This window comes from Loxodonta africana, chromosome 3, assembly GCF_030014295.1.
Source record: "Loxodonta africana isolate mLoxAfr1 chromosome 3, mLoxAfr1.hap2, whole genome shotgun sequence".
Taxonomy (NCBI): domain Eukaryota; kingdom Metazoa; phylum Chordata; class Mammalia; order Proboscidea; family Elephantidae; genus Loxodonta; species Loxodonta africana.
Window position 1 is genome coordinate 20,286,832 of NC_087344.1, and position 144,179 is coordinate 20,431,010.

Below are 144,179 nucleotides of genomic sequence, written 5' to 3' on the forward strand. Positions count from 1 at the left end.
AGGAAGACCCTCAACAAGGTGGATTGACACAGTGGCTGCAACGAGCTCCAGCATAACAACGATTGTAAGGATGGCGCAGGACCGGGCAGTGTTTCGTTCTGTTGTGCACAGGGTCGCTATGAGTCGGAACCAACTCAACGGCACCTGACAACAACAACAGAAGCCCTGAACATCAAAGGTAAACTTGAGGAACTGGACTGAGTGGCAGGCGGTGGGAGAGACATCTCAGAAGCAATGAGGAGTTGCCAGACCTGACCTGGTCAGAACTGGCACCCTGCAGGCTGGATCACCTGGCATGTGCAGTGAGGCAAGCAGTGGTCCACGGGACACATTTTCCACATCGGGAGAGACTGAGCAGTGGAGAGTTCACTCAAGCCTTCAGAGCCAGTGAAAAGCGATACCCAATAGGCAAAAGATAAGTATATGAGTCCAACGTACCACATGGCTCAAAAAACACCCCCTTTGGGAACAACCTCTCTCCCATTTACCTGTACCCTCCATGCTCTGCTGGTGATTGCCAACTCCCCTGAGCCAGAAGTAGGACCCATCGTTTGCCCTGAGCCATTCTCCCATCTATGGGAAGGAAACAAATTAACATGAAAAAAATAATCTGCCAGCTCCCCTAAGCCCGGAACTCAAGGAAAGCATGGTCCCTTTGCCTAGGCACAGGCATAAGGGGTACACAGACTTTGAATTCCTTTCACTCCTGCAGTCTTGTATGAGCTATTTTAACAGCATAGGCCCTCATTACCACAGTACAACAGGATATATACCTGAAGCCTATTTTCAGCTGTATCAGCTATAAAGTGGGATGGCAGATCTGTGACATTAAGAATGGTCCTCCACTTGAGACTATGTTGGCATCTCCTGCCTGGAGGGGAGAAGAGAGGGTGGAGGGGGTTAGAAGCTGGTGAAAAGGACACGAAAAGAGAGAGTGGAGGGAGAGAGCAGGCTGTCTTAGTAGGGGGAGAGTAACTGGGAGTGTGTAGCAAGGTGTATATGGGTTTTTGTGTGAGAGACTGACTTGATTTGTAAATTTTCACTTAAAGCACCATAAAAATTATTTTTAAAAAAAAAGAATGGTCCTCACCTACCCACATCAGGGGCCTGAGGACTAGTGGCTCTACACACACCACCTAGCCTCCTGTGACAACGGTCCAGGAATAAGTTGTGCCTTCCAGTTCTAATGCCAACAGCATTGGGTACCCACAGTCCAGCTACAAAACCTGCCCACCTACGTGCTCTAGGGAAGAGGGACACGCTTTCCTCCCACACACTCAGAGGCAGCTGTCAGCCCCCTATCTTGCTTAGTGCATGACCCCACACTGCAGCCAGGTGCCTGTGCCTACTCCAATAAAATCTGCCCATCTAGGTCTGTACGTGAGAGCATGAACCACACACTTCGTGACTGACTACCTGGACACCTGAGCTGAATCCATACAGGAAAGGTAAATTAACTCCTGGGCTCTTATACCTAATAATAGTTCTAACCACCTGGTGCCACGATGTGACCTTCAAAGGTGCCAATAATCAAATTAGCTCACATGACCAGCCTATTTTGGTATATCAAAAACAAAGCAAAAAGCTAGGACACAGTAAGCAACCATAAAATAATAGAATAACTTATTAATAGCTTGGAGACAACAGTCAATATCAAATCAATATCAAATATTAAGTTTTAATACCATAGATATACCATATATCCAGTATATATAAATATATACAGTATAACTAGTAAGCACAGCATGCACAGACTTACGGTAACCAAGGTACTCATGGGCTTAACTGTGTTTGTTTACCAATCTGTAGTGAACAATTTCACATGCAATTCACCATACAGGTAACAACAACAAAGAAGATATTTAAGATCCATAACTACCATTATGAAAAATTAAATTGACACCTTATTATCAAGACCTAAATAATTATCTTCAGCATTTATAAAAATTTTATTTCAAAAGCCTTGTTTTGTTCTTATTAGGTGGCATCAAATCAATAATGATTCAAGCAACCAACTGAGGTCTGCAGAACTTTGGAACTGAATCAAGGTGGGATTTACCTCAATGGTATAACTTTCATCTAGACAGATTCTGTCTCTGAGATCCTATAAATGGGATATTATTGCTGATGTCAGATGGGTCCTCCCTGAAAGCAGAGAATACCAGAAAGACTTCTACCTGTGTTTTATAGACTGCACAAAGGCATTCAACTGTGTGGACCATAACAAATTATGGCTAATATTTGGAAGAATGGGAATTCCAGAACACTTAACTGCTTATGAAGAGCCTGTATTAGATCAAGAGGCAGTCATTCAAACAGGACAAGGGGATACTTCATGGTTTAAAGTCAGAAAAGGTGTGTGACAGGGTTGTATCCTTTCACCATACCTATTCAATCTCTATGCTGAGCAAATAATACCAGAAGCTGGACTACAGGAAGAAGAATAGAGCATTAGGATTGGAGGAAGTCTCATTAACAACCTGCATAATCCAGATGACACAACCTTGCTTGCTGAAAGTGAACAGGACTTGAAACCCCTACTGATGAAGATCAAAGACCACAGCCTTCAATATGGATTACACCTCAACGGAAAGAAAACAAAATCCTCACAGCTGGACCGATAAACAACATTATGATAAATGGAGAAAAGGTTGAGGTTGTCAAGGATTTCATTTTACTTGGATCCACAATCAACACCCACGGAAGCAGCAGTCAAGAAATCAAGACTCATTGCATTGGGAAAATGGGCTGCAAAAGACCTCTTTCAAGTGTTAAAAGCAAAGATACCACTTTAGGGACTTAGGCGTGCCTGAACCAAGCCATGGTGTTTTCAGTTTCCTCATATGCATGCAAAAGGTGGACGATGAATAAGGACGACTGAGGAAGAACTGATACCTTTGAATTGTGGCCTTGGCAAAGAATACTAAATATATATACCATGGACTGCCAAAAGAAGGAACAAATCTGTCTCAGAAGAACTACAGCCAGAATGCTCCTTAAAAGCAAGGATGGCGAGAGTACATCTCACCTACTTTGGCCATATTATCATGAGGTACCAGTCCCTAGAGAAGGACAGCATGCTTGGTAAAGTAGAGGGGAAGCAAAAAAAAAAAAAAGAGGAAGCCCAAGAAAGAAGTGGATTGACAGAGTGGCTGCAACAATGGGCCCAAGCATAGCAAGGACTGGGCAGTGTTTCATTCTGTTTTGCATATGGTCGTTTTGGGTGGGAACATACTCGATGGCACCTAAGAACAACGACATAAGTGGGAGGTGCATCAATGCATCGAAAAATGTAAGATGTTCTCTCCTAGGGACCCAAGTAAGCAGTGCACACTCATCTTTAGAAACCATTTTGGAAAGGTGTGTGTGTATCACAAAACATGATCTAGTTTTTAAGGGAGCTGGAAGTCAAATAGTAAGCACGTCTTTTTTTTTTTCTAAACCCTTGTTGTTGTTGTTTTTGTTAGGTGCCCTCAAGTTGGTTCCAATTCATAGTGACCTTATACACAACAGAACAAAAAACTGCCCAATCCTGCAGCACCCTTACAAATGTTGTTATGCTTGAGCTCATTGTTGTAGCCGCTGTGTCAATCCACCTTATTGAGGGTCTTCCTCTTTTCCGCTGACCCTGTACTTTACCAAGCATGATGTCCTTCTCCAGGGACTGATACCTCCTGACAACATGTTCAAAGTATGTAAGATGTAGTCTTGAAATCCTTGCTTCTAGGGAGCATTCTGGTTGTACTTCTTCCAAGACAGATTTGTTCATTCTTTTGGCAGTCCATGGTATATTCACTATTCTTCGCCAACACCACAATTCAAAGGTGTTAATTCTTATTCAGTCTTCCTTATTCATTGTACAGCTTTTACAAGCATATGATGTGATTGAAAATACCATGGCTTGGGTCAGGCACACCTTAGTTTTCAAGGTGACATCTTTGTTCTTCAAAACTTTCAAGAGGTCCTTTACATCAGATTTACCCAATGCGATGCGTCTTTTGATTTCTTGACTGCTGCTTTCATGGTTGTTGATTGTGAAGCCAAGTAAAATGAAATCCTTGACAGCTTCAAGCTTTTCTCCGCTTATCATGGTGTTGCTCATTGGTCCAGTTGTGAGGATTTTTGTTTTCTTTATGTTGAGGTGTAATCCATACTGAAGGCTGTGGTCTCTGATTTTCATTAGTAAGTGCTTCAAGTCCTTTTCACTTTTGGCAAGCAAGGTTGTGTCATCTGCATAACACAGGTTGTTAATGAGTCTTCCTCCAATCCTGATGTCCTGTTCTTCTTCATATAGTCTAGCTTCTCAGACTATGTGCTCAGCATACAGACTGAATAGGTATGGTGAAAGAATACAACCCTGACACGCACCTTTCCTGCCTTTAAACCAATCAGTAACCCCTTGTTCTGTCTGAACAACTACCTCTTGATCTATGTAAAGTTTCTTCATGAGCACAATCAAGTGTTCTGGGATTCCCATTCTTCTCAATGTTGTCCACAATTTGTTATGATCCACACAGTCTAATGCCTTTGCATAGTCAATAAAACAGGTAAACATCCTTCTGGTATTCTCTGCTTTCAGCCAAGATCCATCTGACATCAGCAGTGATATCCCTAGTTCCACGTCCTCTTCTGAAACCAGCCTGAATTTCTGGCAGTTCCCTGCCGATATACTGCTGCAGCCATTTTTGAATGAGCTTCAGCAAAATTTTGCTCGCGTGTGATATTAATGATACTGTTGTATAATTTCCACATTCAGTTGGATCACCTTTCTTGGGAATAGGCGTAAATATGGATCTCTTCCAGTCAGTTGGCCAGGAAGCTGTCTTCCATATTTCTTGGCATGGACGAGTGAGCGCTGCCAGCACTCCATCCATTTGTTGAAATATCTCAATTGATGTTGCACCAATTCCTGGAGCCTCGTTTTTCACCAATGCCTTCAGAGCAGCTTGGACTCCTTCCTTCAGTACCATCGGTTCCTGATCATAGGCTACCTCTCGAAATGGTTGAACATCGACTAATTCTTTTTGGTATAATGACTCTCTGTATTTCTTCCATCATCTTTTGATGCTTCCTGAATCATTTAGTATTTTCCCCATGGAATCCTTCACTATTGCAACTCGAGTCTTCAATTTTTTCTTGAGTTCTTTTGGCTTGAGAAATGCCGAGCGTGTTTTTCCCTTTTGGTTTTCCATCTCCAGCTCTTTGCACATGTCATTATAATACTTTACTTTGTCTTCTTGAGACAACCTTTGAAATCTTCTGTTCAGTTCTTTTACTTCATCAATTCTTCCTTTTGATTTAGCTCCTTGACATCTGAGAGCAAGTTTCAGAGCCGCCTCTGAGTTCCATCTTGGTCTTTTCTTTCTTTCCTATGACCTCTTGCTTTTTTCATGGATGATGTCCTTGATATCATTCCACAACTTGTCTGGTCTTCAGTCACCAGTGTTCAAGGCATCAAATCTATCCTTCAGATGGTCTCTAAATTCAGGTGAGATATACTCAAGGGCATATTTTGGCTCTCTGGGACTTGCTCAGATTTTCTTCAGTTTCAGCTTGAACTTGCAGATGAGCAGTTGATGGTCTGTTCCACAGTCGGCCCCTGGCCTTGTTCTGACTGATGATATTGAGCTCTTCCGACATTTCTTTCCATAGATGTAGCCAATTTGATTTCTGTGTGTTCCATCTGGTGAGGTCCATGTGTATAGTTGCTGTTTATATTGGTGAAAGAAGGTATGTGCAATGAAGAAGTCATTGGTCTTGAAAATTCTATCATTCGATCTCTGGCACTGTTTCTATCACCAAGGCCATATTATCCAACTACTGATCCTTTTTCTTTGTTTCCAACTTTTGCATTCCAATCACCAGTAATTATCAATGCATCTTGATTACATGTTCGATCAATTTCAGACTGCAGCAGCTGATAAAAATCTTCTATAAAGTGCTAAAAAGCAAAGATGCCAGTTTAAGGACTAAGGTGCACCTTACCGAGTCATGCTGTTTTTAGTCACCTCATAGGCATGTGAGAGCTGGAAAACACATAAGACTGAAGAACTGATGCCTTTGAATTATGGGATTGGCAAATAATATTGAATGTACCATGATTTTCAGTGGAATGAACAATTCTGTCTTGGAAGAAGTGCAGCCAGAATGCTCATTAGAAGAGATAATACCAAGACTTTGCATTGGTACTTTTCACATGTTATCAGGAGGGATCAGTCCCTGGTGAAGGCAGTCATGCTTGGAAAACTAGAGGGTTTTCAAAAAAGAGGAAGTTGCTCAATAAAATGGATTAACACAGTGGATGCAACAATGGGATCCAGCATAGCAATGACTGTGAGGATTATACAGCACTGGGCAGTGTTTTCTTCTGTTGTACATCAGATTGCCATGAGTCACAGCCGACTCAATGACACCTAACAACAACAACAACAGAGATTAGGATTTTTGACATGTCAAACTTGATATATCTATTAAACTTTCATGTGGAGAATCTATGAATTTGGAGTGATCTTGTTTGGAGACATGCATTATGGAAACTCCAGGCTAGACTAAAAAAAAAAGAAAAATTTTTTTTTTTTTAGGCTAGACATATAATTTTAAATCCTTGAGACAATATAACATCACCTAAGATTTAAGCTAATTTAAATTTATTCATTCAACAAAAATTTCTTTCACTTTTCTTCTGTTTCAGAGATTTTTTTAGGCAGAGGAGATATTAAGATTTAAGAAGACAAGGCAGCAGCCTCCATGGTATTTTCTATTTAGGTCTTTTGGAAAAGTACAATTTCTTGTTTGATTTACCATCAAGAATTGATATCTTTGAACTGAGGTGTTGGTGAAGTACATTGAATATACCATGGATTGCTAAAAGAATGAACAAAGCTGTCTTGGAAGAAGTACAACCAGAATGCTCCTTAGAAACAAGGATGGTGAGACAACGTGTCACATACTTTGGACATGTTATCAGGTGGGATCAGTCCCAGGAGAAGGACATCATGCTCAGTAAAGTAGAAGGTCAGCAAAAAAGAGGAAGACCTCAGTGACATAGATTGACACAGTGGCTACAACAACGGGCTCAAGCATAACAATGATTGTGAGGATAGTGCAGGATCTGGCATTGATTTCTTCAGTTGTACATAGGGTCGCTGTGAGTCAGAACCAACCTGATGGCACCTAACAACAACAAAAACATACAGAAAAAAAAGTACAAACTCTAATCTCATATAGTAATTGTGAGAATGCAGTATTGTATGGAATTTCATGTTATTGTTGATGTTGTTAGGTGGCATCGAGACTATTCTGACTCACAGTGAATTTATGTACAACAGAACAAAACACTGCCCGGTTACTACTATAGAATTTCATCTTGCTCGTTTTGGAAACCCTGGTTGCACAGTGGTTCAGACCTATGGCTGGTAAGCAAAAGGTCGGCAGCTTGAACCCACCAAGTGTTCCTTGGAAATTCTATGGGGCAGTTCTACTCTGAATTGGAATCAACTAGACAGCAATGGTTAGTATAGAATTTCATGTTACTAGTATAGAATTTTGATGGTGTCCCGAGATGCCTGACAAAGTAAGTTTAGAATACAAGAGATGAGAATTCTTTAATTCAAAGATTTGGAAACATTTTCTAGTCAAGGGCCAGGTGGTAAATATGTCATGCTCTGCAGGACAGGTGTTCTCTGTGACAATGACACAGCTCTGCTTTTCCAGCAGGAAAGCAGCCATGGATAACACATACACCAATGTGCATGGCTGAGTTCCAATAAAATTTTATTTACCAAAACAGGTAAAGGGCCAGGTTAGGTGCTCCAACTATAATGTGCATTTTGAAGGTAGTACTGATGAAAGAGTGTCTTTAAAAAATGGTCAAAATCAACAAATGGTAATATGGGAGTTAGAGCTGATGGCCAGGATGATGAGCAGGTTCCCAGTGAAGGTAACCGAGCATGAGGACAGAAACGGCCCAAAGAGAATGAGCTGAATCTCTAACTTGGCTAAAAATCTGAAAAGAATAAATTCTAAACACATGTTTGATTTACTGATTCCATGTGGATGAAACACCTACCAGGATAGAAGCAAGGAACCATTCAATTTTCAGCAAACCAACAACACAGAAATGTTGTCTTTCATTGGAAGTGGAGGAATTAATAAAGTACTACCTTTGTCTACTTCAATTCAGTTGGGGAGTGAGTTTTACACAGTAACATTGTATCATTTCCTGCCTCTTCTATCTCCAAACCTAAACACAGACTCAAAATGTACCCTCTCAAGGACAAGCAGGATCAGTATCACCTGGGAACTTCTTAAGAATGCTGTAGCCCAGACCCACCCAGACTTGCAGAATCAGAAACTGCATTTTTAACAAGCTTTTGGGATCTTCATTTGCTGATGCGGCAGGACTCAAAATGAGAAGAAACAGCTGAAAATACCCATTAATAATCTGAAAGTGGAATGCGTGAAGTATGAATCTAGGAAAATTGCAAGTTGTCAAAAAGGAAATGGAACTCATAAATATCAATATCCTAGAATATAATGAGCTGAAATGGATTGGTATTGGCCATTTTGAATCAGATAATCATATGGTCCACGATGCTGAAAATGACAAATTGAAGAGGAATGGTGTAGCGTTCATCATCAAAAAGAATATCTCAGGAACTATCTTGAAGTACAATGCTGCCAGTGATAGGATATTTTCCATACGCCTACAAGAAAGGCTAGCTAATACACAACTATTATGCAGATTTACACACCAACCACAAAGGCCAAAGATAAAGAAATTGAAGATTTTTTCCAACTTCTGAGTTTGAAACTGATTGAACATGCAATCAAAATGCATTGATAGTTACTGGCAATTGGAATGCAGAAGTTGGAAACAAAGAAGGATTGGTAGTTGGAAAATACGGCTTGGTGATAAAAATGATTCCAGAGTTCAAACAATAGGATTTTGAAAGACCAAGGAATTATTCATTGCAAATACCTTTCCTCAACCACATAAATGGTGGCTAAACACGTGGACCTCACTGGATGGAACACACAGGAATCAAATTGACTACATCTGTGGGAAGAACTCAAAACCCAGTGCAACAGAAAAACTCAGTATCCTCAGTCAGAACAAGGTCAGGGACCTACTCTGCAACAATCAATTGCTCAGATACAAGCTCAAGTTGAAGTTGAAGAAAATTTCAACAAGTCCATAAGAGCTAAAGTACAACCTTGATATCTCGCCTAAATTTAGAGATCAACTCAAGAATAGATTTGATGCATTGAACACTAATGACCAGAGACTAGATGAATTCTGGAATGACTTCAAAGACATCATACATGAAGAAAGCAAGAGATCATTAAATAGACAGGAAAGAAAAGACCAAAGTGGATGTCAGAAGAAACTCTAAAAGTTGCTCTTGAATGTAGTGTAGCTAAAGCGAAAGACAGAAATGATTAAGTAAAAGAGTTGAAGAGAATATTTCAGACAGCAGCTTGAGAAGACACAGTAAAATATTATAATGAAATGTGCAAAGACCTGCATTTAGAAAATCAAAACAGAAGAACATGCTTGCCATTTCTCAAGCTCAAAGAACTGAAGAAAAAAGTCAAGCCTCAAGTTGCAATATTGAAGGATTTGAAGGAGAAAATATTGAGCAATGCAGGAAGCATCAAAAGAAGACGGAGGGAATACACAGTCACTGTACCAAAAAGAATTGGTCGACCTTCGACCATTCAGGAGGTAGCATGTTATCAAGAACCCATGGCACTGAAAGAAGAGGTTCGAACCACACTGAAGGCATTGACCAAAAAGAAGGCTTCAGAGATTTATGCAATACCAATTGAGATATTTCAACAAATGGATGTAGCACTGGAAGTGCTCGCTCATCTATGCGAAGAAATTTGGAAGGCAGCAACCTGACCAACCTATGGGAAGAGGTCCACATTTGCACCCATTCCAAAGAAAGGAGGCCGGATAAAATGCAGAAATTATCCAACAATATCATAAATATGACACACAGGTAAAATTTTCCTGTAGATTATTCAAAAGCGGTTACAACAGTACATTAACAATAGGCTCAAATATAGCAATGATTGTGAGGATGGCGAAGGATCAGTGTTTCCTTTGGTTGTACACAGGGTCGGTATGAGCTGAAATCGACTAAAGGCATCTAACAACAACAACAATCTTTCGGTAGGTATCACACTGCACTTCGCTGCTACACAAAATTTTGGCTGTTTGCTGTGCAGCAGAAAAATATAGCAGTCTAGTCCTCTAAAGGTTACGGCTTTGGAAACCCTATGGGGAAGTTCTACTCTGACCTATACTGTCAAGTATGAGTCAGAATCCACTCGATGACAATGGGTTTGGTTGTTTGTTTTATATCAATTTTTAGACAAACTTTAAGTAATTCTACTGAAGTTAATTATGAGAAAATATTTCAAGAAATTTAACTGAAAAATATACCTATTGCTGTCAAATTGAATTGGACTCATACTGACCCTGCTGTAGAGTGTAGAACCCTCCTATAGGGTTTTCAAGGTTGTAAATCTTTATAGAAGCAGATTTCTGCATCTTTCTCCCATGGAGTGGCTGGTTGGTTCAAATTGCCAACCTTTTGATTAACAGTCAAGCACTATAACCACTGCACCACCAGGACTTCCTATCTTGTTTTAGGGTATTTTGTTTAACATCTGAATTTTTGTACAGGCACATAAACACAAACTTTAAAAAGTAACTAAAAACTAGTTAGAAAAAGTACAATGAAATATATCAAAATAAACTTCCAAAATCAGGGAATAGTAAATAATAAAGATAAAAGGATAACTAATGAAATTAAAACAAGAAAGCTATAGATTTGATAACTCCAAGAGGCATTCTTTGGCAAAAGCAAACTTCGGACAAGTGTAATCTAAAAACTAATATGAGAAATCAGAATGCAGGGAATTAGTTTTGAGATAGTGGCTGTGATTATGCACGTGGAGAACATGTAATCATGTCTGTCTCGATGGGAAAAATTCTGAAAACCTCAAGATAGTTCTTTTCTTTTAGGGAAATATAACTAACCACAGTTGACTTAAAGAAAAGTAGAGCACATCCATAGTCTAGGAAATAACTGACTAATCAACAAAGACTTACCTCCAAACAAGGTCCTTGCTGGGAGTCTCTGTGGCACATGACATAGAAATTCCCACTAAAATTGTAAAGAATATAAGGATGCATGATATGGCCACTATCCAGTACAGTAGTCTGGAGTTTCATACTATGCAATAACACAAGAAAAATAAATTAGAGTCTTAATGTTGGAAAGGCAAAATGATCTCTTGCAGATGATGATTTATAATTGAAAGATGGTGGATATCAACTGAAAAGTTATTTAAAGTAATGACTTATTTTTTAGTTGTGTGTTTGGATAGCAATTAAATGAACTAAAATCATTAGATTTCATATGTGCTGCACTGATCAGGTAGGAAAGGACATTCGAATCAGAATACTAAAAAAATAGAAACGGGGTCTGGCATATTAGGGATACTCAGTATCTGACAACTCTATTCTACTCATTGAGAGCTATGTTCCTGGTATGAAAGACATTGCATCTTTTCATGCATTATGTCATTTCATCTTCCCCACAAACCTATGAAATAAGAAGTTTTATTATACTTCATGTACAGATAGTATTTGCTTACAGTGAATATTTGTTGAATGAAGAAATGGACTCATAAATGAAGTCATGAACACACGAGATCGCACTTATGAAAAATGAGGGAATAAAATAAAGAGGAGAAGCTAGCTCTTGCTAACAAAATTAAAAAAAAAAAAACACTGTGGTTCCAGCTGATCAGGACACAAAGCCCTTCACTGAAATTGTGGATGAGAAAAACACAGAATAGGAGTTAAGAAAACATGAAATGCATGAATGGAACAACCCCACCCTAAAAGAATGGGCTTTCCTCTCTCTTGCATTCTTCTTGTCTTCTAAGAGTTAAACCAAAGCCCTCTGCCATGAGCTGATTCTCACTCATGGTGACCCTATGTGTTTCTTATAGAGTAGAATTCCTCCATAGAGTTTTCTATTATGAAAGCAGATCACCAGGCCTTTCTTCCATGGTGTGCTAGGAGGGTTCAAACCATCAAACTTTAGGTTAGTTGTTATCGTTGTTACGTGCCATCAAGTTGGATTCAACTCATAGTGACCCTATGCGTAAAAGAACGAAACAGTGCCCGACCCTGTGCTATCCTCAAAATAGTTACTATGCTTGAGCTCATTGTTGCAGCCACCGTGTCACTCCATCTCGTTGAGGGTCTTCCTCTTTTTTGATGACCTTCTGCTCTACCAAGCATGATGTCCTTCTCCAGACACTGATCCCGCCTGATGACAAGTCCAAAGTATATGAGATGTAGTCTCGGCATCCTTGCTTCTAAAGAGCATTCTGGTTGTAATTCTTCCAAGACAGATTTGTTCATTCTTTCAGCAGTCCATGGTATATTCAATATTCTTCACCAAAACCACAATTCGAAGGCCTCAATTCTTCTGTCTTCCTTATTCCTTGTCCAGCTTTCCCATGCACATGAGGCAGTTGAAAACAACATGGCTTGGGTCAGGCGCACGTTAGCCCTCAAGGTGACATCTTCATTTTTCAACACTTTAAAGACGTGTTTTGCAGCAGATTTTCCAATGCAATGTGTCTCTTGATTTCTTCACTGCTGCTTCCATGGGTGTTGATTATGCACCCAAGTAAAGTGAAATCCTTGACAAACTCAGTCTTTTCTCCATTTGGTATGATGTTGCTCATTGCTTCAGTTTTGAGGATTTTTGTTTTTTTTATGTTGACGTGTAATCCTACTGAAGGCTGTGGTCTTTGATCTTCATTAATAAGTGCTTCAAGTCCTCTTCACTTTTAGCAAGCAAGGTTGTGTCATCCGTATAATGCAGGTTGTTCATGAGTCCTCCTCCAATCCTGATGCCCCATTCCTCTTCATCGAGTCCAGTTTTTCAGATTATATGCTCAGCACACACATTGTATAGATATAGTGAAGGGATACAACCCTGACGCATACCTTTCCTGACTTTAAACCATTCAGTATCCCCTTATTCTGTTCAAACAACTGCCTCCCTTTCCATGTATAGATTCCTCATGAGCAAAATTAAGTGTTCAGGAATTCCTACTCTCTGCAAAGTCATCCATAATTTATTATGATCCACACAGTCGAATGCCTTAGCATAGTCAATAAAACACAAGTAAACATCTATCTGGTATTCTACGGTTTCAGCCAGGATCCATTGGATGTAGTCGAGTGCAAACCTTTTGTACCACCCAAGGACCTTTTTGGGAGCTACTGCTCAACAAATACCTCCCTCCATACTTTTGGTCCAGCATTTCACAAATTTTCTTTCATTCTTGCCCCCTAATGAGCCTTTAGAGGCATTTTCCCTCTTAATCACCAACCTACAAACTCTTGCAATTTTAATTCCACAAATATAGTGTATGCCTGTTTAGGTACTGTGGCCCTTTAGAAGGCCACAAACCATTGTAATGGCTCATATGTTTTCACACTCCCAAGAACCTATTTCTATCACCTAGGTGGTGGTATCACCCCCCTTGAGAATACATGGTCTAGGTACAGCAGTTATTTGTCTCTTTAAGCTTTTCTGGATTGCATCCTACAAGGTTACTTTCCTCCCTGGCTGCTTTTGGTGAGAACAGAAGGGTATGAGGTGGACCAGGCATGGTTATCTGGACCAGAGTGATGTCTATGGGAGGCACAAGTGAGTTCATTTCCAACCTGGGAGTGGCGAGCTGCAGACAAAGGGAACGGGCTAGTATCCGCTGTTTCTAGGGCTTCAGCACTCGAAATACTATTCCTGCTCATCAAATAGTATTTTTCTAGTGTTCCTAACGTCTCAGACGGATTTAGCTTACAGGGAGGAAAAGAACCTAAACAGATAGGAATTTTGCTTGTCATTTAGTTCCCATGGTATAAATCTGGGCCAACATTTGAATCCACAACCACAGGGAGTGTTTACCTTAGAAAGAACATTTCTTTAAGTTTGGACCTCTACTCTGCAGAATGCCCCTGAGAAACGCCGCCTGAACATCTTAGCTGGAGTTTCTCCACACTCAAAGGGAAGGAGGCATGCATTGGTTCAAGACTCATTGAAATCCTGTTGCCTTCACTCAGAGACATGGAGGTTCCACCCGAGCATATCCAGGCTCCCCTGGGACATCCCATGAGCATCCCTACGACATCTCTTCTAGCCACTGAGGGTAGATCCAAGAAACAGGGGAATCACTGCAGGTGGAGAGACAAACAGAAAGCTAACTGATGGGTTTCACTGCAGATCTCTTGGGGCATCTCCCACTTCCACATGTGGCCACCCATCAATGATCTGTTGTCATTATAAAAGTGGGGGATAGAGATTATTTTTTTCTTATCCAATTCATATAAGACTAGTACATAAAATATTCAAAACTCCCCAGGAAATACAAAGTACTGGCCATTGCAATCATTTGGTTTGGAGATCAAAGGATTCATAACAACTGGTTAATTAAAGCCATGAAACTCAGAGTAATAATAGAGTGACTGCAGGGCATCTCTCAGTCTGCACTCCTAGGGAGTCAGGATATTCTTGCCAGTCATTTGGATATTGCTGTTTAGCCCCATCAAGGTTCCTGCTTCAGAACACGTGACTACCTGGGCCAGGATATAATGTCCCTGTCTCCTCCCTTTTTCCCTAGAGTGACACTTACTGTGTGTGATGCCTTTAGCCTCCACTAGGAATCATTTCAAGAATATTCAAATTCATGATTGGATTACTTGTAGGGAATTGGCTGAAGACATTGCTCATTATATTATATTATACAGTGTAATGTTTCTATGAGAATCAGGGACACTTTTTTTTTTAAGGAGGCAGGGTCATGCTTCCATTACAGAATTAGTATGTTTTAATGTTATGGATACTGTGAATCTTATAACTGATGGTTGTAGCACAGATTCCCTACCCGACATACATATTCTCTTTTTTACTAACAGAAACCCAATTTTATAGGGAGTTGGTTAGATATGCCTTGGGTGGTACAAACAGTTGAGACCTAGGCTACTAAACAAAAAGTTGGCGGTTTCAATCCACTCGGATTCTCTTCAGAAGAAAGGCTGTCCATCTACATCTGAAAGGTCACAACCATTGAAAACCCTACAGAGCAAAGATAATTGAACAGGTGACAACTGGTTACATATGCCTTGCTGAAGTACCACACTTCCACTTGTAATTATGGGTAGTCAGTGGTATAGAAGGGAAGGTTTGGGATGGGAATATTGGAATGCTCTTTAGAAACATTTCCCCTTTTCCGTCTTCTTCTTACCCCCAGTTTGTACATGACAACTGGAATCTAGAAGCCATCATATATACAAAAAACACATTCTGAATGGCAGAGTAGAAATATAGACTAGTGCTTGCACTCATGTTAACCTGGAGCTATTATGTTGGACACTTCTTTTATGGAAGAGAAAATAAACTCCTTTTGTGTTTAAAGTACTTTTAATTGAGTTTTTCCATTTATATAGCCAAATCTTATGCTAACACTACAAACACAGTCTTTTGTCTTCACTGGAATATACACAGCCAAATCAGGCACCTAATGTTGGCACCTGTGTGAGATATTATGATATGAATTTTGTTTACTTTGTCATTTCTCCCTTCATTTTATGTTTCCTTTCTTTTCTTTTGACCCAATGTTTCTCTTCTTCTATACGTTTAAAACATTTTCCTTTGTCTTATGTAATTGTGTAGACTTTCTAAAAATTCTTGTTGGAACGTATCATGTGAATGATAAATAAATGGTGTTTTTCAAATGACACTAGACAATAGATTCTAGACATTGACACATTGTATCTGTCATACCACGAGCTTCCTCTGAGGTCCTTGTACTCACTGTTGTGCTGATGAAGAAGCAGGTTCCTAGTATGTAAAGAATATTTATACAGTCCATCAGCTACTATGTGGAAAGGGCTGAATTAGAACTCACCCTTGTCTGATTCCAAGTCAGGGCCTTCCTCACTCAGCAGCGCTGCCTCCTGTAGTCAGTGCTTGACAAATAAGAGGAGGTGCTAAGGTTGAACCAGAGCAGAATCCTGAGAGCTGAACAGCCTGAGGGGAGAGTAAATATTTCTGCTCAAAGAGCAGATTGGTCTCTGAGATGGAAGCAAGAAGGAAAGGGAACCAGAGAGAATGGGCTCTGAGAAGCCCCTTCAGAGTAGGGACCTGGACGGTATAGAATTTGAATCAATACCATTTCACTATGTCATCACCCTGACTGTTCCCCAGAAGACATGGTTCATACAAGCTTTCCTTCCCCTGAAATCCATTCCCACAGAACCCATGCCCACAGAACTCCCTGGAGTTCTCTGGCTTCTCCATGGCATCACCCCACAGACCGGGCTACACTGGCCCTTTCTCCTTTGAACAACGGGTACAGGCTAGGCAGGGAGGTGGTTTCCAGTGCTGGGTCTCAGGAGTGGATGGACCTTTCAGCGGAGGACTACAAATGAGGGGGATCTTAGCCTGTGGCCGGTGTGTTGCAGTTGAGCAGCAGAGGGAGAATTTAAAGCTTTGGGGGCTCAGAGGCAGATTTCTCAGAAGTTCTCAAAAAATACATTGTTTAATTGTTACTCCATTCTCCAGGACTCCACTCCTTGGAGGCCATGGGACCATAAAGAAAGAAAACTTTACTGCCAGTTCGGTCCCATGGGTTCAGCTTTGGCACCAGATGCAGATTCCCTCACTGCCAATGGACCCAGCTGTCCTGAAAGAGAATTTCCCTACCCAAGAATATGACATCTCATGTACGGCACATCATAAGGACCACTGATGAAAACCTAAAAACAGATTTTTCCTTAGAACCTCCAGAAAGGAAGGCAGACGTCTTGATTTTTAGCTCAGTGGGACTCATTTTGGACATCTGTCTTCCAGAACTTAAAGATAATAAATTTATGTTGGTTTAGGTCACTAGTTTATGGTAATTTTTTATAGCAGCAATAGGAAACTAATAGGCATGGCAACCCCTAGACTGAGGTTTTTAGCTGGGTATATTGCAATCCCAAACTAAACCAGTGTTCTAGTATTAAAAAAAAAAAAAAGTTGAGAATAGATATTGGAAAGGCAACTTAGCCATGTTTGCCACAAGAATAACTGGGCAAGATAATCCTATAGGGTCGCTATGAGTTGGAATCGACTCGAGGGCACTGGTTTTTTTTTTTTTTTCTTTTACAAACAAGAATGAAGACAAAAGGTTTGGTCTCCTCTTTATTACATGCACCATGAAGCTTTGCTTAGCCAGTGTGAAACTGGCTCAATCTAAATAGATATATCCATGCAGCAGAATGATCACAAGCAAATCCAGTACAGTCAGATGCTATTATATTCATTCTGTCCTACAGAGGGTCAGTATGAGTCTGAATGGACTCGTGGGCACCTAACAACAACAATAATAATTATATTGTAAAAGCAGCATCAAAATCAGTGAGAAAAGAAAAGATTTGGATATAAATGAGACTTACTAAGTTAATTGCTGGAAGCAAAAAAAAAAAATTTCTGTCCTAAAGTGATAAAGTTGGAAGAAATATTTCAAATAGCATAAGATTTCTAGAAGAAACTATAGATTAATGCCCAAAGTGGAAGAACACTCCATATGAAGAGCAGAACTTCTTAAAATATTTTTTCTTACCTTTAGCCTTCTCGAAATCCTCATGTACCAAAGCTGCTACCAGAAGCTTCCATCTTATCTTGACTTCCAACTCCAAATAGTCTCTTCCAAACCCAGATTCATTCCCTCTCTCTTCTCTGACTCTTTTAGACTCTCTCTTAATTATTCTTCCCATTTTCCATATAATATAGGCTTCCCTGCTGATTGCTCAGCATCTCCACCATCTGTACAAAAAAGCACAGAAGTATAGGATTTGGCTGGGAAGAAATGCAGCCACTGTGAGAATGATTGCACGAGGGAAAGGGAGTGTGGATATAGATTCCTTTTTTACTTTTTCTGTTACATAACTTATTGAAACCCCAGCTTCATGGCAAAGTTTGATATCACTTCTATGGATTATTCGTTTCGGAATTCTCATTTCGTTCAGCACGTTCCCTCCATTTCTACACACAATGCTACTACAATAAAAAATAAGTCTGCACTCTAGAGTTACTGTAGCAATAAAATACATGTGACAATGGAATTATACAAAACTTCAAACATCATTTTTTTACCAGTACTTAGAACCCTTAATACTAAAAAGCAATACCATCAAAAAAATTTTAACATGCAAAAAAAATGATAAATAGACTTGCAGGGGGCTTACAAATGTAAATATTCTACTCAGAGGTTGACTTCTACTTTGTCTCACAGTCAACGTCAGATTAATTGACCTGAGAATTAATGAGACATAAGAAACAAAGAGAGGAAGATCCTCAATGAGATGGACTGATACAGTGCCTGCAAACGTGGGCTCAAGCATGCAAGGATTCTGAGGGTGATGCAGGACAGGGCAGTGTTTCATTATTGTGCGAATCTGCGTTGTAGCCTTTCATCATACTCAATCAATCTATATAACCCGAGAAGCTGAACTATATGAAGAAAAATATGGTATCAGCATCGGAGGAAGACTCCTGAACAACCTGCATTACACAGATGACACAGCCTTGCTTGCCGAAAGTGAAGAGGACTTGAAGCACTTACTGATGAAGATCAAAGACCACAGCCTTCGGTATGGATTGCACTTCAACATGAAAAACATGGAACTCCTCACAACTGGACCAATATGCAATATCATCACAAATGGAGAAAATATTGAAGTTGTCAAGGATTTCATTTTATTTGGATCCTCAATAAACAACCATGGAAGCAGCAGTTAGGAAATCAAAGAACATATTGCATTGGGTAAATCTGCTGCAAAAGTATTCTTGAAACTGTTAAAAAGCAAAGATGTCACTTTGAAAACTGAAGTGCGTCTGACCTAAGCCATGGTATTTTCAATAGACGCACCTGCCTGTGAAAGCTGGACAAGGAATAAAGAAGATCAAAGAAGAATTGATGCCTTTGAATTACGGTGTTGGTGAAGAGCGCTGACTATACACCATGGCCTTCCAGAAGAATGAACAAGTCTGTCTTGGAAGAAATACAATCAGAAAGCTCCTAGGATGCCGGGATGGCAAAATTTCATCTCACATACTTTGGAGGGATCAGATTCTGGAAAAGGATATCATGCTTGGTAGAGTTGTTGTTGTTGTTGTTGTTGTTGTTAGGTGCCACTGAGTCATAAGGACTCTATGTACAACAGCATGAGATACTGCCCTGTCCCTTGCCATTCTCATAATCATTGCTATGCTCAAGCCCGTTGTTGCAGCCCATGTGTCCATCCATGTTGTTGAGAGTCTTCCTCTTTTTCACTGACCCTCTACCTTAGTCTTCAAGGTGACATCTTTGCTTTTTAACACTTTAAAGAGGTCTCCTGCAGCAAGCTTGCCCAGGGCAATGCATCATTTGTTTTCCAGACTACTGTTTCCATTGGTGTTAATTGTGGATCAAAGTAAAATGAAACTTTTGATTACTTGAACCTGGTAAAATAGAGGGTCAGTGAAAAAGAGGAAGACACTCGATGAAGCGGATTGACACTGTGGCAGCAACAACGGTCTCAAACACAACATTTGTGAGGACAAGGCAGGACCAGGCAGTGTTTCATACAGTTGTACATAGCGTTGCTATAAGTAGGACCTGACTGGATGGCGCCTAACAACATTTTCCTGAGGTTGCGAGATCTGTACGGGGAACTTTTTCTCAAATCTCTATTAAAGCACTTGCCACACTGAATTGGCTACCTGTCTCTACCACTAGCCACAAGCCTTCCGAGGGCATGACTGAATCTTGGGAATCTTTGTATCTCCATGCCTGGTACGTAATACATACTTCATCAAATTTGGTTGAAGGAAAGAATTAAGGAGTTTATTAGTAAATGAACAATGCTATCACCTAATAAGTACCATCCTACCCCTATTTTGTACCCTGCGGTTCACTTTCCTCACTAATTTATCTTTGTAAAACACTATTTTTCAAACTTTTGGCCATTCCTTTGTAGATAGAAAAAAATAATGAGGATACACAAGCATGAAGTACAATCAAGTGAAGTAAAGCAGAAGCAGGTGGAGTGGAGTGGAGTAGAAAATAATGTTGCACACATGATAAGGCAAAGTCTTGTTTATCTTAAGTTTCAGTTGTGTGTGTATGTGTGCATCAGTACTGTATACTGGGTTTCGGCATAGGATGTATTCTTACTGTGGCTTCTGACCAAAATGATATGAAAGGCACCGTACTAAACCTTAGCTTTGTGCACTTCATGCCCTGTTAGGCAAGTCAGAATTAGATGCGATTCTGTTACTAGTTCTTGCAATTTTTTCTAACTCCCTTCAGTAATGTTCGATGTCTCTTCCTACAAGATTAATGCCTTAGCTTCACATTCAAGACCTTACATAATCTGCCCCCAACCTATTGCATATTGCTTTCTTCCCACAACCAGCGCCATTACAAAACATCAAGCCTATACAAATGCTCTGCTCCTTGCCTTTCCCACCCTGCTAAATGTACAAGACATAGTCTTTGCTTTGTAACTTTTGCTTACCCTCTCTCACTTTCACTCCACCACCCCTGCCACTCCTAATGGGCTCTGTCTTCGATGATTTAGCTACAGGTGTGTTCCTGACGGTCTTCAGCTAGAAGATATTGACACTTGGCTCATGGTAAGTACATATAATGCTTGCTGTAAAAATAGCACTGAGATTCTTGTACTACCACATAATTCCTTTTTACCTTTTATCTGAATTTTGTGATGAGTGTTGTTTACAATGCACAAAGTGAGAAGTTGGTTCAAACACAGTCTTAAATCACATGTGATTGATTCACAGGAAGGCTATGAGACCAATGGCAACATAAAAATTATTTTAATTGTCTGTGGTTTTGTCTCACATTCATATTAATGACATCTTTCTCAAAATCCTAGCCCCAGTGCTCAACGACCAATGCCAATAAGCCACAGAAAAGACAAACAATTGCTTTTTTTTCAAAAACCAGTTCACAGACTTTTGGAGAAAGAAGCAGTATATAAATACGTGTCAAAATAAATAATGCTATATATTTACGGCACATCATCTTTGTCAAAGCCTCTGAAATCAATTATTTTCTGGTATTGACCACCCTAGCATTTATGACAAAGTGGGTTACTTAGTGTGATTATTAAGACTGTGTGTCAACTTGGCTGGGCCATGATTCTCAGTGGATTATCAGTTATGATGTAATCTGGCAGTTGTATAATGATGAAATCATCTTCATGATGAGACCTGCTATAATGTGATCACCTCCATGATGGGATCTGCTATGAGTAGCCAATCAGCTGAAAGGAAATTTCCTTGGGGTTGTGCCTGCATCCAATATAGGTGGGCTTTCTAGTAAGGCTCACTAGTTTGCTTGCTCTGGATATTGCAGCTGGCTTCTGTTCATCTGACCTCCAGTTCTTTCTTGGGACTTGAGCTAGCAGCTTGCCTGCTGTCTTAGTTATTCAGTACTGCTCTAACAAAAATATCACAAGTGCATGGCTTTAAGGAAATTTATTCTCTCACAGTTTAGTAGGCTACAAGTCCAAATTTAGGGCATCCGCTCCAGGGAAAGGCTTTCTCTGTCAGTCAGCTCTGGAGGGAGGTCCTTGTCATTAATCTTCCCTTGGTCTAGGAGTTTCTCTGCACAGGAACCTCAGGTCCAAAGGATAGGCTCTGCTCTCGGCACTGCTTTCTTGGTAGTGTGAGGTCCCCCTGTCTCTCTGCTGGCTTTTCTTTTTTATGTCTCAAAATAGATTGGCTTAAGACACAATCTCATCTTCTAGATTGAGTTTACATAAAGGCTGTTAATTCCATCTCATCAGCATCAGAGAGATAGGATTGCCAACACATAGGGATATCACATTAGATGACCAAATGGTGGAAAATTGTACAATACTGGGAATCATGACCTAGCCAAGTTGACAGATATTTTGGAGGGATACAATTCAATCCATGACACTTGCTGACCTTGAGTTCATCAGTCTCTGTGGTCTAGATCTTGGATTTGCCAACTCTGTGAGTCAGAAGAAGCCTTCAGCCTTACTTGGGAGTTTCCAGCCTCTACAACGCGTGAGCCATTTCCTTCATATAAACCTCTCTCTCTCTCTAGCTATATATATTTAGACACTCCACTGGTTTTGCTTCTCTAGAGAACCCAGCCTAAGACACTTAGCATTTATGTTCATTGCTAAAAGAATACTTATAAAACCAGAAGACAAATGTTTTATACAGATTAAGTAAGTGTAGTGAAAGGATACAACCCTGACGCACACCTTAACTAATTTTAAACCATGCAATACCCCCTCTCATGTGAGTTTCTTGTAAAGAGCATCCAGCTGGATCAAGATGTTTTTAAAGATTCAGTAATATGTGTTTTTGTTATAGAGTTTATTCAAATTATATTTAAAATAATTAACTGATAAGAAAGGACTTATCAGTCATCTTACTATCTATTTTCTACATCTTAAATCTTTTTTGTTCCTCAGTTCCTCCAGTACTGCTTTCAGTTCTGTTTCATCATTTTTTCCCCAGTGTACCAATTTGATTCCCATCTCATTTCTTATTCTGTATATATCTTAGTTTTCCCTTAGTCATTAACCTAGGAATTTCAATTAACATATTAACTTTATAGAAATCAAGTTTGAATTAATACTGACTTAATTTCAATAGCGTAAAAAAAACTCTACTCCTTTTCAGTGCCATACTGCCCCCCATTATGTTGTTATAGTCACAAACTAGGTCTTTTTACATTGTGTGCCTATGAACTTACCTTTACAATTATTGACTTATGCATTTGTTCTTTATATTATATATGGAAAAAAAACTAAGAAAAAAGAGTACTTAAAAATCAAATATGCAATAATACCTTTAATATTTACCTATGTAGCTACTTTAACATTTTTCTTTATTTCTTCAAATGGCTTCTAGTTACTGTCTAATGTCTTTTCAGTTTATCTTGGGAGACCCCCTTTAGCATTTCTTGTAGGTTAGTTGTACTGGTGATTAACTCCCTCAGTTTCCATTAATCTGAAAATTTCTTAACTTCTTCATTTTTAAAGAAATAGTTTTTCTTATCTCACTTCTTTTTTTTTACTTTCAATACTTTATGGACTCTATCCCACTGACTTTTGGCCTCCACAGTTTCTAATGAGAAAGTGACTGTTATCTGATTGAGAAGCCCATCTATGTGATGACACCCTCTTCTCTTGTTGTTTTCAAAATTCCGTTTGTCTTTTTCTTTCAACAGATTTGTCTGTAACATGTCTCTACGTGGATCTCTTTGAGTTTATCCTGCTTACAGTTCATTGAGCTTCTTGGATGTAGATTTATGTCTTTCATTAAATCATTTTTCAGCTTTCACATGCAATTCTTCTTCAAAGAAGAACTGATGCCTTTGAATTGTGGTGTTGGCGAAGAATATTGAATATACCATGGACTGCCACAAGAACGAAAAAATCTGTCTTGGACAAAGTACAGCCAGAATAGTCCTTGGAAGCAAGGATGGTGAGACTGCGTCTTACATACTTTGGACATGTTGTCAAGAGGGATCAGTCTCTGGGGAAGGACGTCATGCTTGGCAAAGTACAGGGTCAGCGGAAAAGAGGAAGACCCTCAACGAGGTGGATTGACACACTGGCTGCAACAATGGGCTCAAGCACAACAACGATTGTAAGGATGGCGCAGGACCAGGCAGCGCATAGGGTCGCTATGAGTCGGAACAGACTTGACGGCACCTAACAACAACAACATCCAATCTGGAAACTTTTCAACCATTATTCCTTCAAATATTCTTCTGGCCCCTTTCTCTCCTTTCCCTCTGGTATTCCCATTATGTGTATATTGGTACACTTGATGTTATCCCACAGGTCTTTTAGGCTGTTTTTTTTTTTTTTTTTGGTTTTGTTCTTTGATTTTTTTCCCCCCATTCTTTTCATCTTCTGCTTCTCTGACTGGATAATCTCAATTGACCTTTAAGTTTGCTGATTCTTTCTTCTGCCCTCTCAAATATACTACCGAACCCCTGGAATGACTTTTGACTGCCTTCAAACTTGGGGGGCTCATCTTCCGGCACTGTATCAGACAAGGTTTCACTGCTATTCATAAGGTTTTCACTGGGGAGGTCTTTTCAGAAGTAGACCGCCTGGTCCTTCTTCCTAGTCTGTCTTAGCCTGGAAGATCAGCTGAAACCTATCCACTATGGGTGACACTGCTCACATCCAAATACCAGTGGCATAGTTTCCAGAATCACAGCAACACACAAGCCCCCACAATACAACAAACTGACAGACACATGGGGCTGCAAATATCCATTAATAACCAGAATGTGAAATGTACCACGTATGAATCCAGGAAAACTGGAAATGGTCAAAAATGAAAAGGAAAGGGCGAAGATGGCTAACTAGTCAGAAGTTTCCACTGAACCCTCTTGCAACAAAGACCTGAAAAACCAGGTGAATCCATTACATATGTGACAATCTACAAACCCTGAGCATCAAACACGGAACTAAGGAATCGACCTGAGTCACAGTGGAGCTAGAGGCCATGCAGAAGCAGCGACAAGTTGCTGAGCCCGCTCAGCACCTCAGCTCCGATTCCTTGGTGCTATTCTTTGGTGCGAAGGCAGTGGGGCTGATGGTAGCTTCCTGAGACGTGGAAAAATCACCAAACGAAGGCAAACAAAAGAGGCGCATTCCTGACCCTGTGGTGTGCCTTCAGCGGACCTACCTGTGGAGTTTAGGAAGTGGCTACTTCAGTGGAAAAAAAGGCAAAGTGCCAGCACCCCAAGCCCCTTGTGTGACGGCCACAGATCTGCTGGTGGGGTTTGGGACAAAGCTGCTTCACAGAAAGAAGGCAAACACAGGACGCAGCCCTAACCCCCAGGGTAATCTCGGCAGAGACCCAGCCAATGCACACAGGCTCCACCCGCCTCTGGAATCTGAGATAAAACAGAGCTCTAACACTAGATATGTGATTTTGTTTAATTTACCACATGGATCTAATAGCTCCTTCTTCTGAAAGTTCTCTATCCTATCTATCTGTTCCCTCATCCCCCTGCCCCAGCCAGCTTCAATAACATTTGAATTCCCTGGGCCTGAGACAGAACTTGCAGCACACTCTCTCTGACCCATTCTTCTGGCCTGGGAGAAGGAGCAAATTCACAAACAGGGGAAAAATACTTACCTGACTCCCCTAAACTGGAAGCCCAGAGCAGAAGTGGCTCCAGTCCAGGCATAAGCGATCCATAGACTTTGGCTTTCACCTCTGCATGGAACCAGGTGGCTATTATAATGCAAAGGCCAATCTGTTGGAGGTCTCACTGTAATTGTTTCAGCAACACAGTGGAGAGGCAGGTTTTGGAGGTCTGACACCACTCTACCTATTAAACAGAGCCCTAACCTACCCATGGCAGGAACCTGAGGGCTAAGGTTCTACCCACGCCACCTAGCCACCCGTGAAAGGGCTCTGAGGATAGTGGTGCCTACGAGTCTTTACAGGTATAAGCACTGGGTGCCTAAGGTACACCTGCAGAGCCCATGCACCACAGCACTCTAGAGAACAGAGAGGCTCCTTGTTAAATGACACTTGGGGGAAGGCTGTCACCACCCTGCCCACCTCAGAGTGTGACCCCCTGCCGCTACCAGAAGCCAGTGCATACAACCATCACCACTACTCCTCTAAGATAGTAGGTGAGAGCCTATACCACACAGTAGGTGACCGACTATCAGGACACCTGAACTGATTCTATCCAAGAATAGCGAATGGATTCATAGGCTCTTATACCTGGTAACAGCTCTAACCATCTGGTAACAGGACATTAGTGCTTTAAAGGCTCCAATAATCAAGTTGGCACACTCTAGTAGCCTACCTGGGTATATTAAAACAAAACAAAAAAAAGATAGGACACAGTGAGCAAACATAATATCAATTATTACAGTAACTTATACATGGCTTGTGACAGCAGTTGATATCAGATCACATAAAGAAGCAGACCATGATTACTTCTACAGCTCCCAAAACACACAATAAAGGTCTCTCCTAGAAGAAGACGTATTTCTGGAATTGCAAGATATAGAATACAAAAGATTAATAAACTGAACACTTCAAGACATCAGGAATGACATCTGGAATGAAATCAGGCAATGTACAGAAAAAGCAAAGAAACACACAGATAAGGCAGTTGAAGAAATTAAAAAGATTCTTCAAGAACATAATGAAAAATCTAATAAGCTGCAAGAATCCACAGCGAGACAGCATTCAGAAATCCAAAAGATTAACAATAAAATTACAGAATTAGACAACTCAATAGGAAGTCAGACCAGCAGAATTGAGGAACTGGAAGGCAGAATTGTGGAGATGGATGATAAGTCACTGGGCACCAAGATATTTGAAGAAAAATCAGATAAAAGAATTTAAAAAAATGAAGAAACCCTAAGAATCATGTGGGACTCTATCAAGAAGAATAACTTGCTAGTGATTGGAATACCAGAACAGGGATCGATAACTGAATATACAGATAGAATAGCTGAAGATTTGTTGGTAGAAAATGTCGCTGACATCATGAAAGGAGAAAGGATATCTATTCAAGATATTCATCAAACCCCATACAATGTAGACCTCAAAAGAAAGTCACCAAGACATATTATCCTCAAACTTGCCAAACCAAAGATAAAGAGAAAATTTTAAGAGCAGCCAGGGATATGCAAAAAGTCACCTACAAAGGAGAATCAATAAGTTCAGATTACGTGGCAGAAACCATGAAGGCAAGAAGGCAATGGGATGACATATATTGAGCATTGAAGGAGATAAACTGCCAGTTAAGAATCACATATCCAGCAAAACTGACTCTGAAATAGGAAGGCAAAATTAAGTCATTTACAGATAAACACAAGCTTAGGGAATTTGCAAAAACCAAACCAAAACTACAAGAAATACTAAAGGGAATTCTCTGCTTAGAAAATCAATAATATCAGAAATCAACACAACACTAGGACACAGAACAGAGAATTGCAATATCAACTCAGATAGGGAAATCACAAAAATAAGATTAAAAAAAAGCTCAAAACAAGGAATCGCTGATGTCATTACATGAAAGATGACAATAATCAATAAAGGGAGACTAAATAAAGTAGGCACAGATCTTCTACATGGAAAGGAAATCAAGGCAATACATGGAGATATGAGTTAGGTTTATACTTAGAAAAACAGGGGTAAATATTAAGGTAACCACAAAGAAGACTAACAATCCCATATTTCAAAATAAAAACCAAGATAAACATAAAGACTCAGCAAAAACAAAATCAACTACACTGAAAAACAGAACACACAATTTACAAAGAAAAACTTCTCAGCACAAAAAAGAAAGTGGATATATGAAACTGTTAACAACACACAAAAAAAGGCATCAAAATGACAACACTAAACTCACACCTATCTATAATTACACTGAATGTAAATGGACTAAATGCACCAATAAAGAGACAAAGAGTTGCAAATTTGATTCAAAAAAACATAATGCAGCTATGTGCTGCCTACAAGAGACACACCTTAGACTTAGAGACACAAGCTCAAGCTCAAAGGATGGAAAAAAATATATCAAGTGAAAAACAAGCAAAAATGAGAAGGAGTGGCAATACTAATTTCTGACAAAATAGACTTTAAAGTTAAATTCACCACAAAGGATAAAGAAAGACACTATATAATGATTAAAGGGACAATATACCAGGAAGATATAAACATATTAAATATTTATGCACCCAATGACGGGGCTGCAAGATACATAAAAAAAGCCCTAACAGTATTGAAAAGTGAGATAGACAGCTCCACAATTGTAGTACGAGACTTCAACACACCATTTTCGGTGATGGACAGGACATCCAGTAAGAAGCTCAATAAAGACAATAAATGCCACAAACAACCAACTCAACCTCATAGACATATACAGAACACTCTACCCACGAGCAACCAAGTATACTTTTTTTCCTACTGCACATGGAACATTTTCTAGAAGAGACCACATATTAGGTCATAAAGCAAGCCTTTGCAGAATCCAAAACATCAAAATATTACAAAACATCTTCTCTAACCATAAGACCAAAAAAGTAGAAATCAGTAACAGAAAAACCAGGATAAAAAAAATCAAATACTTGGAAACTGAACAATACCAGGCTCAAAAAAGACTGGCTTATAGGAGACATTAAGGAGGCAATAAAGAAATTCATAGAATCCAATCACAGTGAAAATACTTCCTATCAGAACCGTTGGGACACAGGGCAACCAGTACTCAGAGGTCAATTTATATCAAGAAATGCATGTATCCAAACAGAAGAAACGGCCAAAATCAAAGAATTATTCCTACAACTTGAACAAATAGAAAGAAGCAAACCCTCAGGCACCAGAAGAAAGCAAATAATAAAAAGTAGAGCAAAATTAAATGAATTAGAGAACAGAAAAACAATTGAAAGAGCTAACAAGACCAAAAGCTGGTTCTCTGAAAAAAATTTAAAAAATTGATAAATCATTGGCCAGACTGACAAAAGAAAAACAGGAAAGGAAACAAATAACCCAAGTAAGAAATGAGATGGGCGATATCATAACAGACCCAAGTGAAATTAAAGGAATCATATCAGATTACTATGAAAAATTGTACTCTAACAAATTTGAAAACCTAGAGGAAATCTGGGAATTCCTAGAAACACACTACCTACCTAAACTACCACAAACAGAACTAGAACAACTAAATAGACTCATAACAAAAGAAGATACTGAAAAGGAAATCAAAATCCCAACAAAAAAAAAACCCTGACCTTCACGGCTTCACTACAGAGTTCTACCAGATTTTCAGAGAAGGAGTAACACCACTACTACTGAAGGTATTTCAGAGCATAGAAAAAGAAAGAATACTCCCAAACTCAGTCTATGAAGCCAACATATCCCTGACACCAAAACCAGGTAAAGACACCACAAAAAAAGAAAATTACAGACTTATATCCCTCATGAACTTAGATGCAAAAATCCTCAACAAAATTCTCGCCAACAGAATTCAACAACACATATCAAAAAAATAATTCACCATGACCAAGTGGGATTCATAACACTTACGCAGGGATGGTTCAACATTAGAAAAACAATTAATATAATTCCTCATATAAATAAAACAAAATAAATGAACTACATGATTTTATCAATTGATGCAGAAAAGGCATTTGACAAAGTTCAACACTCATTCATAATAAAATCATTCAGCAAAATAGGAATAGAAGGAAAATTCCTCAAAACAATAAAAGGCACTTATACAAAGCCAATAGCCAACATCATCCTAAACAGAGAGATTCTGAAACCATTCCCCTTGAGAAAGGGAACCAGACAAGGATGCCCCTTATCACCACTCCTATTCAACATTGTGCTGGAGGTCCTAGCCAGAGCAGTTAGGCTAGATAAAAAAATAAAGTGCATCCAGGTTGGTAAAGAAGTAAAAGTACCTCTATTTGCAGATGACATGACCTTATATACAGAAAAAGCTAAAGAATCCTCAAAAAAACTACTGAAACTAATAGAAGAGTTCAGCAGAGTATCAAGACACAAGATAAAGATACAAAAATCAGTTGGAATCCTCTACACCAAAAAAAAAAAGAACACTGAAGATGAAATCACCAAATCAATACCATTTACATCAGCCCCCCTGAAGATAAAATAACTTAGGAATAAATCTTACCAGAATGCAAAAACCTATACAAAGAAAACTACAAGACACTACTGCAAGAAACCAAAAGACACCTACATAAGTGGAAAAACATACCTTGCTCACAGATAGGAAGACTTAACATTGTGAAAATGTCTATTCTACCAAAAGTCATCCATAGATACAATGCAATTCCGATTCAAATTCCAATGATATTTTTTAATGAGATGGAGAAACAAATCACCAACTTCATAAGGAAGGGAAAGAGACCCCGGATAAGTAAGGCATTACTGAAAAACAAGAACAAAGTGGGAGACCTCACTCTACCTGATTTTAGAACCTATTACACCGCCACAGTAGTCAAAACAGCCTGGTACTGGTACAAAAACACATACATAGACAAGCAGAACAGAATTGAGAATCTAGACATAAATCCATCCACGTATGAGCACCTGATATTTGACGAAGGCCCAAAGTCAGTTCAATGGGAAAAGACAATCTTTTTAACACACGGTGCTGGCATAACTGGATATCCATCTGCAAAGCAATGAAACAAGGCCCATGCCTCACACCATGCACAAAAACAAGCTCAAAATGGACCAAAGAACTAAATATAAAATCTAAAACGATAAAGATCATGGAAGAAAAAACAGGGACAACACTAGGAGCCCTAATACATAGCATAAACAGTATACTAAACATTACTAACAATGCAGGAGAAAAACTAGATTGGTGGAAGCTCTTAAAAAACAAAAACCTATGCTCATCCAAAGACTTCACCAAAGAGTAAAAAGATTACCTACAGACTGGGAAAAAGTTTTTAGCTATGGCATTTCCGATCAGCGCCTCATCTGTAAAATCTACATGATACTACAAAAACTCAACTACAAAAAGACAAATAATCCAATTAAAAATGGGCAAAGGATATGAACAGGCACTTCACTAAAGAAGGCTCAGGTAGCTAACAGACACATGAGGAAATACTCATGATCATTAGCCATCAGAGAAATGCAAATCAAAACTACAACGCGATTCCATCTCACTCCAGCAAGGCAGGCTTTAATCCAAAAAACACATAGGAATAAATATTGGAGAGGTTGTGGAATGAATGGAACACCTATACACTGCTGGTGGGAATGTAAAATGGTACAACCACTTTGGAAATTGATTTCGTGCTTCCTTAAAAAACTAGAAATCGAGAGAGAGGGGGGCCAAGATGGCGGACTAGGTGGACGCTCCCGCGGATCCCTCTTGCAACAAAGACTCGGAAAAACAAGGGAATCGATCACATACATAACAATCTATGAACTCTGAACAACAAGCACAGACTTAGAGACGGAGGACGAACAAATACGGGCAGACAGCGACTGTTTTCAGAACTAGGAGCCAACGCACCAGCTGACTACTTGGAAAATCTAGTTTCCCAGTGATGGCTCGGAGACAGCAGTCCATATCAAACCACATAAAGAAACAGACCATGACAGCTTCTCCAACCCCCCAAACAAAAGAATCAAAATCTTTCCCAAATGAAGATACAATCCTGGAATTATCAGATACAGAATATAAAAAACTAATTTACAAAATGCTTAAAGATATCACGAATGAAATTAGGATAAATGCAGAAAAAGCCAAGGAACACACTGATAAAACTGTTGAAGAACTCAAAAAGATTATTCAAGAACATAGTGGAAAAATTAACAAGTTGCAAGAATCCATAGAGAGACAGCATGTAGAAATCCAAAAGATTAACAATAAAATTACAGAATTTGACAACGCAATAGAAAGTCAGAGGAGCAGACTCGAGCAATTAGAATGTAGACTGGGACTTCTGGAGGACCAGGGAAACAACACCAACATAGCTGGAAAAAAATCAGATAAAAGAATTAAAAAAACTGAAGAAACCCTAAGAATCATGTGGGACTCTATCAAGAAGGATAACTTGCGAGTGATTGGAGTCCCAGAACAGGGAGGGGGGACAGAAAACACAGAGAAAATAGTTGAAGAACTCCTGACACAAAACTTCCCTGACATCATGAAAGAAGAAAGGATATCTATCCAAGATGCTCATCGAACCCCATTTAAGATTGATCCAAAAAGAAAAACACCAAGACATATCATCATCAAACTTGCCAAAACCAAAGACAAACAGAAAATTTTAAAAGCAGCCAGGGAGAAAAGAAAGGTTTCCTTCAAGGGAGAATCAATAAGAATAAGTTCAGACTACTCAGCAGAAACTATGCAGGCAAGAAGGGAATGGGACGACATATACAGAGCACTAAACGAGAAAAACTGCCAACCAAGGATCATATATCCAGCAAAACTCTCTCTGAAATATGAAGGAGAAATTAAGATATTTACAGATAAACACAAGTTTAGAGAATTTGCAAAAACTAAACCAAGACTGCAAGAAATGCTAAAGGAGATTGTTTGGCCTGATGACCAATAATATCAGGTACCAGCACAATACAAGGTCACAAAACAGAACGTCCTGATATCAACGCAACTCAAATAGGGAAAGCACAAAAACAAACAAATTAAGACTAATTCTAAAAAATAAATAAATAAACAAAATAATACACACAACAGGAAATCATGGAAATCAATAGCTAAACGATCAAAATAATCAAAAAGAGGGACTAAATATAGGAGGCATTGAACTGCCAGATGGAGAGTGATACAAGGCGAAATAGAAGGATACAAGTTAGGGTTTTACTTAGAAAAATAGGGGTAAATAAAAAGGTAACCACAAAAAGGAATATCAATTCCATAACTCAAGAAAAAAGCCAAGAAAAACGTAACGACTCAATAAACACAAAGTTAAACATTATGAAAATGAGGATCTCACAAGCTACTAAGAAAAACGTCTCAGCACAAAAAAGCATGTGGAAAAATGAAATGGCCAACAACACACATAAAAAGGCATCAAAATGACAGCACTAAAAACTTACTTATCTATAATTACGCTGAATGTAAATGGACTAAATGCACCAATAAAGAGACAGAGAGTCACGGACTGGATAAAAAAACACGATCCATCTATATGCTGCCTACAAGAGACACACCTTAGACTTAGAGACACAAACAAACTAAAACTCAAAGGATGGAAAAAAGTATATCAAGCAAACAATAAGCAAAAAAGAAGAGGAGTAGCAATATTAATTTCTGACAAAATAGACTTTAGACTTAAATCCACCACAAAGGATAAAGAAGGGCACTATATAATGATAAAAGGGACAATTGATCAGGAAGACATAACCATATTAAATATTTACGCACCTAATGACAGGGCTGCAAGATACATAAATCAAATTTTAACAGAATTGAAAAGTGAGATAGACACCTCCACATATATAGTAGGAGACTTCAACACACCACTTTCGGAGAAGGACAGGACATCCAGTAAGAAGCTCAATAGAGACACGGAAGACCTACTTACAACAATCAACCAACTTGACCTCATTGACTTATACAGAACTCTCCACCCAACTGCTGCAAAATATACTTTTTTTTCTAGCGCACATGGAACATTCTCTAGAATAGACCACATATTAGGGCATAAAACAAATCTTTGCAGAATCCAAAACATCGAAATATTACAAAGCATCTTCTCAGACCACAAGGCAATGAAGCTAGAAATCAATAACAGAAAAACTAGGGAAAAGAAATCAAATACTTGGAAAATGAACAATACCCTCCTGAAAAAAGACTGGGTTATAGAAGACATCAAGGAGGGAATAAGGAAATTCTTAGAAAGCAACGAGAATGAAAATACTTCCTATCAAAACCTCTGGGACACAGCAAAAGCAGTGCTCAGAGGCCAATTTATATCGATAAATGCACACATACAAAAAGAAGAAAGAGACAAAATCAGAGAACTGTCCCGACAACTTGAGCAAATAGAAAGTGAGCAACAAAAGAATCCATCAGGCACCCGAAGAAAACAAATAATAAAAATTAGAGCTGAACTAAATGAATTAGAGAACAGAAAAACAATTGAAAGAATTAACAAAGCCAAAAGTTGGTTCTTTGAAAAAATTAACAAAATTGATAAACCATTGGCTAGACTGACTAAAGAAAAACAGGAAACAAATAACCCGAATAAGAAACGAGAAGGACCACATCACAACAGAACCAAATGAAATCAAAAGAATCATATCAGATTACTACATAAAATTGTACTCTAACAAATTTGAAAACCTAGAAGAAATGGATAAATTCTTGGAACAACACTACTTACCTAAACTAACACATACAGAAGTAGAACAACTAAATAGACCCATAACAAAAAAAGAGATTGAAATGGTAATCAAAAAACTCCCAACAAAAAAAAGTCCTGGCCCAGATGGCTTCACTGCAGAGTTCTACCAAACCTTCAGAGAAGACTTAACACCATTACTATTGAAGGTATTTCAAAGTATAGAAAAAGACGGAATACTACCCAACTCATTCTATGAAGCCACCATCTCCCTGATACCAAAACCAGGTAAAGACATTACAAAAAAAGAAAATTTTAGACCTATATCCCTCATGAACATAGATGCAAAAATCCTTAATAAAATTCTAGCCAATAGAATCCAACAACACATCAAAAAAATAATTCACCCTGATCAAGTGGGATTTATACCAGGTATGCAAGGCTGGTTTAATATCAGAAAAACCATTAATGTAATCCATCACATAAATAAAACAAAAGACAAAAACCACATGATCTTATCAATTGATGCAGAAAAGGCATTTGACAAAGTCCAACACCCATTTATGATAAAAACTCTCACCAAAATAGGAATTGAAGGAAAATTCCTCAACATAATAAAGGGCATATATGCAAAGCCAACGGCCAATATCACTCTAAATGGAGAGAACCTGAAAGCATTTCCCTTGAGAACGGGAACCAGAAAAGGATGCCCTTTATCACCGCTCTTATTCAACATCGTACTTGAAGTCCTAGCCAGGGCAATTAGGCTAGACAAAGAAATAAAGGGTATTCAGATTGGTAAGGAGGAAGTAAAGCTATCACTATTTGCAGATGACATGATCGTATACATGGAAAACCCTAAGAAATCCTCCAGAAAACTACTGAAACTAATAGAAGAGTTTGGAAGAGTCTCAGGATATAAAATAAACATACAAAAATCACTTGGATTCCTCTACATCAACAAAAAGAACACCGAAGAGGAAATAACCAAATCAATACCATTCACAGTAGCCCCCAAGAAGATAAAATACTTAGGAATAAATCTTACCAAGGAAGTAAAAGACCTATACAAAGAAAACTATAAAACTCTGCTACAAGAAATTCAAAAGGACACGCTCAAATGGAAAAACATACCCTGCTCATGGATAGGAAGACTCAACATAGTAAAAATGTCTGTTCTACCAAAAGGCATTTATACATACAACGCACTTCCAATCCAAATACCAATGTCATACTTTAAGGGAATAGAGAAACAAATCACTAATTTCATATGGAAAGGAAAGAATCCCCGGATAAGCAAAACATTACTGAAAAAGAAGAAGAAAGTGGGAGGCCTCACCCTACCTGATTTCAGAACCTATTATATAGCTACAGTAGTCAAAACAGCCTGGTACTGGTACAACAACAGGCACATAGACCAATGGAACAGAATTGAGAATCCAGATATAAATCCATCCACGTATGAGCAGCTGATATTTGACAAAGGACCAGTGTCAGTCAATTGGGGAAATAATAGTCTTTTTAACAAATGGTGCTGGCATACCTGGATATCCATTTGCAAAAGAATGAAACAGGACCCATACCTCACACCATGCACAAAAACTAACTCCAAGTGGATCAAAGACCTAAACATAAAGACTAAAACGATAAAAATCTTGGAAGAAAAAATAGGATCTACCCTAGGAGCCCTAATACAGGGCATAAACAGAATACAAAACATTACCAAAAATGATGAAGAGAAACCCGATAACTGGGAGCTCCTAAAAATCAAACACCTATGCTCATCTAAAGACTTCACCAAAAGAGTAAAAAGACCACCTACAGACTGGGAAAGAATATTCAGCTATGACATCTCAGACCAGCGCCTGATCTCTAAAATCTACATGATTCTGTCAAAACTCAACCACAAAAAGACAAACAACCCAATCAAGAAGTGGGCAAAGGATATGAACACACATTTCACTAAAGAAGATATTCAGGCAGCCAACAGATACATGAGAAAATGCTCTCGATCATTAGTCATTAGAGAAGTGCAAATTAAAACTATGATGAGATTCCATCTGACACCAACTAGACTGGCATTAATTCAAAAATCACAAAATAATAAATGTTGGAGAGGCTGCGGAGAGACTGGAACTCTCATACACTGCTGGTGGGATTGTAAAATGGTACAACCACTGTGGAAATCCATCTGGCATTATCTTAAACAGTTAGAAATAGAACTATCATACAAACCAGAAATCCCACTCCTCGGAATATACCCTAAAAATACAAGACCCTTCACACAAACAGATATATGCACACCCATGTTTATTGCAGCTCTGTTTACAATAGCAAAAAGCTGGAAGCAACCAAGATGTCCATCAACGGACGAATGGGTAAATAAATTGTGGTATATTCACACAATGGAATACTACGCATCCATAAAGAACAGTGACGAATCTCTGAAACATTTCATAACATGGAGGAATCTGGAAGGCATTATGCTGAGCGAAATGAGTCAGTTGCAAAAGGACAAATATTGTATAAGACCACTATTATAAGATCTTGAGGAATAGAAAAAACGGAAAAGAACACATACTTTTGTGGTTACAAAGGGGGGAGGGAGGGAGGGAGGGAGGGAGAGGGCTTTTTATTGATCAATCTGTAGATGGGAACTGCTTTGGGTGAAGGGAAAGACAACACTCAAAACAAGGAAGGTCAGCCTAATTGGACAGGATTAAAAGTAAAGAAGTTTCCGAGATAAAATGAAAGCTTCAAAGGATAGCGAAGCAGGGGCTGGGGTCTGGGGAACTTGGTTTGAGAGGACTTCTAAATCAATGGGCAAAACAATTCTATTATGAAAACACTCTGCATCCCACTTTGAATTGTGGCACCTGGGGTCCTAAATGCCAACAAGCAGCCATCTAAAATACATTAATTGGTCTCAACCCACCGGGAGCAAAGGCAAAGGAAGAACACCAAGGTCACACGACAACTAAGAACCCAAGAGACAGAAAGGGCCACTTGAACCAGAGACCTACAATATCCTGAGACCAGAAGAACAAGTTGGTGCCCGGCCACAATCGATGTCTGCCCTGTCAGGGAGCACAAGAGACAACTCCTGAGGGAGCAGGAGACCAATGGGATACAGACCCCAAATTCTCATTAAAAGACCACACCTAATGGTATGATTGCGACTAGAGGAATCCCAGAGACAATGCTCCCCAGAACTTCTGATGACACAGGACAGGAACCAACCCCGAAGACAAATCATCAGGCATGAAAAGGACTGGTCAGTGGGGGGGGAGAGAGATACTGATGAAGAGCGAGCTAATTAAATCAGGTGGACACGGGAGAGTGTGTTGGCAACTCTTGACTGGAGGGGGGATGGGAAGATAGAGAGAGATGGAAGAAGGTAAAATTGGCACGAAATGAGAGACTGTAAGGGCTGACTCAATAGGGGGAGAGCAAGTGGGAGAAGGGAGTAAGATGTATGTAAACCTACATGTGACAGACTGATTGGAATGGTAAATGTTCACTTGAAGCTTAATAAAAATTTAAAAAAAATAAAAATAAAAAAAATAAATAAATACAAAAAAAAAAAAAAAAAACTAGAAATCGAACTACCATACGATCCAGCAATCCCACTCCTTGGAATACATCCTTGAGAAATAAGAGCCTTTACATGACATATATATGCACACCCATGTTCACTGCAGCTCTGTTTACAACAGCAAAAAGTTGGACGCAACCAAGGTGGCCATCAAAGGGTAAATGGATAAATAAATTATGGTATATTTGCACAATGGAACACAACACATCAATAAAGAACAATGATGAATCCATGAAACTTTTTATAACATGGAAAAATCTGAAAGACATTATGCTGAGTGAAATTAGTTAGATGCAAAAGTACAAATATTGTGTAAGACCACTAGTATAAGAGCTGGAGAAATAGTTTAAACAGAGGAGAAAATATTCTTTGATGGTTATAAGAGGGTGGATGGAGGGCGGGAGGGAAAGGGCTTTTCACTAATTAGATAGTAGATAAGTTTTTTTTTTTTTTTTTGGTGAAGGGAAAGACAACACACAATACAGGAAAGGTCAACACAACTGGACTAATCCAAAAGCAAATTAGTTTCCTGATTAAACTGAATGCTTCAAAGGCCAGTGTAGCACGGGCAGGGGTTTGGACACAATGGTTTCAGGAGACATCGAAGTCAATTGCCATAATAAACCTATTAAGAAAGCATTCTGCATCCCACTTTGGAGAGTGGCCTCTGGGGTCTTAAACGCTGGCAAGTAGCCATCTAAGATGCATCAACTGGTCTCAATCCACCTGGAGCAAGGAAGAATGAAGAACACCAAAGACACAAGGTAACTATGAGCCTAAGAGACAGAAAAGACCACACAAACCAGAGACTACACCAGCCTGAGACCAGAAGAACTAGATGGTGCCTGCCCACAACCAATGACTCCTCTGACAGGGAACACAACAAAGAAGCCCTGAGAGATCAGGAGAGCAGTGGGATGCAGACCCCTAATTCTCATAAAAAGACCAGACTTAATTGTCAGAATGGGACTAGAAGGACCCCAGAGGCTACAGTCCCCAGACCTTCTATTAGCCCAAAACAGGAACCATTCTCAAAGCCAACTCTTCAGACAGGGATTAGACTGGAATATGGGATGGAAAATGATACTGGTGAAGAAGCTTCTCGGATCAAGAGGACACATGAGACTATGTTGGCATCTCCTGTATGCAGGGGAGATGGGAGGGCAGAGGGGGTCAGAAGCTGGCTGAATGGACACGAAAAGAGAGAATGGAGGGAAGGGGTGTGTTGTTTTATTAGTAGGAGAGCAATTAGGAGTATATAGCAAAGTATGTATAAATTTTTGTATGAGACACTGACTTGATTTCTAAACTTTCACTTAAAGCACAAAAAAAAATTAAAAAAAATCAGATGACGTATTGCATCGGGCAAACCTACTGCAAAAGACCTCTTTAAAGTGCTAAAAGGCAAAGCTATCACTTTAACAACTAAGGTGCACCTTACCAAGCCATGCTGTTTTCAAGTACCTCACATGCATGAGAGAGCTGGACAATGCCTACGGAAGACCAAAGAATTGATAACTTTGAATTACGGTATCAGCAAAGAATATTGAATATGCCATGAGTACTGGTGGAACAAACAAATCTGTCTTGGAACAAGTACAGCCAGAATGCTCATTCCAAGAAATAATGTCCAGGTTTGGTCTCACTTTCTTTTGACATGTTATCATGAGGGATCAGTCCCTGGAGAAAGATATCAACCTTGGTCAACAAGAGGGTCATCGAAAAAGTGGAAGACCCCCAACGAGATGGATTGACGCAGTGGCTGCAACAATGGGCTCCGGCATAACAATGATTGTGAGGATGGTGCAGGACCAGGCAGTGTTTCACTCTGTTGTACACAGGATCGCTATGAGTCACAATTGACTCAATGAGATCTAACAATAAAAACAAGGATTAGGATTTTGAACATGTCAAACTTGATGTATCTATTAAACTTCCATGTGGAGAATCTAACAATCTGGAGTGATCCTGTCTAGAGATATGCATTTGGAGTCCTCAGGGAGGGTGGAGGCTACAACTGTCGAGAGACCATGTGACAAGATAAGAATGGCCATGTGAGAACTTGGGTGGGCAGGTAGCTAGGAGGGATTAATGAATGCTGAGGCAACAAGCTGTGTGTAGATCACAAACGGGCCTATGACAATGCATCTGTAGACACGTTAGCCCTATATACCACTGAAAACCTCTATATTGTTGCACAAATAATTGACATGTGAGAAGGAGTATAAAGAGAATCCCAGATGCCGTGAGGAAGAACAGTAATGGCCCGGAAGTATACTTTCTGAAGAAGTTACATTTGATCAGAGACCTGAAAGATTGGTAAAATCTAGTTAGCAGTCGGGGCTGGAGAGGGACAATTTAGGATGAATGGAACAGTAGAGATGACAGGGTATTTGCAGTTTCCTTATGATTGCAGTCCAGAGAGTGAAACAGGGAAAGTAATAACTGAAGTTTTAGGCGCCAGATAATGGAAGACTGAATAGGCTGCATTCAGAATTTGAAAGTTCTCCTAAAACTAATGAGAATTCATGAAAGGATTGTAAACACGGGAGTCATTTGATTTATTTTTGCAAGGATATTCTGGTTAGAATGTGAAGTACTGAACACACAGACAGGTCAAGATGGATGTGGCAAGATGCAGGCCAATGTCAGACTTCCTGCAGGAGGAGAAGAGAACGTGAATATTCATTCACTGTTTCTTTTTCTGTCTTATGACTCAAACCCCAGTTCATGACAGTGTTTGCGATCTCATGCTTTGGATTACCCATTTCTAAATTCTCTGTTCTCTTAATTCTTCCCCCAAATACTACACATAAAGCTAGTACGATAAAAAATATTTTGAGTCTCAGAATTGCTGTGGTAATAAAATATACATGCCAATGGAATTACAGCAAATTTCCAAGATTAACATTTTTATTTGTGTTTAAAAATTTAGCAAAAAAATTTAATAGCACCGCAACTTTTTAACAAGAATAGATGATAAATACAGCAACAGGAGACCTGTAGCTGTGTAAATATTCTACTCAAAGAAGGTTGGCTTTGAATTTTGCCATAGATATCTAGCACTGCTACAACAAAAATGCCACAAGAAAATGTCTTTAACAAAAAGAAATTTATTCTCTCACAGTTTAGGAGGCTAGAAGGCTAAATTCAGGCACAAGCTCCAAGGGAAGGCTCTTCAGGAAAGTCCTTGTCATCAGTCTTACCCTGGGTCCAGGAGCTTCTCAGTGCAGGGACCCTGTGTCCAAAGTAGGCAGTCCTCTTCTCTCTCTTCTTGCTTGGTGGTAATGAGATCCCTTCAGGCTGAAATGACATGAGACTGGAGAGTTGATACACCACCGAGGCAGAAGAGTAAAGGTGTACTGCTGGCCTTGCCAGCTGAAGGCTTATGGCTTCTGGAGGTCCTTTGAAACAGGTATGGAGAAAAAGGCATTACACACATCAACAGGTCCATACGAGATACCAGGAGATATATTCATTTGCTAAGGCAATGAAACCACATCTGGAACAGCAGCTGCAATTGCAGTCTCCACCTGGTTAAGTTTTCAATAATCCACTGTCATTCTCTAAGATCCATTTGTTTTTTCACGAGACAAACAGGCCAGTTCAATACGGATGTGGTGGGAATCAATACCCATGCATTCTTCAAATCCTTGATGGTGGCAGTAATCTCTCCAATCCCTCCAGGAATGCAGCATTGCTTTTGCTTTCCTATATTCCTAGGTAGGGGCAGTTCTAATGGCTTCTACTTAGACTTTCGTACCATAATATCCCTCGCTCCATGTGTCAGGGAGCCAGCATGTGGCTTCTGCCAGTTGCTGAGCATGACTATTCCAATTACGCATTCTGGATCTGGGGAAATCACTACAGTATGGGTTCGGGGACCCACTACACCCACTGTGAGACAGGCATGAGCTAATACTCCATTAATAAATTGAACTCCACATGCCCTCACTCTAGTAGTTGTGCCTCCATGCCTGCAGAATCTAATTTCAGGTCAGACTCCAGATCCTCACCCAAATCCAAACTCGACACAGTCTTGGGTTCCTTTCCCACACATTGCTTTGGCAGGGGTGGCTTGGCTTTGGACTTCCATTTGGACTGGCCAAAATCTGAGCTTGCTTCATCTCTTACTCTCACCTTAATCTCACAGAGTAAAAGTCTTTACCCATAGCTATCAATTCCAACTCATAGTGACATTACAGACAGAAAACTGCCCCCACAGGGTTTCTGAGGCTTTCATCTTTATGGAAACACACTGCCACGTCTTTATTCCACGGAGGGGCTGGTGGGTTCAAACCACTGACCTTTTCCTTAGCAGCTGAGTGCTTAACTACTGCACCACCAGGGATCGTTAGAGTCTTTACAGACACCTAAATGATAGTGTTGGCAAAGAATATTGAATAATATACCATCGACTGCTGAAATAAACAAATAGATCTTACAAGAAGTATGGCCAGAATGCTCCTTAGACGGTGGATGGGAAAATTTCGCCTCACTTACTTTGGACGGGTTACCAAGAGGGACCAATCCTCCTGGATATTATGTTTGGTAAAGGACAAGGTCAGCAGAACAGAGGAAGAGCCTCAACAAGATGGATTGACACAGTGGCATCAACAATGGCCTCAAACATAGGCTACACTGAAGACATTGGTGAAAAACACGGCTCTAGGAATTAAGCACCAGTTGAGATGTTTCAACAAATGCATGCAGCAATGGAAGTACTCACGCATCTATGGCAAGAAATTTGGATGTTGGCTAACTGGCCAACAAACTGGAAGAGATATATGTGCCCATTCTAAAGAATGGTGATCCAACAGAATGTGGAATTTATCCAACAGTGTCACTAACATCACATGAAAGTAATATTTTGCTAAAGGATTGGGCCAGATTCACTGACCAAAGCTGACGGGGCAGGGCTGCCATGCTCAAAGGGCAGAAGAATGGGGTTTGCTAAGGCCGAGTGGATAGAGTCGCCACTCAGATGGACTAGGAGAATGGGGCTGCCCAAAGCTGATGGAACAGAGTTGCCGTTCCCGTGGGCCTGGGAGGTAGAGCTGAAGTTCAAGCCCTAGGGGACTCCAGCCAGAATTCAGAGATTGTAGCCAACACTTCGTATCTGGAGGGCAGGGCCATTACCCAGATGGTCTCTCAGAACAGAGGGTTATTTTCGACCCTTGAGAGGTAATGTAAATTGTTGGTAATGACCCCATCTCCTCGTTCCCTCCAATTTCTACCATTTCTAATAGAAAGGTTTACCTTGTGCCTGTTCCATTATTCTACTTTGAAAGCAAAAAAACTTCTAGATTTCACAGATGAAGAGAAATTATGCAACAGGAAAGAATTTGGACTTGGAGTTAAGGCTTTTGGGATGATATAAGGGGGTGAAAGTGTTTTACATGTGGCAAGGACATGAATTTTGGGGGTCTACAGCTGGAACCCCCACGTGTCTGGCAGTTTGTCATACTGTAGGGGCTTTTGTGTTGTTGTGATGCTGGAAGCTATGCCACTGGTATTCAGATACCAGCAGGGTTGCCCATGGAGGACAGGTTTCAGCTGAGCTTCCAGACTAAGACAGACTAGGAACAAGGACCCGGCAGTCTACTTCTGAAAAGCATTAGCCAGTGAAAACCTTAGGAATAGCACTGGAACACTGTCTGATATACTGCCTGAAAATGAGCCCCTCAGGTTGGAAGGCACTCAAAAGATCACTGGGGAAGAGCTGCCTCCTCAAAGTAGAGTCGACCTTAATGACGTGGATGGAATAAAGCTTTTGGGACCTTCATCTGCTGATGTGGCACGACTCAAAATGAGAAGAAACACCTGCAAACATCCATTAATAATTGGAACCTGGAATGTATGAAGTATGAATCTAGGAAAATTGGAAATTGGCAAAAATGAAATGGAACGCATAAACATTGATATCCTAGGCATTAGTGAGCTGAAATGCACTGGTATTGGCCATTTTGAATCGGACAATCATATAGTCTACTATGTTGGGAATGACAACTCGAAGAGAAATGGTGTTGCATTCATCAACAAAAAGGATATTTCAAGATTCATCCTGAAGCACAACGCTGTCAGTGATAGGATAATATCCATACGCCTACAAGGAAGACCAGTTAATACGACTATTATTCAAATTTACGCGCCAAACACTAGGGCCAAAGATGAAGAAAGAGAAGATTTTTATCAGCTGCTACAGTCTGAAATTGATCTAACATGCAATCAAGATGCATTGAAAATTACTGCCGGTTGGAATGCGAAAGCTGGAAACAAAGAAGAAGGATCAGTAGTTGGAAAATATGGCTTTGGTGATAGAAACAGTGCTGGAGATCAAATGACAGAATTTTGCAAGACCAATGACTTCTTCATTACAAATACCTTCTTTCACCAACATATACAGTGACTACACACATGGACCTCACCAGATGGAACACACAGAAATCAAACTGACTACATCTGTGGAAAGAGATGATGGAAAAGCTCAATATCATCAGCCAGAACAAGGCCAGGGGCCGACTGGGGAACAGACCATCCATTGCTCATATGCAAGTTCAAGCTGAAACTGAAGAAAATCAGAGCAAGTCCACAAGACCCAAAATATGACTTTGAATATACCCCACCTGAATTTAGAGACCATCTCAAGAATAGGTTTGATGCATTGAACACTAGTGACCGCAGACCAGATGAGTTGTGGAATGACATCAAGGACATCATCCATGAAGAAAGCAAGACGTCATTGAAAAGACAGGAAACAAAGACCAAGATGGATGTCAGAGGAGACTCTGAACCTTGCTCTTGAGCGTCGAACAGCTAAAGCAAAAGGAAGAATTGATGAAGTAAAAGAACTGACCAGAAGATTTCAAAGGGCAGCTGAGAAGACAAAGTATTATAATGACATGTACAAGGAGCTGCAGATGGAAAACCAAAAGGGAAGAACACACTTGGCATTTCTCAAGCTGAAAGGATTGAAGAAAAAATTCAAACCTCGAGTTGCAATAGTGAAGGATTCCATGGGGAAAATATTAAACGATGCAGGAAGCATCAAAAGAAGATGGAAGGAATACACAGAGTCATTATACCAAAAAGAGTTAGTTGATATTCAACCATTTCAAGAGGTGGCATATGATCAGGAACCGATGGTACTGAAGGAAGAAGTCCAAGCCGCTCTGAAAGCACTGGCGAAAAACGAGGCTCCAGGAATTGATGGAATATCAGTTGAGATGTTTCAACAAACAGATGTAGCGCTGGACGTGCTCACTCGTCTATGCCAAGAAATATGGAAGACAGCTTCCTGGCCAACTGACTGGAAGAGATCCATATTTATGCCTATTCCAAAGAAAGGTGATCCAACCGAATGTGGAAGTTATAGAATATCGTTAATATCACATACAAGGAAAATTTTGCTGAGGATCATTCAAAAACGGCTACAGCAGTATGTCGACAGGGAACTGCCAGAAACTCAGGCAGGTTTCAGAAGAGGATGTGGAATCAGGGATATCATTGCTGCTGTCAGAGGGATCCTGGCTGAAAGCAGAGAATACCTGAAGGATGTGTACCTGTGTTTTATTGACTATGCAAAGGCATTCGACTGTGTGGATCATAACAAACTATGGATAACACAAAGAATGGGAATTCCAGAACGCTTAATTGTGCTCTTGAGGAACCTTTACATAGATCAACAGGCAGTTCTTTGGACAGAACAAGGGGATACTAATTGGTTTAAAGTAAAGAAAGGTGTGCATCAGGGTTGTATTCTTTCACCATACCTATTCAATCTGCATGCTGAGCAAATAATACGAGAAGCTGGACTATATGAAGAAGAATGGGGCATCAGGATTGGAGAAAGACTCATTAACAACTAGCGTTATGCAGATGACACAACCTTGCTTGCTGAAAGTGAAGAGGACTTGAAGCACTTACAGATGAAGATCAAAGACCACAGCCTTCAGTATGGATTACACCTCAACATAAAGAAAACAAAAATTCTCACAACTGGACTGATGAGCAACATCATGACAAACGAAGAAAACAGTGAAGTTGTCAAGGATTTCATTTTACTTGGATCCACAATCAACACCCATGGAAGCAGCAGTCAAGAAATCATAAGACGCGTTGCATTGGGCAAATCTGCTGCAAAGGACCTCTTCAAAGTGTTGAAGAGCAAAGATGTCACCTGAAGACTAAGATGTGCCTGACCCAAGCCATGGTATTTTCAATCACATCATACACGTGTGAAAGCTGGACAATGAATAAGGAAGACCAAAGTAGAACTGACACCTTTGAATTGTGGTGTTGGCGAAGAATACTGAATATACCATGGACCTCCAAAAGAACGAACAAATCTGTCTTGGAAGAAGTGCAGCAGAATGCTCCTTAGAGGCAAGGATGGTGAGACTGCATCTTACATACTTTGGACACGTTGTCAGGAGCAATCAGTACCTGCAGAAGGACATCATGCTTGGCAGAGTACAGGGTCACCGGAAAAGAGGAAGACCCTCAATGAGGTGGATTGACACAGTGGCTGCAACAATAAGCTCCAGTATAACTACGATTGTAAGGATAGCGCAGGACCGGGCAGTGTTTCGCTCTGTTGTGCATAGGGTCACTATGAGTCAGAACCGACTCGATGGCACCTAGCAACAACAACAACAAGGTGGAATGTCATGGATTGAATAGAAAGGGATGAAACGCGTTTACGAAAGTCACAGCCCAGATCCGATGGAAGGGGAGGTTCCCTGGGGTGTGACCTCTATCACCTTTTATCTTCCAAGAGATAAAAGGAGAGAAATGTAATCAGAGAGATATAAGTACCTCATGCCACCAAGAAAGATGTGCCAGGAGCAGAGCACATTCTTTGGACCTACGGTCACTGTGCTGAGAAGCTCCTAGGCCAGGAGAAAATGATTCATGACAAGGACCTTCTCCCAGAAACAACAAAGATAGAAAGAATTCCCTGGGAGTTGGCACCCTGAGTTTGGACTTCTAGCCTCGTAGACTGGGAGAGAATAAATTTCTCTTTGTTAAAGCCATCCACTTGTGGTATTGCACTTATAGCAGCACTAGGTAACTAAGACACTTAGTGAAGTAGAGGGTTAGGGAGAAAGAGGAAGACCTTGACAAGACAGACTGACACAGTGGCTGCAACAGTGGGCTCAAACACAGCAACAATTCTGATGATGGGGCAGGACCCAGAAGTGTTTTGTTGTGTTGTACCTAGGGTCGCTATGAGTCAGAATCAACTCGACAGCATCTAATAACAACAACAGCCACTATGCAAGGCAGGAACGCAAGCGGAAATCTATATACAACTGTTCACTGCAGCACTTTTCACAAGAAGCAAAAGATGAACACAGCCAAAATGTCCATCAGCAGGTGAATGGATACACAAACTTTGGTACGTACACACAATGGAGTAGAACTGCTCCACAAGGTTTTCAAGGCTCTGACCTTTCAAAAGCAGATCACCGGGCCTGTCTTCTGAGAAGTCTCTGGGTGGGTTTGAACCCCCAAACTAGTAGATGAGCAATTAACTGTTGGTGCAAGCCAGGGACTTCCAATGGAATATTACACACACTCCCAAAAATGAAGTCTTGATGCATACGACAACATGGATGAAGCCTGAAAACACCAAGCTGAGAAAAGTCAGTCAGTCAGAAAAGGAGAGATGCATTCTGATCTCACTTATAGGGCAGAAGCAAATATACACAAAACAAAGCTTATTAGTGGTTACCAGGGGTGACAGGGAGGGGGAAGGAAGAGTTTTTGATTAGGATCATTGAGTTTATGTGAAAGGTAGTGGAATGATTTGGAACATAAACCGTGAAATGCTTGCACAGCTTGAATATAAGCAATGTAACAAATGCACATGTAGAAATTGTTGAAATGGCGTGTTTTATTATGTATATTTGGAACACAATAAAAAAAATAACATGAAGATCAATAAAAAGGAAAGAAAAGCTCTGTGGAATTCTCGCTCTACACACACACACACACACACACACACACATTTTTCTTCTAAAAAAAATGAGTAAAGAATCCCTGAGAGCAAAAAGCACAGTCAATTACCCCCCGTTTTTATTGGTCCATTTCTTGTGGTGACCTCATAAGGAGCCAATTCTTTGGAACTCCAAGCCCCTATATAAGTCCCTGGAAACCTAGGTTTGTGGTCTTTCTGGCTCAGGAAGCTCCTTCAGTGACCTGAGACATCGTGACCAAACTTGGCTTGTTTTCTCTTTAAATTGTGGTTTTTCTATTTCCTCGCCAGCTATTCTTATTTTCTCTTTGTTTTTCCTCATTTGCATTCATTCGTTTTTCATTTTATTCTTCCTTTACATCCTCAATTTTTCTTTTTTTCTATGTACTTGTTAATTTTTTTATCATCTTACTATTATTGTTTTATTTTGTATTTTTTCTTATCCTCATGTTATTTATTCCTTTTTTGAATCTTTCTCATTGATTTCTTGTTTTGTTTATATATACAATTTATCTTATTTTTATCAGTTTTTAAAATTTTACTTCCTCTTTTCTCATTTTACCTTTTTGATTATATTTTAACTTTTTCTCATTTTTTCCATATTTCATTAAGTTTTTAGTCACCACTTTTTAGGGTTTTGGGTTTTTAAGTTTTTAATCCTACCACCAGGGCACCTCTTATCCCAAAGCCCGCTACGCCTTCGCACCATAGCCAACATGCTGCAGAGCCACTTAGCCTTCTCTGCTGTGGAGGAAACTCATGTGGGACGCTACCACCTCCTCAGAACCATCGGCAAGGGGGCATCTGCCAAGGTCAAGCTGGCCCAGCACATCATCACCGGCCAAGAGGTAGCCATTAAAATAATTGACAAGATCCAGCACACGTCCTCCGACCTCCACAGACTATACAGAGAGATAGAAATTATGAAGGATCTCCATCATCCAAATATTGTAAAGCTGTTTGAAGTCATAGAGAATGAGCACGCCCTCTATATAGTCATGGAGTATGCAAGTGGAAGGGACCTCTTTTACCACCTAGTGAATCATGGCTTCATGAGCGAAAAAGAGGCCCAAACGAAATTCCAACAAATAGTGTCAGCGGTGAAGTACTGCCACGACAAGAGTATTGTTCATAGGGATCTGAAAACAGAAAACCTACTATTGGACAAGCGAATGAACATCAAACTTGCAGACTTTGGTTTAGGAACTGAATTCACCCCAGGGAGCAAGCTGGATACCTTCTGTGGCACTCCCCCTTATTCTGCCCCAGAACTCCTTCAGGGAGAAAAGTATGACGGACCCCCAGTGGATGTGTGGAGCCTGGGAGTCATCCTATACTTCATGGTAACTGGATCTCTGCCTTTTCGTGGGAAGACCTTGACGAAGCTGCGAGAGCAGGTGCTGCAGGGACAATATCACGTTCCCTTCCACATGTCTAGCCAGTGTCAACACCTGCTCAGTAAAATTTTCATTCGTGACCCAAGAAAGAGAGACACGTTAGAGGACATCCTGGCACATCCATGGATGAAGGTGAGCCATGAAGAAAAACAAAAGCTCTATGTGCAGCCACTCCCAGACTACGATAACCACTGGCACACTGAGGTGACGGTGAACACGGGTTACGTGCAGGAAGACATTCATGACTCACTGTTGAACCACAATTACAATGATGCGAACGCCACCTATCTGATCCTGCGTCACGACACATATGAGATTGACAGCCACACCAGCACCCTGGAACCCCAGGCTGAAGCCCATTGCACCGATAGCCACACTCCTTCCTCATCCCATGAAGTGCCTCCTACCGTCTGTCCTAAACCCAAACAGCGTAGTTACACCGAGCCCACCATTCCCACCTTTGGTTACTACATCCGCGATGCTTTGAACACTCTCTCTGAGGGAGGGATGGGGACCTCCATGGTGTCTACTTCTCCATCATTCTCCCTGGCCCTGGCCCACCTGCGGCAGCAATCTACCACAGCCTGGGCACAGCCCAACCAGGACTCTGACCTGTATGCCAAGGGGAGAAACAGTGAGGTGCCACAGCCCATCACACCACCCCAGTGTGTTTCTGTGCCTTCCTCCTCAGCCTACACCATCAACGAGAGTGCCGGGGCCCCGGAGAAAACCAGTTTTACCCAGGGAATGTCAAATCTAAGCTCCGCAAATGAGGAGCACGTGCTTGAGTTACCTGACCAGCCGAGTTTGCCCCAGACTGTGAGTCTAGCCTCTTCCTCTGAGGAGCAGGTGCATGAGTTACCTGACCAGCCGAGTTTGCCCCAGACTGTGAGTCCAGCCTCTTCCTCTGTCAGCAGCCAGGGCTGGAAGCGGGCCACTGGGAGGTTCTTTAAGCTCATGAGAAGATGCCTTTGTTTTACATATGACAAAAAGGACCACAAAGCATCGGACAGCAAAGCTGCACAAATGATCAAACCTCAACAGGCCAAACCACGCTCTCTCAAATTTACCTGGAGGATGAAGATCACCAGTTCCTTGGAGCCCGACGAGATGCTGCAGGAGATCTGTCAAGTGTTGGATGCCAATGGCTGTGACTGGGATCTCACACACAAATACACACTGCTGTGTATGAATGGCACACCAGGACAACAGGACTTCACTCAGTGGAGGATGGAGGTGTGCACCCTGCCTCGGAGGACTCTCAATGGGGTAAAAGTGAAGAGAATTTCAGGGACCTCTGAGGCCTTCAATAACATTGTCTCAAAAATCACCAGTGACCTTGCACTTTAAAATGGGGGCAGCAGCTGCCTGAGAGAAAACAGGAGTTCCAAGGTTTAAGCTCCTCTGTAATTTTGAAGGCAATGTTCGGAAAACCCACCTAAAAAAGGTGCCCGAAATTCACTTCACTTGAACCCTGTTGAGCAATCATCAAGGCAGTGTGCATACCTTCATCCTCCACTGCACAAAGTCCTCTTGGCCTGCACGTCACGTGTGCACAGCAACACATATGCCCGGGAGACATCCCACTCGCAGCTGTTGGCATCGCACACTTGGCAGATCTTCCACATCATCTCGTTGGGCTCCATGGAGCTGGTTCCTCCACGTAAACTTCAGCGACAACAGCTTGGCCTCTCCAGGTTTAAGCACTTCCACCTCGTCTTTGCTCTCAGATTCCTACAGATCCGCTGCAGCAAACATGAAGCAAAGAATTCATGAAAACAAAACAAACACTCCCAAATTCATCCGTTCAGACAGACAAGGAAAGCTTGTAATAGGGAAAGCCACTTGATTCACTAACACGGCCATCGAGATCTCTCTGGAGTCCCTTGGGATGCACTGAACAGCAAACCAGAAAGTTGTCGGTTTAACTCCACACACAGATGACTTGAAAGAAAGGCCTCCAGTCTATTTCTGAAACATCTTGAAGCTGAAGAAAATCAGACCAAGTCCACAAGAGCCAAAGTATGACCTTGAGCTTGTCCCACCTGAATTTAGAGACCATCTCAAGAATACATTCACTGACTGAACACTAATGACCGAAGACCAGGCGAGTTGTGGAATGACATCATATGTTCTTCCTTGGGGAAAAATCTGGAGTTTAGCCATCAAATTAGATCCTGGGCCATGCGAAACTCAACATGGAAGACTTTCAAGTGGGCCTAAGTATTTCAAGAATAGGCATCAATTCTATTATACATTGGATCCTTTTCTGAACCTGTTTATTGTTTTCAGAGGGAGACCACCTGCCCTATCGTCTCCACCCTAGGAGAAATTTTTCTAGCACACCCATTTATAGAACTTTAGTAGCCTTGGGGGTGGCATGCCAATAAATTTTGCCCAAATTGACCTTGCTTCTCAGCTTTTCATGGTTGGCTCTGTCTCCTGTACAGTGACATGTCTATATTTTTTAACACTGGGTATCAGTTTCCAACAAATATTTCCGTATTAATGGTTTTGGTAGGCCTAGCACACACTGGAAGCAGGTAGTTGTCAATTTGGTTAGACTCTCCCACGTGAAGAGTGCTTAGATAGCTCCATGGGATTAAATCCATTTTCCATAAGAAATTGCTTTGCTATAACCCCCCAGCAGCCATGCCTGATTACTGGGGGCACAGCCACAATTACAATTCCTATAGGACATACAAAATACTGAGTGTTATTTAAAAAAAAAAAAAGAAACTTGTGTTTTGACAGTGTGAGAAGGTTACATTAGGGAAGAACTTCCAAGCTAGTTGTAGTTCCTGATTTTTTGAGACATGCTTTGGTCCACCTAATTTATACCATATACTTTATCTTCCTTGCATGTACTCATTAGTGACCACTGCCCTTGATCACTTAGTTAGTGGGATTCATTTCTGCCTCAGGAAAAGGGCTTGTACTGGTGGGGGAGAGAGAGCATTATAATTAGTAGGAAAATAGGTCAATACTTCTCAGGGCCTATGGTTGACAGGATTTACATTGTGAAAAATATGTAGTGCAGCTTAAGAAAGAGCAAGAGCTTGCCAAAGTGATGCGGGGGTGCTCCAAATACTGAGTTCCAATCACTTAAGCCTGTCCAGAGTCATTTCTCAATTTATTGTCCTGCTAAATGGATGGACCCCCATTACCAAATTCTACATCATTCCCAATATCTCCTCCTTTTCCTTCTTACTATTTGTACTGAGTTAGAAATATGTGGCGCTGAGCTGGCAAACCAAGACATGTAATCCTGCAAATAACACTGAACAAATCTCAGTGGCCCCCTGCCATCCCTCGCTGCTGACAGAGGGAGAGGCTGGGCTCACAATCTGAGGCAAACTCAGCTGGTCAGGAATCTCTTGCAGCTTCTCAGCATGCAAAGAGCTTAGTTTTCACACTCCCTGGAGGAAACCAGTTCCTTCTGAGCTCCACCACTGCTGCTCATGGTGTGGGATGAGGAGGAAGCCTCACAGACACACTGGGAAGATGTTCTAAACTGCAGCACGTCACTGTTGCTCACCCTGGAGCACACTCCAGAGTCCTGGTTGGGCTGCACCGAGTCTGTCCTGGATTCGTGGTATATGTAGGACTGGGGTGGAGAGACTGAGGTACAGGTAGATGCCATGGAGGCCCCTGATCCTGAATCAGATAGACTGTCCAAAGCATTGTGGATGTTGCCCTGGCCAAGGTGGTCTTCCCTTAATTTCTGGAATGGTCAATTCCGTGTTTGTTTGTGAAAACGTTGCTGTTCACAGAGGGCACAGGACTGGGCTTCTTTCTCTCCAGGGTGGGTTGTTCTTATGCTTCTGCTCTTCTGCCCTGACCCCTGGTCCTCCTCAGGCCACATATTTTTTGGCATAATTGCAAGAGGAATTTTAGGTACGCCTCATGGACTAAATTATGTCCCCCCCAAAAAGTGTGCATCACTTTAGCTGGGTTATGATTCCCTGTATCTTGTGACTGTCCTCCATTCTGAGATTGTAATTTTATGTTAATGAGGATTAGGATGGGATGGTAACGCTATCCTTACCCAGGTTACACCCCTCATCCAATGTAAAAGCAGTTACCCTGGGGTGTGGTCTGTACCACCCCTTATGTCTCAAGAGATGAAAGGGAAGCAAGCAGAGAGTTGGGGACCTCATACCCCTAATAAAGCAGCAACAGGAGCGAAGCTCATGCTTTGGACCTGGTGTCCCTGCACCTGAGATGCTCCTCTATCAGGGGAAAATTGATGAGAAGACCAACAGAGAAAGAAAGCCTTCCCCTGGAGCTGACACCCTGAATTTGGACTTTCAGCCTACTATATTGTGAAGAAATTAATTTCTCTTTGTTAAAGCCATCCACTTGTGGTATTTCTATTACAGCAGCGCTAGAAGACTAAGAGAGCTAGAATGGCAGCCTCGCTCTACCTCCTCTGCTTGGGTTAGCACAAGAGGGTACACTGTACACCATGGGATGAAGATCCACTGCAGGCTGCTATGGCCCTCTGTCTCAGGTGTTTTACGACCAGGAGCAAATAGATGACTATCACAACACTGTACTTTGGCATCATCAATAAGCACTGAATCTCTCACCATGTGTAACACATCACCTCAATCCACTGACGGTCACTGTAATCTGGGTGTGGCTCCACATACAGCTTTTGTTCTTCATGACCCACCATCATTCACGGATGTGTCAGAATTGCCTCTGAAATACCTCTCTCACTAGGGTCATGAATGAAAATTTTGCTCAGCAGGTATTCATACTGCATAGTCATATGGAACGGAAAGTCCCTTCACTACCTCCTGCCATAGTATCATGAAGGTATTTCCAACAAAAGGCAGGGATCCACCTACCAACAAATACAAAATGACTCCCAGGCTCAACACATCCACTAGGGGGGGTCTGTCATACTTTTCTCCCTGAAGAGTTCTATGGCAGAATAAAGGAAGGGAAACAGCCACAGGAGGTATACAGCTTGTTGCCCAGGCTGAATTCATTTCCAAGGTCAAGACCTGAAAGTTTGCTGCTCATTTTCTTATCTAATAGTAGGTTTTCTCTTTTCAGGCCCCTCTGAACCATACACTTGTGATGACAATCCTGCACCGCAGACACTATCTGGCAGAATTTGGTGGCTTGAGCCCCTTTGTCCCTCATCCTGCCATGAGCCCTTGCATGATGAAACACCTCCCCTCCACTTACTTATTCCATCACTATGTGGAGTGTGTTCTCATTCTTGATGACTTCAAACAATTTCACAGTAAACACTCCCACAGCTCCATGAAGGCATTTCCACCAAAAGGCAGGGATTCACTCACCAACAAATACAAGATGACTCCCAGGCTCCACACATCCACTGGGAAGTCCGTCGTACTCTTCTCCCTGGAAGAGTTCTAGGGCAGAATAAAGAAAAGGTATGATTGAAAGCCTTCATAATTTTAACCTCTCAGGATAGTCTGTGGATGCTGCAGGAGGTTGCGGGGGCTCCCTAATGATCTTACCTTATTCCCAGTGAGGAGAGCTTTAGCCAACTTCACGTTGGTGAAGGTACCTTTGCAGAGGTTTTCGAGCCTTTGGTAGTCTTACACATGGGTCTCCTCCTCAGAAGAAATGGCCGAGAGGCCTCTGCATCATCTTGGACTTGGGTCAAGTCTTACTTAGCTTAGGGCCAATGGGTCCCAACACAGGATTCAAAGTGGTAAAAACTGATGACTAAATAAAAACTAGGCCCCTGGGTGGCACAAATTGTTAAGCCCTGGATGACAAGCCAAAAGGTTAGTAGTTCAAACCCACCCAGTGGCATCTCCAAAGTAAGGCCTCGTAACTGACTCTGAAAGGTCACAACCTTCAAAACCCTGTGAAACAGTTCTACTTTGCACGTTTGGTGTTGCTGCGAACTGTTATCTACTCAACAGCAACTAGTAACATGCAAATAAAAACTTAATTAAAGGAGAAAAAGATGAGAAAAAGCATATAAAAACTAGAAAAAAAATACAAAATAAGAAAATGAAAAAGTGACAAAAATCAGTTTTATTTTGGGGGTTAGTCTGTGGAGGTTGGAAGAGCTCTGCTGGATCTTGTCAGTGATCCTGGTTCTGAAAGTGGCCACGTTTGGATTCTGGCCTACTGAGTTCCGGTCTCTCATTCAGAGCCCTACCAAAAGGCAATGTTAAAATGAATCAAGTGGGTAAGTTCAGCAAGACGCTCAGATAGGTTATATGAAGCTCTCACCCCACCAAAGGGGGAAAAGAAACCTAGAAGGTGTTGCTACCCTGTGAGTATCCTGAAAAGAGTCAACAGTTGACATCAACACAGCAAATGCTGAATCAAGGAAAAGATGGCTTCAAAAAGGTAAGGCAACTTTGTGGTCTCTTTTCTTGCCCTTGCCCCATCTCCTCCCCAACTCAGTGGTCATCTTATAGTAGCAGCACTTGCTTCTGATCCCAGGGTGGGACCCTGTTCCTGGCTCCAGTTAGAGTAGAGAAAATCATTGTGTGTGTCTCTTCTAATCTTTCTGGGGGATGCCTGAAGGACTAATGCAAGGACCTTGTCTCTTTGACCTAACTTACGACCCAGGCTGCTAAGGTGGCAGGCATTTATAAGGAAAGATTGCAAGAGGAACTAACAGCCCATAGAGGGCTCAGGCTAAACAGTATGCTCAAAACATACGATAGATAGCCTAAGGCCTAAAAGCCAAAAATGGGAAGTACTTCTTTGGAAAATCAGGATATTCAAAAGCAACTGTGTGTTTGGGGAAATTTAGCAGGCTACAAATACCTAGAGCAAAATTTCTGTTCAGAAACTACCCGAGAAAGACCTACACTTTTTCTCACTCTATAAGTGTTTCAGGAGTGCCCCAGCACAGAGCCAATCTGCACAGACTAGGAGAAGTATTTGTGGGTTTTGTTTTGATTTTTTGTTTCTTTCCTTTTTCTATGTATTTTTAGCTCCTCTCATTTCAAAATCACTCTAAAAACACTAGATGGGAATTTCCATTTTCCATTCCACTATAAAAGGAACTTGGATGTCCCTTGCATGCTCACAATAAGAAAAACCTGAAAAGAAACAACTCTTCTTAGCTCTGTCACAGATCTGAACTCACAGAGCAATCTGCTATCCCAGAAGCTGGAGATACACATGCACTACTACAAAGAATCCCTGCTTACTGGGAACAGAGAATGCCACCACCGTTACTTCCACCTCCTGACCTAGAATCATATGTTATTAGGTGCCGATGAGTTGATTCCAACTCATAGCAGCACAATGTGACGGAGTAGAACACCGCCATAGGATTCTCTAGGCTGGAAACGTTATGGAAGCAAACAGCCAAGTATTTTCTTCTATGGAGTTGCTGGCTGGTTTTAATCAACACCCTGTTGGTTAGCAGCCATGTGCTTAACTATTATGCCACTAGGGCTCCTTACTTCATTGCTAACTGACTAATCCCTGGAAACTGAGAGATAGAAATTTCACAGGGCCTAGCCTTATGGTACCTTCACACTTCGGGGAATTTCTCATAAAGGAGACTCACTAGGTTTTCACTGTCAAACTGTAAGAAAAAGTCTCTCATAATTCCAGTTGGAAAAAAAAAGTAACCAACTGCAAACACTACTTTGTTCTTGACAACCGTCTACCCTTAAAGGAAATGGTTCTACCACCCTTTCAACCAACCTAACCAACTTCCAATTTTTAGAGCCTAATAGACTTGAGGAAGGGGAAATACCAAACACCATCTAACATGCCACATAGGGGGAAAACTGCCTACCTTCAGTCCTCATCGAACATACACACACACAAAAAAAAAAGAAAACCCAGTGCCGTCGAGTTGATTCCGACACATAGTACCCTATAGGACAGAGCAGAACTGCCCAATAGAGATTTCAAGGAGAGCTTGGCGGATTCGAATAGCCAACGCATTAGTTAGCACCCGTAGCACTTAACCACTATGCCACCAGGAAGTCCTCATCAAGCATAGGCTTGACAAAAACGTGGAAACACACACAGACTGAAGAGACTGGGTAAACAACAGGACAAGGCTCAGATATGGCACCTTTGTTAGAAATATTAGACCAGGAAATTAAAATAGCTATGATAATATGATAAGGGCTCTGGGTAAAAAGTGGACAACATGCAACAATAAAAGGGTAATGAAAATGAACAGACTGAAACTCAAAGAAATACTCAAAAAAAATCAGAAATGAAAAACACAGTAACACAAATGAAAAACGGCACCGATTGGCTTATCAGTAGGTTGCACATGTTTAAGCAAAGAATCAGTAAGGTTGAACATTTGTCAGTGGAAACTTGTCAAATTGAAAAGAAAAAAGAGTGAAAGAGAATAAGAATTGGGGGACAATCCCAAAAAGTCTAACATATGCATAGAGGGAATACCAGAAGCAGAAGAGAAAAAGGAACACAGGAAATATTTAAAGTTTTAATGGCACAGTATTATCTAAAACTGTTGCCAGACACCAAATCACAGATCGAGGAGCCCATAGAACACTAAGCAGGATAAATACCAAAACATCTAAATCTGGGAATAGGATATTGAAAGTGCAGATAATTACACAAAGAGGAAAAACTTACATAAACAAGAGGAAACAAAAACACTATAGCTATAAAGGAACGAGGATTAGAATTCACCAGACCTCCCCAGAAACCACGCAAGCAAGAAGAGTGTGCAGTGATAAACGTAAAGTGTGAAAAGAAAACTCTAGCTGAACACAAGCTAAACAACAGATGTTTCAGTGACCACCTATAAACAGGAATACATTCATTCCAAAAAGTCACTAAACAAATACAGTAAAATAACCTTCAAGAATTTAATTGAAAAACATTAAAAGGGAAAGGTGCATAATCTGATTTCCAGGTTACCACTTTATAATTTTAAAATGTCCACTTAAAAAAAAAATATTACAACGCATACAAGAAAAAGAAAATTTGTTCCATTGAAAGGAACAAAATAAACTGACAGAAAACGTTCCAGTCCACACATCAGACTTACTAGACAAAGACTTCAAAACGACTGTCTTAAATATGCCTAAAGAGCCAAAACCAAACATGGAGAAATATCTAAAGGAAATCAGGAAAACTATGAAAGAAAATGAGGCTATTAATAAAGAAAGAAAGCCATTAATAAAGAGATAACATAAAAAGAAACCAACAAAAATTCAGCAGCTCAATAGTGCAACCACTGAAATAAAAATTTACTAGAGAATGCAAACATTTCAGAAAGAAGAAGAAACTATCAATAAATTTGAAAAAGGGGATATTGAAATTACTGAGTCTCAAGAGCAAAAAAAAAAATAAAAACAAGTAAACAAAGCCTATGAGATCTGCTAGACACAATCCACACAACCAGCATTGCTACCCCCAAAGGAGAAGAGGGGGAGAAAGTGACAAAAATCATACCTGAAGAAAGGATAACTGAAAAGTTTCAAAACTTCATGAGAGATGTGTATCTACAAAACTAAGAAACAAATTTCAAGGGAAATACACTCAAAAAAACAAAACAATCGTATTAAAACGGAAATCTAGAACATCACTCTTTTTCCAATAGCATCTAAAAAAGAAAATACTGACGAATAAATTGAACTTAGCAGTCAAAAGCTTATACACTGAAAACTACAAAATACTGCTGAAAGAAATTCAAGAAGACCTAAATAAACGGAAAGGAATACCGGTTTCATGCAATGGAGGACTTAATATTGTCAAAACGGCAATTCTACCACATCTATCTGCAGAGTCCGTGTAATCCCGATGAAAATTCTAAAACCCATTTTTACACCAATGGAAAAGCCAAACCTGAAGTTCACCTTGATTTGCTAGAGGCCCTGAATCCAAAATAATCTTCAAACACACGGATCAAAGTCACATGACTCACACTTCTCAACTTCAAAACAATTGCAAAGCTGCAGTAATCCAAACTGTGTGCTATCGGCATGTGAATAGACATACAGACCAACAGAATGGAATTCAAACTCTACGAATAAACCCAAGCATATCTGGTCAATTCATTTTCAACAAGGACACCAAATCCATTCAATGAGAAAAGAGTCTCTTCAACAAATGGCACAAAGAAAACTGGATTTCCACATGCAAGAAAAGGAAGCTCAACTTCTACCTCACATCATACAAATAACTCAAAATGATCAGTCAACTAACTAAAGATAACAACTAAAGTCATAAGATTCTTAAATAGAAGAAATTAGAGGGATTTGGCAATGGGTATTTACATATGACAGAAAAAGCATAAACAACAAGATAAAAATTGGATTACGTGCAAGTTACAAATTTTGTCCATCACTGTTTAGGAAGCATTGAGTTTGTGTTTATAGGACAGAATATTTGGCAATGGATATTGGTGACAGTTGCACAACATGATTGATGTAATTGGTGTCACTGAACTGTGTACGTGAAGATGCTGAATTGCAAATGGTTTGTATAATTTCACAACAATAAAAAAGGTAAAAATAATCTTTAAGAAGTAAACACGTTCTAAGGCAAAAACAGACATTATCAAGAAATTAAAAAGAAACCTTAGGGGGTGGAGCTAAGAGGGCAGACTAGGAAGATGCTTCTATCCAGCCCTCTTTACAACAAAGACCTGAAAAACAAGTGAAACCAGTATATTTGCCACAAGCTCCGAGCCCTGAGCATAAAAGGCAACCTTAGACAGGAACTGAGGGGCAGGGGAAGGAAGAGACCGTTCAGAAGCGGACAGGAGTTACCGGACCTGAATCGCAGGGAGCCCTCAGGCACCATTCCTGGAGCAGAGCGGCTAGGCAGTGGCAGCTCCGCTTCCAGAGCAAGTCCTGGGGCACACTCACCTCCTCCTGAGAAGCTGCCTAAGTGTGTCCCGGGGGGAGGGGCCACGGAGGCCGAAGGGGATGGGGTGGGGCGGGGCACAGTGGGCGGGGCCGAAGGGTGGGCAAGGAGAAGAGCAGTGACTCCTGGGGCCAGGGTCACAGCACCTTAGGTGCCTCTGGGAGGAGGCAAGGGAATTGAAATGGGAGGATCTGGGAACAAGAGCTCTCTGCCCATTTTTAAATTGGGTTGTTTGTCCTTTTTGTTGGAGACTGTCATGAGCTGTATAGATATTATACGTATTTTGGATATTGTACCCTTATTTCCCAGATAGTTTCCAAAATTTTCTTCCATTCTGTAGGTTTTCACTTTCTTGATCATGCTCTTTGATGCACAAACGGTTTTCATTTTGTTGAATTCCAACTGACCTATATTTTCTTTTGTTGCTCACATTTTGGTGTCATATCTAAGAATCTCCCTAAGAATCAGCCATTGAAAACCCTCCGGAACACAGTTGTACTCTGACACACTTAGGGTTGCCATGGTCTGAATACCCTGGATGGCAACTGGTTTTTCTCTAGGCTCTTTCTAGTGCCTGTGTTTTCTATCTCCCTCTACAGGTGACTTTCTGTAGCTTACCAAAATTCCAGGTGGTCTTAGCAAAAAAAAAAAAAGAAAATTTTTTTTTTTTTTTTGTAGGAGCACATTAATCTTATAGCCAAAAAAAGCTGGGAATTCTCTGCCGTGTTTTCAGTACCTGGGTCAACAGATAGGTCATGGGTTCAGCCCATCATTGTGCACATATTAATGTGAGACTAGCCTCTGGATATTGCTAATAGATGTCAGTGGTTAAGGAACTAGGGTCACATGTGTGGTTTCAGGAAAAGGTCAGCCAGGAGAGGGCAGTAATGGACTCTGTACTAAAATTAGGTTAGCACAGCAAGCTAAACACAGTTAGACTGATCATCTTGTGCAGTGCTCTGGCTAACGTCATAGGCAAATTTGGGCTGATTAAAAAATAATATATATATATATATATATATATATATATATATTCTTCCTTGTGAAAAAATCTGTAGTTTAGCCATCAAATTAGATCCTGGACCATGTGAAACTCAACACGGAATACTTTCAAGCGGGCCTAAGTATTTCAAGAATAGGCATCAATTCTATTATACATTGGATCCTTTTCTGTACCTGTTTAATGTTTTCAGTGGGAGACCACCTGCCCTATCGTCTCCACCCGAGGAGAAATTTTTCTAGCACACTCATTTATATAACTTTAGTAGCCTTGGAGGTAGCATGCCAATAAATTTTGCCCAAGTTGACTCTGCTTCTCAGATTTTCATGGTTGACTCTGTCTCCTGTACGTTGGGATATCTATATTTTTTTAAGAATTCCCCAGGAGAGTAACATCCGGCATCAATTTCCAACAAATATTTCTGTATTAATGGATTTTGTAGGCTTAGCACACACTGGATGCAGGCAGTTGTCAATTTGGTTACAATCTCGCATATGAAGAGTGCTTAGATAGCTCCATGGGATTAAATCCATTTTCCATATGAAATTTCTTTGCTATAAGCCCCCAGCAGCCATGACTGACTACTGTGGGCATGGCCAGATTTACAATTGCTCTACAACATACAAATATTGACTATTATCAAAAATAAAAAAAACCTTGTGTTTTGACAGTATGAGAAGATTAGATTAGGGAAGAACTTCAAAGCTAGTTGCAGTTCCTGATTTTTTCAGACATGCTTTGGGCCACCTAATTTATACCATGTACATTGTCTTCCTTGCATACACTGATTAGTGAACACTGCCCTTGATCACTCAGTTAGTGGGATTCATTTTTGCCTCAGTAAAAGGGCTTGTACTGGTGGGGGAGAGAGAGCATTATAATTAGTAGGAAAATAGGCCAATACTTCTAAGGGCAGACATTGCTGACAGGATTTATATTGTGAAAAATATATAGTGCAGCTTAAGAAAGAGCAAGAGCTTGCCAAAGTGATGCGGGGGCGTTTCATATATTGAGTTCCAATCACTTAAGGCTGTCCAAAGTCATTTTCCCAATTTATTCTCCAGCTCAATCAATGGACCCCCATTATCAATTTCTACATCATTCCCAATACCTCTTCCTTTTCCTTCTAGCCACTTACAGTGAGTTAGAAAATGTGAGGCTGAGCTGGCAAAACAAGACATGTATTTCTGCAAATAAAACTGAATAAATCTCAGTGGAACCCTGCCATCCCTGGCTGCTGACACAGGGAGAGGCTGGGCTCACAATCTGAGGCAAACTCGGCTGGTCAACAATCTCTTGCAGCTTGTCCACATGCAAGGAGCTTAGTTTTGACACTCCCTGGAGGAAACCAGTTCCCTCTGGGCTCCACCGCTGATGCTGATGGTGTGGGATGAAGAGGAAGCCTCACAGACACACTGGGAAGATGTTCTAAACTGTACCACGTCACTGTTGCTCACCCTGGAGCACACTCCAGAGTCCTGGTTGGGCTGCACCGAGTCTGTCCTGGATTCGTGTTGCAGGTAGGACTGGGCTAGGGAGACTGAGGTACAAGCAGATGCCATGGAGGCCCCTGAAACTGAGTCAGATAGACTATCCAAAGCATTGTGGATGTTGCCCTGCCCAAGGCTGGTCTTCACTAAAGGTGTCGAATTCCCACTTTCCTGTTTGTTGGTGGAGACGTTGCTGTCCACACAGGGCACAGGACTGGCCTTCTTTCTCTCCAGGATGGGTAGAGAGCTGACAGGTGTGTTGTTGTGCTACTCCTCTTCTGCCCTGACTCCTGGTCCTCCTCAGGCCACTTATTTTTTGGCATAATTGCAGGAGGAATCTTAGGTAGGCCTCATGGAATAAATTATATCCTCCCCGCAAAATGTGTGTATCGCATTAGCTGGGTCATGATTCCCCGTATCCTGTGCTCCTCCTCTATTCTGGGATTGTAATTTTATCTTAAACAAGATTAGGATAGGATGGTAACGCCACCCTTACCCAGGTCACGTCCCAGATCCAATGTAAAAGAAGTTACCCTGGGGTGTGGTCTGTACCACCTCTTATGTCTCAAGAGATAAAAAGGAAAGGGAAGCAAGCGGAGATTTGGGGACCTCACGCCACCAATAAAGCAGCAACAGGAGCGAAGCGCATCCTTTGGACCCAGTGTCCCTGCACCTGAGATGCTCCTCTATCAGGGGAAAATTGATGAGATGACTGACAGAGAAAGAAAGCCTTCTCCTGGAGCTGACACCCTGAATTTGGACTTTTAGTCTACTATACCATGAAAAAAAAATTTCTCTTTGTTAAAGCCATCCACTTCTGGAAATTATAGCAGCACTAGATGTGTCGGAATGGTAGGCTCGCTGTACCTCCTCTGCTTGGGTTAGCACAAGAGGGTACACTGTACACCATGGGATGAAGATCCACTGCAGGCTGCTATGGCCCTCTGTCTCAGGTGTCTTATGACCCAGGAGCAGATAGGTGACTATCACAACACTGTACTTTGGCAACATCCATAAGCACTGAATCTCTTGCCATGTGTAGCAAATAACCTCAATCCACTGGGCGTCACTGAAATCTGGGAGTGGTTCCACATACAGCTTTTGTTCTTCATGACCCACCATCATCCACGGATGTGTCAGAATTGCCTCTAAAGTACCTCTCTCACTGGGGTCATGAATGAAAATTTTGCTCAGCAGGTGTTCATACTACAGAGATATATGTGGGGGAAAGTCCCTTCACTACATCCTGCCATAGCATCATGAAGGTATTTCCAACAAGAGGCAAAGATCCACCCACCCACAAATACAAGATGACTCCCAGGCTCAACACATCCACTGGGGGGTCTGTCATACTTTTCTCCCTGAAGAGTTCTATGGCAGAATAAAGGAAGGGAGACTGCCAGAGGATGTTTACAGCTTGTTGCCCGGGCTGAATTCATTTCCAAGATCAAGACCTGAAAGTTTGCTGTTCATTTTCTTATCCAATACCAGGTTTCCTGTTTTCAGGTCCCTCTGAACCATACACTTGTTATGACAGTCCTACACCACGGACACTATCTGGCAGAATTTGGTGGCTTGAGCCCCTTTTTCCCTCATCCTGCCATGAGCCCTTGCATGATGAGAAACCTCCCTTCCACTTACTTATTCCAACAGTATATGGAGTGTGTTCTCATTCTTGATGACTTCAAACAATTTCACAGAAAACACTCCCACAGCTCCGTGAAGGTATTTCCAACAAAAGGCAGCGATCCACTCACCAACAAATACAACATGACTCCCAGGCTCCACATATCCACTTGGACGTCCGTCGTACTCTTTTCCCTGGAACAGTACTAGGGCAGAATAAAGAAAAGGTATCATTGAAAGACTTCATAATTTTTACCTCTCAGGATAGTCTGTGGATGCTGCAGGAGGTTGCGGGGGCTCCCTAATGATCTTACCTTATTCCCAGTGAGGATAGGTTTGGCCAACTTCACGTTGGTGAAGGTACCTTTGCAGAGGTTTTCGAGCATTTGGTAGTCTCACACATGGGCCTCCTCCTCAGAAGAAATGGCCGAGAGGCCTCTGCATCATCTTGGACGTGGGTCATGTCTTACTTAGCTTAGGGCCAATGGGTCCCAACACAGGATTCAAAGTGGTAAAAACTGATGACTAAATAAAAACTAGGCCCCTGGGTGGCACAAATTGTTAAGCCATGAAAGACTAGCCAAAAGGTTAGTAGTTCAAACGCACCTAGTGGCATCTCCAAAGTAAGTCCTCGTAACTGCTTCTGAAAGGTCACAACCTTGAAAACCCCGTGAAGCAGTTCTACTTTGCACTTTTGGGGTTGCTGTGAGTTGTTATCTACTCAACGGCAACTAGAAACACGCAAATAAAAACTTAATTAAAGGAGAAAAAGCATATATAAACTAGAAAAAATAAATAGGGAAAAAAGAAAACGATAAAGTGACAAAAATCATTTTTATTTTGGGGGCTACTGTGAGGAGGTTGGATGAGCTCTGCTGGGTCTTCTCAGTGATCCTGGCTGTGAAGATGGGAATGTTTGGATTCTGCTCTGCTGAGTTCCAGTCTCCCATTCAGAGCCGTATCAAAGGGCAAAGTTAAAATGTATCAAGTGGGAAAGTTCACCAAGAGGGTGAGATAGGCTATATGACGCTCTTATCCCACCAAAGGGGGGAAGAAAAACCTAGAAGCTGTTGTTACCCTGTGAATATCTTGAAAACAGTCAGCAGTTGACATCAACACAGCAAATGCTAATCAGGGAAAAGGTAACTTCACAAAGGTAAGGCAACTTTGTGGTCTCTTTTCTTGCCCTTTGCCCCATCTCCTCCCCAACTCAGTGGTCATCTTACAGCAGCAGCACTTGCTTCTGATCCCAGGGTGGGACCCTGTTCCTGGCTCCAGTTAGAGTACACAAAATCATTGTGTGTGTCTCTTCTAATCTTTCTGGGGGATGCCTGAAGGACTAATGAAAGGAGATTGTCTCTTTTACCTAACTTATGACCCAGGCTGGTACGGTGGCAGGCATTTGTAAGAAAGATTGCAAGAGGAACTAACAGTCCATAGAGGGCTGAGGCTAAACATTATGCTCAAAACATACAAAAGATTGCCTAAGGGTTGGGAGCCAAAATAGGGAAGTACTTCTTTGGAAAATCAGGACATTCAAAAGCAACTGTGTGTTTGGGGACATTTAGCAAGCTATACATACCTAGAACAAAATTTATGTTCACAAACTACCTGAGAAAGACCTATACTTTTTTCTCACTCGTTCAGTGTTTCAGGAGTGCCCCAGCACACAGCCAATCTGCACAGGCTGGGAGAGGTATCTGTGGGTTTTGCTTTGATTTATGTTGTTTCTTTGTTTTTTCATTAGCTCCTCTCATTTCAAAATCACTGTGAAAACACTAGACGGGAATTTGCATTTTCCATTCCAGTATAGAAGGAAATCGGATGTCCCTTGCACGCTCACAATAAAAAAAAAACCTGAAGAGAAACAACTCTTCTTAGCTCTATCAGAGATCTGAACTCACAGAGCAACGTGCTATCCCAGAAGCTGGAGATACACATGCACTACTACAAAGAATCCCTGCTTACTGGGAACAGAGAATTCCACCACCATTCCTTCCACCTCCTGACCTAGAATCATATGTTATTAGGTGCCGATGAGTTGATTCCAGCTCATAGCAGTGCAATGTGACAAAGTACAACACCCCCACAGGATTCTCTAGGCTGGAAACATTAAGGAAGCAAACAGCCAAGTATTTTCTTCTACGGAGTCACTGGCTGGGTTTTAATCCCCAACCTGTTGGTTAGCAGCCAAGCGCTTAACTATTATGCCACTAGGGTTCCTTGCTTCAATGCTAATTGACTAATCCCTGGAGACTGAGATAGAAATTTCACAGGGCCTAGCCTTAAGGTACCTTCACACTTCGGTGAATTTCTCATAAAGGAGACCTACCAGGTTTTCACTGTCAAACTGTAAGTAAAAGTCTCTGATAATTCCAGTTGGAAAAAAAAAAGTAACCTACTAGAAGCACTACTCTGTTCTTGACAACGGTCTACCCTCAAGGGAAACGGTTCTACTAACCTTTTTTTTTTTTTTGGTCTCAATTTTCTTTCTTTTTTTTTTTTTAATTTTTAATTAATTTTTATTAAGCTTCAAGTGAACATTTACCATTCCAATCAGTCTGTCACATGTAGGTTTACATACATCTTACTCCCTTCTCCCACTTGCTCTCCCCCTATTGAGTCAGCCCTTTCAGTCTCTCCTTTCGTGCCAATTTTGCCATCTTCCCTCTCTCTCTATCTTCCCATCCCCCCTCCAGTCAAGAGTTGCCTACACACTCTCCAGTGTCCACCTGATTTAATTAGCTCACTCTTCATCAGCATCTCTCTCCCCCCCACTGACCAGTCCTTTTCATGCCTGATGAGTTGTCTTCGGAGATGGTTCCTGTCCTGTGCCATCAGAAGTTCTGGGGAGCATTGTCTCTGGGATTCCTCTAGTCGCAGTCATACCATTAAATTAGCTATGGTCTTTTTACGAGAATTTGGGGTCTGTATCCCATTGGTCTCCTGCTCCCTCAGGAGTGGTCTGTTGTGCTCCCTGACAGGGCAGACATCGATTGTGGCCGGGTACCAACTAGTTCTTCTGGTCTCAGGATAATGTAGGTCTCTGGTTCACGTGGCCCTTTCTGTCTCTTGAGTTCTTAGTTGTCGTGTGACCTTGGTGTTTTTCCTTTGCCTTTGCTCCAGGTGGGTTGAGACCAATCGATGTATCTTAGATGGCCGCTTGTTGGCATTTAGGACCCCAGGCGCCACAATTCAAAGTGGGATGCAGAATGTTTTCATAATAGAATTATTTTGCCCATTGACTTAGAAGTCCCCTCAAACCAAGTTCCCCAGACCCCAGCCCCTGCTCCGCTGACCTATGAAGCTTTCATTTTATCCCAGAAACCTCTTTGCTTTTAGTCCAGTCCAATTAGGCTGACCTTCCTTGTATTGAGTGTTGTGCAGTTCTTATCTACTGATTGATCAATAAAAAGCCCTCTCCTTCCCTCCCTCCCTCCCCCCCTTTGTAACCACAAAAGTATGTGTTCTCCGTTTTTTCTATTTCTCAAGATCTTATAATAGTGGTCTTATATAATATTTGTCCTTTTGCCTCTGACTCATTTCGCTCAGCATAATGACTTCCAGATTCCTCCATGTTATGTAATGTTTCAGAGATTCGTCACTGTTCTTTATCGATGCGTAGTATTCCATTGCGTGAATATACCACAATTTATTTACCCATTCATCTGTTGACGGACATCTTGGTTGCTTCCAGCTTTTTGCTATTGTAAACAGAGCTGCAATAAACATGGGTGTGCATGTATCTGTTTCTGTGAAGGCTCTTGTATCTCTAGGGTATATTCCTAGGAGTGGGATTTCTGGGTTGTATGGTAGTTCTATTTCTAACTGTTTAAGATAACGCCAGATGGATTTCCAAAGTGATTGTACCATTTTACAATCCCACCAGCAGTGTATGAGAGTTCCAATCTCTCCGCAGCCTCTCCAACATTTATTACTTTGTGTTTTTTGGATTAATGCCAGTCTAGTTGGTGTGAGATGGAATCTCATCGCAGTTTTAATTTGCATTTCTCTAATGGCTAATGATCGGGAGCATTTTCTCATGTATCTGTTGGCTGCCTGAATATCTTCTTTCGTGAAATGTGTGTTCATATCCTTTGCCCACTTCTTGATTGGGTTGTTTGTCTTTTTGTGGTTGAGTTTTGACAGAATCATGTAGATTTTAGAGATCAGGCGCTGGTCGGAGATGTCATAGCTGAATATTCTTTCCCAATCTGTAGGTGGTCTTTTTACTCTTTTGGTGAAGTCTTTAGATGAGCATAGGTGTTTGATTTTTAGGAGCTCCCAGTTATCGGGTTTCTCTTCATCATTTTTGGTAATGTTTTGTATTCTGTTTATGCCCTGTATTAGGGCTCCTAGGGTTGTCCCTATTTTTTCTTCCATGATCTTTATCGTTTTAGTCTTTATGTTTAGGTCTTTGATCCACCTGGAGTTAGTTTTTGTGCATGGTGTGAGGTATGGGTCCTGTTTCATTCTTTTGCAAATGGATATCCAGTTATGCCAGCACCATTTGTTAAAAAGACTATCATTTCCCCAATTGACTGACACTGGTCCATTGTCAAATATCAGCTGCTCATACGTGGATGGATTTATATCTGGGTTCTCAATTCTGTTCCATTGGTCTATGTGCCTGTTGTTGTACCAGTACCAGGCTGTTTTGACTACTGTAGCTGTATAATAGGTTCTGAAATCAGGTAGAGTGAGGCCTCCCACTTTCTTCTTCTTTTTCAGTAATGCTTTGCTTATCTGGGGGTTCTTTCCCTTCCATATGAAATTAGTGATTTGTTTCTCTATCCCCTTAAAATATGACATTGGTATTTGGATTGGAAGTGCGTTATATGTATAGATGGCTTTTGGTAGAATAGACATTTTTACTATGTTAAGTCTTCCTATCCATGAGCAGGGTATGTTCTTCCAATTAAGTATGTCATTTTGAATTTCTTGTAGCAGAGTTTTATAGTTTTCTTTGTATAGGTCTTTTACATCCTTGGTAAGATTTATTCCTAAGTATTTTATCTTCTTGGGGGCTACTGTGAATGGTATTGATTTGGTTATTTCCTCTTCGGTGTTCTTTTTGTTGATGTAGAGGAATCCAAGGGATTTTTGTATGTTTATTTTATAACCTGAGACTCTTCCAAACTCTTCTATTAGTTTCAGTACTTTTCTGGAGGATTCCTTAGGGTTTTCCATGTATACGATCATGTCATCTGCAAATAGTGATAGCTTTACTTCCTCCTTGCCAATCTGGATACCCTTTATTTCTTTGTCTAGCCTAATTGCCCTGGCTAGGACTTCAAGTACGATGGTGAATAAGAGTGGTGATAAAGGGCATCCTTGTCTGGTTCCCGTTCTCAGGGGAAATGCTTTCAGGTTCTCTCCATTTAGAGTGATATTGGCTGTTGGCTTTGCATAGATGCCCTTTATTATGTTGAGGAATTTTCCTTCAATTCCTATTTTGGTAAGAGTTTTTATCATAAATGGGTGTTGAACTTTGTCAAATGCCTTTTCTGCATCTATTGATAAGATCATGTGGTTTTTATCTTTTGTTTTATTTATGTGATGGATTACATTAATGGTTTTGCTGATATTAAACCAGCCTTGCATACCTGGTATAAATCCCACTTGATCAGGGTGAATTATTTTCTTGATGTGTTGTTGGATTCTATTGGCTAGAATTTTGTTGAGGATTTTTCCATCTATGTTCATGAGGGATATAGGTCTAAAATTTTCTTTTTTTGTAATGTCTTTACCTGGTTTTGGTATCAGGGAGATGGTAGCTTCATAGAATGAGTTGGGTAGTATTCCGTCTTTTTCTATGCTTTGAAATACCTTCAGTAGTAATGGTGTTAAGTCTTCTCTGAAGGTTTGGTAGAACTCTGCAGTGAAGCCGTCTGGGCCAGGACTTTTTTTTGTTGGAAGTTTTTTGATTACCGTTTCAATCTCTTTTTTTGTTATGGGTCTATTTAGTTGTTCTACTTCTGAATGTGTTAGTTTAGGTAGGTAGTATTTTTCCAAGAATTTACCCATTTCTTCTAGGTTTTCAAATTTGTTAGAGTACAATTTTACGTAGTAATCTGAAATGATTCTTTTAATTTCATTTGGCTCTGTTGTGATGTGGTCCTTCTCGTTTCTTATTCGGGTTATTTGTTTCCTTTCCTGTATTTCTTTAGTCAGTCTAGCCAACGGTTTATCAATTTTGTTAATTTTTTCAAAGAACCAGCTTTTGGCTTTGTTAATTCTTTCAATTGTTTTTCTGTTCCTAATTCATTTAGTTCAGCTCTAATTTTTATTATTTGTTTTCTTCTGGTGTCTGATGGATTCTTTTGTTGCTCACTTTCTATTTGTTCAAGTTGTAGGGACAGTTCTCTGATTTTGGCTCTTTCTTCTTTTTGTATGTGTGCATTTATCGATATAAATTGGCCTCTGACCACTGCTTTTGCTGTGTCCCAGAGGTTTTGATAGGAAGTATTTTCATTCTCATTGCTTCCTAAGAATTTCCTTATTCCCTCCTTGATGTCCTCTATAACCCAGTCTTTTCTCAGGAGGGTATTGTTCATTTTCCAAGTATTTGATTTCTTTTCCCTAGTTTTTCTGTTATTGATTTCTAGCTTCATTGCCTTGTGGTCTGAGAAGATGCTTTGTAATATTTCGATGTTTTGGAATTTGCAGAGGTTTGTTTTATGACCTAATACGTGGTCTATTCTAGAGAATGTTCCATGTGCGCTAGAAAAAAAAGTATACTTTGCTGCAGTTGGGTGGAGAGTTCTGTATAAGTCAATGAGGTCAAGTTGGTTGATTGTTGTAGGTAGGTCTTCCGTGTCTCTATTGAGCTTCTTACTGGATGTCCTGTCCTTCTCCAAAAGTGGTGTGTTGAAGTCTCCTACTATAATTGTGGAGGTGTCTATCTCACATTTCAATTCTGTTAAAATTTGATTAATGTATCTTGCAGCCCTGTCATTGGGTGCATAAATATTTAATATGGTTATGTCTTCCTGATCAATTGTCCCTTTTATCATTATATAGTGCCCTTCTTTATCCTTTGTGGTGGATTTAAGTCTAAAGTCTATTTTGTCAGAAATTAATATTGCTACTCCTTTTTTGCTTATTGTTTGCTTGATATATTTTTTCCACCCTTTGAGTTTTAGTTTGTTTGTGTCTCTAAGTCTAAGGTGTGTCTCTTGTAGGCAGCATATAGATGGATCGTGTTTCTTTATCCAGTCCGTGACTCTCTGTCTCTTTATTGGTGCATTTAGTCCATTTACATTCAGCGTAATTATAGATAAATAAGTTTTTAGTGCTGTCATTTTGATGCCTTTTCATGTGTGTTGTTGGCCATTTCATTTTTCCACATGCTTTTTTGTGCTGAGACGTTTTTCTTAGTAGCTTGTGAGGTCCTCATTTTCATAATGTTTAACTTTATGTTTGTTGAGTCATTACGTTTTTCTTGGCTTTTCTCTTGAGTTATGAAATTGATATTCCTTTTTGTGGTTACCTTATTATTTACCCCTGTTTCTCTAAGTAAAAACCTAACTTGTATCGTTCTATATCGCCTTGTATCACTCTCCATCTGGCAGTTCAATGCCTCCTATATTTAGTCCCTCTTTTTGATTATTGTGATCGTTTATCTATTGATTTCCATGATTTCCTGTTATGTGAATTATTTTGTTTATTTATTTATTTTTTAGAATTAATCTTTGTCTGTTTTTGTGCTTTCCCTATTTGAGTTGCGTTCATATCAGGACGGTCTGTTTTGTGACCTTGTATTGTGCTGGTACCTGATATTATTGGTCATCAGGCCAAACAATCTCCTTTAGCATTTCTTGCAGTCTTGGTTTAGTTTTTGCAAATTCTCTAAACTTGTGTTTGTCTGTAAATGTCTTAATTTCTCCTTCATATTTCAGAGAGAGTTTTGCTGGATATATGATCCTTGGCTGGCAGTTTTTCTCCTTCAGTGCTCTGTATACATCGTCCCATTCCCTTCTTGCCTGCATGGTTTCTGCTGAGTAGTCTGAACTTATTCTTATTGATTCTCCCTTGAAGGAAACCTTTCTTTTCTCCCTGGCTGCTTTTAAAATTTTCTGTTTGTCTTTGGTTTTGGCAAGTTTGATGATAATATGTCTTGGTGTTTTTCTTTTTGGATCAATCTTAAATGGGGTTCGATGAGCATCTTGGATAGATATCCTTTCTTCTTTCATGATGTCAGGGAAGTTTTCTGTCAGGAGTTCTTCAACTATTTTCTCTGTGTTTTCTGTCCCCCCTCCCTGTTCTGGGACTCCAATCACTCACAAGTTATCCTTCTTGATAGAGTCCCACATGATTCTTAGGGTTTCTTCATTTTTTTAATTCTTTTCTCTGATTTTTTTTCAGCTATGTTGGTGTTGATTTCCTGGTCCTCCAGAAGTCCCAGTCTACATTCTAATTGCTCGAGTCTGCTCCTCTGACTTTCTATTGCGTTGTCTAATTCTGTAATTTTATTGTTAATCTTTTGGATTTCTACATGCTGTCTCTCTATGGATTCCTGCAACTTATTAATTTTTCCACTATGTTCTTGAATAATCTTTTTGAGTTCTTCAGCAGTTTTATCAGTGTGTTCCTTGGCTTTTTCTGCAGTTATCCTAATTTCATTTGTGATATCTTTAACCATTCTGTAAATTAGTTTTTTATATTCTGTATCTGATGATTCCAGGATTGTATCTTCATTTGGGAAAGATTTTGATTCTTTTGTTTGGGGGGTTGGAGAAGCTGTCATGGTCTGTTTCTTTCTGTGGTTTGATATGGACTGCTGTCTCCGAGCCATCTCTGGGGAACTAGATTTTCCAGGTAATCAGCTAAAAAAAAAATGCAGTCAGATCCCTATCTGAATTTGCCCTCTGGCTCAGGGTATTCGGATGTTAATGGATCCACCTGGGGAGGGTGGGGGAGGGATCAGAGAGCTAGGAGTGTAGCACCACAGAATATAGAGCTGATCCCCGCGTTCACGCTCCGCCCCCGTCCGCCAAAATCCCAGCGGGACGGCTCCCCGGCTGGGATGCTACTCTCCCCACTCCAAGACCAGTCACTTCCTCCCGGGGACTTCTCCCTCCGGTGCGCCGCACTGCTCGCGCGAACTGGGTGCGCGTCTCCCGCACGAACGGGTGGGCCCGCCCCCGGGGTCTATTCAGGGGAATATAATTGGACCCCGCGCTCACGCCCCGCCCGCGCACGCCCAAATCCCAGCGGGACGGCTCCCCGGCTGGGACGCTGCTTTTCCCGCTCCGAGACCTGTCACTTCCTCCCGGGGACTTCTCCCTCCGGTGCGCCGCACCGCTCACGCGAACTGGGTGGGCATCACCGGCACGTCCAGGTGGGCCCGCCCCCTGGTTCAATTCAGGGGAATATAACTGATCCCCACACTCACACCCCGCCTGCTTTAGCCAAAATCCCAGCGGGACGGCTCCCCGGCTGGGACGCTGCTCTCCCCACTCCAAGACTAGTCACTTCCTCGTGGGGACTTCTTCCGTCGGTGCGCCGCACCACACGCGCGAACTGGGTGGGCGTCCCCTGTACGAACGTGTGGGCCCCGCCCCGGGGTCGCTTTAGGGAAATATAGCTGATCCCGTTGCTCGCGCCACGCCCGCTTCCCATCAAACTCCCGGCGGGACGGCTCCCTGGCTGGGACGCTGTTCTCCCCGCTCCAAGATCCGTCACTGCCTCCGGGGTGCTTCTCCCAACGACTGCGCCGCTACGCCACCCAGGCCAACCAGCTAGACTTCCTCCCGGGATGGGTTCGGGGGGGTAGGGCTGTGCCCCTTGTCTGTGCCGTCTGCCCCCCTGGGCTCTGCCCCAGATCGGGCTCCGAAGGTCACCTGCCTGGTATGCTGGCTCCTATTTCTGAAAACGGTCGCTGTCTGCCCATATTTGTTCGTTTTCCGTCTCTAAGTCTGTGTTTGTTGTTCAGAGTTCGTAGATTGTTATGTATGTGATCGATTCACTTGTTTTTCCGAGTCTTTGTTGCAAGAGGGATCCGCGGTAGCGTCCTCCTAGTCCGCCAACTTGGCCCCGCCTCTCTACTACCCTTTTAACCAACCTAATCAACTTCCAGTTTTCACAGACTAATAGACTTGAGGAAGGGGAAATACCAAACACCATCTAACCTGCCACATAGAGGGAAAATTGCCTCACTTCAGTCCTCATCAAACATACCAAAAAAAAAAAAAAAACCAGTGCTGTCAAGTCGATTCCGACACACAGTACCCTATAGGACAGAGCAGAACTGCCCCATAGAGTTTCCAAGGCGTGCCTGGCAGATTCGAACTGCCGACCCATTAGTTAGCACCCGTAACACTTAACCACTACGACACCACGGTTTCCTCATCAACCACAGGCTTGACAAAAACGTAGAAACACACACAGACTGAAAAGACTGGGTAAACAACAGGAGAAGGCTCAGATATGGCACTCATGTTCGAATTATTAGACCAGGAAATTAAAATAGCTATGATAATATGATAAGGGCTCTGGGTAAAAAGTGGACAACATGCAACAGTAAAACGGTAATGATAGTCAACAGACTGAAACTCTAGGAAATATTCTAAAAAATATGAGAAATGAAAAACAGTAACAGAAAGGAAAAATGGCACTGACTCGCTTATTAGTAGGTTGCACATGTTCAAGGAAAGAATCAGTAAGGTTGAAGATTTGTCAGTGGAAACTTGTCAAATTGAAAAGAAAAAAGAGTGAAAGAGAATAGGAACCTTGGACAATTGCAAAAGGTCTAACATATGCATAGAGGGAATACCAGAAGGAGAAGAGAGAAAGGAACAGAGGAAATATGTGAAGTTTTCATGGCAGAGTATTATCCAAAACTGTTGCCAGACACCAAATCGCAGACCGAGGAACACAAACAACACCAAGCAGGATAAATACCAAAACATCTAAACGTAGGAATATCACATTGAAAGTGCAGATAATTACACAAAGAGGAAAAACTTACATCAACAAGAGGAAACAAAAACACTACACCTGTAAAGGAACAAGGATTAGAATTCATCAGACCTTCCCAGAAACCATGCAAGCAAGAAGAGTGTGCAGTGATAAACGTAAAGTGTGAAAAGAAAACTCTAGCTGAACACAAGCTAAACAACAGATATTTCAGTGACCACATGTAAACAAGAATACGTTCTTTCCAAAAAGTCACTAAACAAATAATATAACCTTCAAGAATTTAATATAAAAAAAAAATTAAAAGGGAAGGGTGCATAATCTGATTTCCAGGTTACCACTTTATAATATTAAAATGTCCACTTTAAAAAAAAATAATCACAACACATACAAGAAAAAGAAAATTTGTTCCATTCAAAGGAACAAAATAAACTGACAGAAAATGTTCCAGTCCACACGTCAGACTGACTAGAAGAAGACTTCAAAATGACTGTCTTAAACATGCCTAAAGAGACAAAGGAAAACATGGAGAAATAACTAAAGGAAATCAGGAAATTTATGAAAGAAAATGAGACTACAAATAAATAGAAAGCATAAAAAGAAACCAACAAAAATTCAGCAGCTCAGTAGTGCAACTACTGAAATAAAAATTTACAAGAGAATGCAAACATTTCAGTGGGAAGAAGAAACTATCAACAAATTTGGAAAAAGGGAAACCGAAATTACTGATTCTCAAGAGCACCAAAAAAAATGAAAGAAAGTAAACAAAGCCTATGAGATCAGCTAGACACAATCAAGATGACCAGCTCTGGTACTCCTGAAGGAGAAGAGGGGGAGAAAGTGACAAAAATCATACTTGAAAAAATGATAACTGAAAAGTTTAAAAGTTTGATGATAGATGTGAATCTACAAAACCAAAAAAAAATTTTTTTCAAGGAAAATACACTTAAAAAAAGCAGAACACTCCTATTAAAGGGAAATCTAGAACATCACTCTTTTTCCAAAAAAAGAAAATATTTAGGAATAAATTCAACTTAGGAGGCAAAAGCTTATACACTGAAAACTACAAAATACTGCTGAAAGAAATTCAAGAAGACCTAAATAAATGGAAAAGAATACCGTTTTCATGCAATGGAGGACTTAATATTGTCAAAATGGCAATTTTACCAAATCAATCTACAGATTCTGTGTAATTCCAATGAAAATTCTAAAAGCCATTTTCAACAGAAATGAAAAAACCAAACCTCAAGTTCATCTTGAATTGCTAGGTGCCCTGAATGGCTAAAATAATCTTCAAACACACGGATCAAAGTCACATGACTCACACTTCTCAACTTCAAAACAATTGCAAAGCTGCAGTAATCCAAACTGTGTGCTATTGCCCTGTGAATAGACATACAGACCAACAGAATGGAATTCAAACTCTACAAATAAACCCAATCATATCTGGTCAATTCATTTTCAACACGGATGCCAAATCCATTCAATGGGAAAAGAAGAGTCCTTTCAACAAATGGCACAAAGAAAACTGGAATTCCACATGCAAGAGAATGAAGCTCAACTTCTACCTCACACCATACAAATAACTGAAAATGATCAGTCAACTAACTAAAGATAACAACTAAAGTCATAACATTCTTAAATATGGGAAATTATAGAGATTTGACAAATGATATTTACATATGACACAAAAAGCATAAACAACAAGATAAAAAACTGGATTACAATGAAATTACAAATTTTGTCCATCACTGTTTAGGAAGCATTGAGTTTCTGTTTATAGGACAGAAAATTCAGCAATGGATATTGGTGACAGTTGCTCAACATTATTGATTTAAGTGGTGTCACTGAACTGTGTTCTTGAAGATGCTGAATTGGAAAATGGTTTCTTTGTACAGTTTTTCAACAATAAAAAAGGTAAAAATAGTCTTTAAGAACTAAACACGTTCTAAGGGAAAAACAGACATTATCAAGAAATTAAAAACAAACACTAGGGGGTGGAGCCAAGATGGCAGAATATAGAGCCGCTTCTGTCCAGCCCTCTTTACAACAAAGACCTGAAAAAACAAGCGAAACCAGTATATTTGTGAGAAGCTTGGAGCCCTGAGCATCAAAGGCAACCTTAGACAATGAACTGTGGTGCAGGGGAAGGAAGAGACAGTTAAGAAGCGTAGAGGAATTACCGGACGTGAATCGCGGGGAGCCCTCAGGCACCATTCCCAGAGCGACTGCGGTGGTGGCAATGGCGGTGGACAGCTGGACCTAGCTTTCACCTGCAGTTTCCGCAGAGAGAAGCAGCGGGCCACACAGCCTGCTCACATCTCCGGAACCTGAGGAGAAGGGCGCTCTCGGCAAAAGCTAAGTACTTGAGTATATTTTACCGCCTCCCCCACCCCCAACCCAGCTTCAGCGGCCAAATCCCTGGGCCTGAGATAGACCCTAGCGAGCACCTGGACTCGTCCTCCTGGCCTTATGGAAGGAAAAAATTTGTAACTGCGGGGAATAGATAATTTGCTACCTCCATTAACTGGGGGAGGTCAGGACAGAAGTAGCTCCTGTCCAGGCATAAACCGTCCGTGGACCCTGAGCACCTTTCCCTTCTGCATGGACCTGTATGGGCCTATTTCGGAAGAATGGGCCCTTGTTGGCAAACTACAACAATTTTAGCGGTGTGGTGGACAGGTGGGTATTTGACGTTTGACATTGCTTTGCCTATTAAACAAGGTCCTCACCTACCTAAAACAGGCTCCTAAGGACTGGTGGCTCCATTTGGGTTGCCCAGCCATGTGCGAAAGTGGTCCAGGGAAAACTGCTACCTACTAGTCCTTACAACAAAAATTTTGGGTGCCCATGGACCCTTTGCAGAGCTCACCCACCACCAAGATCTAGGGAACAGAGAAGCATTATCCTCAGAGATACTGGGGGATCAGTTCTCAGCCCCCTGCCTTGTTCAGAGCTTGACCCCTTGCTGCGATCAGATACCGGTATATACGGCAATCACCCCTGCCCTTCTAAGACTGTAGGACAGAGCCTGTACCACACACTTCGTATCAGTTAACTGGAAAACTGAGCTCAATTTATACAAGAAAACTGAATGGACTCCTAGACTGATATACCTGATAACACCTCTACTCAGCTAAGGACAGGACACCAGAGTTGCAAAGGCAAAAATAATCAAGCTAGCTCATTCAAGCAATCCATAGGGGTATACCAAAACAAAAAAAGGCAAGCACCTATAACACAGTAAGCAAGCATAAACTAATACAATAACTGATAGATGGCTTGGACACAACAGTCAATATCAAATCACATAAAGAAACAGGCCATGATCACCTCAACATGCTCTCAAAACAAAGAATCCAGGGATCTTTTAGATGAAAGTGCATTCCTGGAATTACCAGATGCAGAATACAAAAGGTTAATATACAGAACGCTTCAAGACATCAGGAAGGAAATGCTGCAATATGCAGAACAAGCCAAGGAACACATAGAAAAAGGAACTGAAGAAATCAGAAAGATTATTCAGGAACATAAAGAAAAGTTTAATAAGCTGGAAAAATCCATAGACAGACAGCAATCAGAAATTCAGAAGATTAACAATAAAATTACAGAATTAGATAACTCAATCGAAAGACACAGGAGCACAAGTGAGCAAGTAGAAGCTAGAATTTCTGAACTCGAAGATAAATCACTTGGCACTAATATATTTGAAGAAAAATCAGATAAAAGAATTTTTAAAAATGAAGAAACCTTAAGAATCATGGGGGACTCTATCAAGAGAAATGGCCTACGACTGGTTGGAGTGCCAGAACAAGGAGGGATAACAGAAAATACAGAGAAAATTGTTGAGGATTTGTTGCCAGAAAACTTCCCTGATACTGTGAAAGATGAGAAGATATCTATCCAAGATGCTCATCGAACTCCACATAAAAAAAAAGGTAGATCTTAAAAGAAAGTCACCAAGACATATTATAATCCAGCTTGCCAAAACCAAAGATAAAGAGACAAGTATAAGAGCAGCGAGGGATAAAAGAAAAGTCACCTACAAGGGAGAGCCAATAAGAATAAGCTCGGACCTCACAGCACAAACCATACAGACAAGAAGGCAATGGGATTACATATTTAAAGAATTCCAGGAAAAAAAATTACCTACAAAGAATCATATATCCATCAAAACTGTCTCTTAAATATGAAAGTGAAATTAAGACATTTCCAGATAAACACAACTTGAGGGAATTCATAAAAACCAAAAGTACACTGAACAGCAAACCAGAAAGTTGCCGGTTTAACTCCACAGAGATGACTTGAAAGAAAGGTCTGCCATCTAGTTCTGAAACATCTTGAAGCTGAAAAAATCAGAATAAGTCCACAAGAGCCAAAGCACGACCTTGAGATTGTCCCACCTGAATTTACAGACCATATCAAGAACAGATTCACTGATTGAACACTAATGACCGAAGACCAGATGCATTGTGGAATGACATCAAGGACATCGTACATGAAGAAAGGAAGAACGCATTAAAAAGACAGGAAAAAAAGGCAAAAATGGATGACTCTGAAGCTTGCTCTTGAAAGCTGAGTAGCTAAGGTGAAAGGAAGAAATGATGAAGTAAAAGAACTGAACAGAAGATTTGAAGAGTGTCCTGAGAAGACAAAGTAAAGTATTACAATAAAATGTCCAAAGACCTGGAGACGGAAAACCAAACAGTAGAATGCGCTCAGCATTTCTCAAGCTCAAAGAACTGACGAAAAATTCAAGCATCGAGTGGCAATATTGAAGGATTTTATGGGAATATGCTAAATGATGCCGGAAGCATCAAAAGAAGATGGAAGGAATACAGAGTCACTGTACCAAAAAGAACAGAACGACGTTCAACCATTTCAGGTGGAAGCATATCCTCAAGAAACAATGGCCCTGAAGGAAGAGGTCTAAGCTGCACTGAAAGCACTGGCAAAACACGAGGCACCAAGAACTGACAGACTACCAATTGAGATGTTTCAATAAATGGATGCAGTGCTGGAAGCCCTCACTCGCCTATACCAAGAAATCTGGAAAACAGCTAGCTGGCCAGCCAACTCGAAGAGACCCTTACTTGTAGCCATTCCAAAGAAAGGTGATCCAACAAAATGCAGAGATTATCAAAAAAAGATCATTAATACCACACACGAGTAAAATTCTGCTGAAGATCACTGCAGTGCAATTAATTTTATGTGAGGTCTTGCTAGCCATGGTCTTGTAGCTCCACCCAGGTGACTGAGCAGGACTGTGTGATAGGGTAGTTGTGGCCTATTGAGGGGACTGGTCAGTTTTTCCTTAAAAGAGAGCCATTTCCAGACCAGAGAGGATCCTACCACCACCAAGGAAGAACAGCCATGAGCAGACAGCATTTACTTTGTATCCAGGATTCCCATGCTGAGAAACTCTGGGAGACAGGAGACAGAGAGAGAGCAAGCTCTAACCCTGAAGATGGTGAGAAGTGATGGCAGGAGAGAGCTGGAAGCAGGAGACAGCACAGTGGCCTCCCCGGCCCATGAAGAGAGAAAGCTGATTATCTTTGGGCAGAGACTGAGGGTCAGGGAGAAGCATGCCTGTGAGCACAGCTGCGAAAAGCCTACCCAGATGGAAGAACTGTATCCAGAGTGTTCTTGAGCCGGAACTATAACTGTTACTTCCCTGCTAACCTCAAAATTGGGAGCACGGTCTCTGAGTTCTGTGTGCCCATTACATGAACTATCGAACCCAGCGGACAGTGCTATGGGACGTACGGTTGGTGTCAGAATTAGTAAAGAGGGCAGACAGAGGAGGCATGTCTGACTCCTGCCTCATAGGAATCAGCTGATCTTGATTCTCCTTCCCCTTGTTAAGTTGTGGAGGTCAGAAACAGCTCCCACGCCACTTTCACAATCATTCAAAAAAGTGGCTGCAGCAGTACATCGATGGGGAACTGCCAGAAATTCAAGTCAGATTCAGAAGAGGATGTGGAACAAAGGATACCATTGCGGATGTTACATGGATCCTGGCTGAAAGCAGAGAATGACAGAAACATGTTTACCTGTGTTTTATTGACAATGCAAAGGCATTCAACTGTGTGGATCATAACAAATCATGGATAACACCATGAAGAATGGGAATTCCAGAATACTTAATTGTGCTCCTGAGGAACCTGTAAATAGACCTAGAGGCAGTCATTCAAACACAACAAGGAGATACTGCTGGTTTAAAGCCAAGAAAGGTGTGTGTCAGGATTGTATCATTTCAGTATACTTATTTAATCTGTATGCTGAGAAAATAATCCAAGAAGCTGGACAATATGATGAAGAACACAGCATCAGGATTAGAGGAAGGCTCATTGTCATGGATTAAATTATGTCCCCCCAAAAATGTGTATATCAACTTGGTTAGGTCATGATTCCCAGTATGCTATGATTGTCCTCCATTTTGTGATTGTAATTTTATGTCGAGAGGATTAGGGTGGGATTGTAACACCACCCTCACTCAGGTCACCTCCCTGATCCAAGGTAAAGGGAGTCTCCCTGGGATGTAGCCTGCACCACATTTTCTCTCTTAAGAGATGAAAGGAAAGGGAAGTTAGCAGAAAGTTCGGGACCTCATACCACCAAGAAAGCAGCACCAGGAGCAGAGTGCGTCCTTTGGACATGGGGTCCCTGCACCTGAGAAGCTCCCCCGACCAGGGAACATTGAGGACAAAGACCTTCCTCCAGAGCCCACAAGAGAAAAAGCCTTCCGCTGGAGCTGAAGCCCTGAGTTTGGACTTGTAACCTACTAGACTGGGAGAAAATAAATTTCTCTTTGTTAAAGCCATCCACTTGTGATATTTCTGTTAAAGCAGCACTAGATGACTAAGACACTCGTTAACAACCTGTGATATGCAAATGATACACCCTTGCTTGCTGAGAGTGAAGAAGACTTGAAGCACTTACAGATGAAGATCAAAGATTACAGCCTTCAGTATGGATCACACCTCAACATAAAGACAACAAAATCCCTTCCAACTGGACTAATTAGAAAATTATGATAAATGGAGAAAATATTGAAGTTATGAAGAATTTCATTTTACTTGGATCCACAATCAACGCCCACAGAAGCAGCAGTCAAGAAACCAAAGGACGCACTGCCTTGAGTAAATCTGCGGCAAAAGACCTCTTTAAAGTGTTAAAAGCACAGATGTCACCTTAAGTACTAAGGTGTGCCTGACCCAAGACATGGTGTTTCCAGTCACCAGATATTCATGTGAAAACTGGACAATGAATAGGGAAGACCGAAGGAGAACTGATGACTTTGAATTTTGGGCTTGGCCACGATTATTGAATTTTGAATATTCTTGGACTAGCAGAAGAATGAAAAAATCTGTCTTGGTAGCAGTACAGCCAGAATGCTCATTACAAGAAAGGTGGCAAGACTTCATCTCACCACATACTTTGGTAATGTAATCAGACGAGACTACTCTCTGAAGTAGGACATCATCCTTGGTATGGTAGAGGGTCACGGAAAAAGAGGAACCACCTCAGTGAGATGGATTGACACAGTGGCTGCAAATATGGGCTCTGGTATAAAATTTTTGTATAACAATTATGGGAATGGCAAAGGACTGGGTGCAGGACTGTTCCGCTGTTCATACCGTCACTATGATTCAGAACCCACTCAATGGCACCTAACAAAAACAACAAATTTTGATGTCGAGCATGGCTCTTTAAAAGTGACTTTTAAGGAAGACCTATCTGGTCATGTGTGCAGGGAGCTCAAATATGTCTTCAAAAATACCTTCCACTGTACTGTCTTTCCTGCTCAAAAAGACCATTTGGGAGTGTCCATGCAGAGTGGCCGCTTGTTCTCATATTGCAATGGGCGTATTGAGTTACATGTTTTCATTTCCCGGTTTACACTAGGGAAAGTATTCAGTCTTTCATCATTAAGTAGAAAGGCAGACATAGGTATGTGGATATGCAAATTCAAATCCAACCAAACCTGTTGCTGTCCATTCCGACGCATAGGGACTCGATAGGACAGAGTAGACCTGAACCGTAGGGTTTCCAAAGATCAGTTGTTGGATTCGAACTGCCAAAAGCAGTGGAGCTCTTAACCGCTTCTGCACCAGGGGCCCATATGCAAACCAACCTTGAGAAAAATAAAATGCTTTCAAAATTTGGTATACTGCTGCAGTAATGAAGGAAGTGTTGTATTGATTTAAGGACAATCAAGTAGATCAAGGAATGAAACCGAGTCCAGAATTTGGCCCACATTAACTTTGCTGTTCTTACGTGCCTTAGAGTCGATTCTGCTCAAAATGACCTTCCACATACAACACAAGGAAGCACTGCCAAGTCCCCTGTGACAACCTCACAATTTTTGCTATGTTTGAGCCCAGTGTTAAAGCCCCTGTGTCAATAATTCTCGTGGAGGGTCCTTACTTTTCTCAGAGACTCTCTACCTCACCAAGCATGATGTACTTCTCCAAGGACTGGTCCCTCTTGATACCATGTCCTAACTACATGAGACAAGTTGACACCACTCCGCCCAACAGAACCACACCCAGACCAGCCTCTGCGGTCCTGACTTGGCTGCCAGGGAAAAAAACTGTGGGAGGAGAAAGGGACTTGAGAGGTTGTAGTCACCTGCTTCCCAAGCCTAAGGATTCCCGCTGACCGCTCAGCAAAGCCCAGGGTCTGGGGCTGTGAGGAGCCCGCCTGTCCCGAAGGCCTCCAGCTCCTGTGAACTAGGGGTAGGGCGGCCAAAACCTCTAAGGTCACTGGGAGGGTCAGGAGTGAAAGGCAGGGTCCTGAGCTGGGGAGGTGGAGATGAAACGCGACAGGGAGTCCAGGCGGCACATGCCTGCCAGGCATGGACGGTCCGACTCAGGGCCGGTGGGAAGGGCTAGAGCCACGACTGGAACCATGGCCGCTGAGCACCCGCTGCCAGTACTTCATGCACTTCCGCTTCTGGAGCAAGTCTCGGGGCACACTCACCTCCTCCTGAGAAGCCGCCTAAGTGTGTCCTGGGAAGAGGGGCCACGGAGGCTGAAGGGGATGGGGTGGGGCGGGGCACAGTGGACGGGGCCGAAGGGTGGGCGAGAAGAAGAACAGTGACTCCTGGGGCCAGGGTCACAGCACCTTAGGTGCCTCTGGGAGGAGGCAAGGGAATTGAAATGGGAGGATCTGGGAACAAGAGCTCTCTGCCCATTTTTAAATTGAGTTGTTTGTCCTTTTTGTTGGTGACTGTCATGAGCTGTTTAGATATTATACATATTTTGGATATTGAACCCTTATTTCCCAGATAGTTTCCAAAATTTTCTTCCATTCTGTAGGTTTTCACTTTCTTGATAATGCTCTTTGATGCACAAACGGTTTTCATTTTGTTGAATTCCAACTGACCTCTATTTTGTTGCTCAAATTTTGGTGTCACATCTAAGAATCTCCCTGAGAATCAGCCATTGAAAACCCGCCGGAACACAGTTATACTCCGACACACTTAGGGTTGCCATGGTCTGAATACCCTGGATGGCAACTGGTTTTTCTCTAGGCTCTTTCTACTGCCTGTGTTTTCTGTCTCCCTCTACAGGTGACTTTCTATAGCTTACCACAATTCCAGGTGGTGGTAGTAGGAGCACATAGTCTTATAGCCAAAAAAGCTGGGAATTCTCTGCCCTGTTTTCAGTACCTGGGTCAACAGATAGGTCATGGGTTCAGCCCATCATTGTGCACATATTAATGTGAGACTAGCCTCTGGATATTGCTAATAGATGTCAGTGGTTAAGGAACTAGGGTCACATGTGAGGTTTCAGGAAAAGGCCAGCCAGGAGAGGGCAGTTATGGACTTTCTACTAAAATTAGGTTACCACAGCAAGCTAAACAGAGTTAGACTGCTTATCTTGTGCAGTGCTCTGGCTAACGTCATAGGCAAATGCTGGCTAACGTCATAGACAAATGCTGGCTAACGTCATAGACAAATTTGGGCTGATTAGCAACCATATATTCTTCCTTGTGAAAAAATCTGTAGTTCAGCCATCAAATTAGATCCTGGACCATGTGAAACTCAACATGGAATACTTTCAAGTGGGCCTAAGTATTTCAAGAATAGGCATCAATTCTATTATACATTTGATTCTTTTCTGTACCTGTTTATTGTTTTCCGTGGGAGAGCACCTGCCCTATCATCTCCACCCTAGAAGAAATTCTTCTAGCACACCCATTTATATAACGTTAGTAGCCTTGGAGGTAGCATGCCAATAAATTTTGCCCAAGTTGACTCTGCTTCTCAGATTTTCATGTTTGGCTCTGTCTCCTGTACAGTGGGATATCCATATTTTTTAAGAATTCCCCAGGAGAGTAACATCAGGCATGAATTTCCAACAAATATTTCTATATTAATGGATTTCATAGGCCTAGCACACACTGGATGCAGGCAGTTGTCAATTTGGTTACAATCTCCCATATGAAGAGTGCTTAGATAGCTCCATGGGATTAAATCCATTTTCCATAAGAAATTTCTTTGCTATAACCCCCCAGCAGCCATGACTGATTACTGTGGGTGCGGCCAGAATTACAGTTGCTATAGAACATACAAATATTGACTGTTATAAAAAAAAAAAAAACTTCTGTTTTGACAGTATGACAAGATTAAACTAGGGAAGAACTTCCAAGCTAGTTGCAGTTCTTGATTTTTTGAGAGATGCTTTGCTCTACCTAATTTATACCACATACATTGTCTTCCTTGCATACACTGATTAGTGAACACTGCCCTTGATCACTTGGTTAGTGGGATTCATTTCTGCCTCAGGAAAAGGGCTTGTACTGGTGGGGGAGAGAGAGCATTATAATTAGTAGGAAAATAGGCCAATACTTCTAAGGGCAGACATTGTTGACAGGATTTACATTGTGAAAAATATATAGTGCAGCTTAAGAAAGAGCAAGAGCTTGCCAAAGTGATGCGGGGGCGTTTCAAATATTGAGTTCCAATCACTTAAGGCTGTCCAGAGTCATTCTCCGAATTTATTCTCCAGCTGAATCGATGGACCCCCATTATCAATTTCTACATCATTCCCAATACCTCCTCCTTTTCCTACTAGCCACTTGTACTGATATACAAAATGTGACGCTGAGCTGGCAAAACAAGACATGTATTTCTGCAAATAAAACTGAATAAATCTCAGTGGCCCCCTGCCATTCCTGGCTGCTGACAGAGGGAGAGGCTGGGGTCCCAATCTGAGGCAAACTCGGCTGGTCAGCAATCTCTTGCAGCTTCTCCACATTCAAGAAGCTTAGTTTTGACACTCCCTGGAGGAAACCGGTTCCCTCTGGGCTCCACCACTGCTGCTGATGGTGTGGGATGAGGAAGAAGCCTCACAGACACACTGGAGAAATGTTCTAAACTGCAGCACGTCACTGTTGCTCACCCTGGAGCACAGTTCAGAGTCCTGGTTGGGCTGCACCGAGTCTATCCTGGATTCGTGTTGCAGGTAGGACTGGGCTAGGGAGACTGAGGTACAAGCAGATGCCATGGAGGCCCCTGATCCTGAATCAGATAGACTATCCAAAGCATTGTGGATGTTGCCCTGGCCAAGTCTAGTCTTCACTAAAGGTGTGGAATTGCCACTTCCCTGTTTGCTGGTGAAGACGTTGCTATTCACACAGGGGACAGGAGTAGTCTTCTTTCTCTCCAGGATGGGTAGAGAGCTGACAGGTGTGCTGTTGTGCTGCTCCTCTTCTGCCCTGACTCCTGGTCCTCCTCAGGCCACTTATTTTTTGGCATAATTGCAGGAGGAATCTTAGGTAGGCCTCATGGACTAAATTATGTCCCCCCCAAAATGCATGTTATCACCTTAGCTGGGTCATGATTCCCTCTATTCTGTGATTGTCCTCCATTCCGGGATTGTAATTTTACGTTAAAGAGGATTAGGATGGGATGGTACCACCACTCTTACCCAGGTCACATCCCTGATCCAATGTAAAAGCAGTTACCCTGGGGTGTGGTCTGTACCACCTCTAATGTCTCAAGAGATAAAAAGGGAAGGGAAGCAAGCAGAGAGTTGGGGACCTGATACCACCAATAAGGCAGCACCAGGAGCGAAATGCATCCTTTGGACCCGGTGTCCCTGCACCTGAGATGCTCCTCTATCAGGGGAAAATTGATGAGAAGACTGACAGAGAAAGAAAGTCTTCCCCTGGAGCTGACACCCTGAATTTGGACGTTTCTCCTACTGTACTGTGAAAAAATAAATTTCTCTTTGTTAAAGCCATCCACTTGTGGTATTTCTATTACAGCAGTGCTAGATGACTAAGACAGTCGGAATGGCAGGCTCGCTCTACCTCCTCTGCTTGGATTAGCACAAGAGGGTACACTGTACACCATGGGATGAACATCCACTGCAGGCTGCTATGGCCCTCTGTCTCAGGTGTTTTATGACCCAGGAACAGATAGGTGACTATCACAACACTGTACTTTGGCATCATCAATAAGCACTGAATCTCTTGCCATGTGTAACACATCACCTCAACCCACTGGGGGCACTATAATCTGGGAGTGCTCCACATACAGCTTTTGTTCTTCATGACCCACCATCATCCACGGATGTGTCAGAATTGCCTCTGAAGTACCTCTCTCAATAGGGTCATGAATGAAAATTTTGCTCAGCAGGTGTTCATACTGCATAGTCATATGGAAGGGAAAGTCCCTTCACTACCTCCTGCCATAGCATCATGAAGGCATTTCCAACAAGAGGCAGGGATCCACCTACCAACAAATACAAGATGACTCCCAGGCTCAACACGTCCACTGGGGGGTCTGTCATACTTTTCTCCCTGAAGAGTTCTAGGGCAGAATAAAGGAAGGGAGACTGCCACAGGAGGTATACAGCTTGTTGCCCAGGCTGAATTCATTTCCAAGGTCAAGACCTGAAAGTTTGCTGTGCCTTTTCTTATCCAATAGTAGGTTGTCTGTTTTCAGGCCCCTCTGAACCATACCCTTTTTATGACAATCCTGCACCGCTGACACTATCTGGCAGAATTTGGTGGCTTGAGCCCCTTTTTCCCTCATCCTGCCATGAGCCCTTGCATGATGAAACACCTCCCCTACGCTCACTTAATCCATCACTATGTGGAGTGTGTTCTCATTCTTGATGACTTCAAACAATTTCACAGTAAACACTCCCACAGCTCCATGAAGGCATTTCCACCAAAAGGCAGGGATCCACTCACCAACAAATACAAGATGACTCCCAGGCTCCACATATCCACTGGGAAGTCCATCGTACTCTTCTCCCTTGAAGAGTTCTAAGGCAGAATAAAGAAAAGGTATAAGTGAAAGCCTTCATAATATTTACCTCTCAGCATAGTCTGTGGATGCTGCAAGAGGTTGCTGGGTCTCCCTTAATGATCATACCTTATTCCCAGTGAGGAGCTTTGGCCAACTTCACCTTGGTGAAGGTACCTTTGCAGAGGTTTTTGAGCATCTGGTAGTCTCACACATGGATGTCCACCTCATAAGAAATGGCTGAGAGGGCCCTGCATCATCTTGGACTTGGGGCAAGTCTTACTTAAAAATTTTTTTTTTTTTTTTTAAATCTTACTTAGCTTAGGGCAATCGGGTCCCAACATAGGATTCAAAGTGGTAAAAAAGGATGACTAAATAAAAACTGGGCCCCTGGGTGGCACAAATTGTTAAGCCCTGTATTAGTAGATAAAAGGTTGGTAGTTCAAACCCACCCAGTGGCATCTCCAAAGTAAGGCCCTGTAACCACTTCTGAAACGTCACAACCTTGAAAACCCGTTTGGGGTTGCTGCAAGTTGTTATCTACTCAACAGGAAGTAGTAAAATGCAAATAAAAACATACTTAAAGAAGAAAAAGTTGAGAAAAAACATATATAAACAAGAAAAAATTAATACAAAAAAAAGAAAATGAAAAAGTGATAAAAATCACTTTTATTTTGGCGGTTAGTCTGTGGCCGTTGGATGAGCTCTGCTGGGCCTTGTCAGTGATCCTGCCTGTGAAGGTGGCCATGTTTGGATTCTGGTCTACTGAGTTCCAGTCTCTCATTCAGAGCCCTATCAAAGGGCAAAGATAAAATGAATCAAGTGGGAAAGTTCAGGAAGATGGTGAGATAGTTATATGAAGCTCTTATCCCACCAAAGGGGGGAAAAAACCTAGAAGGTATTGCTAGCCTGTGAGTATCCTGAAAAGAGTCAACAGTTGACATCAACACAGCAAATGCTGAATCAAGGAAAAGATGGCTTCAAAAAGGTAAGGAATCTTTGTGGTCTCTTTTCTTGCCTTTGCCCCATCTCCTCCCCAACTCAGTGGTCATCTTACAGCAGCAGCACTTGCTTCTGATCCCAGGGTGGGACCCTGTTCCTGGCTCCAGTTAGAGTACAGAAAATCATTGTGTGTGTCGGTTCTAATCTTTGTGGGGGATGCCTGAAGGACAAATGCAAGGAGCTCGTCTCTTTTACCTAACTTATGACAAAGGCTGGTAGGATGGCAGGCATTTATAAGAAAGATTGCAAGAGGAACTAACAGCCCATAGAGAGCTGAGGCTAAAAATTATGCTCAAAACATACGATAGATTGCCTACGGCCTGGCAGCCAAAACTGGGAAGTATTTCTTTGGAAAATCAGGACATTCAAAAGCAACTGTGTGTTTGGGGAAATTTAGCAGGCTACACATACCTAGAGCAAAATTTATATTCAGAAACTACCTGAGAAAGATCTACACTTCTTTCTCACTCTTTCAGTATTTCAGGAGTGCCCCAGCACACAGCCAATCTGCACAGACTGGGAGAGGTATCTGTGGGGTTTGTTTTGATTTATTTTCTTTGTTTGCTTTTTCTATGTATTTTCAGCTGCTCTCATTTCAAATTCGCTGTAAAAACACTAGATGGGAATTTGCATTTTCCATTCCACTATAAAACGAGCTCAGATGTCCCCTGCACGCTCACAATAAGAAAAACCTGAAAAGCAACAACTCTTATTAGCTCTCTCAGAGATCTGAACTTACACAAGAAACTGCTATCCCAGAAGCTGGAGATACAGATGGACTACTACAAAGAATCACTGCTTACTGGAAACGGAGAATGTCACCACAATTCCTTCCACCTCCTGACCTAGAATCATATGTTATTACCTGAAGATGTCTTGATTCCAACTGATAGCAGTGCAATGTGATAGAGAAGAACATCCCCATAGGATTTTCTAGCCTGTATATTTTATGGAGGCAAATAGGCAAGTGTTTTCTTCTACGGAGTCACTGGCTGGATTTAAATCACCAACCTGTTGGTTAGCAGCCAAGCGCTTAACTATTATGCCACTAGGGCTCCTTACTTCAATGCTAATTGACTAATCCCTGGAGACCGAGAGATAGAAATTTCACAGGGCCTAGCCTTATGGTACCTTCACACTTCGGTGAATTTCTCATAAAGGAGACCCACTAGGTTTTCACTGTCAAGCTGTAAGTAAAAGTCTCTCTTAATTCCAGGTGTTAAAAAAAAAAAAAGTAAACAACTGGAAACAGTACTGTGTTCTTGACAATGGTCTACCCTCAAGGGAAACGGTTCTACTACCCTTTTAACCAACTTAATCAACTTCCAGGTTTTAGAGCCTAATAGACTTGAGGAAGGGGAAATAACAAACACCATCTAACCTGCCACATAGGGGGAAAACTGCCTAACCTCACTCCTCATCGAACATACCAAAAAAAAAAAAAAAAAACCCAGTGCTGTCGAGTCGATTCTGACACATTGTACCCTATAAGACATAGTAGAACTGCCCCGTAGAGTTTCCAAGGAGCGCCTGGCAGATTCGAACTGCTGACCCATTAGTTAGCACCCGTAGCACTTAACCACTACACCACCAGGGATTTCTCATCAAGCATAGGCTTGACAAAAATGTGGAAACACACACAGATGGAAGAGACTGGGTAAACAACAGGAGAAGGGTCAGATATGGCACCCATGTTAGAATTATTAGACCAGGAAATTAAAATCACAACATCATAAGGGCTGTGTATAAAAAGTGGACAACATGCAAGAATAGAATGGTAAACAAAGTGAACAGACTGAAACTCTAAGAAATATTCAAAAAATATGAGAAATGAAAAACAGTAACAGAAATGAAAAAATGGCACTGATTGACTTATTAGTAGGTTGCACATGTTCAAGGAAAGAATCAGTAAGGTTGAAGATTTATCAGTGGAAACTTGTCAAATTGAAAAGAAAAAAGAGTGAAAGAGAATAAGAAACCTGGGACAATTGCAAAAGGTCTAATATATGCATAGAGGGAATACCAGAAGGAGAAGAGAGAAAGGAACAGAGGAAATATTTGAAGTTTTCATGGCAGAGTATTATCCAAAATTGTTGCCAGACACCAAATCACAGATCGAGGTACCCAGAGAACGCCAAGCAGGATAAATACCAAAACACCTCAACCTAGGAATAGCATATTTAAAGTGCAGATAATTACACAAAGAGGAAAAACTTACATCAACAAGAGGAAACAAAAACACTACACCTGTAAAGGAACAAGGATTAGAATTCATCAGACCTTCCCAGAAACCATGCAAGCAAGAAGAGTGTGCAGTGATAAACGTAAAGTGTGAAAAGAAAACTCTAGCTGAATACAAGCTAAACAACAGATATTTCAGTGACTACATATAAACAAGAATACATTCTTTCCAAAAAGTCACTAAACAAATACAATAATATAACCTTCAAGAATTTAATTAAAAAAAAAATTAAAAGGGAAAGGTGCATAATCTGATTTCCAGGTTACCACTTTATAATTTTAAAATGTCCACTTTCAAAAAAAAAATCACAACACATACAACAAAAAGAAAATTTGTTCCATTCAAAGAAACAAAATAAACTGGCAGAAAAGGTTCCAGTCCACACATCACACTTACTAGACAAAGACTTCAAAATGACTGTCTTAAACATGCCTAAAGAGACAAAGGAAAACATGGAGAAATAACTAAAGGAAATCAGGAAAACTATGAAAGAAAATGAGACTATTAATAAAGAGATAGAAAGTATAAAAAGAAACAAAAAAAAAAATTCAGCAGCTCAATAGTGCAACCACTGAAAAAAAAATTTACAAAAGAATGCAAACATTTCAGCAGGAAGAAGAAACTCTCAACAAATTTGAAAAAAGGCAAATCGAAATTACTGAGTTTCAAGACGAAAAAAAAATGAAAACAAGTAAACAAAGCCTATGAGATCAGCTAGACACAATCAAGATGACCAGCACTGCTACCTCCAAAGGAGAGGAGGGGGAGAAAGTGACAAAAATCATACTTGAAGAAATGATAACTAAAAAGTTCCAATATTTGATGATAGATGTGAATCTACAAAACCAAAAAAAAAAAATTTTTAAAGAAAATGCACTCAAAAAAAAACAAAACACTCATATTAAAAGCGAAATCTAGACCATCACTCTTTTTCAAATAGCATCTGGAAAAGAAAATACTTAGGAATAAATTGAACTTAGGAGGCAAAAGCTTATACACTGAAAACTACAAAATACTGCTGAAAGAAATTCAAGAAGACCTAAATAAATGGAAAGGAATACCGTTTTCATGCAGTGCAAGACTTAATATTGTCAAAATGGCAATTCTACCAAATTCATCTACAGATTCAGTGTAATCCTGACGAAAATTCTAAAAGCCATTTTTGTACATTAACGGAAAAGCCAAACCTCAAGTTCACCTTGAATTGCTAGGGGCCCTGAATAGCTAAAATAATCTTCAAACACACGGATCAAAGTCAGGTGACTCACACTTCTCAACTTCAAAACAATTGCAAAGCTTCAGTAATCCAAACTGTGTGCTTTGGCACATGAATGGACATACAGACCAACAGAATGGAACTGAAACTCTACAAATAAACCCAATCATATCTGGTCAATTCATTTTCAACAAGGATGCCAAATCCATTCAATGGGAAAAGAAGAGTCTCTTCAACAAATGGTACAAAGAAAACTGGATTTCCACATGCAAGAGAATGAAGCTCAACTTTTACCTCACACCAGACAAATAACTCAAAATGATCAGCGAACTAACTAAAGATAATAAATAGAAGAAATTATGGGGATTTGGCAATGGGTATTTACATATGACACAAAAAGCATAAACGACAAGATAACAAATTGGATTACGTAGAAATTACAAATCTTGTCCATCACTGTTTAGGAAGCATTGAGTTTCTGTTTATAGGACAGAAAATTTGGCAATGGATATTGGTGACAGTTGCACAACATGATTGATGTAATTGGTGTCACTGAACTGTGTACGTGAAGATGCTGAACTGGCAAATGCTTTCTTTATATAGTTTTACAACAATAAAAAAGGTAAAAATAATCTTTAAGAAGTAAACACGTTCTAAGGGAAAAAAAGACATTATCAAGAAATTAAAAAGAAACACTGGGGGTGGAGTGAAGATGGCAGAATAGACAGACGCTTCTGTTGAGCCCTCTTTACAACAAAGACCCGAAAAAACAAGTGAAACGAATATATGTGTGACAAGCTGGGAGCCCTGAGCGTCAAAGGCAAGCTTAGACAATGAACTCAGGGGTAGGAGAAGGAAGAGACCATTCAGAAGCGCAGAGGAGTTACCGGACGTGAATCACGGGGAGCCCTCAGGCAACATTCCCAGAGCGGCTACGGCGGTGGCAGCGGCGGTGGACGGCTGGACCCAGCATTCAGATGCAGTTCCTTCAGAGAGAAGCAGCGGGCCACACAGCCTGCTCACACCTCCGGAACCTACGGAGAAGGGCACTCTCGGCAAAAGGTAACTACTTGAGTATATTTTACCACCCCACCCCCACCCCCAACCCAGCTTCAGCAGCCGAATTCCGGGGCCTGAGATAGACCCTGATGAGCACCTGGAGTCGTCCTCCTGGCCTTATGGAAGGAAAAAATTTGTATCTGGGGGGAAAAGATAATTTGCTACCTCCATTAACTGGGGAAGTTCAGGACAGAAGCGGCTCCTGTCCAGGTATAAACCATCCGTGGACCCTGAGCACCTTTCCCTTCTGCATGGACCTGTTTGGGCTTATTTCAGGAGAAAAGGCCCTTGTAGGCAAACTCCAACCATTTTAGCGGTGCGGTGGACAGCTGGGTATTTGACGTTTGATATTGCTTTGCCTATGAAACAAAATCCTCACCTACCCAGAACAGGGTCCTGATGACTGCTGGCTCCACTTGGGTTGCCCAGCCACGCGGGACACTCGTCCAGGGAAAACTGCTACCTACCAGTCCTTACACCAAAAACTTCGGGTGCCCGTGGTCCCTCTGCAGAGCCCATCCACCACCGCGCTCTAGGGAACAGAGACACATTTTCCTCAGGGACACTTGGGGGTCAGTTTTCAGTCCCCTGCCTTGTTCAGAGCATGACCCTCTGCTACAATCAGATACCGGTATATACGCCAATCACCCCTGCCCCTCTCAGACTGTAGGACAGAGCCTGTACCACACACTTGATATCAGCTACCTGGAAACCTGAGCTGAATTCATACAAGAAAACTGAATGGACTACTAGACTGATATACCTGATAACACCTCTACCCAGCTAAGGACAGGACACCAGAGCTGCAAAGGAGAAAATAATCCAGCTACTCACTCAGGCAACCCATAGGGGTATACCAAAACAAAACAAAACAAAGCAAGCAGCTACGACACAGTAAGCAACCATAAACTAATACAATAACTTATACATAGCTCGGAGACAACAGTCAATATCAAGTCACATAAAGAAACAGGCCATGATCACCTCAACAGGCTCTCAAAACAAAGAATCCAGGGATCTTTTAGATGAAAGTGCATCCCTGGAATTACCAGATGCAGCACACAAAAGAACCTTTCAAGGCATCAGGAAGGAAATGAGGCAATATGCAGAACAAGCCAAGGAACACACAAAAAAAGCAACAGAAGAAATCAGAAAGATTATTCAGGAATATAATGAAAAGTTTAATAAGCTGGAAAAATCCGTAGACAGACAGCAATCAGAAATTCAGAAGATTAACAATAAAATTACAGAATTAGATAACTCAATCGAAAGTCACAGGAGCACAAGTGAGCAAGTAGAAGCTAGAATTTCTGAACTTGAAGATAAATCACTTGGCACTAATATATTTGAAGAAAAATCAGATAAAAGAATTTTTAAAAATGAAGAAACCTTAAGAATCATGGGGGACTCTATCAAGAGAAATGACCTACGACTGATTGGAGTACCAGAACAGGGAGGGAGAACAGAAAATGCAGAGAAAATTGTTGAGGATTTGTTGCCAGAAAACTTCCCCGATAGTGTGAAAGATGAGAAGATATCTATCCGAGATTCTCATGAAACTCCACATAAGGTAGATCTTAAAAGAAAGTCGCCTAGCTTGCCAAAAACAAAGATAAAGAGACAATTATAAGAGCAGCAAGGGATAAAAGAAAAGTCACCTACAAGGGAGAGCCAATAGGAAAATTCTCAGACTACTCGGCAGAAACCATGCAGGCAAGAAGGCAATGGAATGACATATTTAAAAAACTGAAGGAAAAAAATTGCCTGCCGAAAATCATATACCCATCAAAACTGCCTCTTAAATGAAGGTGAAATTAAGACATTTCCAGATAAACACAACTTGAGGGAATTCATAAAAACCAAACCAAAACTATAATAAATACTAAAGGGAGTTCTTTGGTTAGAAAATCAATAACATCAGGTATCGACCCAAGACTAGAACACGGGGCAGAGCGACCAGAAGTCAACCCAGACAGGGAAATCCAAAAAAAAAAAAAAGCAAGATTCAAAAAAAAAAAAGCCCAACACAGGGTAACGGCGATGTTATTATATAAAAGAAGACAACATTAAAATAATAAAGAGGGACTTAAGAAATGTAACCATACACCTTCCATATGGAGAAGAAGATACGGCGATACAAAGAAATAAAAGTTAGGTTTAAATTGAGAAAAACAGGGGTAAATAATGAGGTAACAATAAAGGAGACAAACTATCCCACTCATCAAAATAAAATAGAAGGGAAAAATACAGGCTCAGCAGAAACAAAATCAGCAACAACAAATATGAGGAAAGGACAATAGACAAAGAAAATCTACTCAGCACATGAAATCAAGTGGGAAAAAAAAGCTGTCAAAACACAAAAAAAGACATCAAAATGATAGCACTGAAGTCATACCTATCCATAATTACCCTGAAACTAAATGGACTAAATGCACCAATAAAGAGACAGAGAGTGGCAGAATGGATTAAAAAACAAGATCCGTCTATCTGCTGCCTACAAGAGACACACCTTAGACTTAGAGACACAAACAAACCAAAACTCAAAGGATGGAAAAAAATAGATCAAGCAAACAACAATCAAAAAAGAGGAGGAGTGGCAAAATTAATTTCTGACAAAATAGACTTTAAAGTTAAATCCATCAGAAAGAAGGAAGGACGCTATATAACGATTAAAGGGACAATACACCAAGAAGATATAACCATAATAAATATTTATGCACCCAATGACAGGGCTTCAAGATACATAAAACAAACTCTATCAGCATTGAAAAGTGAGATAGCTCCACAATAATACTAGGAGACTTCAACACACCACTTTCGGTGAAGGACAGGACATCCAGAAAGAAGCTCAGTAAAGACATGGAAGATCTAAATGCCACAACCAACCAACTTGACCTGGTAGACATATGCAGAACACTCCACACCACGCCAACCAACTATACTTTCTTTTCTAGTGCACATGGAATATTCTGTACAATAGACCACATATTAGGTCATAAAGCAAGCCTTAGCAAAATCCAAATCACTGAAATATTACAAAGCATCTTCTCTGACCATAAGGCCATAAAAGTGGAAATCAAGACCAGGAAAAGCAGGGAAAAGAAATCAAACACTTGGAAACTGAACAATACCCTGCTCAGAAAAGACTGGATTTTAGAAGACATTCAGGGTGGAATAAAGAAATTCTGACAATCCAATGAGAATGAAAACACTTCCTATCAGAACCTTTGGGACACAGCAAAAGTGGTGCTCGGAGGCCAATTTATATCAATAAATGCACACATCCAAAAAGAAGAAAGAGCCAAAATCAAAGAACTATCCCTACAACTTGAACAAAGAGAAAGACAGCAACAAAAGAAACCCACAGGCAACAGAAGAAAACAAAAAATAAAAATTAGAGCTGAACTAAATGAAATAGAAAACAGAAAACCAATTGAAAGAATTAACAAGACCAAAGGCTGGTTCCTTGAAAAAAATCAACAAAAGTGATAAACCATTGGCCAAATTGACAAAAGAAAAACAGGAGAGGAAGCAAAATAACCCGATTAAGAAATGAGATGGGCAATATTACAACAGACACAACAGAAATTAAAAAAAATCATATCAGATTACTATGAAAAACTAAAACAAATTTGAAAACCTAGAAGAAATGGATGAATTCCTAGAAACATACTACCTACCTAAACCAACACAGAGGTAGAACAACTAAATAGACCCATAACGAAAGAAGAGATTGAAAAGGTAATCAAAAAAACCCCAACAAAAAAAAAGCCCTGGTCCGAACGGCTTCACTACAGAGTTCTACCAAACTTTCAGAGAAGAGTTAACACCACAACTACTAAAGGTATTTCAGAGCATAGAAAAGGATGGAATACTACCAAACTCATTCTGTGAAGCCACCATATCCCTGATACCAAAGCCAGGTAAAGACACCACAAGAAAAGAAAATTATAGACCTATATCCCTCATGAATGTAGATGCAAAAATCCTCAACAAAATTCTAGCCAATAGAATTCAACAACATATCAAAAAAATAATTCACCATGACCAAGTGGGATTCATACCATGGACGGTTCAACATTAGAAAAACAATTAATGTAATCCACCACATAAACGAAAGACAACAATCACATGATTTTACCAACTGATGCAGAAAAGGCACTTGAAAAAGTTCAACACTCATTCATGATAAAAACTCTCAGCAAAATAGGAATAGAAGGAAAATTTCTCAACATAATAAAGGGCATTTATACAAAGCCAACATCCAACATCACCCTAAATGGAAAGAGCCTGAAAACATTCCCATTGAGATCGGGAACTAGACAAGGATGCCCTTTATCACCACTCGTATTCAACATTGTGTTGGAAGTCCTAGACAGAGCAATTAGGTTAGAAAAAGAAATAAAGGGCATCCAGATTGGCAAGGAAGAAATTAAAGTATCTCTATTTGCAGATGACATGATCTCATACACAGAAAACCCTAAGGAATCCTCCAGAAAACTACTGAAACGAATACAAGAGTTCAGCAGAGTATCGGGACACACGATAAACATACAAAACTCAGTTGGACTCCTCTACACGAACAAAAAGAACATCAAAGAGGAAATCACCAAATCAATGCCATTTACGGTAGCCCCCAAAAGATAAAATAATAAATCTTACCGGAAATGTAAAAGGCTTACACAAAGAAAACTACAGTACGCTTCTGCAAGAAACCAAAAGAGACTTACATAAGTGGAAGAACATACCTTGCTCATGGATAGGAAGGCTTAACATATAAAAATGTCTATTCTACCAAAAGGGATCTATACATTTAATGCAATTCTGATCCAAATCCCACGGACATTCTTTAATGGCATGGAGAAACAAATAAGGCATTACTGAAAAAGAAGAACAAAGTGGGAGGCCTTACTTGACCTGATTTTAGAACCTACTATACCACCACAGTAGTCAAAACAGCCTGGTATTGTTACAACAACAGATACATGGACCAAAGGAACAGAATTGAGAATCCAGACATAAATCCATCCACATATAAGCAGTTGATATTTGACAAAGGCCCCAAAACGGTTAAATGGGGAAAAGACAATCTTTTTAACAAATGGTGCTGGCAGAACTGGATATCCATCTGCAAAAAAATGAAACCACACCCATACCTCACTCCATGCACAAAAACTAACTCAAAATGGATCAAAGAACTAAACATAAAATATAAAACGGTAAAGATCATGGAAGAAAAAATAGGGACAACATTAGGAGCCCTAATACATGGCATAAACAGTATAAAAAAAATTTTTTTTTTTATACAAAACATTATAAAGAACGTAGAAGAAAAACTAGATAACCGGGAGCTCCTAAAAATCAAACACTTATGCTCATCCAAAGACTTCACCAAAAGAGTAAAAAGTCTACCTACAGACTGCGAAAAAGTTTTTAGCTAGGACATTTCTGATCAGCACCTGATCTCTAAAACCTACATGATACTGCAAAAACTCCACTGCAAAAAGACAACTAACCCAATTAAAAAATGGGCAAAAGATGTGAATAGACACTTCACTAGAGAAGACATTCAGGTAGCTAATAGATACATGAGGAAATGTTCACCCTCATTAGCCATTAGAGAAATGCAGATCAAAACTACAATGAGATTTCATCTCACTCCAACAAGGCTGGCATTAATCCAAAAAACACAAAATAAGAAATGTTGGAGAGGCTCTGGAGAGACTGGAACACTTCTACACTGCTGGTGGGAATGTCAAATGGTATAACCACTTTGGAAACTGATTTGGCGCTTCCTTGAAAAGTTAGAAACAGAACTGCCATGAAAAAAAAAAAATAACAACTACCATACGATCCAGCAATCTCACTCCTTGGAATATATCCTAGAGAAATAAGAGAATTTACAGGAAGAGATATATGCACACCCATGTTTACTGCAGCACTGTTTACAATAGCAAAAACATAGAAGCAACCAAAGTGCCCATCAACGGATGAATGGATAAATAAACTATAGTATATTCACACAATGGAATACTACGTATCGATAAAGAACAGTAAGGAATCTGTGAAACATTTCATAACATGGAGGAACCTGGAAGGCACTATGCTGAGTGAAATTTCTCAGTTGCAAAAGGACAAATATTGTATAAGACCCTTATTATAAGAATTTGAGAAACAGTTTAAACTGAGAAGAAAACATTCTTTTGAGGTTATGAGAAAGGGGAAGGAGAGAGGGTGGGAGAGGGGTGTTTACTAATTAAGTAGTAGATAAGAACTACTTTAGGTGAAGGGAAAGACAGCACACAATGCAGGCGAAGTCAGCACAATTGGACTAAACCAAAAGCAAAGAACTTTCCTGAATAAACTGAATACTTTGAAGGCCAGCGTAGCAGGAGTAGGGGTGTGGAGACGATGGTTTCAGGGGACATCTAAGTCAATTGGCACAATAAAATCTATTATCAAAATATTCTGCATCTCACTTTGAAGAGTGGCATCTGGGGTCTTAAACGCTAGCAAGCTGCCATCTAAGATGCATCAATTGGTCTCAAACCACCAGGATCAAAGGAGAATGAAGAATAGCAAGGACTCAAGGTGATTAGGAGCCCAAGAGACAGAAAGGGCCACATGAACCAGCAACTATATCATCCTGAGACCAGAAGAACTAGATGGTGCCCAGCTACAGCCGATGACTGCCCTGACAGGGAACACAACACGGAACCCCTGAGGGAGCAGGAGAGCAGTGGGATGCAGACCCCAAATTCTCATAAGACCAGACTTAATGGTCTGCCTGAGACTGGAAGGACCCCGGTGGTTATGGCCCCCAGACCTTCTCTTGCCCCAGGACAGGAACCATTCCCGAAGCCAACTCTTCAGACATGGATTGGACTGGACAATGGGTTGGAGATGGATGCTGGTGAGGAGTGAGCTTCTTGGATCAGGTGGACACTTGAGACTATGTTGGCATCTCCTGCCTGGAGGGGTGATGAGAGGATGGAGGGGGTTAGAAGCTGGCGAAAAGGACATGAAAAGAGAGTGGAGGGAGAGAGCTGGCAGTCTCATTACGGGGAGAGTAATTGGGAGTGTGTAGCAAGGTGTATATAGGTTTTTGTGTGACAGACTGACTTGATTTGTAAACTTTCACTTAAAGCACAATAAAAAATCATTACAAAAAAAAAAAAGAAACCCTATAGCAGAAAATGTCTGCAAGTCATATAACTTATAAGAGTATAAGATTCAAAATATGTATACAATTCCTAAAACTCAAGAACAAAAAGACCAATATACCAATTTAAAACTGAGCAAAGGACTTGAATAGATAGTTCTGTAAAGAAGGTATATAAATCATTAAGAAGCATAAGAAACAGTGCTAAATGTCATTAGCCCTTAGAGAAATGCAAATCAAAACCAAAATGAGATACCACTTCATACCTAATAGGATGGGTATAATAATAATTAAAAAGGAAAAATAACAAGTGCTGTGGAGAAGTTTCCATGCTCATACATTGCTGTTGGAAATGTAAAATGGTGCAGCTGCTGTGGAAAACACATTGGTGCTTACTCCAAAAGGTAAACAATTATCATGGGACCCACCACTTCCACTCCTAGGTATATACCACAGGAATGGAAAACAGAGACTCCAAAAGTGACTTGTAAACCAATATTCATTGCAGTATTATTCACAATAGCCAAAAGGTATAAACCCAAGTGTCCATTAACAGCCGAATGGATAAACAATGTTTAGTATAGGCATACAATGGAATATTATTCAGCCAAAAAGGTATGAAATTCTGATACACAATACAATGTAGATATACTCTCAAAAAACTATGCCAAGTAAAATAAGCTTATATGAACTACTTAGGATACACAAATTCATACAAACAGAAAGTAGATAAGAGGATACCAGGGCTGAAGAACAGAATAATTGGGAGTTATTTCTGAATGGGTATAGAGTTTCTATTGTGGGTGACAAAAAATTCTGCAAATAGAAACTGGTAATGATTATACAACTCTGTGAATACGTTTAATACTACTCCATCGTACGTTTAGAAATCATTAAAAAAGAACATCGAACAGGAAATCACCAAATCGATACCATTTACAATAGTCCCCAAGAAGATAAACTACTTAGGAATAAATCTTACAACAGACGTAAAAGACTCATACAAAGAGATCTACAAAACGCTTCTGCAAAAAACCAAAAGAGACCTAAAGAACTGGGAAAACATACCTTGCTCATGGATAGGAAGACTATACATTATCAAAAGGTCTATTCTACCAAAAGTCTTCTATAGATTTATTGCAATTCTGATCCAAATTCCAACAACATTTTTAAATGAGATAGAGAAAAAAATCAACAACTTCATACGAAAGTGAAAGAGGCCCTGGATAAGTAAACCATTACTGAAAAACAAGAACAAAGTGGAAGGCCTTACTCTACCTGATTTTACAACCTATTACACCGCCACGAGAGTCAAAACTGCCTGGTACTGGTACAACAAAAGATCCACAGATCAATGGGACAGAATAGAGCATTTGATATTTGACAAAGGCCTCAGAACAGTTAAATGGGAAAAAGAAAGTCTTTTTAACAAACGGTGCTTTGGCATAACTGGATATCCATCTGCAAAACAATGAAACAAGACCCATACCTCACTCCATGCAAAAAAATACGCTTAAAATGGATCAAAGACCTAAACATGAAATACAAAACCATGAAGATCATGGAAGAAAAGATAGGGACAAAGTCAGGAGCCCTAATACATGGCATAAACAGTATACAAAACATTACTAACACTGCACGAGAAAAACTAGATAACTGGGAGCTCCTAAAAACCAAACACCTACACTCATCCAAAGACTTCACCAAAAGAGTAAAAAGATTACCTACGGAATGGGAAAAAGTTTTTAGCTATGACATTTCCGGTCAGCGCCTGATCTGTAAAATCTATGTGATATTCCAAAAACTCAACAACAAAAAGACAAATAACCCAATTAAAAAATGGGCAAAGGATATGAAGAAGCACATCACTAAAGAAGACATTCAGGTAGGTAACAGATACATGAGAAAATGCTCATGATCTTTAGCCACTAGAGAAACGCAAATCAAACCAACAATGGGATTCCATCTCACTCCAACAAGGCTGGCCTTAATCCAAAAACACATAATAATAAATGTTGGAGAGCTTATGGAATGACTGGAACACTTACACACTGCTGGTGAGAATGTAAAATGGTACAACCACTTTGGAAATCGATTTGGCGATTCCTAAAAAAACTAGAAATCGAACTACCATACGATCCAGCAATCCCACTCCTTGCAATATATCCTCGAGAAATAAGAGACTTTACACGAACAGATATATGCACACCCATGTTCACCGCAGCTCTCTTTACAATAGCAAAAACTTGGATGCAACCAAGGTGGCCATCAACGGATAAATGGATAAATCAATTATGATATACTCACACAATGGAATACTACACATCAATAAAGAACAATGATGAATCCATGAAACTTCTTATAACACGGAGAAATCTGGAAGACATTATGCTGACTGAAATTAGTCAGATGCAAAAGTACAAATATTGTGTAAGGCCACTATTATAAGACCTGGAGAAATAGTTTAAACAGAGAAGAAAATGTTCTTTGATAGTTCTAAGAGGGTGGAGGGAGGGAGGGAGGGAGAGGGGTTTTCACTAATTAGATAGTAGATAAGTTTTTCTTTTAGGTGAAGGGAAAGACAACACACAATACAGGAGAGGTCAACACAACTGCACTAAACCAAGAGCAAAGAAGTTTCCCGATTAAACTGAATGACTAGAAGGCCAGCGTAGCACGGGCGGGAGTTTGGACACCATGGTTTCAGGAGACATCTAAGTCAACTGGCATAATAAATCTATTAAGAAAACATTCTGCATCCCACTTTGGAGAGTGGCCTCTGGGGTCTTAAACGCTAGCAAATAGCCATCTAAGATGCATCAACTGGTCTCAATCCACCTGGAGCAAGGAAGAATGAAGAACACCAAAGACACAAGGTAATTATGAGCCTAAGAGACAGAAAGGACCACACAAACCAGAGACTACACCAACCTGAGACCAGAAGAGCTAGACAGTGCCTGGCCACAACTGATGTCTCCCTTGACAGGGAACACAACAGAGAAGCTCTGAGAGATCAGGAGAGCAGTGGGATGCAGACCCCTAATTCTCATAATAAGACCAGACTTAATTGTCAGAATGGGACTAGAAAGACCCCAGAGGCTACAGTCCCCAGACCTTCTGTTAGCCCAAAATAGGAACCATTCCCAAAGCCAACTCTTCAGACAGGGATTAGACTGGAATATGGGATGGAAAATGATACTGGTGAAGAAGGAACTTCTTGGATCGAGGGGACACATGAGACTATGTTGGCATCTCCTGTATGAAGGGGAGATGAGAGGGCAGAGGGGGTCAGAAGCTGGCCGAATGGACACGAAAAGAGAGAATGGAGGGAAGGAGTGTGTTTTTTCATTAGGAGGAGAGCAATTAGGAGTTTTTAGCAATGTATGTATAAATTTTTGTATAAGACACTGACTTGCTTTCTAAACTTTCACTTGAAACACAAAAAATATTAAAAAAAAAAAAAGAAATCAAATGATGTATTGCACCGGGCAAACCTGCTGCAAAAGACCTCTTTAAAGTGCTAAAAGGCAAAGCTATCACTTTAACGACTAAGGTGCACCTTACCAAGCCATGCTGTTTTCAGGCACCTCATACGCATGAGAGAGCTGGACAACGCACACGGAAGACCGACGAACTGATAACTTTGAATTATGGTATTGGAAAAGAATATTGAATATACTGATTGCTGGTGGAACAAACAAATCTGTCTTGAAAGAAGTACAGCCAGAATGCCCATTACAAGAAATAATGTCCAGGTTTGGTCTCATGTTCTTTTGACATGTTATCATGAGGGATCAGTCCCTGGAGAAGGATATCAAGCTTGGTCAACAAGAGGGTCATCGAAAAAGTGGAAGACCCCCAACGAGATGGATTGACGCAGTGGCTGCAACAATGGGCTCCGGCATAACAATGATTGTGAGGATGGTGCAGGACCAGGCAGTGTTTCACACTGTTGTACACAGGATCGTTATGAGTCACAATTGACTCAATGAGATCTAACAATAAAGAAAAGGATTAGGATTTTGAACATGCCAAACTTGATGTATCTATTAAACTTCCATGTGGAGAATCTAACAATCTGGAGTGATCCTGTCTAGAGATATGCATTTTGGAGTCCTCAGGGAGGGTGGACACTACAACTGTCGACAGACCAAGTGACAAGATAGGAATGGCCATGTGAGGAGCTGGGCGGGAGGGTAGCTAGAAGGGATTAATGAATGCTGAGGCAACAAGCTGCGTAGATCACAAACGGGCCTATGACAATGCATCTGTAGGCGCGGTAGCCCTATTAAAAAAAACACCACAGGAAACCTCTACATCGTTGCACAAATAATTATATGACATGAGATACGGAGTATAAAGAGAATCCCAGATGCCGTGAGGAAGAACAGTAATGGCCCGGAAGTATACTTTCTGAAGAAGTTACATTTGATCAGAGACCTGAAAGATTGGTAAAATCTAGTTAGCAGTCGGGGCTGGAGAGGGACAATTTAGGATGAATGGAACAGTAGAGACGACAGGGTATTTGCAGTTTCCTTATGATTGCAGTCCAGAGAGTGAAACAGGGAAAGTAATAACTGAAGTTTTAGGCGCCAGATAATGGAAGACTGAATAGGCTGCATTCAGAATTTGGAACTTCTCCTAAAACTAATGGGAATTCATGAAAGGATTGTAAACACGGGAGTCATTTGATTTAATACTATCTCTCTATGCTGTTTAGAGTGTGAAGAAGTGAACACACAGAGAGGTCAAGATGGATGTGGCAAGATGCAGGCCAATGTCAGACTTCCTGCAGGAGGAGAAGAGAACGTGAATATTCATTCACTGTTTCTTTTTCTGTCTTATGGCTCAAACCCCAGTTCATGACAGCGTTTGCGATCTCATGCTTTGGACTACTCATTTCGAAATTCTCAGTTCTCTTAATTCTTCCCCCAAATACTACACATAAAGCTAGTACGATAAAAAATATTTTGAGTCTCAGAATTGCCGTGGTAATAAAATATATATGCCAATGGAATTATAAAAAATTTCCAACATTAACATTTTAACTTGTGTTTAGAAAACTTAGCAGTAAGATTTAATAGCACTGCAAATTTTTAACAACCAAAGATGATAAATACAGCAACAGGAGACCTGTAGCTGTGTAAACAGTCTACTCAAAGAAGCTTGGCTTTAGAATTCTGCCATAGATGCCATGAAAAAACGGGTGGATCTTGGAGAATGACAGTGGATTATTGAAAACTTAACCAGGTGGTGACTGCTACTACAAAAATACCACAAGAAGATGTCTTTAACAAAAAGAAATTTATTCTCTCACAGTTGAAAAGGCTAGAAGACTAAATTCAGGGACTAGCTCCAAGGGAAGGGTCTACGGGAAAGTCCTTGTCATCAATCTTACCCTGGGTCCAGGAGCTTCTCAGTGGAGGGACCCTGGGTCCAAAGTAGGCGCTCCTCTTCTGTTTCTTCTTCCTTGGTGGTAAAGAGATCCCTTCAGACTAAATTATGACATAAGGCTGGACAGTTGATACACCCCCGAGGCAGAAGAGTAAAGGTGTACTGCTGACCTTGCCAGCTTAAGGCAAATGGCTTCTGGAGGTCCTTTGAAACAGGTATGGAGAAAAAGGCATTACACACATCAACAGGTCCATACGAGGTACCAGGAGATATATTTAATTTGCTAAAGCAATGAAACCACATCTGGAACAGCAGCTGCAATAGCAGTCACCACCTGGTTAAGTTTTCAATAATCCACTGTCATTCTCCAAGATCCACCCGTTTTTTCATGGGCCACATACGCAAGTTGAATACAGATGTGGTGGGAATCAACACCCCTGGATCCTTCAAGTCCATGATGGTGGCAATAATCTCTCCAATCCCTCCAGGAATGCAGTATTGCTTTTGGTTTCCTATTTTCCTAGGTAGGGGCAGTTCTAATGCCTTCTGCTTAGCCATTCCTACCATAATATCCTTTGCTCCACATGTCAGGGAGCCAACGTGTGGGTTCTGCCACTTGCTGAGTATGACTACTCCAATTACACATTCTGGATCTGGGGAAATCACTACAGTACGGGTTTGGGGACCCACTAGACCCACTGTGAGACGGGCATGAGCTAACACTCCATTAATAAATTGACCTCTATATGCCCTCACTCTAACTAGTCCTTGTGCCTCCACACCTGCAGAATCTAATTGCAGGTCAGACTCCACATCCTCGCCCAAATCCAAACCCGACACAGTCTTGGGTTCCTTTCCCACACACTGCTTTGGCAGGGGTGGCTTGGCTTTGGACTCCAATTTGGACTGGCTGAAATCTGAGCTTGGCTCATCTCTTACTCTCACCTTAATCTCACAGAGTAAAAGTCTTTACCCATAGCTATCAATTCCAACTCATAGTGACATTACAGGACAGAAAACTGCCCCACAGGGTTTCTGAGGCTTTCATCTTTATGAAAGCAAACTGCCACGTCTTTATTCCATGGAGGGGCTGGTGGGTTCAAACCACCGACCTTTTCCGTAGCAGCTCAGTGCTTCACTACTGCATCACCAGGGATCCTTAGAGTCTTTCCAAACACCTAAATGATAGTGTTGGCAAAGAATATTGAATAATATACCACAGACTGCCGAAATAAACCAATAGGTCTTACAAGAAGTATGGCCAGAATGCTCCTTGGAGGGCGGATGGGAAAACTTCACCTCACTTACTTTAGACATGTTACCAAGAGAGACCAATCCTCCTGGACATTACGTTTGGTAAAGGACAAGGTCAGCAAAACAGAGGAAGAGCCTCAACAAGATGGACTGACACAGTGGCATCAACAATGGCCTCAAACATAGGCTACACTGAAAACATTGGTGAAAAACAAGGCTCTAGGAATTAAACACTAGTTGAGATGTTTCAACAAATGGATGCAGCAATGGAGGTACTCATGCATCTATGGCAAGAAATTTGGATGTAAGCTAACTGCCCAACCAACTGGAAGAGATATATGCGCCCATCCCAAAGAATGGTGATCCAACAGAATGTGGAAATTATCAAACAGTGTCATTAACATCACATGACAGTAATATTTTGCTAAAGGATTGGGCCACATACACTGACCAAAGCTGAGGGGGCAGGGCTGCCACGCTCAACAGGCAGAAGAATGGGCCCAGCTAAGGCCGAATGGATAGAGTCGCCACTCAGATGGACTAGGAGAATGGGGCTGCCCGAAGCTGATGGAACAGAGTTGCTGTTCCAGTGGGCCTGGGAGGAAGAACTGAAGTTCAAGTCCTAAGGGCCTTCAGCCAGAATCCAGAGATTGTAGCCAGCACTTAGCATCTGGAGGGCAGGGCCATTGCCCCGATGGTCTCTCAGAACAGAGGGCTATTTTCAACCCTTGAGAGGTAATGTAAATTGCTGGTGATGACCCCTATCCCCTCATTCCCTCCAATTTCTACCATTTCTAATGGAAAGGTCTACCTTGTGCCTGTTCGATTCTTGTACTTTGGAAGCAAAAAACTTCTAGATTTCACAGATGAAGAGAAATTCTGCCCCAGGAAAGAATCTGGACGTGGAGTTAAGACTTTTGGGATGATATAATGGGGTGAAAGTGTTTTACATGTGGCAAGGACACGAATTTTGGGGGTCTACAGCTGGAACCCCCCGTGTCTCTCAGTTTGTCGTACTGTGGGTGCTTGTGTGTTGCTGTGATGCTGGAAGCTATGCCACCGGGATTCAGATACCAGCAGGGTTGCCCATGGAGGACAGGTTTCAGCTGAGCTTCCAGACTAAGACAGACTAGGAACAAGGACCCTAGAGTCTACTTCTGAAAAACATGAGCCAGTGAAAACCTTAGGAATAGCACTGGAACACTGTCTGATATACTGCCTGGAAATGAGCCCCTCAGGTTGGAAGGCACTCAAAAGATGACTGGGGAAGAGCTGCCTCCTCAAAGTACAGTCGACCTTAACGATGTGGATGGAGTAAAGCTTTCGGGACCTTCATTTGCTGATGTGGCACAACTCAAAATGAGAAGAAACACCTGCAAACATCCATGAATAATCGGAACCTGGAATGTATGACCTATGAATCTAGGACAATTGGAAATCATCAAAAATGAAATGGAACGCATAAACATCGACATCCTAGGCATTAGTGAGCTGAAATAGACTAGCAGTGGCCATTTTGAATCGGACAATCATATACTCTACTATGCTGGGAATGACAACTCGAAGAGGAATGGTGTTGCATTCATCATCAAAAAGAACGTTTCAAGACCTATCCTGAAGTACAACACTGTCACTGATAGGATAACGTTCATACGTCCACAAGCAAGATCAGTTAATATGACTATTATTCAAATGTACGCACCAACCACTAGGGCCAAAGATGAAGAAAGAGAAGATTTTTATCAGCTGCTACAGTATGAAATTGATCGAAAATGCAGTCAAGATGCATTGAGAATTACTGGCAATTGGAATGCGAAAGTTGGAAACAAAGAAGAAGGATCAGCAGTTGGAAAATATGGCCTTGGTGATAGAAACAATGCCAGAGATCGAATGATAGAATTTTGCAAGACCAATGACTTCTTCATTGCAAATACCTTCTTTCACCAACATAAACGGCAACTATACACACGGACCTCACCAGATGGAAAACACAGAAATCAAATTCACTACATCTGTGAAAAGACACGATGGAAAAGCTCTATCTCATCAGTCGGAACAAGGCCAGGGGCCAAGTGTGGAATAGACCATCAATTGCTCATATGCAAGTTTATGCTAAAACTGAAGAAACTCAGAGCAAGTCCACGAGAGCCAAAATATGACCTTGACTATATCCTACCTGAATTTAGAGACCATCTCAAAAATAGATTTGACGCAGTGAACACTGCTAACTGCAGACCAGACGAGTTGTGGAATGACATCAAGGACATCATCCATGAAGAAAGCAAGAGGTCATTGAAAAGACAGGAAAGAAAGAAAAGACCAAGATGGATGTCAGAGGAGACTCTGAAACTTGCTCTTGAACTTCGAGCAGCTAAAGCAAAAGGAAGAATTGATGAAGTAAAAGAACTGAACAGAAGATTTCAAAGCGCCTCTCCAGAAGACAAAGTATTATAATGACACGTGCAAAGAGCTGCAGATGGAAAACCAAAAGGGAAGAACACACTCGGCGTTTCTCAAGGTGAAAGAACTGAAGAAAAATTTCAAACCTCGAGTTGCAATAGTGAAGGATTCCATGGGGAAAATATTAAACGATGCAGGAAGCATCGAAAGAAGATGGAAGGAATACACAGAGTCATTATACCAAAAAGAATTAGTTGATAGTCAACCATTTCAAGAGGTGGCATATGATCAGGAACCGACGGTACTGAAGGAAGAAGTCCAAGCTGCTCTGAAGGCATTGGCAAAAAACGAGGCTCCAGGAATTGATGGAATATCAATTGAGATGTTTCAACAAACAGATGCAGCGCTGGACGTGCTCACTCGTTTATGCCAAGAAATAGGGAAGACAGCTTCCTGGCCAACTGACTGGAAAAACAAAAAAAAGAGAGATCCATATTTATGCCTATTCCCAAAAAAGGTGATCCAACTGAATGTGGAAATTATAGAACAGTATCGATATCACAAGGAAGCTAAATTTTGCCGAAGATCATTCAAAAACGGCTACAGCAGTATATCGACAGGGAACTGCCAGAAATTCAGGCCGGTTTCAGAAGAGGACATGGAACCAGGAATATCATTGCTGATGTCAGATGGATCCTGGCTGAAAGCAGAGAACACCAGAAGGATGTTTACCTGTGTTTTATAGACTATGCAAAGGCATTCGACTGTGTGGATCATAACAAACTATGGATAACACTGCAAAGAATGGGAATTCCAGAACGCTTAATTGTGCTCTTGAGGAACCTTTACATAGATCAAGAAGCAGTTGTTAAGATGGAACAAGGGGATACTGATTGGTTTAAAGTCAAGAAAGGTGTGCGTCAGGGTTCTATTCTTTCACCATACCTATTCAATCTCTATGTTGAGCAAATAATACAAGAAGCTGGACTATATGAACAAAAACAGGGCACCAGGATTGGAGGAAGGCTCATTAACAACCTGCGTGATGCAGATGACACAACCTTGCTTGCTGAAAGTGAAGAGGACTTGAAGCACTTACTGATGAAGATCAAAGACCACAGCCTTCAGTATGGATTGCACCTCAACATAAAGAAAACAAAAATCCTCACAACTGGACCAATGAGCAACATCGTGATAAACGGAGAAAAGATTGAAGTTGTCAAGGATTTCATTTTACTTGGATCCACAATTAACAGCCATTCAAGCAGCAGTCAAGAAATCAAAAGACACATTGCATTGGGCAAATCTGCTGCTAAGGACCCCTTCGAAGTGCTGAAGATGAAGATGTCACCCTGAAGACTAAGGTGCACCTGGCTCAGACCATGGTATTTTCAATGACATTATACGGGTGTGAAAGCTGGACAATGAATAAGGAAGACCAAAGAAGAATTGACGCCTTTGAATTCTGGTGTTGGTGAAGAATATTGAATATACCAGGGACTGCCAAAAGAATGAACAAATCTGTCCTGGAAGAAGTGCGGACAGAATGCTCCTTTGAGGCAAGGATGGCGAGAATGCGTCTTACGTAATTTGGACACATTGTCAGGGAGGATCAGTCCCTGGAGAGGGATATCATGCTTGGCAGAGTACAGGGTCACCGGAAAAGAGGAAGACCCTCAAGGAGCTGGACTGACACAGTGGCTGCAACAATGAGCTCCAGCATAACAACGATTCTAAGGATGGCGCAGGGCCGGGAAGTGTTTCGTTCTGTTGTGCGTAGGGTCGCTATGCGTCACAACCGACTCGACGGCACCTAACAACAACAACAACAAGGTGGAATGTCATGGACTGAATAGAAAGGGATAAAACGCGTTTACGAAAGTCACAGCCCAGATCCGATGGAAGGGAAGGTTCCCTGGGGTGTGACCTCTATCACCTTTTATCTTCCAAGAGATAAAAGGAGAGAAATGTAATCAGAGAGATATAAGTACCTCATGCCACCAAGAAAGATGTGCCAGGAGCAGAGCACATTCTTTGGACCTACGGTCACTGTGCTGAGAAGCTCCTAGGCCAGGAGAAAATGATTCATGACAAGGACCTTCTCCCAGAAACAACAAAGATAGAAAGCATTGCCAGGGAGTTGGCACCCTGAATTCAGACTTCTAGCCTCGTAGACTGGGAGAGAATAAATTTCTTTGTTAAAGCCATCCACTTGTGGTATTGCACTTATAGCAGCACTAGATAACTAAGACACTTAGTGAAGTAGAGGGTTAGGGAGAAAGAGGAAGACCTTGACAAGACAGACTGACACAGTGGCTGCAACAATGGGCTCAAACACAGCAACAATTTTGATGATGGGGCAGAACCAGGAAGTGTTTTGTTGTGTTGTACCTAGGGTCACTATGAGTCAGAATCAACTCGACAGCATCTAATAACAACAACAGCCACTATGCAAGGCAGGAACGCAAGCGGAAATCTATATACAACTTTTCACTGCAGCACTTTTCACAAGAAGCAAAAGATGAACACAGCCAATATGTCCATCAGCAGGTGAATGGATACACAAACTTTGGTACGTACACACAACTCCACAGGGTTTTCAAGGCTCTGACCTTTCAGAAGGAGATCACCGGGAATGTCTTCTGAGAAGTCTCTGGGTGGGTTTGAACCCCCAAACTAGTAGATGAGCAATTAACTGTTGGTGCAAGCCAGGGACTTCCAATGGAATATTACACACACTCCCAAAAATGAAGTCTTGATGCATACGACAACATGGATGAAGCCTGAAAACACCAAGCTGAGAAAAGTCAGTCAGTCAGAAAAGGAGAGATGCATTCTGATCTCACTTATAGGGCAGAAGCAAATATACACAAAACAAAGCTTATTAGTGGTTACCAGGGGTGACAGGGAGGGGGAAGGAAGAGTTTTTGATTAGGATCATTGAGTTTATGTGAAAGGTAGTGGAATGATTTGGAACATAAACCGTGAAATGCTTGCACAGCTTGAATATAAGCAATGTAACAAATGCACATGTAGAAATTGTTGAAATGGCGTGTTTTATTATGTATATTTGCAACACAATAAAAAAAATAACATGAAGATCAATAAAAAGGAAAGAAAAGCTCTGTGGAATTCTCGCTCTACACACACACACACACACACACACACACACACACACATTTTTCTTCTAAAAAAAATGAGTAAAGAATCCCTGAGAGCAAAAAGCACAGTCAATTACCCCCCGTTTTTATTGGTCCATTTCTTGTGGTGACCTCATAAGGAGCCAATTCTTTGGAACTCCAAGCCCCTATATAAGTCCCTGGAAACCTAGGTTTGTGGTCTTTCTGGCTCAGGAAGCTCCTTCAGTGACCTGAGACATCGTGACCAAACTTGGCTTGTTTTCTCTTTAAATTGTGGTTTTTCTATTTCCTCGCCAGCTATTCTTATTTTCTCTTTGTTTTTCCTCATTTGCATTCATTCGTTTTTCATTTTATTCTTCCTTTACATCCTCAATTTTTCTTTTTTTCTATGTACTTGTTAATTTTTTTATCATCTTACTATTATTGTTTTATTTTGTATTTTTTCTTATCCTCATGTTATTTATTCCTTTTTTGAATCTTTCTCATTGATTTCTTGTTTTGTTTATATATACAATTTATCTTATTTTTATCAGTTTTTAAAATTTTACTTCCTCTTTTCTCATTTTACCTTTTTGATTATATTTTAACTTTTTCTCATTTTTTCCATATTTCATTAAGTTTTTAGTCACCACTTTTTAGGGTTTTGGGTTTTTAAGTTTTTAATCCTACCACCAGGGCACCTCTTATCCCAAAGCCCGCTACGCCTTCGCACCATAGCCAACATGCTGCAGAGCCACTTAGCCTTCTCTGCTGTGGAGGAAACTCATGTGGGACGCTACCACCTCCTCAGAACCATCGGCAAGGGGGCATCTGCCAAGGTCAAGCTGGCCCAGCACATCATCACCGGCCAAGAGGTAGCCATTAAAATAATTGACAAGATCCAGCACACGTCCTCCGACCTCCACAGACTATACAGAGAGATAGAAATTATGAAGGATCTCCATCATCCAAATATTGTAAAGCTGTTTGAAGTCATAGAGAATGAGCACGCCCTCTATATAGTCATGGAGTATGCAAGTGGAAGGGACCTCTTTTACCACCTAGTGAATCATGGCTTCATGAGCGAAAAAGAGGCCCAAACGAAATTCCAACAAATAGTGTCAGCGGTGAAGTACTGCCACGACAAGAGTATTGTTCATAGGGATCTGAAAACAGAAAACCTACTATTGGACAAGCGAATGAACATCAAACTTGCAGACTTTGGTTTAGGAACTGAATTCACCCCAGGGAGCAAGCTGGATACCTTCTGTGGCACTCCCCCTTATTCTGCCCCAGAACTCCTTCAGGGAGAAAAGTATGACGGACCCCCAGTGGATGTGTGGAGCCTGGGAGTCATCCTATACTTCATGGTAACTGGATCTCTGCCTTTTCGTGGGAAGACCTTGACGAAGCTGCGAGAGCAGGTGCTGCAGGGACAATATCACGTTCCCTTCCACATGTCTAGCCAGTGTCAACACCTGCTCAGTAAAATTTTCATTCGTGACCCAAGAAAGAGAGCCACGTTAGAGGACATCCTGGCACATCCATGGATGAAGGTGAGCCATGAAGAAAAACAAAAGCTCTATGTGCAGCCACTCCCAGACTACGATAACCACTGGCACACTGAGGTGACAGTGAACACGGGTTACGTGCAGGAAGACATTCATGACTCACTGTTGAACCACAATTACAATGATGCGAACGCCACCTATCTGATCCTGCGTCACGACACATATGAGATTGACAGCCACACCAGCACCCTGGAACCCCAGGCTGAAGCCCATTGCACCGATAGCCACACTCCTTCCTCATCCCATGAAGTGCCTCCTACCGTCTGTCCTAAACCCAAACAGCGTAGTTACACCGAGCCCACCATTCCCACCTTTGGTTACTACATCCGCGATGCTTTGAACACTCTCTCTGAGGGAGGGATGGGGACCTCCATGGTGTCTACTTCTCCATCATTCTCCCTGGCCCTGGCCCACCTGCGGCAGCAATCTACCACAGCCTGGGCACAGCCCAACCAGGACTCTGACCTGTATGCCAAGGGGAGAAACAGTGAGGTGCCACAGCCCATCACACCACCCCAGTGTGTTTCTGTGCCTTCCTCCTCAGCCTACACCATCAACGAGAGTGCCGGGGCCCCGGAGAAAACCAGTTTTACCCAGGGAATGTCAAAACTAAGCTCCGTAAATGAGGAGCAGGTGCATGAGTTACCTGACCAGCCGAGTTTGCCCCAGACTGTGAGTCTAGCCTCTTCCTCTGAGGAGCAGGTGCATGAGTTACCTGACCAGCCGAGTTTGCCCCAGACTGTGAGTCCAGCCTCTTCCTCTGTCAGCAGCCAGGGCTGGAAGCGGGCCACTGGGAGGTTCTTTAAGCTCATGAGAAGATGCCTTTGTTTTACATATGACAAAAAGGACCACAAAGCATCGGACAGCAAAGCTGCACAAATGATCAAACCTCAACAGGCCAAACCACGCTCTCTCAAATTTACCTGGAGGATGAAGATCACCAGTTCCTTGGAGCCCGACGAGATGCTGCAGGAGATCTGTCAAGTGTTGGATGCCAATGGCTGTGACTGGGATCTCACACACAAATATACACTGCTGTGTATGAATGGCACACCAGGACAACAGGACTTCACTCAGTGGAGGATGGAGGTGTGCACCCTGCCTCGGAGGACTCTCAATGGGGTAAAAGTGAAGAGAATTTCAGGGACCTCTGAGGCCTTCAATAACATTGTCTCAAAAATCACCAGTGACCTTGCACTTTAAAATGGGGGCAGCAGCTGCCTGAGAGAAAACAGGAGTTCCAAGGTTTAAGCTCCTCTGTAATTTTGAAGGCAATGTTCGGAAAACCCACCTAAAAAAGGTGCCCGAAATTCACTTCACTTGAACCCTGTTGAGCAATCATCAAGGCAGTGTGCATACCTTCATCCTCCACTGCACAAAGTCCTCTTGGCCTGCACGTCACGTGTGCACAGCAACACATATGCCCGGGAGACATCCCACTCGCAGCTGTTGGCATCGCACACTTGGCAGATCTTCCACATCATCTCGTTGGGCTCCATGGAGCTGGTTCCTCCACGTAAACTTCAGCGACAACAGCTTGGCCTCTCCAGGTTTAAGCACTTCCACCTCGTCTTTGCTCTCAGATTCCTACAGATCCGCTGCAGCAAACATGAAGCAAAGAATTCATGAAAACAAAACAAACACTCCCAAATTCATCCGTTCAGACAGACAAAGGAAAGCTTGTAATGGGGAAAGCCACTTGATTCACTAACACGGCCATCGAGATCTCTCTGGAGTCCCTTGGGATGCACTGAACAGCAAACCAGAAAGTTGTCGGTTTAACTCCACACACAGATGACTTGAAAGAAAGGCCTCCAGTCTATTTCTGAAACATCTTGAAGCTGAAGAAAATCAGACCAAGTCCACAAGAGCCAAAGTATGACCTTGAGCTTGTCCCACCTGAATTTAGAGACCATCTCAAGAATACATTCACTGACTGAACACTAATGACCGAAGACCAGGCGAGTTGTGGAATGACATCATATGTTCTTCCTTGGGGAAAAATCTGGAGTTTAGCCATCAAATTAGATCCTGGGCCATGCGAAACTCAACATGGAAGACTTTCAAGTGGGCCTAAGTATTTCAAGAATAGGCATCAATTCTATTATACATTGGATCCTTTTCTGAACCTGTTTATTGTTTTCAGAGGGAGACCACCTGCCCTATCGTCTCCACCCTAGGAGAAATTTTTCTAGCACACCCATTTATAGAACTTTAGTAGCCTTGGAGGTGGCATGCCAATAAATTTTGCCCAAATTGACCTTGCTTCTCAGCTTTTCATGGTTGGCTCTGTCTCCTGTACAGTGACATGTCTATATTTTTTAACACTGGGTATCAGTTTCCAACAAATATTTCCGTATTAATGGTTTTGGTAGGCCTAGCACACACTGGAAGCAGGTAGTTGTCAATTTGGTTAGACTCTCCCACGTGAAGAGTGCTTAGATAGCTCCATGGGATTAAATCCATTTTCCATAAGAAATTGCTTTGCTATAACCCCCCAGCAGCCATGCCTGATTACTGGGGGCACAGCCACAATTACAATTCCTATAGGACATACAAAATACTGAGTGTTATTTAAAAAAAAAAAAAAGAAACTTGTGTTTTGACAGTGTGAGAAGGTTACATTAGGGAAGAACTTCCAAGCTAGTTGTAGTTCCTGATTTTTTGAGACATGCTTTGGTCCACCTAATTTATACCATATACTTTACCTTCCTTGCATGTACTGATGAGTGACCACTGCCCTTGATCACTTAGTTAGTGGGATTCATTTCTGCCTCAGGAAAAGGGCTTGTACTGGTGGGGGAGAGAGAGCATTATAATTAGTAGGAAAATAGGTCAATACTTCTAAGGGCCTATGGTTGACAGGATTTACATTGTGAAAAATATGTAGTGCAGCTTAAGAAAGAGCAAGAGCTTGCCAAAGTGATGCGGGGGCGCTCCAAATACTGAGTTCCAATCACTTAAGCCTGTCCAGAGTCATTTCTCAATTTATTGTCCTGCTAAATGGATGGACCCCCATTACCAAATTCTACATCATTCCCAATATCTCCTCCTTTTCCTTCTTACTATTTGTACTGAGTTAGAAATATGTGGCGCTGAGCTGGCAAACCAAGACATGTAATCCTGCAAATAACACTGAACAAATCTCAGTGGCCCCCTGCCATCCCTCGCTGCTGACAGAGGGAGAGGCTGGGCTCACAATCTGAGGCAAACTCGGCTGGTCAGGAATCTCTTGCAGCTTCTCAGCATGCAAAGAGCTTAGTTTTCACACTCCCTGGAGGAAACCAGTTCCTTCTGAGCTCCACCACTGCTGCTCATGGTGTGGGATGAGGAGGAAGCCTCACAGACACACTGGGAAGATGTTCTAAACTGCAGCACGTCACTGTTGCTCACCCTGGAGCACACTCCAGAGTCCTGGTTGGGCTGCACCGAGTCTGTCCTGGATTCGTGGTATATGTAGGACTGGGGTGGAGAGACTGAGGTACAGGTAGATGCCATGGAGGCCCCTGATCCTGAATCAGATAGACTGTCCAAAGCATTGTGGATGTTGCCCTGGCCAAGGTGGTCTTCCCTTAATTTCTGGAATGGTCAATTCCGTGTTTGTTTGTGAAAACATTGCTGTTCACAGAGGGCACAGGACTGGCCTTCTTTCTCTCCAGGATGGGTTGTTCTTATGCTTCTGCTCTTCTGCCCTGACCCCTGGTCCTCCTCAGGCCGCACATTTTTTGGCATAATTGCAAGAGGAATTTTAGGTACGCCTCATGGACTAAATTATGTCTCCCCCCAAAAGTGTGCATCACTTTAGCTGGGTTATGATTCCCTGTATCTTGTGATTGTCCTCCATTCTGAGATTGTAATTTTATGTTAAAGAGGATTAGGATGGGATGGTAATGCCATCCTTACCCAGGTCACACCCCTCATCCAATGTAAAAGCAGTTACCCTGGGGTGCGGTCTGTACCACCTCTTACGTCTCAAGAGATAAAAAGGAAAGGGAACCAAGCAGAGAGTTGGGGACCTCATACCCCTAATAAAGCAGCAACAAGAGCGAAGCTCATGCTTTGGACCTGGTGTCCCTGCACCTGAGATGCTCCTCTATCAGGGGAAAACTGATGAGAAAACCAACAGAGAAAGAAAGCCTTCCCCTGGAGCTGACACCCTGAATTTGGACTTTTCGCCTATTGTACTGCGAACAAATAAATTTCTCTTTGTTAAAGCCATCCACTTGTGGTATTTCTATTACAGCAGCGCTAGAAGACTAAGAGAGCTGGAATGGCAGGCTCGCTCTACCTCCTCTGCTTGGGTTAGCACAAGAGGGTACACTGTACACCATGGGATGAAGATCCACTGCAGGCTGCTATGGCCCTCTGTCTCAGGTGTTTTACGACCAGGAGCAAATAGATGACTATCACAACACTGTACTTTGGCATCATCAATAAGCACTGAATCTCTCACCATGTGTAACACATCACCTCAATCCACTGAGGGTCACTGTAATCTGGGTGTGGCTCCACATACAGCTTTTGTTCTTCATGACCCACCATCATCCACGGATGTGTCAGAATTGCCTCTGAAGTACCTCTCTCACTAGGGTCATGAATGAAAATTTTGATCAGCAGGTATTCATACTGCATAGTCATATGGAAGGGAAAGTCCCTTCACTACCTCCTGCCATAGTATCACGAAGGTATTTCCAACAAAAGGCAGGGATCCACCTACCAACAAATACAAAATGACTCCCAGGCTCAACACATCCACTGGGGGTGTCTGTCATACTTTTCTCCCTGAAGAGTTCTAGGGCAGAATATAGGAAGGGAGACTGCCACAGGAGGTATACAGCTTGTTGCCCAGGCTGAATTCATTTCCAAGGTCAAGACCTGAAAGTTTGCTGCTCATTTTCTTATCTAATAGTAGGTTTTCTCTTTTCAGGCCCCTCTGAACCATACACTTGTTATGACAATCCTGCACTGCAGACACTATCTGGCAGAATTTGGTGGCTTGAGCCCCTTTGTCCCTCATCCTGCCATGAGCCCTTGCATGATGAAACACCTCCCCTCCACTTACTTATTCCATCACTATGTGGAGTGTGTTCTCATTCTTGATGACTTCAAACAATTTCACAGTAAACACTCCCACAGCTCCATGAAGGCATTTCCACCAAAAGGCAGGGATTCACTCACCAACAAATACAAGATGACTCCCAGGCTCCACCTATCCACTGGGAAGTCCGTCGTACTCTTCTCCCTGGAAGAGTTCTAGGGCAGAATAAAGAAAAGGTATGAATGAAAGCCTTCATAATTTTAACCTCTCAGGATAGTCTGTGGATGCTGCAGGAGGTTGCTGGGTCTCCCTAACGATCTCACCTTATTCCCAGTGAGAAGAGCTTTAGCCAACTTCACCTTGGTGAAGGTACCTTTGCAGAGGTTTTCGAGCATTTGGTAGTCTTACACATGGGTCTCCTCCTCAGAAGAAATGGCCGAGAGGCCTCTGCATCATCTCGGACTTGGGTCAAGTCTTACTTGGCTTAGGGCCAATGGGTCCCAATACAGGATTCAAAGTGGTAAAAACTGATGACTAAATAAAAACTAGGCCCCTGGGTGGCACAAATTGTTAAGCCCTGGATGACAAGCCAAAAGGTTAGTAGTTCAAACCCACCCAGTGGCATCTCCAAAGTAAGGCCTCGTAACTGACTCTGAAAGGTCACAACCTTCAAAACCCTGTGAAACAGTTCTACTTTGCACGTTTAGTGTTGCTGCGAACTGTTATCTACTCAACAGCAACTAGTAACATGCAAATAAATACTTAATAAAAGGAGAAAAAGATGAGAAAAAGCATATAAAAACTAGAAAAAAAATACAAAATAAGAAAATGAAAAAGTGACAAAAATCAGTTTTATTTTGGGGGTTAGTCTGTGGAGGTTGGAAGAGCTCTGCTGGATCTTGTCAGTGATCCTGGCTCTGAAAGTGGCCACGTTTGGATTCTGGCCTACTGAGTTCCAGTCTCTCATTCAGAGCCCTACCAAAGGGCAATGTTAAAATCAATCAAGTGGGTAAGTTCAGCAAGACACTGAGATATGTTATATGAAGCTCTCACCCCACCAAAGGGGGAAAAGAAACCTAGAAGGTGTTGCTACCCTGTGAGTATCCTGAAAAGAGTCAACAGTTGACAAAAACACAGCAAATACTGAATCAAGGAAAAGATGGCTTTAAAAAGGTAAGGCAACTTTGTGGTCTCTTTTCTTGCCCTTGCCCCATCTCCTCCCCAACTCAGTGGTCATCTTATAGTAGCAGCACTTGCTTCTGATCCCAGGGTGGGACCCTGTTCCTGGCTCCAGCTAGAGTACAGAAAATCATTGTGTGTGTCTCTTCTAATCTTTCTGGGGGATGCCTGAAGGACTAATGCAAGGACCTTGTCTCTTTGACCTAACTTACGACCCAGGCTGCTAAGGTGGCAGGCATTTATAAGGAAAGATTGCAAGAGGAACTAACAGCCCATAGAGGGCTCAGGCTAAACAGTATGCTCAAAACATACGATAGATAGCCTAAGGCCTAAAAGCCAAAAATGGGAAGTACTTCTTTGGAAAATCAGGATATTCAAAAGCAACTGTGTGTTTGGGGAAATTTAGCAGGCTACAAATACCTAGAGCAAAATTTCTGTTCAGAAACTACCCGAGAAAGACCTACACTTTTTCTCACTCTATAAGTGTTTCAGGAGTGCCCCAGCACAGAGCCAATCTGCACAGACTAGGAGAAGTATTTGTGGGTTTTGTTTTGATTTTTTGTTTCTTTCTTTTTTCTATGTATTTTTAGCTCCTCTCATTTCAAAATCACTCTAAAAACACTAGATGGGAATTTCCATTTTCCATTCCACTATAAAAGGAACTTGGATGTCCCTTGCATGCTCACAATAAGAAAAACCTGAAAAGAAACAACTCTTCTTAGCTCTGTCACAGATCTGAACTCACAGAGCAATCTGCTATCCCAGAAGCTGGAGATACACATGCACTACTACAAAGAATCCCTGCTTACTGGGAACAGAGAATGCCACCACCGTTACTTCCACCTCCTGACCTAGAATCATATGTTATTAGGTGCCGATGAGTTGATTCCAACTCATAGCAGCACAATGTGACGGAGTAGAACACCGCCATAGGATTCTCTAGGCTGGAAACGTTATGGAAGCAAACAGCCAAGTATTTTCTTCTATGGAGTTGCTGGCTGGTTTTAATCAACACCCTGTTGGTTAGCAGCCATGTGCTTAACTATTATGCCACTAGGGCTCCTTACTTCAATGCTAATTGACTAATCCCTGGAAACTGAGAGAGAGAAATTTCACAGGGCCTACCCTTATGGTTCCTTCACACTTCGGTGAATTTCTCATAAAGGAGACTCACTAGGTTTTCACTGTCAAACTGTAAGAAAAAGTCTCTCATAATTCCAGTTGGAAAAAAAAAGTAACCAACTGCAAACACTACTTTGTTCTTGACAACGGTCTACCCTTAAGGGAAACGGTTCTACCACCCTTTCAACCAACCTAACCAACTTCCAATTTTTAGAGCCTAATAGACTTGAGGAAGGGGAAATACCAAACACCATCTAACATGCCACGTAGGGGGAAAACTGCCTAACTTCAGTCCTCATCAAACATACCAAAAAAAAAAAAACAAAACCCAGTGCCGTCGAGTCGATTCCGACACATAGTACCCTATGGGACAGAGTAGATCTGCCCAATAGCGATTTCAAGGAGCGCTTAGCGGATTCGAATAGCCAACCAATTAGTTAGCACCCGTAGCACTTAACCACTACACCACCAGGAAGTCCTCATCAAGCATAGCCTTGACAAAAACGTGGAAACACACACAGACTGAACAGACTGGGTAAACAACAGGACAAGGCTCAGATATGGCACCTTTGTTAGAAATATTAGACCAGGAAATTAAAATAGCTATGATAATATGATAAGGGCTCTGGGTAAAAAGTGGACAACATGCAACAATAAAAGGGTAATGAAAATGAACAGACTGAAACTCAAAGAAATACTCAAAAAAATATCAGAAATGAAAAACACAGTAACACAAATGAAAAACGGCACTGATTGGCTTATCAGTAGGTTGCACATGTTTAAGCAAAGAATCAGTAAGGTTGAACATTTGTCAGTGGAAACTTGTCAAATTGAAAAGAAAAAAGAGTGAAAGAGAATAAGAAATGGGGGACAATCCCAAAAAGTCTAACATATGCATAGAGAGAATACCAGAAGCAGAAGAGAAAAAGGAATACAGGAAATATTTGAAGTTTTAATGGCACAGTATTATCTAAAATTGTTGCCAGACACCAAATCACAGATCGAGGAGCCCATAGAACACCAAGCAGGATAAATACTAAAACATCTAAATCTGGGAATAGGATATTGAAAGTGCAGATAATTACACAAAGAGGAAAAACTTACATAAACAAGAGGAAACAAAAACAGTATACCTATAAAGGAACAAGGATTAGAATTCATCAGACCTCCCCAGAAACCACGCAAGCAAGAAGAGTGTGCAGTGATAAACGTAAAGTGTGAAAAGAAAACTCTAGCTGAACACAAGCTAAACAACAGATGTTTCAGTGACCACCTATAAACAAGAATACATTCATTCCAAAAAGTCACTAAACAAATACAGTAAAATAACCTTCAAGAATTTAATTTAAAAACATTAAAAGGGAAAGGTGCATAATCTGATTTCCAGGTTACCACTTTATAATATTAAAATGTCCACTTTAAAAAAAATATCACAACGCATACAAGAAAAAGAAAATTTGTTCCATTCAAAGGAACAAAATAAACTGACAGAAAACATTCCAGTCCACACATCACACTTACTAGACAAAGACTTCAAAACGACTGTCTTAAATATGCCTAAAGAGCCAAAACCAAACATGGAGAAATATCTAAAGGAAATCAGGAAAACTATAAAAGAAAACGAGGCTATTAATAAAGAGATAGAAAGTATACAAAGAAACCAACAAAAATTCAGCAGCTCAATAGTGCAACCACTGAAATAAAAATTTACTAGAGAATGCAAACATTTCAGAAAGAAGAAGAAACTATCAACAAATTTGAAAAAAGGGGTATTGAAATTACTGAGTCTCAAGAGCAAAAAAAACTAAAAACAAGTAAACAAAGCCTATGAGATCTAGACACAATCCACATGACCAGCACTGCTACCCGCAAAGGAGAAGAGGGGGAGAAAGTGACAAAAATCATACCTGAAGAAATGATAACTGAAAAGTTTCAACATTTGATGATAGATGTGAATCTACAAAACTAAGGAACAAATTTCAAGGAAAATACACTCAAAAAAACAAAACAATCGTATTAGAACGGAAATCTAGAACATCACTCTTTTTCCAATAGCATCTAAAAAAGAAAATACTGACGAATAAATTGAACTTAGCAGGCAAAAGCTTATACACTGAAAACTACAAACTACTGCTGAAAGAAATTCAAGAAGACCTAAATAAACGGAAAGGAATACCGTTTTCATGCAATGGAGGACTTAATATTGTCAAAATGGCAATTCTACCAAATCCATCTACAGATTCAGTGTAAGCCCGATGAAAATTCTAAAAGCATTTTTTTACATTAACGGAAAAGCCAAACCTCAAGTTCACCTTGAATTGCTAGAGGCCCTGAATAGCCAAAATAATCTTCAAACACACGGATCAAAGTCACATGACTCACACTTCTCAACTTCAAAACAATTGTAAAGCTGCAGTAATCCAATCTGTGTGCTATCGGCATGTGAATAGACATACAGACCAACAGAATGGAATTCAAACTCTACAAATAAACCCAATCATATCTGGTCAATTCATTTTCAACAAGGACGCCAAATACATTCAACGGGAAAAGAAGACACTCTTCAACAAATGGCACAAAGAAAACTGGAATTCCACATGCAAGAGAAGGAAGCTCAACTTCTACCTCACGTCATACAAATAACTCAAAATGATCACTGAACTAACTAAAGATAACAACTAAAGTCATAACATTCTTAAATAGAAGAGATTACAGGGATTTGGCAATGGGTATTGACATATGACAGAAAAAGCATAAACAACAAGATAAAAATTGGATTATGTGCAAGTTACAAATTTTGTCCATCACTGTTTAGGAAGCATTGAGTTTGTGTTTATAGGACAGAAAATTTGGCAATGGATATTGGTGAGAGTTGCACAACATGATTGATGTAATTGGTGTCACTGAACTGTGTACGTGAAGATGCTGAATTGCAAATGGTTTGTATAATTTCACAACAATAAAAAAGGTAAAAATAATCTTTAAGAAGTAAACACGTTCTAAGGCAAAAACAGACATTATCAAGAAATTAAAAAGAAACCTTAGGGGGTGGAGCCAAGATGGCAGAATAGGAAGATGCTTCTATCCAGCCCTCTTTACAACAAAGACCTGAAAAACAATGAAACCAGTATATTTGTGACAAGCTCCGAGCCCTGAGCATAAAAGGCAACCTTAGACAGGAACTGAGGGGCAGGGGAAGGAAGAGACCGTTCAGAAGCGGACAGGAGTTACCGGAGCTGAATCGCGGGGAGCCCTCAGGCACCATTCCTGGAGCAGAGCGGCTAGGCAGTGGCAGCTCCGCTTCCAGAGCAAGTCCTGGGGCACACTCACCTCCTCCTGAGAAGCTGCCTAAGTGTGTCCCGGGGGGAGGGGCCACGGAGGCCGAAGGGGATGGGGTGGGGCGGGGCACAGTGGGCGGGGCCGAAGGGTGGGCAAGGAGAAGAGCAGTGACTCCTGGGGCCAGGGTCACAGCACCTTAGGTGCCTCTGGGAGGAGGCAAGGGAATTGAAATGGGAGAATCTGGGAACAAGAGCTCTGCCCATTTTTAAATTGGGTTGTTTGTCCTTTTTGTTGGTCACTGTCATGAGCTGTATAGATATTATACATATTTTGGATATTGAACCCTATTTCCCAGATAGTTTCCAAAATTTTCTTCCATTCTGTAGGTTTTCACTTTCTTGATAATGCTCTTTGATGCACAAACGGTTTTCATTTTGTTGAATTCCAACTGACCTATATTTTCTTTTGTTGCTCACATTTTGGTGTCACATCTAAGAATCTCCCTGAGAATCAGCCATTGAAAACCCTCCGGAACACAGTTGTACTCCGACACACTTAGGGTCCCCATGGTCTCAATGCCCTGGATGGCAACTGGTTTTTCTCTAGGCTCTTTCTACTGCCTGTGTTTTCTATCTCCCTCTACAGGTGACTTTCTGTAACTTACCACAATTCCAGGGGTCCTAGTAGGAGCACAGGAGCCCATTAGGCTTATCGCCAAAAAAGCTGGGAATTCTCTGCCTTGTTTTCAGTACCTGGGTCAATAGATAGGTCATGGGTTCAGCCCATCATTGTGCACATATTAATGTGAGACTAGCTTCTGGATATTGCTAAGAGATGTCAGTGGTTAAGGAACTAGAGTCACATGTGAAGTTTCAGGAAAAGGCCAGCCAGGAGAGGGCAGTTATGGACTCTGTACTAAAATTAGGTTACCACAGCAAGCTAAACAGAGTTAGACTGATCATCTTATGCAGTGCTCTGGCTAACGTCATAGGCAAACTTGGGCTGATTAAAAAAAAAAAAAAATTTTTTTTTTTTTTTGTAGCAACCATATATTCTTCCTTGTGAAAAAATCTGTAGTTTAGCCATGAAATTAGATCCCGGACCATGTGAAACTCAACATGGAATACTTTCAACCGGGCCTAACTATTTCAAGAACAGGCATCAATTCTATTATACATTGGATCCTTTTCTGTACCTGTTTATTGTTTTCAGTGGAAGACCGCCTGCCCTGTCATCTCCACCCTAGGAGAGATTTTTCTAGCACACCCATTTATATAACTTTAGTAGCCTTGGAGGTAGCATGCCAATAAATTTTGCCCAAGTTGACTCTGCTTCTCAGATTCTTATGGTTAGCTCTGTCTCCTCTACAGTAGGATATCTATATTTTTTAAGAATTCCCCAGGAGAGTAACATCAGGCATCACATTTCCAACAAATATTTCTGTATTAATGGATTTCGTAGGCCTAGCACACACTGGATGCAGGCAGTTGTCAATTTGGTTACAATCTCCCATATGAAGAGTGCTTAGATAGCTCCATGGGATTAAATCCATTTTCCATAAGAAATTTCTTTGCTATAACCCCCCAGCAGCCATGAGTGACTACTGTGGGCACGGCCAGAATTACATACAAATATTGACTGTTATCAAAAAAAAAAAAAAAACCTTGCGTTTTGACAGTATGAGAAGATTAGATTAGGGAAGAGCTTTCAAGCTAGTTGTAGTTCCTGATTTTTTCAGAGATGCTTTGGTCCACCTAATTTATACCACATACATTGTCTTCCTTGCATACACTGATTAGTGAACACTGCCCTTGATCACTCAGTTAGTGGGATTCATTTTTGCCTGAGTAAAAGGGCTTGTACTGGTCGGGGAGAGAGAGCATTATAATTAGTAGGAAAATAGGCCAGTACTCCTAAGGGCAGACATTGTTGACAAGATTTACATTGTGAAAAATATATAGTGCAGCTTCAGAAAGAGCAAGAGCTTGACAAAGTGATGGGGGGGCGTTTCAAATATTGAGTTCCAATCACTTAAGGCTGTCCAGAGTCATTTTCCCAATTTATTCTCCAGCTGAATCAATGGACTCCCATTATCAATTTCTACATCATTCCCAATACCTCCTCCTTTTCCTTCTAGCCACTTATACTCATGTAGAAAATGTGAGGCTGAGCTGGCAAACCAGGACATATATTTCTGCAAATAAAACTGAATAAATCTCAGTGGAACCCTGCCATCCCTGGCTGCTGACAGAGGGAGAGGCTGGGCTCACAATCTGAGGCAAACTCGGCTGGTCAGCAATCTCTTGCAGCTTCTCCACATGCAAGGAGCTTAGTTTTGACACTCCCTGGAGGAAACCAGTTCCCTCTGGGCTCCACTGCTGCTGCTGATGGTGTGGGATGAGGAGGAAGCCTCGCAGACACACTGGGAAGATGTTCTAAACTGCAGCACATCACTGTTGCTCACCCTGGAGCACACTCCACAGTCCTGGTTGGGCTGCACTGAGTCTGTCCTGGATTCCTGTTGCAGGTAGGACTGGGCTAGTGAGACTGAGGTACAAGCAGATGCCATGGAGGCCCCTGATCCTGAATCAGAGAGACTATCCAAAGCATTGTGGATGTCGCCCTGGCCAAGGCTGGTCTTCACTGAAGGTGTGGAATTGCCACTTTCCTGCTTGCTGGTGAAGACGTTCCTATTCACACAGGGCATAGGAGTGGTCTTCTTTCTCTCCAGGATGGATACAGAGCTGACAGGTGTGTTGTTGTGCCGCTCCTCTTCTGCCCTGACTCCTGGTCAGGCCACTTATTTTTTGGCATAATAGCATGAGGAATCTTAGGTAGGCCTCATGGACTAAATTATAAGAAAAAAAAAAATCCCCCCCAAAATGTGTGTATCACTTTAGCTGGGTTATGATTTCCTGTTCTTCACTGAAGGTGTGGAATTGCCACTTTCCTGCTTGCTGGTGAAGACGTTCCTGTTCACACAGGGTACAGGAGTGGTCTTCTTTCTCTCCAGGATGGATACAGAGCTGACAGGTGTGTTGTTGTGCCGCTCCTCTTCTGCCCTGACTCCTGGTCAGGCCACTTATTTTTTGGCATAATAGCATGAGGAATCTTAGGTAGGCCTCATGGACTAAATTATAAGAAAAAAAAAAATCCCCCCCAAAATGTGTGTATCACTTTAGCTGGGTTATGATTTCCTGTTCTTCACTGAAGGTGTGGAATTGCCACTTTCCTGCTTGCTGGTGAAGACGTTCCTGTTCACACAGGGTACAGGAGTGGTCTTCTTTCTCTCCAGGATGGATACAGAGCTGACAGGTGTGTTGTTGTCCCGCTCCTCTTCTGCCCTGACTCCTGGTCCTACTCAGGCCACTTATTTTTTGGCATAATAGCATGAGGAATCTTAGGTAGGCCTCATGGACTAAATTATATAAAAAAAAAAATCCCCCCCAAAATGTGTGTATCACTTTAGCTGGGTTATGATTTCCTGTATTCTGTGATCGTCCTCCATTCTGGGATTGTAATATTCTGGTAAAGAGGATTAGGATGGGATGGTAACGCCACCCATACCCAGGTCCCATCCCTGATCCAGTGTAAAAGCAGTTACCCTGGGGTGTGGTCTGTACCACCTCTTATGTCTCAAGAGATAAAAAGGAAAGGGAAGCAAGCAGAGAGTTGGGGACCTCACACCATCAATAAAGCAGCAACAGGAGCAAAGTGCATCCTTTGGACCCGGTGATCCTGCACCTGAGATGCTCCTCTATCAGGGGAAAATTGATGAGAAGACCGACAGAGAAAGAAAGCCTTCCCCTGGAGCTGACACCCTGAATTTGGACTTTCAGCCTACTATATTGTGAAGAAATTAATTTCTGTTTGTTAAAGCCATCCACTTGTGGTATTTCTATAACAGCAGTGCTAGATGACTAAGAGAGTTGGAATGGCAGGCTCGCTCTACCTCCTCTGCTTGGGTTAGCACAAGAGGGTACACTGTACACCATGGGATGAAGATCCACTGCAGGCTGCTATGGCCCTCTGTCTCAGGTGTTTTATGACCCAGGAGCAGAGAGGTGACTATCACAACACTATACTTTGGCATCATCAATAAGCACTGAATCTCTCGCCATGTGTCACACATCACCTCAACCCACTGGGGGTCACTGAAATCTGGGGGTGGCTCCACATAAAGCTTTTGTTCTTCATGACCCACCATCACCCACGGATATGTCAGAATTGCCTCTGAAGTACCTCTCTCATTGGGGTCATGAATGAAAATTTTGCTCAACAAGTGTTCATACTGCATAGACATATGGAAGGGAAAGTCCCTTCACTACCTCCTGCCATTGCATCATGAAGGTATTTCCAACAAAAGGCAGGGATCCACCTACCAACAAATACAAGATGACTCCCAGGCTCAACACATCCAGTGCGGGGTCTGTCATGCTTTTCTCCCTGAAAAGTTCTAGGGCAGAATAAAGGAAGGGAGACTGCCACAGAAGGTATACAGCTTGTTGCCCAGGCTGAATTCATTTCCAAGATCAAGACCTGAAAGTTTGCTGCTCATTTTCTTATCCAATACCAGGTTTCCTGTTTTCAGGTCCCTCTGAACCATACGCTTGTTATGACAGTCCTACACCGCTGACACTATCTGGCAGAATTTGGTGGCTTGAGCCCCTTTTTCCCTCATCCTGCCATGAGCCCTTGCATGATGAAACACCTCCCCTCCACTCACTTATTCCATCACTATGTTGAGTGTGTTCTCATTCTTGATGACTTCAAGCAATTTCACAGAAAACACTCCCACAGCTCCATGAAAGTATTTCCACCAAAACGCAGGGATCCACTCACCAACAAATACAAGATGACTCCTAGGCTCCACACATCCACTGGGAAGTCCATCGTACTCTTCTCCCTGGAAGAGTTCTAGGGCAGAATAAAGAAAAGGTATAATTGAAAGCCTTCATAATTTTTACCTCTCAGGATAGTCCATGAATGCTGGAGGAGGTTGCAGGGTCTTCCTAATGATCTTACCTTATTCCCAGTGAGGATAGGTTTGGCCAACTTCACCTTGGTGAAGGTACCTTTGCAGAGGTATTCAGGCATTTGGTAGTCTCACACATGGGTCCGGTCCTCAGAAGAAATGGCCAAGAGGTCCCTGCACCATCTTGGACTTGGGTCAAGTCTTACGTAGCTTAGGGCCAATGGGTCCAAACACAGGATTCAAAGTGGTAAAAACTGATGATTAAAAAAAAAACTAGGCCCCTGGGTGACACAAATTGTTAAGCCATGAAAGATTAGCCAAAATGTTAGTAGTTCAAACGTACCTAGTGGCATCTCCAAAGTAAGTCCTCGTAACTGCTTCTGAAAGGTCACACTTTGAAAACCCGTTTGGGGTTGCTGCAAGTTGTTATCTACTCAACAGCAACTAGTAACATGCAAATAAAAACGGAATTAAAGGAGAAAAAGATGAGAAAAAACATACACTAACTAGAAAAAAATAAATACAAAAAAAGAAAATGAAAAAGTGACAAAAGTCACTTTTATCTTGGGGGTTAGTCTGTGGAGGTTGGATGAGCTCTGCTGGGTCTTCTCAGTGATCCTGGCTGTGAAGGTGGGAATGTTTGGATTCTGATCTGCTGAGTTCCAGTCTCTCATTCAGAGCCCTATCAAAGGGCAAAGTTACAATGAATCTAGTGGGAAAGTTCAGAAAGACGGTGAGATAGGTATATGACGCTCTTATCCCTCCAAAGGGGGGAAGAAAAACCTAGAAAGTATTGCTACCCTGTGAATATCTTGAAAACAGTCAGCAGTTGACATCAACACAGCAAATGCTGAATCAAGGAAAAGATGACTTCAAAAAGGTAAAGAATCTTTGTGGTCTCTTTGCTTGCCCTTGCCCCATCTCCTCCCCGACTCAGTGGTCATCTTATAGCAGCAGCACTTGCTTCTAATCCCAGGGTGGGACCCTGTTCCTGGCTCCAGTTAGAGTACAGGAAATCATTGTGTGTGTCTGTTCTAATCTCTTTGGGGGATGCCTGAAGGACTAATGCAAAGAGCTTGTCTCTTTTACCTAACTTATGACCCAGGCCAGTAGGGTGCCAGGCACTTATAAGGAAAGATTGCAAGAGCCACTAACAGCTCATAGAGGGTTGAGGCTAAACATTATTCTCAAAAACATACAATAGATTGCCTACGGCCTGGGAGCCAAAACTGGGAAGTACTTCCTTGGAAAACAAGGACATTAAAAACCAACAGCCTGTTTGGGGAAAGTTACCAGACTACACATACCTAGAGCAAAATTTATCTTCAGAACCTACCTGAGAAAGACCTACACTGTTTTCCCACTCTTTCAGTGTTTCAGGAGTGACCCAGCACACAGCCAATCTACACAGGCTGGGAGAGGTATTTGTGGGTTTTGTTTTGATTTATTTTGCTTGTTTCTTTTTTCTATGTATTTTTAGCTCCTCTCATTTCAAAATCACTGTAAAAACACCAGATGGGAATTTCCAGTTTCCATTCTAGTATAAAAGGAGCTTGGATGTCCCTTCTATGCTCAGAACAAGAAAAACCTGAAAAGCAACAACTCTTCTTAGCTCTATCAGAGATCTGAAGTCACAGAGCAAACTGCTGACCCAGAAGCTGGAGATACAGATGGACTACTACAAAGAATCACTGCTTACTGGGAACAGAGATTGCCACCACCATTCCTTCCACCTCCTGACCTAGAATCATGTTACTGGGCGCTGATGAGTTGATTCTCACTCATAGCAGCGCAATATGACAGAGTAGAACAGCCCCATAGGATTTTTCAGGCTCTAAACTTCATGGAAGCAAATAGCCACGTATTTCTTCTACGGAGTAACTGGGTGGTTTTTAATCCCGAACCTGTGGGTTCGCAGCCAAGCGCTTAACTATTATGCCACTAGGGCTCCTTACTTCAATGCTAATTGACTAATCCCTGGAGACTGAGAGATATATATTTCACAGGGCCTAGCCTTATGGTACCTTCACACTTCGGGGAATTTCTCATAAAGGAGACCCACTAGGTTTTCACTGTCAAACTATAAGTAAAAGTCTCTCATAATTCCAGTTGGAAAAAAAAAAAGTAACCAAGTGGAAACACTACTGTGTTCTTGACAACGGTCTACCCTCAAGGGAAATGGTTCTACTACCCTTTAAACCAACCTAATCAACTTCCAGTTTTTAGAGCCTAATAGACTTGAGGAAGGGGAAATACCAAACACCATCTAACCCGCCACATAGGGGGAAAACTGCCTACCTTCAGTCTTCATCAAACATACCACAAAAAAAAAAAAAACCCAGTGCTGTCGAGTCGATTCCGACACATAGTGCCCTATAGGACAGAGTAGAACTGCCCCATAGAGTTTCCAAGAAGCACCTGGCGGATTTGAACTGCCGACCCATTAGTTAGCACCCGTAGCACTTAACCACTACACCACCAGGGTTTCCTCATCAAGCATAGGCTTGACAAAAACGTGGAAACACACACAGACTGAAGAGACTGGGTAAACAACAGGACAAGGCTCAGATATGGCACCCATGTTCGAATTATTGGACCAGGAAATTAAAATAGCTATTGTATGATATTTATTGTATGATAATATGATAAGGGCTCTGGGTAAAAAGTGGACAACACGCAACAATAAAATGGTAATGAAAGTGAACAGACTGAAACTCTAAGAAATATTCATAAAAATATGAGAAATGAAAAACACAGTAACAGAAATGAAAAATGGCACTGACTGGCTTATTAGTAGGTTACACATGTTCAAGGAAAGAATCAGTAAGGTTGAACATTTGTCAGTGGAAACTTCTCAAATTTAAACCAAAAAAGAGTGAAAGAGAATAAGAAAGGTGGGACAATTGCAAAAGGTCTAACATATGCGTAGAGGGAATACCCTTCTTCTCTCCTGAGGATACGTATGACCTACATGCTGGGGCATCATCAAGCAATCAAGGGAATGAGTCAAGAACAGAAAGCTCAAAATCAATATTCTGGGCCTTATCCAGATCGTTTCTCCTACACCATTTTGTAAATCTCCCTTCTTGCTTGAGTATGATTTTTTTCTTCCTTTTTGTCCTTGTCACTCTCACCTGTACAAGTCCTGATATTTCTACTTGTGACACAAGGTCCCCTGTCTTTATCTAAGTCCTAATCATGCCATTCTTCTGTGCTATTTTACTAGTCATTTGGTGAACCCATTCACCACTTTGTTTTCATAGCTCCTTTAGAGCCTAAATATTAAATGGTGAAATTATCAGTTGCCCTATCCTTAGTGATTCACACCCATACCCCAGATGTTTTCATTCAACCCAAGTGCTCATGCTCAAGAATAATTCAGAAAACTTAACTCAAGACAAATTTCTGAGTTACAGCTTTCTTAACCCACACCATAGATACCTGTTCCTCAAGATCAAAGTTAAAGCAGCCCGTGATATCCTTGGCTTAATTTCTTCCTTCTTCTCCCAATTTCTATCCATACTGGATACCATGGTCCATGAACTCAATCAATTCCTTGGAATAGCCCCAAATTCCTTATCTTTTGTCATATCTGCCTTATAAAACCTCAAACCTGGAAGATTCCAGTTATCTGCCATGCCATGGTTACTGCTGGTCTTACGATAACTACTGAAGAAAAAGCACACAACATAATATTTTGGTACTACCATAAACAAAAGTGGAGGGTCATCAAAAAAGAGGAAGACCCTCAACAAGACAGACTGACACAGTGCCTGCAACAACGAGTTCAAGAATAATGATTGTGAGGATGGAGCAGGACTGGGCAGTGTTCCCTTCTGTTGTACATAGTGTCACTAGGAGTTGGAACCGATTCAAGGGCAGTTAACAACAACAACATAAGCACAAAATCATCCGCAACAACTGGGAACCATTTATGACGCTCGGAAATTTTACTTTCACTTTATTTGTTGGCGTATTTATTTGCGAGACTAAATGAACAAATGGACAATGGCCAGACCATATAAAAACAGAACTCTGACCTACTATCTGCTCAACCAGCCTAGGATGTCAAGCCACTATCTGCAGCTATCAGTCCAGGAAGCCAAACAACAATCCCTGTAACAATGGGGCCAAAATGGCCAGAGCTTGATGAGTAATTTTCAGCTACCTTAATTTTGGACCCTGCTTCCAACTTGGAACCAATCAGAGAAAGCCAAATGTACCCTCCTAAACAATCAATATAAAATGCACTGGGGGGGCGGAGCCAAGATGGCGGACTAGGCAGACGCTACCTCGGATCCCTCTTACAACAAAGACATGGAAAAACAAGTGAATCGATCACATACATAACAATCTACGAACCCTGAACAACAAACACAGATTTAGAGACGGAGAACGAACTAATACGGGGAAGCAGCGATTGTTTCCAGAGCCTGGAGCCAGCGTACCAGTCAGGTACGGCACAAGCACAGAGAGCTGCTCCACCCCCCTGAACTAACCCCGGGAGGGGGACCAGCCGGTTCCACGGGCGGCGTGGGACGCAGCCGGTAGGAGAAGTCCCCGGGAGGCAGTGACTGGTCTTGGAGCAGAAAGAGCAGCGTCCGAGCCGGGGAACCGTCCCGCAGGGATTTGGACTGGACGCAGGTACGGCATAAACACGGAGAGTTGCTCCACCCCCCTGAACTAACCCTGGGAAGGGGCCCAGCCGGGTCGCGCGGGCGGCATGGGACGCAGCCGGTAGGAGAAGTCCCTGGGAGGCAGCGACTGGTATTGGAGCGGGGAGAACAGCGTCCCAGCCAGGACACTCGGTCACGGCACAAGCACGGGGACCTGCTCCACCCATCTGAACTAACCCCGGGAGGAGGCCCAACTGGTTCTCGGAGACGGCACGGCCACGCGGTTGGAGGGACGAGAAGTCCCCGGGAGGCAGCGACTGATTTTGGAGTCGAGAGTGCACCGTCCCAGTAGGGGAGCCTTGACGCTGGGCGTGGGGCTGGAAGCGGAGGATCTGACCGTGACTCCAGCAGGCCAGACCCCCCGGGGGCAATCTCCACACAGCCAGCACACATAGGCGACGCGCCCGCGGGAATCTCAGATATAATGGTCATTCCAAACAAGACAAGCAACTCTGGCTATATTCTGAGGTGCTACTCTCCTATCTCTCTGTTCCCTCCCCCACCCTCCCCAGGCGGCTTCATTAACATCTGAATAGCCTGAGCCAGAGGGAGAACTCTGATAGGGATCTGACTGCATTTTTTTTTTAGCGGATTTTCTGGAAAAACTAGTTTCCCAGTGATGGCTCGGAGACAACAATCCATATCAAACCACTTAAAGAAGCAGACCGTGACAGCTTCTCCAACCCCCCAAACAAAAGAATCAAAATCTTTCCCAAATGAAGATACAATCTTGGAATTATCAGATACAGAATATAAAAAACTAATTTACAGAATGCTTAATGATATCACAAATGAAATTAGGATAACTGCAGAAAAAGCCAAGGAACACACTGATAGAACTGTTGAAGAACTCAAAAAGATTATTCAAGAACATAGTGGAAAAATTAATAAGTTGCAAGAATCCATAGAGAGACAACATGTAGAAATCCAAAAGATTAACAATAAAATAACAGAATTAGACAACGCACTAGGAAGTCAGAGGAGCAGACTCGAGCAATTAGAATGCAGACTGGGACATCTGGAAGACCAGGGAATTAACACCAACATAGCTGAAAAAAAATCAGATAAAAGAATTAAAAAAAATGAAGAAACCCTAAGAATTATGTGGGACTCTATCAAGAAGGATAACCTGCGGGTGATTGGAGTCCCAGAACAGGGAGGGGGGACAGAAAACACAGAGAAAATAGTTGAAGAACTCCTGACAGAAAACTTCCCTGACATCATGAAAGACGAAAGCATATCTATCCAAGACGCTCATCGAACCCCATTTAAGATTGATCCAAAAAGAAAAACACCAAGACATATTATCATCAAACTCACCAAAACCAAAGATAAACAGAAAATTTTAAAAGCAGCCAGGGAGAAAAGAAAGGTTTCCTTCAAGGGAGAATCAATAAGAATATGTTCTGACTACTCAGCAGAAACCATGCAGGCAAGAAGGGAATGGGACGACATATACAGAACACTGAAGGAGAAAAACTGCCAGCCAAGGATCATATATCCAGCAAAACTCTCTCTGAAATATGAAGGTGAAATTAAGATATTTACAGACAAACACAAGTTTAGAGAATTTGCAAAAACCAAACCAAAGCTACAAGAAATACTAAAGGATATTGTTTGGTCAGAGAACCAATAATATCAGATATCAGCACAACACAAGGTCACAAAACAGAACGTCCTGATATCAACTCAAATACGGAAATCACAAAAACAAACAAATTAAGATTAATTAAAAAAAAATACACATAATACACATAACAGGGAATCATGGAAGTCAATAGGTAAAAGATCACAATAATCAAAAAGAGGGACTAAATACAGGAGGCATTGAACTGCCATATGGAGAGTGATACAAGGCGATATAGACCAATACAAGTTAGGTTTTTACTTAGAAAAATAGGGGTAAATAATAAGATAACCACAAAAAAGTATAACAACTCTATAACTCAAGATAAAAACCAAGAAAAACGTAACGACTCAACTAACATAAAGTCAAGCACTATGAAAATGAGGATCTCACAATTTACTAAGAAAAACGCCTCAGCACAAAAAAGTATGTGGAAAAATGAAATTGTCAACAACACACATAAAAAGGCATCAAAATGACAGCACTAAAAACTTATTCATCTATAATTACCCTGAATGTAAATGGACTAAATGCACCAATAAAGAGACAGAGAGTCACAGACTGGATAAAGAAACACGATCCATCTATATGCTGCCTACAAGAGACACACCTTAGAGTTAGAGACACAAACAAACTAAAACTCAAAGGATGGAAAAAAGTATATCAAGCAAACAATAAGCAAAAAAGAAGAGGAGTAGCAATATTAATTTCTGACAAAATAGACTTTAGACTTAAATCCACCACAAAGGATAAAGAAGGACACTATATAATGATAAAAGGGACAATTGATCAGGAAGACATAACCATATTAAATATTTATGCACCCAATGACAGGGCTGCAAGATACATAAATCAAATTTTAACAGAATTGAAAAGCGAGATAGATACCTCCACAATTATAGTAGGAGACTTCAACACACCACTTTCGGAGAAGGACAGGACATCCAGTAAGAAGCTCACTAGAGACACGGAAGATCTAATTACAACAATCAACCAACTGGACCTCATTGACTTATACAGAACTCTCCACCCAACTGCTGCAAAATATACTTTTTTTTCTAGCGCACATGGAACATTCTCTAGAATAGACCGCATATTAGGTCATAAAACAAACCTTTGCAGAGTCCAAAACATCGAAATATTACAAAGCATCTTCTCAGACCACAAGGCAATAAAACTAGAGATCAATAACAGAAAAACTAGGGAAAAGAAATCAAATACTTGGAAACTGAACAATACCCTCCTGAAAAAAGACTGGGTTATAGAAGACATCAAGGAGCGAATAAGGAAATTCATAGAAAGCAACGAGAATGAAAATACTTCCTATCAAAACCTCTGGGACACAGCAAAAGCAGTGCTCAGAGGCCAATTTATATCAATAAATGCACACATACAAAAAGAAGAAAGAGCCAAAAGCAGAGAACGGTCCCTACAACTTGAACAAATAGAAAGTGAGCAACAAAAGAACCCATCAGGCACCAGAAGAAAACAAATAATAAAAATTAGAGCTGAACTAAATGAATTAGAGAACAGAAAAACAATTGAAAGAATTAACAAAGCCAAAAGCTGGTTCTTTGAAAAAATTAACAAAATTGATAAACCATTGGCTAGACTGACTAAAGAAATACAGGAAAGGAAACAAATAACCCGAATAAGAAATGAGAAGGACCACATCACAACAGAACCAAATGAAATTAAAAGAATCATTTCAGATTATTATGAAAAATTGTACTCTAACAAATTTGAAAACCTAGAAGAAATGGATGAATTCCTGGAAAAACACTACCTACCTAAACTAACACATTCAGAAGTAGAACAACTAAATAGACCCATAACAAAAAAAGAGATTGAAACGGTAATCAAAAAACTCCCAACAAAAAAAAGCCCTGGCCCGGACGGCTTCACTGCAGAGTTCTACCAAACTTTCAGAGAAGAGTTAACACCACTACTACTAAAGGTATTCCAAAGCATAGAAAATGACGGAATACTACCCAACTCATTCTATGAAGCCACCATCTCCCTGATACCAAAACCAGGTAAAGACATTACAAAAAAAGAAAATTATAGACCTATATCCCTCATGAACATTGATGCAAAAATCCTCAACAAAATTCTAGCCAATAGAATCCAACAACACATCAAAAAAATAATTCACCCTGATCAAGTGGGATTTATACCAGGTATGCAAGGCTGGTTTAATATCAGAAAAACCATTAATGTAATCCATCACATAAATAAAACAAAAGACAAAAACCACATGATCTTATCAATTGATGCAGAAAAGGCATTTGACAAAGTCCAACACCCATTCATGATAAAAACTCTTACCAAAATAGGAATTGAAGGAAAATTCCTCAACATAATAAAGGGCATCTATGCAAAGCCAACAGCCAATATCACTCTAAATGGAGAGAACCTGAAAGCATTTCCCTTGAGAACGGGAACCAGACAAGGATGCCCTTTATCACCGCTCTTATTCAACATCGTGTTGGAAGTCTTAGCCAGGGCAATTAGGCTAGACAAAGAAATAAAAGGTATCCAGATTGGCAAGGAAGAAGTAAAGTTATCACTATTTGCAGATGACATGATTATATACACAGAAAAGCCTAAGGAATCCTCCAGAAAACTACTGAAACTAATAGAAGAGTTTGGCAGAGTCTCAGGTTATAAAATAAACATACAAAAATCACTTGGATTCCTCTGCATCAACAAAAAGAACACCGAAGAGGAAATAACCAAATCAATACCATTCACAGTAGCCCCCAAGAAGATAAGATACTTAGGAAGAAATCTTACCAAGGATGTAAAAGACCTATACAAAGAAAACTACAAAGCTCTACTACAAGAAATTCAAAAGGACATACTTAAGTGGAAAAACATACCCTGCTCATGGATAGGAAGACTTAACATAGTAAAAATGTCTATTCTACCAAAAGCCATCTATACATTTAACGCACTTCTGATCCAAATTCCAGTGTCATATTTTAAGGGGATAGAGAAACAAATCACCAATTTCATATGGAAGGGAAAGAAGACCCAGATAAGCAAAGCACTACTGAAAAAGAAGAAGAAAGTGGGAGGCCTCACCTTACCTGACTTCAGAACCTACTATACAGCCACAGTAGTCAAAACAGGCTGGTATTGGTACAACAACAGACACATAGACCAATGGAACAGAATTGAGAACCCAGACATAGATCCATCCACGTATGAGCAGCTGATATTTGACAAAGGACCAGTGTCAATTAACTGGGGAAAAGATAGCCTTTTTAACAAATGGTGCTGGCATAACTGGATATGATTTGCAAAAAAATGAGACAGGACCCATACCTCACACCATGCACAAAAACTAACTCCAAGTGGATCAAAGACCTAAACATAAAGACTAAAACGATAAACATCATGGAAGAAAAAATTGGGACAACCTTAGGAGCCCTAATACAAGGCATAAACAGAATACAAAACATTACCAAAAATGATGAAGAGAAACCAGATAACTGGGAGCTCCTAAAAATCAAACACCTATGCTCATGTAAAGACTTCACCAAAAGAGTAAAACGACCACCTACAGACTGGGAAAGAATTTTCAGCTATGACATCTCCGACCAGCGCCTGATCTCTAAAATCTACATGATTCTGTCAAAACTCAACCACAAAAAGACAAACAACCCAATCAAGAAGTGGGCAAAGGATATGAACACACATTTCACTAAAGAAGATATTCAGGCAGCCAACAGATACATGAGAAAATGCTCTCGATCATTAGCGATTAGAGAAATGCAAATTAAAACTGCGATGAGATTCCATCTCACACCAGCAAGGCTGGCATTAATCCAAAAAACACAAAATAATAAATGTTGGAGTGGCTGCGGAGAGATTGGAACTCTCATACACTGCTGGTGGGAATGTAAAATGGTACAACCACTTTGGAAATCTATCTGGCGTTATCTTAAACAGTTAGAAATAGAACTACCATACAACCCAGAAATCCCACTCCTAGGAATATACCCTAGAAATACAAGAGCCTTCATACAAACAGATACATGCACACCCATGTTTATTGCAGCTCTGTTTACAATAGCAAAAAGTTGGAAGCAACCAAGGTGTCCATCAACGGATGAATGGGTAAATAAATTGTGGTATATTCACACAATGGAATACTACGCATCGATAAAGAACAGTGACGAATCTCTGAAACATTTCATAACATGGAGGAACCTGGAAGGCATTATGCTGAGCGAAATGAGTCACAGGCAAAAGGACAAATATTGCATAAGACCACTATTATAAGATCTTGAGAAATAGTAAACCTGAGAAGAACACATACTTTTGTGGTTACGAGGGGGGGAGGGAGGGAGGGTGGGAGAGGGTTTTTTATTGATTAATCAGTAGATAAGAACTGCTTTAGGTGAAGGGAAAGACAACACTCAATACATGGAAGGTCAGCTCAATTGGACTGGACCAAAAGCAAAGAAGTTTCCGGGATAAAATGAATGCTTCAAAGGTCAGCGGAGCAAGTGCGGGGGTCTGGGGAACATGGTTTGCGGGGACTTCTAAGTCAATTGGCAAAATAATTCTATTATGAAATCATTCTGCATCCCACTTTGAAATGTGGCGTCTGGGGTCTTAAATACTAACAAGCGGCCATCTAAGATGCAGCAATTGGTCTCAACCCACCTGGAGCAAAGGAAAATGAAGAACACCAAGGCCACACGACAACTAAGAGCCCAACAGACAGAAAGGGCCACATGAACCAGAGACCTACATCATCCTGAGACCAGAAGAACTAGTTGGTGCCCGGCCACAATCGATGACTGCCCTGACAGGGAGCACAGCAGAGGTCCCCTGAGGGAGCAGGAGATCAGTGGGATGCAGACCCCAAATTCTCATAAAAAGACCAAACTTAATGGTCTGACTGAGACTGGAGGAATCCCGGCGGCCATGCTCCCCAGACCTTCAGTTGACACAGGACAGGAACCATCCCCGAAGACAACTCATCAGAAATGAAAGGGACTGGTCAGCGGGTGGGAGGGAGACGCTGATGAAGAGTGAGCTAATTATATCAGGTGAACACTTGAGAGTGTGTTGGCAACTCTTGTCTGGAGGGGGGATGGGAGGATAGAGAGAGAGGGAAGCCGGCAAAATTGTCAAGAAAGGAGAGACTGAAAGGGCTGACTCAAGAGGGGGAGAGCAAGTGGGAGTAGGGAGTGAGATGTATGTAAACTTATATGTGACAGACTGATTGGATTTGTAAATGTTCACTTGAAGCTTAATAAAATTTATTAAAAAAAATATATATATATAAAATGCACGGCTTGTAGTTAGCCTACTTCCAGTTTCCCCATGCCAACAACTCTCAGACAGGGCATACCTGAAGCCTTCCCTTGTTTCCACTTTATAGCTTTCCTACTTTCCTGTCTGCCTTTGAGACTCTGCCAGACTAAAGGGATGCTGTCTGACTCTCCTGCTATATATAGCAAGCTCTGAATACACGGACTTTGTTTGTTATTATGTGGCTATTTTTTATTGGTTTGTTTTATTTTGTTGCTTGTTTTGTTTTGGGGTCTATTTCCACAACTTCTTGATTTTCTCCCAAAGCCTGTTTCAAAATTTCTCCATTCTTCTCATACACACATAATTTCCCTTAACTTGCCTGATATTTCACTGAGAAATTGTAAACTACTAGGTTTAAATTTTACTGTCTAGTTGCCAAATCTGCAAATATCTCTGATAGGCTTCCATTGTTTCCAAATTTCCTCTAATTATATTCAAACAGATTTCTTTTATCCTCCAAAGGTAGTCTGGGCCTCAGCCCTTTTTCCTTCTTAGTAACCTTATGCCCCCAATATTCCCAGGTAGCACCTGTATCTTTGATCTCTCTTTTTCTACTGAATCCTTCCTTCAACATTTATATACATTCAAATCTCTCCCAACTACACAAAATTCTCTCACCTAGCCTTCTTGGGACCCTCCTAAATCACTGCTGTTCCTACTCCTTCCTTTTAGCTGTGAACCACTGACAAAGGGTCATCTATATCATATGTCTCTGTCCACTCACCTCCAACCAACTCCTCAGACCACTCCAAACTTTCTTCTGCCTTCACCATTCTATGACCCCATTGTTACTAGATCCAATGGGAGCTTTTCATTCTTTATCTGGCATGAGCTTTCGGTGGAAAACTTTGAAGTATGTATATTTGGAACAACTTCGATGTGTGAATCTTCTTTCACTGCTGTAAATCTTATAAAATCTACTTACAGAGCAGGTATATCTGATAAGTCAGCTAACAAATTGAGATATGCTGTAAGTGGAAAGGACAAACTGAATTTCTGGAAGTCAGCACACACACACACACACACACACAAATATAAAGTATCTCATTACTAATTTTTATGGTGATTGCATGTACAAATGGTAATAGTTTTGGACACAATGTGTTAAATAAAATATACTATTAAAATTAGTTTCACCTTTTTTGAACTTTCTTTTAGTGTGATTACTAGAAAATTTAAACTTACAGAATGTACAGTGCAAAATACCACTATTAGGCAGCCCTGGTCCAAGACACTTGTTGAAGAGAAAAATTAATAGCAGACATTTTACTTTGATTTTAAGGTTTTCTTACCCACAAAACCAAATATTCACTATAAAGAAATTCCTGACCAAAATTAATCCTGCCAGCGGCTTGGTTTTTCTTTCACCCAGAGTTGCAAATCTTTTCTTTCTTTTGGGAAGCTAGGCTTACTAAATTTGAATTTCAAAAGATATGGCTGAATGGAGGGGCAGAGACCATCTTGTGACCTGATATCAACTGATTTCAGTAAAAAAGGACAGGATTCTATCAATCATGTTAATATTAACCAGTAATTGTTCTATATTTCTCCCTCCTCTTCTCTTTATAATCTTCATTGTACCTAGCTTCTTCAAGCCATTTTCTTTTTCTGGAATCAAAACAGTCTCCCATATCCCTGTATGCATGCAGTGGAGCCCAGGTGGTGCAACAGTTAAGTGCTTGACTGCTCACCCAAAGGTTGGTGCTTCAAACCCCCCAGTGACTCTGCAGGAGAAAGGTGTGGCAGTCTGCTTCCACAAAGATTGCAGCATTGGAAACCCCTGTCCTTTAGAGTCACTAAAGGACAACTCAAGGGTCTACTCAACAGCTATGGTTGGTGGGTGGATATGCATATAGAATAACTGCTCAGAATAAGTCTTATGTTCAAATTTTAAGTTTTGATTATTTTTAACACATGAATGAAAACTAAGCCCATAGAAAGTGGTCAGGGGAAAAAATTCCCAAGGAAAGATGTCTTCCTCCCTACTCCCACATCAAGACACAGCAACCATTCACACAACATACACAAACACACAAATACATACAAACATTCATAAACACACCAACACACACACAAATACACATGCTACAAAACCAATCAAACATCATCTCACATTTCCATTACTATTTCTCAAATGCCATGAAGTTGCAGTCCTATATAGTTCTAACTGGATGATCTTAAGAGAGAAGCCAGGTATTGAGATAATTTGCTGGTCTGGGAATGGAAACCCTGGTGGTATAGTGGTTAAGAGCTATGGCTGCTAACCAAAAGGTCGGCAGTTCTAATCCACCAGATGCTCCTTGGAAACTCTATGGGGCAGTTCTACTCTGTCCTATAGGGTTGCTATGAGTTGAAATTGACTTGATGGCAATGGTTTCTTTTGTTTGTTAGGGAAGAGCCAAAACCAGAGACAAAGAATCAAAACCAGGTGGCTCTGA

The 144,179-nt window shown here is 41.3% G+C and overlaps 2 protein-coding genes and 2 long non-coding RNA genes across 4 annotated transcripts; 2 read left to right on the top strand and 2 right to left on the bottom strand.

The window, feature by feature from the left end:
* Positions 1-14,582: 14,582 nt before the first annotated feature.
* On the bottom strand, positions 14,583-54,497 carry LOC135230651 (uncharacterized). The gene is made up of 3 exons (XR_010321220.1): positions 54,281-54,497; positions 17,710-17,912; positions 14,583-16,133 (listed from the first exon to the last, which is right to left on the bottom strand). It is a non-coding gene; the product is annotated as an uncharacterized LOC135230651 (long non-coding RNA).
* Positions 48,263-50,772, top strand: LOC135230649 (serine/threonine-protein kinase MARK2-like). The gene has a single exon (XM_064280591.1). It carries the CDS (start codon positions 48,282-48,284, stop codon positions 50,310-50,312), a length of 2,031 nt encoding a protein of 676 aa, XP_064136661.1. The 5' UTR covers positions 48,263-48,281; the 3' UTR covers positions 50,313-50,772.
* An 8,582-nt stretch (positions 54,498-63,079) lies between the features above and the next one.
* LOC111749357 (uncharacterized) lies at positions 63,080-95,608 on the bottom strand. Its single transcript, XR_010321221.1, has 3 exons — positions 93,440-95,608; positions 88,038-88,112; positions 63,080-64,111 (listed from the first exon to the last, which is right to left on the bottom strand). It is a non-coding gene; the product is annotated as an uncharacterized LOC111749357 (long non-coding RNA).
* Positions 95,609-105,505: 9,897 nt separating this feature from the next.
* Positions 105,506-117,056, top strand: LOC135230650 (serine/threonine-protein kinase MARK2-like). The gene has a single exon (XM_064280592.1). It carries the CDS (start codon positions 113,684-113,686, stop codon positions 115,712-115,714), a length of 2,031 nt encoding a protein of 676 aa, XP_064136662.1. The 5' UTR covers positions 105,506-113,683; the 3' UTR covers positions 115,715-117,056.
* The last annotated feature ends 27,123 nt before the right edge of the window (positions 117,057-144,179 follow it).

Coding starts and splice junctions, on each gene's coding strand:
- LOC135230649 (XM_064280591.1), top strand. CDS start 48,282: ATGCTGCAGAGCCACTTAGCCTTCTCTGCTGTGGAGGAAACTCATGTG.
- LOC135230650 (XM_064280592.1), top strand. CDS start 113,684: ATGCTGCAGAGCCACTTAGCCTTCTCTGCTGTGGAGGAAACTCATGTG.